Source organism: Gallinula chloropus, assembly GCF_964237585.1.
Source record: "Gallinula chloropus genome assembly, chromosome: 7".
Taxonomy (NCBI): domain Eukaryota; kingdom Metazoa; phylum Chordata; class Aves; order Gruiformes; family Rallidae; genus Gallinula; species Gallinula chloropus.
This window is the reverse complement of record NC_140092.1, coordinates 26,285,728-26,426,020: the sequence shown is the minus strand read 5'-3', so window position 1 is coordinate 26,426,020 and position 140,293 is coordinate 26,285,728. Positions and strand designations below refer to the sequence as shown.

General features: G+C 49.4%; 6 protein-coding genes across 6 annotated transcripts; 3 read left to right on the top strand and 3 right to left on the bottom strand.

Moving 5' to 3' along the window:
- Positions 1–19,954: 19,954 nt before the first annotated feature.
- On the bottom strand, positions 19,955–48,594 carry LOC311193683 (glycerol-3-phosphate acyltransferase 3; the record flags this gene model as incomplete). Its single annotated transcript, XM_084266601.1, has 12 exons — positions 19,955–21,068; positions 21,862–21,941; positions 22,379–22,507; positions 23,673–23,758; positions 24,232–24,287; positions 25,960–26,075; positions 26,825–26,918; positions 27,109–27,198; positions 28,072–28,146; positions 28,930–29,200; positions 34,730–34,799; positions 48,451–48,594. The coding sequence occupies 12 exons, from the start codon at positions 48,592–48,594 to the stop codon at positions 20,942–20,944; spliced, it is 1,338 nt and encodes a 445-aa protein (XP_084122727.1). The 3' UTR covers positions 19,955–20,941.
- Positions 48,595–62,466: 13,872 nt separating this feature from the next.
- Positions 62,467–85,142, bottom strand: LOC311194035 (glycerol-3-phosphate acyltransferase 3-like; the record flags this gene model as incomplete). Its single annotated transcript, XM_084267036.1, has 13 exons — positions 62,467–62,647; positions 63,109–63,188; positions 64,294–64,422; positions 65,463–65,548; positions 65,895–65,950; positions 67,099–67,214; positions 67,464–67,557; positions 68,954–69,043; positions 70,203–70,277; positions 70,824–71,094; positions 73,535–73,607; positions 80,907–81,088; positions 85,031–85,142. 13 exons carry the CDS (start codon positions 85,140–85,142, stop codon positions 62,536–62,538), a joined length of 1,476 nt encoding a protein of 491 aa, XP_084123162.1. The 3' UTR covers positions 62,467–62,535.
- A 10-nt stretch (positions 85,143–85,152) lies between these two features.
- ABRAXAS1 (abraxas 1, BRCA1 A complex subunit) lies at positions 85,153–92,726 on the top strand (the record flags this gene model as incomplete). The annotated part of the gene is made up of 9 exons (XM_084266671.1): positions 85,153–85,239; positions 85,923–86,013; positions 87,625–87,661; positions 88,231–88,297; positions 89,062–89,255; positions 90,328–90,447; positions 90,745–90,829; positions 91,455–91,563; positions 91,704–92,726. 9 exons carry the CDS (start codon positions 85,153–85,155, stop codon positions 92,126–92,128), a joined length of 1,215 nt encoding a protein of 404 aa, XP_084122797.1. The 3' UTR covers positions 92,129–92,726.
- A 4-nt stretch (positions 92,727–92,730) lies between these two features.
- Positions 92,731–96,758, bottom strand: MRPS18C (mitochondrial ribosomal protein S18C). The gene is made up of 6 exons (XM_084266672.1): positions 96,700–96,758; positions 96,542–96,594; positions 95,015–95,098; positions 93,982–94,039; positions 92,925–92,984; positions 92,731–92,842 (listed from the first exon to the last, which is right to left on the bottom strand). The coding sequence occupies exons 1-6, from the start codon at positions 96,749–96,751 to the stop codon at positions 92,766–92,768; spliced, it is 384 nt and encodes a 127-aa protein (XP_084122798.1). The 5' UTR covers positions 96,752–96,758; the 3' UTR covers positions 92,731–92,765.
- Positions 96,759–97,028: 270 nt separating this feature from the next.
- Positions 97,029–116,651, top strand: HELQ (helicase, POLQ like; the record flags this gene model as incomplete). The annotated part of the gene is made up of 18 exons (XM_084266991.1): positions 97,029–97,181; positions 97,500–98,238; positions 98,575–98,753; positions 100,559–100,759; positions 102,096–102,168; positions 103,287–103,384; positions 104,214–104,312; positions 106,312–106,457; positions 107,446–107,685; positions 109,978–110,119; positions 110,332–110,436; positions 111,176–111,395; positions 112,722–112,879; positions 113,439–113,537; positions 113,991–114,164; positions 115,166–115,279; positions 115,360–115,494; positions 116,445–116,651. The coding sequence occupies 18 exons, from the start codon at positions 97,029–97,031 to the stop codon at positions 116,529–116,531; spliced, it is 3,162 nt and encodes a 1,053-aa protein (XP_084123117.1). The 3' UTR covers positions 116,532–116,651.
- Positions 116,652–121,982: 5,331 nt separating this feature from the next.
- On the top strand, positions 121,983–137,850 carry HPSE (heparanase; the record flags this gene model as incomplete). Its single annotated transcript, XM_084267035.1, has 12 exons — positions 121,983–122,158; positions 124,091–124,236; positions 126,730–126,855; positions 127,720–127,893; positions 128,746–128,917; positions 129,940–129,987; positions 132,121–132,214; positions 132,831–132,937; positions 133,538–133,652; positions 135,244–135,362; positions 136,112–136,258; positions 137,691–137,850. The coding sequence occupies 12 exons, from the start codon at positions 121,983–121,985 to the stop codon at positions 137,848–137,850; spliced, it is 1,584 nt and encodes a 527-aa protein (XP_084123161.1).
- Positions 137,851–140,293: the final 2,443 nt, after the last annotated feature.

Here is a 140,293-nt window from a genome sequence, read left to right as displayed (position 1 = left end):
CTGCAATTGGGTCTCCCTGGAGCCTTCTCCAGGCTGAACCAGCCCAATTCTCTCAGCCTGGCTTCACAGGAGAGGTTCTCCAGCCCCCTGATCATCTTTGTGGCCTCCTCTGGACTCACTCCAACATCAGACCAAGTCAAGAAATCTCAGTTCTTCTCAGGACAACTCAGCTTTGTTGACTGAAAGTTTTTTGAGTCATTATGACCCCAGATTTCATTTCCCCCCCACACACACTGTCTATGCCAAACAAAATTGCTTACCTCATCTTGCTGTGATTTTCAAAGGTTCATCAAAACATTCTGGAGCACCTGTGTGGAAAGTGTGGTGGAGATCAGTGATAAGCATTACTTATTAATGGGTAATTTTATTTGCTCATTATGAACATACATGGACTCTTCATACCAAGACTAATGTAACTTCCATTTTCCACCACCATCATTTGTATCTGTTTCCACTCTTATATTGGTGATCAGTTCTAAGTTGCAAAAGCAGACACAGCACGTTAAAAAATTGACTCAGTTTCCCACCAACAGGATTTCCCATCTCAGGGTCACTAGTGACAAACAGCTTTCCTTTCCAAAATCTGGTTGAAAGCTCTACTTTGCTCCAGGGTTTGTTGCCCAAGTCAGTACCATGGACTTAAAGATCACTGCAGAAGTATTGGCAAGTTCACAGTCCACCCACCCAACCACTTACCCACAATGTAAAGTCCATATTTTCATTTTCAGGTGCAGTTTTACTACCTTTACTTCAGGGGTTTGGGGTTTTTTGTACAAACTCCTGTAAGGTGCTGGAAATATGCCTTAACAATTGCCAACAGAACCCTGCCCCCTCTTTTCTCCTCTCACATACCAACACCTATCAAACCTCATTCCTACCACCACCCATCAGGCTTCAAGTTGCTTGTGCCAAGAACCTAATGACTATACAAAGAGCCACCCTGAAGACATCAGGAGAGCATTCCTTCCACATTCCCCCCAAAAGATATCAGGAGAGACATCAGGAGCCATTCAGGCATCTGGCCTTCCTTCATCCACCCTGAAGCATTCCCACAGCCAGGTGGAAGGTTGTGGCTATGCCAAGGATGACTACAAAAAGGAAACAACCAAGAACCAAGCAACCAGAGGAACAAGACAACCAAGGGAACAAAGACATCACAAGGAACCAAGAAGACACAGAGACATTGAGGAATGTTCCCCCTCACCATCAGACCCAGAGACACTGAAGAGTACTCTGCCATCGGATGGGACACTGTAGCTCTGTGGTGGTAGATATGCCCCACCCCTCCCTTCCTCTTTTCCACACTATCCCTCTCTCTGGCTCTCTTTTCCACCCTTTTCTTTCTTCCCCCCTTCCCCTGCATGTTTGTTGTGGGCCAAATAAAGTAACTTGAACCTTGACTCCGTTTCGAGTCTTAATTCTGTTCTCAGAGAATTGTGAAGAACTGATCAGGATAAAACACCTGAGAATTGGACATCACTCAGGGGTCAAGCCCAGCCACCCCCAGCCACCCAGAGCAACCTGAGGTTAAGTTGGAACTCAAGGGGCTTTGACCTCTGCCAAATTAAGCCTTGTCTAGGTTGTGGATCGTGACAACTCCTGAGAAATTGCAGCACAAGGAACAATTCTAATGACTCTATGCTACCACCACCACCTCTGTTGAGACAAAGGTTCACCTGGCAAGATGATGGGTGTACAGCCCAGAAAGCATCTATTCCAGCACCGTATCCTTGATGCAAGTCATTATAGGTCCCTTTCCTCTTTCATCAGGAAGGAGGAAAGACAATGTAGTTCTACAGCTCGTTCCCCAGTTTACATTGAGGAGTCGCAGAGCTTTTTCCTTCCACTTTGTGAAATGAATGTGTGATGGTTTCTGGCAGCCTGTTAGACAAGAGGGGATTGTGACTCTCCCTTGTTGCACACAAGATTAAAGCTGCCCAGCTGCCAGCGCTCCCTTTAGACCTGACAAGTTATTTTACATACTGCACCACCAGCGGCAGTAAATAGGGATTTACTGGGTACAAACAAAGACAAAGGCAACGATAACAGGAACGAACTTTCTGGGCTCCATCAGCAGAGGGGTGGCAGCAGGGACAGGAAGGGGATTGTCCCTCTCTGCTCTGCCCTTATGAGGCCCCAGCTGGAGTCCTGTGTCCAGAGCTGGGGCCCCCATTGCAAGAAAGATGTGGGGTTGTTGGAGAGGGGTCAGAGGAGCCACGGAGATGCTCAGAGGGCTGGAGCAGCTCCCCTATGGAGAGAGGCTGAGGGAGCTGGGCTGGTTCAGCCTGGAGAAGAGAAGGCTGTGGGGGGACCTCATTGCAGCCTTCCCGTCCCTGAAGGGAGCAGAGAAACAGGAGGGGAATCAGCTTCTTAAAAGGGTAGACAATGGCAGGACAAGGGGGAATGGATTAAAACTAAAGGAAGGAAGGGTTAAATTGGATATTAGGGGGAAGATTTTTACAGAGAGTGGTGAGGGGCTGAAACGGGCTGCCCAGAGAGGGGGTGGGTACCCCATCCCTCAGGGTGTTCAAGGCCAGGTTGGATGGGGCCCTGGACAACCTTGTGTAGCTCCAGGCCTGGAGGTTGGTGTCCCTGCCTGTGGCAGGGGGGTTGGAGCTCTGTGCTCCTTGGGGTCCCTTCCAACCCAGACCAGTCTGGGATTCTATGATTCTGTATGATTCATGTCTAACATGGACTTACTGTGGCAAATTGCCTCTTTTAACAGCCACTTATTTCTGCAACTCACCCCTTGAAACAGGGGAGTTTAATAATCCACCAAGGACACAGAACACCTAAGGAGTAATGCCAGGAAGAGGGAATAACACAGCAGTAACAAGCCCTTGTAGCTAAAGCTTGCTGCAGTAAATTCATCTGTGAAGGAGCAGATACCCAGGAGAGATACCCAGGTCAGCATCTTTCTAGAGAGTGGTTGGTACAACGGTGTTATGGGAGAGAGAAACATTTCATATACTCCAGCATTCTTCTCAAAAGAGAAGCATTGAGGTCTCATCATGTAAGAGAGGAAGATGCAATGCAGGCCCTTGTGTCCAGACAGGAGGAGTTTCCACATCTTCCCAGCTGTGACCATTCCTGCTGGAGCCACCTTTCACCTCAACGAGACCAGAGAAGGGCAACCAGGCTGGGGAAGGGGCTGGAGGGCAAATCCTCTGAGGAGCGGCTGAGGGAGCTGGGGGTGTTGAGCCTGGAGAAGAGGAGGCTGAGGGGAGACCTTCTGCCCACCTCCACTGCCCTGCCAGGAGGGTGCAGAGAGGTGGGCGATGGTCTCTTCAGCCAGGGGACAGGAGATGGGACGAGGGGGAATGGCCTCAAGCTGTGCCAGGGCAGGGTCAGCTCAGATGGGAGGGAAAAGTTCTTCCCTGGCAGAGTTGTGGGGCTGTGGCACAGGCTGCCCAGGGAGGGGGCTGAGTCCCCACCCCTGGGTGTGTTTAACAGATGGGGAGGTGAGGTGCTCAGGGATATGGTTTAGCACAGGACAGGGATGGTTGGACTAGATGGTCGTTTCCAAGCTGGTGATTCTGTGATTCCCAGCTCTTCCCCTTACTCCCATTTCACCCACAACAACTGCACAGGTCAGTGAGGTGGCACCTTCTGTTCCTTGTCCTGTGCCCCTTAAGCTTTTATTTTTTTACTCAGAATGAGTATATCCTCTAAAGCTGGGTTACTACAGCGAGGCCAAAGCACTGCCACCAATTAAGTTAAGTACAAATCATGAGATCAATTAATCATTCATTATCTTTACAACACAATAACAGAAGCTCCAGGGTAGGGAGTTGAATAATCCTTACAACCCCCAAGGTGCTTGTCTTCTCCTAAACTGATCATTATCCAGAGAAGAGCAGGATAGAAAAATTCTTCATTTTTCAAGGCAATCAGGCTAGTAGAAATTACAAGTCTTAAGCTTGGTCCACCTTTACCACGTGAAGACTGAGAGGCCTGTAAACACATCTTGAGCAGGTTGGAGGCCTCATCCTGCTTTCATGGAAAGCAAAGGGAAAACTCTCACTGAAACTCTTACTCTTGGTATTCAGGTTCAATTCACAATACTGACAGAACCAGGTCACCTTCACCAACGTGCTGGTCTGCCCTAAGTGCTACCTCTATCCCAAGGCAGAAATATGTAAGAATTCAACCCAAGAGATGCATATGCAGTGAAGAAAGCTGCCTTCCTTGCTCCAAAATGACCTGTGACCTCTGATGTAGAACAAAGAGCACAAATCACTGCAATCCCAGGAGGTACAAAGTTAATTCCCTGCTAAAAACTTTCAGGCACAAAGTGATGCTAATTGTCTGTGGTATGGTGCACCTGTGGACTTTTTAAATAGAAAGGTACTTTACAATGAACCATCTCAACTTCACAGAGGCAGATTCAGCAGGAAAAATGTAGTACAATACTCCTTAAAATCTCTGCTCCTTAAAACAGGTCAGTGAGAAAGAGAAGATTAAAAACAATATGGAAATGGAGAAGCTGTGACCTTAAGCTCTCTAAACTGGACCATCCAGAGTAATACAGAATCAAAAATCACAGACTGTGTTAGGTGGGAAGGGACCTTCAAAGCCCATCTAGTCCAGCCCCTGCAGTGAGCAGGGACATCTTCAGTAGAGCAGGTTGCTCAGAGCCCCATCAAGCCTGACCTTGAATGTCTCCATCACCTCTCTGGGCAACCTGTGCCAGTGTCTCACCACCCTCAGAGGGAAGAACTTCTTCCTCAGGTCTCATCTAACCCTGCCCAGCTCTAGTTCAAACCATTGTCCCTCATCCTATCACTCCACGCCCTTGCAAACAGTCCTGCCCAGCTTTCCTGGAGGTCCCTTCAGGGACTGGAAGACAGATGTAGATATGGAACATTATTTAGAGAAAAGTCACTGCCAAAGAGAGAATAACTGTAATGAGTGTGTCCAACTCAAAGGAACATACTGGTCAGCATGGACCTTGGTTTACCACCACAAGAACACACAGCTGTCTCCTCATACATCCTTTTGCCCCCAAACCCTTCTTTCTTTCAGACTCCAACCTCTAAGGCTTCCCATATAACCTCAGTCACACACTTTGGTTCCACCTGCCCAGCAGAGACTGGAGCTGTTCCCCACAGAACTAGTCTGGCCTTTCGTGTGGATCCAGTGGCCAAGACAACCTCATGTCCCTGTTATTTACTCAATAGTTGTCTCTTCTGGTTTTCCCATCCTTACAACTCACACACCCCACAGGACTTGAGGCCGCTCAGGGGCTGTGTCCTACTTACTGTAGGGAATTGTGTCCACTTCATTAAGTTGGGAGGCTTCATCTGGTGACGCTGAAGGGAGACCCTTCTATTTAAGAACCAATTTGTTACAAAGAACGATGTCTTCCATTGGGTTGTTGTTTGTCCAGGGAGTTCCTTTGTCATTTACTCACTTGGTGCAAGGTATTTACTGAGCTTCTCATTCCTGGCAGCAGCACAAGAAAGCACCAGGACTCAATTCATTAGCATTTAACATGGTATTTGCAGGAAGATCCACCACTCAAAAAGCACCAGCAAACATTGCCACCATGGCATGCTGCAGGCAGAAGATAAGAAGAAGAGAAAACATACTAAACATCATCTTCACTGCCAACTTTTCCATATGTGGCCATTATAACCTTGCTTTCAACTCTGGAAAGAGCTCATAAAATCTGCTGGGGCTGTGGAGCACTCTCTGCTCACAGACAGAGCGCTGACATTTAATTAAATGGCTGCTTCATAAGGAAAGCACAAGGAAGGACAAGTACCCTTCCAGTTTGAGCAAGGCCATAACTCACTCAGCCACACACAAACACATCCACTGTTTGAACTTCCTGAGAGCGGAACGGCAACACAGGCAACACACCCCAGCTCCTGAGCGGCACAGGTGTGTTTGTCCAACGCCCACACTCAACGCAAGGAAGCATTTCATCTGGGCAAGAGCTTGACTTCAAAACCAACCAAACCCTCCCCAAAAAACTCCCAAACCCAGACAAATCACAGAATCCCAAAGTTGGGAAAGCCCTTTAAGAACATCAAGTCCAACTATTCCTGTCCTGTGCTAAACCAGATCCCTGAGTACCTCATCTCCCCATCTGTTAAACACACCCAGGGGTGGGGACTCAGCCCCCTCCCTGGGCAGCCTGTGCCACAGCCCCACAACTCTGCCAGGGAAGAACTTTCCCCTCCCAGCTGAGCTGACCCTGCCCTGGCACAGCTTGAGGCCATTCCCCCTCGTCCCATCTCCTGTCCCCTGGCTGAAGAGACCATCGCCCACCTCTCTGCACCCTCCTGGCAGGGCAGTGGAGGTGGGGAGAAGGTCTCCCCTCAGCCTCCTCTTCTCCAGGCTGAACACCCCCAGCTCCCTCAGCTGCTCCTCAGAGGATTTGCCCTCCAGCCCCTTCCCCAGCCTGGTTCTCCTTCTCTGGACACACTCCAGGACCTCCATGTCCTTCTTATGGTGAGGAGCCCAGCACTCAACACAGTAAAACGTAACAGCACATTGCCATTCAGATTTTCTTAAGTAATTGTTTTATCTTTTGTTTTCCAGCTTTGGGTTGAAAAGGTGCTTTCTTGGCATTGTTGAAATAAAAATTGCCAGGGAATGGTGCTGATCAATTAACACCAGAAGAATGTCATGCATATGGATAAGCTGGGAGGCAGCACAAGTCAAAAAGAAGTGGTAATGAAGGAGTAGGAAAGGAAATGAGCTGAGTGTTTCCTGTGAACTGTCTTCTGTGTGTTGGAACCTCATCCTAGCCTTTAGGGGGAGAGCCTCAGCCTAGAGAGAAAATTCAGCACACTCTGCTTGAAAGGTAAGAGCAAACTTAGAGCCTGACAATTGCTAAATAAGAACATAATTAATTATTTCTTCAACTGAATAGTCCTGAATCCTACCACAAATCAATCAGCTCTTCTTGCCTAAGAAGCTCTGACTCTATTTTAGCTCAATGAAAACAAAATCAATGAAGGCCAATTATAGCCCATCTCGTTAGGGTATGCAAATAGTGCACCATATAGAGGAGCTGCTATTGCTTAGGGCACTGCTGAAGGGAGACACTTGTCAGGCAGAAGGCAAAAGTGAGCTGGTGCTGGCCCCTAGCTGCCGGTGCTGTACAGCACTAGCTCCTTTCCAATCCCTTTGAAGGGGATGCAAAAGTAGCAGAGCCCAAATGTGCCCAATGGCAGCTCCTCATCAGCTTCCTACTCAGCAGTTTAAGGGGCAGAAATCCCACCAATGTGTTTCAGAAAGCAGATTCAAGGTTAATTAATGACAAGCTACGGTGCATGCAAAGCTAGAGAAAACTGAGCTGCCTGCTGTCCTTTCACCACCTTAAACCAAGAGGAAAAGGCACTTGAAGCAGCATGCTACACCACTGCAGGGAAAAGATTTCATCCAGCTGCCACCTACATCAGTTAAACATCTTGACCCCTCACAGAATCACAGACCGTTAGGAGTTGGAAGGGACCTCTGGAGATCATCCAGTCCAACCCCCCTGCCAGAGCAGGATCACCCAGACTAAATCCCACAGGAACATCCAGGTGGGTTTGAATGTCTCCAGAGAAGGAGACTCCCCAACCTCTCTTGGCAGCCTGTCCCAGGGCTCCCTCACCCTCAGAGGGAAAATGTTCCTCCTTATGTTCCCATGGAACCTCCTCTGCTCCAGCTGCACCCGCTGCCCCTTGTCCTGTCGCTGCCACCCCTGAGCAGAGCCTGGCTCCAGCCTCCTGACTCTCACCCTTTACATATTGATAGACAGTGATGGGGTCACCCCTCAGTCTCCTCTTCTCCAGGCTAAAGAGGCCCAGCTCCCTCAGCCTCTCCTCATGAGGAAGGGGTTCCACTGCCTGCATCACCTTGGTGGCCCTGGCTGGGCTTTCAATGAGATCATATCTGGGGTTTATCACTGGGAAGAGATTGCCCAGGGAAACCACAAAGCACAGCCTCTCCCCCTCCCCCCCCCCCCACCAATACAACCAGTAACATCTAATAGTTTATTTTACCTTTCTGCTAAGAGAATAGTGTGAAATATGAAACCCTCATTTAAGGACACACACAATTAGGAGGCTGTTGGAGATGCTGCAGTAGGGGAACTCTGTAAGCTGTAACAAGGGCTGCTGGAATTGTCATCACATGTCCATGAAAAAAACCTCAGGGCTATGAAGGGCATCCTCAAGGCAGCACTCCTGTCTCATCCTGGGATGTATTTCTTCTGCTTCCTCTATGGGTCACAACCAATTCAAATAGCAATTTTCTTAATGGCTCAGAGTTTTAGTCCCTACAGAGTCCATCTTCTTAAAGAACCACAGTGACATATACAAGTGACCTTATTCTTTATCTATTTACTGATGTATCTCTCTCTCTCTCTTTTAAGCCTACAAGAAAAGATGCTCCACCAACAGCCAGAAGGTAGCAGCAGACAGGGTAAGGAGGGTGGTCTCCGAGATGAAAAATCCCAGGGACAGCCACAAGCCTGAAGACTTGGCAGGAGTAACAGAACTTGCTGTGAGGAACACAGCCCTGTGTATGGGGAGGGGGCTAAAACGCAACGTGACACCACACAGCAGTGGGCCCAGTTACACCAGATGCCATTTTGCCCAGTTCCATCTCAGCAGGTGGTGTAGCAAGGCAAATAAAGCTCTCTCAAGCAAAGATTAATCCAGTTTAAGGTCCTAAATTATTATGACTCTCCAAAGCTGAACAGCATGGGTTTAAGTGCATAAATCACACAGAAACACAAGGTTGGAGAAGACGTTTGAGACCATCAAGTCCAACCATCCCTGTCCTGTGCTAAACCATATCCCTGAGCACCTCATCTCCCCATCTGTTAAACACAGCCAGGGGTGGGGACTCAGCCCCCTCCCTGGGCAGCCTGTGCCACAGCCCCACAACTCTGCCAGGGAAGAACTTTTCCCTCCCATCTGAGCTGACCCTGCCCTGGCACAGCTTGAGGTCATTCCCCCTTGTCCTATCACAGAATCACAGGGGTTGGAAGGAACCTCCAGAGCCCATGGGGTCCAACCCCTACCAAAGCAGGGTCCCTAGGACAGGTCACACAGGTCGGCATCCAGACTGGGCTGGAATCTCTCCAGAGAAGGAGACTCCACACCCCCTGGGCAGCCTGTCCCAGGGCTCCCTCACCCTCACTGGGAAGAAGTTCTTCCCCACATTGGGGTGGAACTTCCCGGGCTCCAACTGGAGGCCATGGCCCCTTGTCCTGTCCCCACAGACACTGAGAAGAGGCTGCCCATGTCCCCCTGTGTCCCACCCTTCAGCTATTGATCCCCATTGATCAGATCCCCTCTCAGGCTGCTTCTCTCCAGGCTGAACAGCCCCAGCTCACTCAGCCTTTCCTGGCAGGGGAGATGCTCCAGGCCCTTCATCCCCTTCGCAGCCTCTGCTGGACTCTCTCCTATTACCTGGCTGAAGAGACCATCGCCCACCTCTCTTGCAGGTAGAACTGCTGTGTATCTCTACATCCTCTCTCTTAAGCAGAGGAAGACTTTCTTCTAACAGCTGAGATACTGGTCTGTACAAGCAGGGAACTGCATATATCCTCTTTGAGTTGTGGGACATCCCTGGAGTTTCTCAAACGTGTTCTCAGATTTTTCAGACAGGTTTTCCAAGCCCAAGACACAATTCCAGAGGGAAGAACAGAGATTTTCTTCATATAACCAGAGCTGGCCAGCTGCTTCATCCACTGTTGGTGTCTCTTTGCCTTTCCAGGCCAGTATTGCCTGGTGGTGTGCTCTGGACAAACCTCCCCCACATGGGTTGGGTACACTGGACTTCATCTAAATTTGTGGGTAACTGCATGTTGTCCTGACCATCATAAACACCTCCCACAGGGCTAATTCCCTTGGGTACTGCATACTTCCCTCCTCTTCCTCAACTTCATTGAAAATATTCCTTTATCCTCATAGCTGACAGGTCTCCTCCAGAGGCTGAGAGTTTGTGTCCATTTCCCAATCACCTTCTCAATGCCTCTTCCTTGGACAGGGATCCCAGCTGCTTGGCTTCCCTACCCTCTGGTAGGTACTCCTACTGGTACCTTTATCCCTGCCTAATCAGAGAAGACCAATTGATGACTGAAATCTTTTTGCCTGTCTAATAACTCACTCAGGGATAGGGAGCAGATGCTTTCCTCTGGTTCTGTCTTTCCCTCCTGTCCTTGTGATGGTCCTGTATCATCATCCTTTACTAAACAAGTTGATTTTCCTGTTACTTTCTTCTTCTGAATAGGGGTGACCAATACTGGTTCGGATTGGTTCAGCTGCAGTGCTTATTGCCAGGGTTTGTGTAGCCACAGCATAGATTTTGGGGGTTGGAGTAGCCATAGTCTGTCATGGGGGGTGGAGTTGCTGTCACTGGTTATCTTCAGGTGATAGTCTTAAATCTGTTCTTTAATACAAGACCTAAACCACATTCAGGAGACCTAGCAAAAGAAATGGGCTGGTCTGAACATCCCAAGGAGGTTCAGTGTTCTCAAGAGGTGCTGTAATTAGCCTGGAGAAGTAGAGGAAGGTGAAAGAAGGTGTTTCCCTCCCTTCTCTGAGGAGAAAAAGTGAAAAGGATAATAATTAATAGCTTCTGACAAATGGCTCCCACAGCACAGAGATGAAGCCATCACTGTCACTCTGCTGCTGCCAAATAGAGATTCAGCTGCTGCTGAACACAAACACAGAACTGGTCTGTCAATGACATTATCACACCACAAACCAGCAGCACACCCACCAGCAGAGAGAGAACCTTCATCCAACAGCCAGAGGTGACAAGCCACACATAAACACCACTAACCAGTATATTCAGCAAGTAAGGTCTCACACAGCTCTGAGAACCACTCTGGGGACAAGTAAAACAGTATTGTGTTCAGTGGACTAGTGACTTAATTAAACTAGAATAACAAATGTGTGTAACAACTTTGGGTTTACTACACATTGGTCAGGTCTGTCTTCATCACAGCCTTTCAGGGCCCCCACTGGGTGCAAAAAAGGACTGTCCCAGTTTACCCTCAGCTAAGCACCCCTTGCTCACTCATGCCCACCCAAGGTAAAAGGGAGGAGACTGGGAAAAAACCCACCAAACTTGTGGGTTGAGGTAAAAACAGCTTAATAGGATAATAAAGGATGATGGCTATTACAACTGCTATTACTGCTACAGTAACTATTATCATACCAGAGATGCACAAATGCAATTGCTCACCACACGTGGAAGGAAAAACTCCACCACCCTTTGCCTAGTCTGTTTCCAAGCAGCACATGTGCCTCCCAGCTGCCTTCCCCAGTTAGATACAGAACATGGTGTTACACAGTAGGGAAGGACCTGGGGGTTCTGGTGGGTGAGAAACTTCCCATGGGCCAGCAGTGGCTCCTGCAGCTTGGAAGGGTGATGGGATCCTGGGCTCCATCAGCAGAGGGGTGGCAGCAGGGACAAGGAGGGGATTGTCCCTCTCTGCTCTGCCCTTGGGAGGCCCCAGCTGGAGTCCTGTGTCCAGAGTTGGGGCCCCCAATGCAAGAGAGATGTGGGGCTGTTGGAAAGGGGTCAGAGGAGCCACGGAGATGATCAGAGGGCTGGAGCAGCTCCCCTGTGGAGAGAGGCTGAGGGAGCTGGGCTGGTTCAGCCTGGAGAAGAGAAGGCTGTGGGGGGACCTCACTGCAGCCTTCCCGTCCCTGAAGGGAGCAGAGAGACAGGAGGGGAATCAGCTTGTTCAAGGGCAGAGACTGGCAGGACAAGGGGGATGGAGTGAAGCTGGAGGAGGGAAGGGTTAGTTGAGATATCAGGGGGAAGTTCTTTCCAGGGAGAGTGGTGAGGGGCTGGAAGGGGCTGCCCAGAGAGGTGGGGGATGCCCCGTCCCTGGGGGTGTTCAAGGCCAGGTTGGATGGGGCCCTGGGCAACCTTGTGCAGCTCCAGGCCTGGAGGTTGGTGTCCCTGCCTGTGGCAGGGGGTTGGAGCTCTGTGCTCCTTGGGGTCCCTTCCTACCCAGACCAGTCTGGGATTCTATGATCATTTGGTCTGGGTCAGCTGTGTCCTGGCTGTGCTCTCCCAGCTTCTTGCTCACCTGGAAGGGCACAAGAAGGTGATAACTCCTTAACTCTGTGTGGACACAAGAAGTTTCTAGCAACAACTGAAACCTTCAGTGTGTTATCAACATTATTCTCATGCTAAATCCAAAACGTACCACCACACTGGCTACCAGAAAGAAAATTAACTCTCTATCAATAGAAACCAGGACACCAGTCCACCCCTCTCAGTATGCTTTAAAAACCACTGCAAATACATCAGTAAACACCCTGTTCAAATAACTTAGGGACCAGAAATCCACATGTCTATGGAAATTGGAAGCCCTAGCCCTGAGATAGCACTGATTATCAACTCCCTGGGAGTTTTCTTGAAGAGATAAATGAGGGCATGTGATTTCAAGTGAGGAAAAGAAAGACAAACACTGCTGCCATCCTCAAGGTTTATTTTGAGCCAAACCCTGTAGCAGTAAATCCTGTACTGACTGAAGTGGGAGCATAGGTGATTACTTCCCAAAATGAATGAGAGGAGACATCTTCTTTCACCTTCCTCTACATCTCCAGGCTAATTACAGCACCTCTTGAGAACATCGAACATTCCTGGGATGTTCAGACTGGCCCATTTCATTTGCTGGGTCTCCTGAATGTGGTTGAGGTCTTATATTAAAGAACAATTTAAGAATATCACCTGGAGATAACCAGTGACAAAAACTGTGAGGGCAACATCTTGAGCTCAACCACAAACAAAGGGTTTGCCCCTTTGGTGCATGAAGAGGTAGTCATTAAGAGATAATCATTAAGACTGCCCAGCACAGGTCCAAAAGATACTGAGATGAGTACAAACTGAGGATGCAACCTGGCTTGAGCATGGCATTGTCTGGGCAGCAAGTTATTTCAGAAGATGTAACCACTCTAACTCCCCAGCCCTGTCTTTACTGTAATTCAACTGTGAGCTGTGGTTTGACAGCTCTGGTCCCAGCCTGTGCTACTTCCAGGGAGGGGATTGTGCCCCTGGACTCAGCATTGGTGAGGCTGCTCCTCGAGTGCTGGGACCAGTTCTGGGCTCCTCACCATAAGAAGGACATGGAGGTCCTGGAGCGTGTCCAGAGAAGGGCAACCAGGCTGGGGAAGGGGCTGGAGGGCAAATCCTCTGAGGAGCAGCTGAGGGAGCTGGGGGTGTTCAGCCTGGAGAAGAGGAGGCTGAGGGGAGACCTTCTCCCCACCTCCCCTGCCCTGCCAGGAGGGTGCAGAGAGGTGGGCGATGGTCTCTTCAGCCAGGGGACAGGAGATGGGACGAGGGGGAATGGCCTCAAGCTGCCCCAGGGCAGGGTCAGCTCAGCTGGGAGGGAAAAGTTCTTCCCTGGCAGAGTTGTGGGGCTGTGGCACAGGCTGCCCAGGGAGGGGGCTGAGTCCCCACCCCTGGGTGTGTTTAACAGATGGGCAGATGAGGTGCTCAGGGATATGGTTTAGCACAGGACAGGAACAGTTGGTCTTGATGATCTTAAAGGGCTTTTCCAACCTTGTAATTCTGAACTGAAATTGAAAACTTTGGGCACTCCATTTCTCAAGGCATCAAGGCCAATTTCCAAAGATCTTTTGGAAACATACATTAACATACATTGCTTTGTAGGCATCCCAAGACAGCATCTAACACCCACCAGGCATTTGACAACCCTAGAAGCCTAAGTATCCTCCCTCACCCCCTAGCCCCTCCCCAAAACCCCAAAGTGTTTAATTTCTAGCCTAAGCCAGCCCATTTTAACAGAGGTGGGTTTGGGACTTCACTTGATCACTGTTTTTTCTTCATCTGGCAAACTTGGAGATTAACTACCTCCTAAACAAGACTCTTTCTCTCAAGATATCATTATTGTTGAACAAGATGAGGAAGAAGTTTCTGCTGCTGGCAAAAACACACATTTCTGAATTCCCATCCTTTCCCCTAAGCATGAACCCAGCATTAGGAGCTGAGTGCAGGAGTGGAGGTTTCATTATGATTGTTGGAAAGGATTAATCCCTACCCAGCCAGCCAATGTATACAGTGCAGTAATTAAGTGGAACCTCTGCCTGAGATGAAGCCTGAGGAAGAAAATTAGAGTCTGTGGTGCAAGGGGTGCTTTGGGCTAGAGCTGTCCCCTCATGGGTTTGCACTCCATCATGCTTGCTTTATGCAAGGCTGTCAAGCATCTCAGCTCATCCATTATCCTGGGATGAAGTGAGGAGAAGACAGGGCCAATCTCAGCATGCTTCTGTGGAACTAATTGCAGGAGACAGCAACTTGCTATTGTATGGGAAGGGAGGCAGAGAGACAGAACCCACAGGGGAGCAAGAGGAAGAAATAAAACCTGAAATACAGGCAGAAAACATCCTTTGGTCACAAAACTTGTGCTTTCCTTTTGAAAAAAACCCCACACCATCTAACCATCAGGTGTGGAACTGCATAGCCAGAGAAGGTTTAGAAAAACCCACCAAAACCAGACAAAAACTAGGTCACAACAAACACGTGGCAAAAAATATGGAAGGGTGGCAAGTCCTGATGAGCAAAGAACACATTGAAGCCTGCTGCTGTTCAGTAATGGCCTGACTCACACCAACAAGTCACTTCAGAGGCATGACCAGCCTAACATGACACAGGGCCCCAAACTAGAGGCCAGTGCTGTGGTAAGAAATCCTTTTACTTGAAAACTCCAAGAGCATCAAGGAGACTTACTTCTAAAAGGGCTTGAGTGCCCCACTCCCACCGTAACTCAGCACCAGGTCATCCCAACAGCTCTCTTCACTACCCAAAGCAAGAACATTTCCACTGTTTGGTAGAAAGACAAGGTTGCAAATCATCCCCAAGGCAATTCAACACACAAGGACGTAGCACAGGAGAAGAAAACAACCAAACCAAAATACCTAAACCCCCCCAAAACCCAATCAACCTTTACGTGGCTGTCAGCTGGAAGTCAGCTTGAGCTCTGCAAGGAGGGCTCTGTCCTGCAGCGTGTTCAGTATGTGGCTGGATCAAGATGATGGCTTGAAGGTTCCAAAACAAGTTTGCTGTAGGTCTCTGTGCAACTTGCATTTACTTAAAGCAACTCTGGAATTGTGAGGACTTAAAAGCTTAAGAACTAAGACAGGACACATACTCAAGGTATAGCTAAAAACCCCACTCCTGAGATCCCTTCTTGTTTTAAATTGACATAAACCCATTAAAATGAGCCCAGTTCTGCTGGTGGAACAGTGTCATGACATCACACAGCAGAGCAATTCACAGGAGTTAACTCCATCTGCAACTCTTTGGGCCCTGCTGAAGCAATCACCAGATGGCTGGAAGCATATCCTGCACCCCGTGCCACCACCCAGAACACTATCCTGAGCCTTAAAAAGCAAGTCCTGTGGTGTCCCAGAAAGGAGCCAGAGAACAGGACTCCTTTCCAAAACACCCTCATAGACACCAGAGCTAAAGATCATGGCCTTGAGTTCGGGTATCACAACCCCTGCCATGCACCAGCCTCTGGAGAAGTGCAATGACACAAGGGGCTGCTAAAGACCACACTGAGAGCCATGGGTGGTGGGACCCTTAAACTCTGGGACATACATTTAGCAAAGGCCACCTGGTTAGTTAACTCTGGAGGGTCTGCCAGTCCAGCTGGCCCTGCCCAATCAAAGCCTTTATGTGCTGTAGAAGGTGATTAAGTCCCTGTAGCTCACATGAAGAGCTTGTTGGGGAAGGCACTGGGTTTAGCCCTGCTTCAGACCAAGGCAAACCCATCCACGGGACTGCTTTTGCTCAGGGACCTGGGTGCACTTGGTGGGTGATGCAGAAGGATGAAGAAGTCCAATACATGCCTCCAGAGGATGTGATTTTGGGTGAGAAAAGCCAAGGATTTGTTCATCACTGCTACAAGTGTGATACCCTGTATCAATGGTGTTGTGGTAAGAACAACCAAAATGAATCAAGGATGAACTCTGATGAGACCAAGCAAGGAGCAGAGGTGATGAAACCAGAAGTGGCTTCAGCAACAAGCACTTAGCAGCTTCCTCAAGACTGGTGTCTCCAGCCTGCTGCCTGTGAGCATGGGCTGGGCCAGATACACCAGCTACAAGTTGTGGATGAAGCACCCAACAATCCAACACCACACACCATCTCCCCTGCCCTGAGAGACTGTTACTACAGGGAGAGCCCAGCACCATGAACTAAATGAGCAAGCCAGGCATGTTAGAGGGATGCCCTATAGACTAAGGGAATTGTAAGTGTGTATGAACATCTACCTATGTATCAAAGACAGGAAAACTGGTGATGATTAATTGGACAGTGCAGCATCCAGGCATGACACAGATGGAACAGAATAATGAGTGGAAAATGTCCTGGACAGAGCTCATTTTTACAAGCAGCTGGGAGTGGACACAGCCAGGACAGGTGACCCAAACCAGCCCAAGGGAATATTCCACACCATATGAAGTCAAGCTCAGTACATAGAAGGTGGTAGTGGGGAGGAGCAGTGTGATCTAATTGCAATTTGTATCATGTGCTATGCATGTTCTAAGTACTGTTGTTATTTTCCTCATCCAGTGCTGTCCCAGCAAGCTGTCCTTATCCCAACCCACAAGTTCTACCTTTATCTTCCAGTTCTCCTCCCCATCCCACCAGAGCAGAGAGGAAGCAGCAATGCTTAGCTGCCAGCTAGGGCTAAACCACAACACACATCCAAGTGAGGCAGCCCTTCCCACCATGGAGATGCTGAAACTGGAACCTGGCTAACACACCCTGAGTCTCCACCCCTGTGCCATGACTCACCTACAGAAGAGAGGTAGGAAGCTGCCAGGAAGATTTCTCTGTGTCTCTTCACCAAGTTGCAGGTGAACTCCCTATCACCCTGCTCCACAGGTGGTCCCATCACCAGTCTGCAGCTTCAAAACCTGAGCCAAGCACTTGCCCATCCCAAGCTATTTAACACAAGGATTGGTCTTATCCATGGAAAAATCATCTCCTGTGTCTGTCTTGTATTTAAAAACCAGTATCATTTTTCTTATTTGCCAAAGGCCAAGAAGAGGTCACATAAACCATTATAGAGCCCAAATATTAATTCTGAAAGACTGTAATAGTTTCATGAGCTGTGCAAAAAAATCACCATCATTCCAGATGATGTCCTACACTCACTGGCTTCTCTGTAAAATGAATTTACTTTTTCATTATTATTTACTGACTGTGCTTGTATTTCATTTGTATGGATTTTATCCAGCAAATCAGGGGGGAAAAAGCCTCAGAAAATCTAATAAAAAGATGGAGACAGTGAACAATCATTGGAGTCTGTATCTTGACTCTGGAGGTCACGTTTCTGCCTTCTTTAGAATGTTCATTTCAGGGAAACAAAAAAAAGTCATTCTGGATGGGAACAAAGCAGAGCTGGTAATGGTATGGACACATTCTGCAGGAGCAACAGCACCCCAAAAAGCACAACTGTGACAAAAGCCAGAGTTCACCCTCACTGTAAGGCTTGACAGACAGTTTGCCATCCAAATCATTATTAAAATAACACCCCAAGATTTTTAGAGGCTTCTGAAGTCAACTGTATGTGCTCAGGGATTGCTGTTTGCAGCATGTACTGACCTACATGCACGCTCCAACTGGTGGCCCTCAGGGGCTGTGCTGGGACCAGTACTGCTTAATATCCTCACCAATCCCAGACTGGTTTGGGTTGGAAGGGACCTCAAAGCCCATCTAGTTCCAATCCCCAGCCATAGGCAGGGATATCCTGCAGGAGCCCAGAGTGTCCAAAACCTCATCTAACCAGGCCTTAAACACTGCAGGGGAGGGGATATCCACAACTCCTCCTGGCATCCTGTTCCCCAGCCTCACCTCCCTCACAGTAAACAATTTCTTCCTAATATCTAATCTAAATCTCCCTTCTTGCAGTTTAAACCATTGCCCCTTGTCCTACTACTCCCTGCCCTTGGAAATAGCCCTCTCCAGCTTTCCTGTAACCCCTTCAGGAACTGGAAGGCAGCTGTAAGGCACCAGAGCCTTCTCTTCTCCAGGTTCAACAAGACCAACTATCTCAGCCTGGCTTTTGGGGGGGGGGGGGGGGAGAGGGGGGGATGCTCCAGCCCTCCTCTGGATTCCTTCCAACAGGTCCATGCCCTTTGTTATGTAACAGATTCTGAGAGAGTCACAAAGTTCCACTGGCTTCCCAGGTATTTCAATACAGAATCACAGGGGCTGGAAGGGCCCTCCAGAGCCCATGGGGTCCAGCCCCCTGCCAAAGCAGGGTCCCTAGGACAGGTCACACAGGTCGGCGTCCAGATGGGGCTGGAATCTCTCCAGAGAAGGAGACTCCACACCCCCTGGGCAGCCTGTCCCAGGGCTCCCTCACCCTCACTGGGAAGAAGTTCTTCCCTAGATTGGGGTGGAACTTCCCCTGCTCCAACTTGAAGCCATATCATCACTGCATTACCTTACTGCCATAATATTTTGACTTAGCAGGGCTTTTTGCCTTAAAAGACACAAGCAAGAGGTGAACTGCAGCCTTCAGCACTTTTCCCAAAGCTCAAATCCTGTTGCTATCAACATACACACCCAACAGGGCATCCCAGTGAACACAGTTAGGGCTTCAAAACCACTGCAGTTCAACCACTGATGATAAAGTCCAAAAGCAGGAAAAAATACCAGAGGGACATCAGCCCATAAACCAACAGTGAAGATTCTCTCAGGAATCCTATATTTAAGTCTTCACAAAAGCAATTTCTGCTCTACCCAGAGAGAAATACATCACAATCTATACCTTAGACACAATACTCCATGGATATACACACACTACTATTTATATACTACAGATTTCAAAATGTGTTACCTGAACTGTATTTTGTGTGCATGCATCTGCACACACAGAGTTAAGTTCCTACCAGGAGCACAACACAGGAAAGCTCAAACTCACAGGTAATATCCATAAATTAAGAAAAACACATTCATTAGCCCAAAGCTGCATGACCAGTTCACAGAATGTTTGGAGTTGGAAGGGACCTCCAAAGATCATCCAGTCCAGCCCCCCTGCCAGAGCAGGATCACCCAGACTAAATCCCACAGGGACACATCCAGGTGGGTTTGAATGTCTCCAGAGAAGGAGACTCCCCAGCCTCTCTGGGCAGCCTGGCCCAGGGCTCCCTCACCCTCACAGAGAAAAAGTTTCTTCTTAATAGTAACAAAAGAACTCAGTTCAAAGTTGAACTAGGTTCACATTAAGCTAGAAACCACTCTAACCCTTTCAGCACAAACAATTTTGTTCTTAAAAGCCTGCCACGCTAAACCTCAGAGTATTTCTGCAAGAGCCTCTTCCCAATGTTTCCTTCCAAGGCTGCATACCTCCAAAGGCTTCACAACCAGACTTCCAAGGCAAAGGATGAGACATGCCTATGAGGTATTCCATAAACAAATATATTTATCCTTGTGTAAATCCCCAGGCTGAGGGATAATGTAAAAGAAATCAGGAACCCTCTTCTGGGAGACTGTGTTCTAACACAGTTTTAAACTTAGCAACTGCAAAACAGTAAGGTGGTTTTTCTTTGGTAGCATTAAGTTGAAACAAGTCTCTTCACTACAGGAATAGACTACTTACAAATGAACTCAGTTTGTTACAAACTTAGAAGCTCTAGTTGTTTTCCAGTTAATTTTAAATTCATTAGCTGGGTCTCCCTGATAATGGCTTCATGTTGTCATTTCCAGTTCAGTCTGCATGAGTCACTCCTACTCTAGATAAACACCAAGCCATGTACGTTCCTTAGAGTCTGAGGGGAAAAGAAAAAGTAAAAAAAAGAGTCAGGAAAAGAGCTCAGCTACAATTCATCCTTTTATGTCACAGTGACTGATGTTTCCACAGCCCTAATTTTTAGTTTTCAGCAAGTACAGCTTATTTATAGACATTTAAAGAGTATAAATGCCACACAAGACCCATTAGAAATATAGAATTTATTTCTTTTACATTCAGACAGCAATATGTTGCAGATTTGAACATGCCACGTCCTGCATCATAGGTGACTTATGGATCCTATGTTGATAATAGCTATTGCTGGCCCAGATCAACACCAAAATGTCTTTCTGGAGTGGTGCTCTTGAGATCTTTACGCCACAAGCAGCAATTTTTGCAGCAAGGTAGTCTTGAAAACCCACTTCATAGGCTATGACAGATGAATTTCTGTTATCCAGCTGCTTACTGAATCTTACCTTTCCTGCTCCAGATCTAAGGAAAGCAATTTTGACAGTAGCAGTGGACAGGGAGATTGAGGACTTGCCCCTTTATCTCCCCTCAGTTAGCAGTTCTCAATAATACCACAGTATAAGGCCACCAAATTCCTCATGGTCTGGGAACTGTGCTTTGGCAGGGCAGCTGCCTTCCCATCCTTTTGGGGGCTGTGTGGACCCTTTGCCCCTTGCACATCCAGGTGCAAGCTAACCAAAAGAGTCAATCTCTTAGTTTTGACAGTATCCTAAAATATGTTAAGTCAACTACAACTAAAGGTCTCCGTGAGCAACAGAAAATAAAGACAAAAATCTATGCTTAAAGCTTCAAAGTACCATGAGCAAGAGGTATCTTCACAGCCAGTGTCCTGACAGCATCTCTTCAGCTTACTTCCCTCCATCCTTACAAACTCAGAAAAAACCTGTGGTGCTTCTTTCCTCTCCTCTCAACTGTCAACACATTCAGCTCAAGAACAGCAGGAGCTGCAGTGCATCATCACATGAAGATGGGGAGGGGCAGGGGAGTGAGAAGGGATACAGAGGCTCTGCCTCTGGCAGGCTCTGCACCAGAGGATATGCATACACATGAGGAGGGATTTTGCTGCTCCAGTTTTTGTGGAGGTTTTTTTTGTTTTGTCTTTTAATTTATAAAAACAACGTTATTCCTGCTAAGGCTGGTTGTGCAAAATCAGTTTTGAAGAGCCATCACTCAGTCTGACTCTGTTCCTGTAGGCAGACTTCCTATTGATCCATTTCTCACCAGCATCTTGCTGTAGTTTTTCTGCTGTTCTTCTTTGAAAGTATCTTTGACTTTTGCACGTTTGAGACCTCCATCCCTGGAACAGAGCAGGAGAGAAGAGTAGCTCATCACAACTGTTACCACTACTGTGTATTATTATATACTATATTAACTACCTTGGTCAACTCTAAGAGTCTCAACCTAAAAGATTAAGACAGTTTTTCTTCAGAGCTTCTAGAACATCCAAGTTTAAAGTAAATGTTTTAATAAACATGCTTAAGTCAGAATGCTTATGCAGTCCCAGTTGAGTTTAACCCATTAAAGCAGGCTGCTTATGCTGGTACCAGGTTGTACCTGCTACAGGCATCTTGGCCAACCTGGGATGCTATTTTCCTAGACTGTAATGAGTCAATCTTGTGCAACACCATAGTGTCTCCTGCCTTACAAATTTGGAGGGCCAACTGCACCTCCAATTGAATCCATTCACCCATTCCATCCACTAGAAAAATGAAACTCTAGGCATTATGGCTCCTACCTACTGAGACAGGACATGAGAAAGCAGGAGCAGAAAGACTCAAGCCCTGTGACTTATTTTTCTGTAGTTAGTTTTACCAACTTATCTTCCCCTTCTGCTCCTTAAATTCAGCATGACAAACAACTGTGATGGGGCCCTCTTTAAAAGCATCAAACCTTTAGCAGAAACTCCCTCCCTCAGCTTTAGGCATTTTTTAATTTTTAGTTATTTTTATTTTTACTTTCACATCCCTGCATGTGAAGTTACTCCCCTGTTTTCTCCTGAGTTAGATACCATGGAGCAGTTCTGTTTGTCACAAAGCACCTCTCAAACTAGCAAACAGCCCATGAAGTCTAGCACGGGTGGCATCACTCACCAGGGAAGCTCAGTCAGTCCTCCTTGGCGAGCAATGGCTGACTTCACTCTGTTGGCAAACTGAACAGCATCTTCACCTTCCTTCATGGGTCATAAATTCAACACAAAGCAGATAGAAGTGAATCAAACAAACTCCCATAGCACTTTTCATCTGCTGCCTCATCAAATTAGCTCCCTGCCAAGCAACCCATCCCTTATCACACCAACACAATCTGATGTGCCAATGTAAGCTCACTTATTTTTCCCTGAAGTGTTGAAATTGGGGGAAATTTGTTCCAAGGGGATGGAACACTAACAGCATTGCTACTGTGAGAAGCACTGTGTTTACTGCTATCCTTTGCATAGCTGATGTTCTGCTGATGGTACCAAGCTGCACACAAAGGCAACAATATCAGGAGTCCAGATTAAAACTCTTCATTTTGAGACAAGGGGTGAGTATGGGTTCTGGGGTAAAAAAGGGGTAAAGAGAGGCACTTGCTGTTCTTAAACAGTGATCAGTCACCCAGATGCTTGATTACCTTTCTAACCATTGGTGGCATATACCACACGTTGCAGACAATGGCCCAGCTGGTCATTATTCGCAGCAGGTAGCTCACGATGTTGTATTTGCTGCTGTTCCAGAAGGCGTCTCCAAACTGAGGATCATACTGCAAGGGGTCACCAAAAACCAAGTTAGATAAACTCCCTTCCCCACAGCCCATCACAGCCAGTCTCAGATCTGAGGCAAATGCTCCCAGCCACATACCAGAGTAAGAGAATCACAAAATCCCCAGGTTGGAAAAGCCCTTTAAGATCATCAAGTCCAACTGTCCCTGTCCTGTGCTAAACCATATCCCTGAGCACCTCATCTCCCCATCTGTTAAACACACCCAGGGGTGGGGACTCAGCCCCCTCCCTGGGCAGCCTGTGCCACAGCCCCACAACTCTGCCAGGGAAGAGCTTTTCCCTCCCATCTGAGCTGACCCTGTCCTGGCACAGCTTGAGGCCATTCCCCCTCGTCCCATCTCCTGTCCCCTGGCTGAAGAGACCATCCCCCACCTCTCTGCACCCTCCTGGCAGGGCAGTGGAGGTGGGGAGAAGGTCTCCCCTCAGCCTCCTCTTCTCCAGGCTGAACACCCCCAGCTCCCTCAGCCGCTCCTCAGAGGATTTGCCCTCCAGCCCCTTCCCTGGACACACTCCAGGACTTCCATGTCCTTCTTATGGTGAGGGGCCCAGAACTGGACCCAGCACTCAAGGTGCAGCCTCACCAGTGCTGAGTCCAGGGGCACAATCCCCTCCCCAGACCTACTGGCCACTAATTTTGATACAAGCCAGGATGCTGTTGGCCTTCCTGGCCACACTGCTGACTCATGTTCTGTGTGGAGTCAACCAACACCCCCAGGTCCTTCTCAGCCTGAGAAGATTCACAATTAACATGTTTGCTTAGAACAAAGCTTTAGGACAATTAGCCTGTACTTATTTGTGCTGCTCCTGATTACAAAGCAGAACCAGCAGCAGATGTCACCAATTTGTCCAAACAGCCAAAAAGAGTTAAGCCTGCTGTGAGCCACGTGCTTCCCTTCAGCACTGGGAAGGACCAGCTGGATCTCCCTTCATTCCAGCTTTCTGGAAGAAGCTGGTCCCACCAGGTCCTACCATCAAGGCTCCAGAGGCTGATGACTTCACTTTTGTTTCAGCCACTTGTACTCTAGGAGCCATCCACAGCCAGAGCTACTGTGCTTTCATTAGCAGCTGCAGTCAGACAGCTTCCTTCCACCCTGACAAAAACAGGTCCCAAACTTTGGCATCCAGCAGCCAGCTCCTTTGACTTACTTTGATTGCAACAGGATAGATTGTCCCTCCTATTTCAAAGCTTCCCTTCTTGAACATCATCACAGATGTATTGTTTATGCAGGTGCCTGTCCAAGAACAAAGCTGAAGTCATTATTCCACACACCCTACCCTATTTCAGTAGCAACACTACATCAACATACAGGTCTCACACTCACTGAGGGGCAAATGCAGGCCCTTTGTGGGCAAGTTGGGCATCTCCCCCATGCTTGCTTTCATTCTTTGTCTTGTGACTGACTCCCTGAATGAAGCCAGAACATGTGCAAGACAAAATGCACAGGGCTGAGGTTAGATCTGTAGGACAACCAATTGATATTGAAAAGAAACAATTTTCCCATTCTTCTGCCTACAGATTCTGCCAGGAGACCCAACAGCCAGGGTCAGTATTCTGTTGTCTTTGTGCAATCTCACATTAAAGATGAAAAAGAAGAATGTCCTAATCAAAACTAAGGCAAGAGATGAAGATCCATTTGAGCACTGGAAGCCATGAAAAGAGAACAGGGGTGACACATACACTGAATAGTGAGAAGGAGCTTCTTACCTTCTGGAAAAATTAAGATTGGGAGCTTGGTTTTATCTGCCACATGTTCCCTGAGCCTGTGGAAGCAGAAGGAAAGCTTAAGATCAGCTTGTTTCCACTCTTCTTTCCTCAGGCAGGTGCATTAAAAATAACTTAATGTATAAACACATTTGTTTGAAACCAAAGCCTTTTACTGGACACTAATTTGTACCTACATCTCTGCTTCTGACAAGCCTGAGGCTTTGTGCAAGCCATCCCTTAGGTCTCCAGTGCCTTACACTGAGGCAACATTTGCTTTCTTCCCTCCATATCAACTTGTCTGTGACTGTCAGGAAAGCCAACAAGTGACTGTCATTAACTCAGCCTGCAAGAAAATGCCTCCATTAAAAAGTGTTCTGCAATGGTTCACCCAGGCTCTGCTTCCTTAACAGCACATTTCTTACAAAGATGAGTCCTAAATAACTTCTCAAACCTGTCAAAATTCACCTAAAGTCCTTTAAAAGTCAGGCAGAACTTCTATGACTGTACTACAGTGGTCACAGGGATGCTTTTGGTGGCATTCTGCAGGAAACTGCCTTGGTAAGCAGCTCAGTTTCATATCCAGATATGGTTTTGCCCCTCAGCCAAACAAGGAAAGGCTGAGTGAGCTGGGGCTGTTCAGCCTGGAGAGAAGCAGCCTGAGAGGGGATCTGATCAATGGGGATCAGTAGCTGAAGGGTGGGACACAGGGGGACATGGGCAGCCTCTTCTCAGTGTCTGTGGGGACAGGACAAGGGGCCATGGCCTCAAGTTGGAGCAGGGGAAGTTCCACCCCAATGTGGGGAAGAACTTCTTCCTGGTGAGGGTGAGGGAGCCCTGGGACAGGCTGTCCAGGGGGGTGTGGAGTCTCCTTCTCTGGAGAGATTCCAGCCCCATCTGGACCTGTGTGACCTGTCCTAGGGACCCTGCTTTGGCAGGGGGTGGGACCCCATGGGCTCTGGAGGGCCCTTCCCACCCCACCCCTACAATCCTGTGACTATTCACAGTTTTGAGCCACTGCAGGAATTGAGACAATTTGTATCATAAAATGACTATTTTTTTTTACCCCATCAGTATTTTCTCTCCAACAAAGTCCCAGAATTTGAAGCATCTTCTCATCCTTCCCAAACATCTATCTGAATTTATCAGTGTTATTTATGCTGACAGCTACCCAAATGAGATGTTTTGCAATAATCTGCTGCATCCCAGACCTCACCAGAACCTTTGTCTGAATGGTTCCACTCTGTATGAGCTTCCCAAGCCTTCCTCAGCAACCCAGGAACCTGACATTTTGTCTCTGTACCAAAGCCCACACCAGCAGGCACATTTGGGTCACGCTGAGCTTGCTGCTCCACCCCTCCAACTCACTCTGAGCTGCTGCCAGGCATCTGATTGCTCCCACTCCTACCCATACCAACCAACATGCAACACCCTGCACCACTCCAGCCTATGCTAATGTGGAATTACAGATAAATGGCCAATTAATCCCAGGGATACAAGTTATAAGCAGCAGTTGTTTGGAATACAACCACCAGATGCTTTTGTGAGTCAGCCTTTGGGCTCTCAAGATCCCAAGGTTGCAACGTGAAACAGGGAATTGGATTCTCAGCTTCTTGGGCTTCCCAAAGGTTTAACCCCTCACTCTGCTCGGAGGGTTTGGGGATGGCACGGCCCTCACAGCCCCTCCTCAGGCAGCGGCAGGCCCCGGGTGGCTCCCGCCCCACAGCTCACCGTTTTGTCACTAGATGGCGGTCTCTCATCTCCGAGCGCTCAAACCAGACGTGGGGACAGGCCTTGACTGTGGCTCTCTGAATAACTCCCATCAGCCCGCCGTGGACCTGCCCAACCTGCAAGCCCAAGGGAAAACAGCAGCGTTTGAGACACCCAAAAAGCAAGAACCTCCTCCTTTGCATCCCCCTCCCGGCTCCAGAGAACCCAAACACATGGGAAAGCTCAAGCCAGGGTTGGGCAGTGCCCACAGAAACTTTAAATGCATTTTTATGTGTGTATGGAAGCATTCCTCAGGTATTTCAAATACCAAGAGCCAAGCATTGACACTGCTGGGACAACGTCACCAGCACGGAACCTGGAGACCAAGATCAACACAATTTATACTTTCCCCCTCACTGATTAATGGCTCATGTGAGCATCTCTACTGTGAAAGTTCAGCTCTGAGCTCCACAGCCACCACCACTGTCCTGGTTCCAGCCAGGACAGGGTTAACTTCCCCAAGCAGGCAGCACAGGGGAGCTGTGTTAGCTCAGGCTGTTCTCCACACCAGGTGGCATCACTCCACAGAGGCTGGAGGGGCTCTGGGACAGTTCAAGTGCAGTAGGGTAACAGGTCAGCCCTCAGTGTTATCACTCTGTGCCTGTGTACTTTGCCCTGGGCTTTTGGTTTTGCTGTGTCATCAGCAAACTGTCCTTATCCCAACCCTCAGGGGCTCTGTCCTCTTCTCCTCTGGAGGGGTGAGAGAGCAGCTCATGGTGCTCAGCTGCTGCCTGGGGCTGAACCAGCCTGTCAGCCTGGGGCTGACACTCACAATCTTCCCCTGTCCTAGACTGTCTCCCTCTGCTGCAGTCACCACTCCTCTTACCATAGCATAGCACCCATCATTTGTCAGAATGATGGCATCTATGGGGGATGTGTGGTTGGCAACACAAATTCCTCCTTTCTTAGGTTTGTTTTCCCTGCAATGACAGAATTTTCATTAGACCCATACACTAAGCACCACATCACACACAGAACATTCCAGAACGCTGTCAGGTGAGTCAGCATCTAGCATGACATTAACCAGGAGAGCTGTCCCATTCTAGATGGGATACTCATACATGTAGAAGTACACACACACTTCAGCTGATGTTACCATAGCTTACTCACTTGTTGTGGTAGTGGATGGTACCAGACAGGGCTCTGACAAGGATGCGGGAGCACGTGAGGTGCACCTTTTCACTCAGATAGTTTTTCACACTGTAAGAGAGCACAGATCACAGAATCACAGACTGGGCTGGGTTGGAAGGGACCCCAAGGAGCACAGAGCTCCAACCCCCTGCCACAGGCAGGGACACCAACCTCCAGGCCTGGAGCTACACAAGGTTGCCCCGGGCCCCATCCCACCTGGCCTTCAACACCCCCAGGGATGGGGCACCCACCTCCTCTCTGGGCAGCCCCTTCCAGCCCCTCACCACTCTCTCTGCAAAGAACTTCCCCCTAAGATCTCATCTAACCCTTCCCTCCCTCAGCTTCACTCCATCCCCCTTGTCCTGCCAGTCTCTGCCCTTGAACAAGCTGATTCCCCTCCTGTCTCTCTGCTCCCTTCAGGGACGGGAAGGCTGCAATGATGTCCCCCCAGGGCCTTCTCTTCTCCAGGCTGAAGAGAATCAGATATCTGGAACGTTCTGGAAAGAAGCCAGACATGGACTCAATCTTCTCCAGCCTACTCAACACAACTCAGGGCTGAAATTTTCCTGGTACTCTGGAGTACAAAGGGATATTCCCAGCTCTGTCACTCAATTGCTCCAGCAGGTCAGCCAACACATGCCATACCCTGCTGTGACGTAGGCAAGGCTGTCATCTCACTGGGTAGTTTTTGTCCTTGCACTTTTATCTCACCTACAACACTCCCTTTGAGTCTCTCATGACAGCAAGAGAAGGCCAGAAATCACCAACCAGTGCCAAGCCTGGCAAGAGGCCAGCCCAAGTTCAAAATGCCACAAAAAGCAAAGCTACAAGTTTGTGGGTGGACTATCAGTAGTCTATGACTTGTAAAATCTCTCCAGTCCTAATCTTGAGCTGTTTGCGTAACACAGCTTGGCAAACTGATCCCTCTCACACAGTACCTACCTGCTGTTTGGCAGCTGTCCTACCACTGTTGTCCCCACAATCATTGAGGTAATCCCAATGGCAGCCAGGGTAAAGCTACAGGCAGAACAGACATTAAATCAAAATAAGCAGTTTTCCACATTTTCATATCATTTTACCTTTTAAAATAGGAAGTGGTTGAAGGAATTGAAGTACTCCTCAGATACCTGACACAGCCAGTGCTTGCAATCAGCAATTCCCTGACACATTGCTCAAAGTCACAGCCTAGCAAAGGCAGCAGATTCAGATACCCTGATGCACAGATTATCAGGAACTTCACAGTTCACCCAAGTTATGCTGCCAATACAAATGACTTTGTAGAGGAACCATTTGCAGAGATGATGACCACTAGGCCTTAACCTACCCTCCACATTAAACAGCAAGATAAAAAACATTCTGAATGGCCTCTTAACCATACAAAAGAGAGTTTAAGTGGTTCATAGAATCACAGAGTCACAGACTGGTCTGGGTTAGAAGGGACCCCAAGGAGCATACAGTTCCAACCCACCTGCCACAGGCAGGGCCACCAACCTCCAGGCCTGGAGCTACACAAGGTTGCCCAGGACCCCATCCAACCTGGCCTTCAACACCCCCAGGGATGGGGCACCCACCTCCTCTCTGGGCAGCCCCTTCCAGCCCCTCACCACTCTCTCTGCGAAGAACTTCCCCCCAATATCTTATCTAACCCTTCCCTCCTTCAGCTTCACTCCATCCCCCCTTGTTCATCTTCTGTACCTCTTAATGCTGCCTTTGGATTAAAAAAGCTGAGATGACAGGTCCCACAAAACCACATGTACACACTCCGAGGCTGAGAAGGTCCCTCAGCACCCAGGAGCTTACCGTAGGGGCAGCAGAAAGCAGTACCGCACGATGACCCCAATGACCCACACAACAGTCAGCCTCAGGCTGATGTAGTGAAAGTTGACATTAGTCCTTGTGAGAAGATTCCAAGAAACCAGCTCTTCAGAGGAAAACCTTTGGGTGACTTCATCATCCACAATGGCCTCAAAGCCTTTCCTGCAGAAGTAAAAGATGTCGGAGAATTCGAAGTCGGCTCGATGCAGACGCGCGATCTCCTTCTCCATGGGTGTTTCATCTCTTTCAATGATACCTGGAGAAGGAAGGGGTAGCCATGAGGGGACAACTCAGCAACAGTAATGCTCTGCCTTACTTGAGGAGGCAAGTTTATTGGCAGGGCCCTCCTGTGACAGCAAGATCAGATGGGTAGTTGAACAGAGCATACTCCTCAGTAGGGCACTCAATCATAGAATGCTTTGGGTTGGAAGGGATCTCAAAGATCATCTAGTCCCAACCCCCCTGCCATGGGCAGGGACACCTTCCACCAGCCCAGGGTGCCCAAAGCCCCATCCAACCCAGCCTTGAGCCCTGCCAGGGATCCAGGGGCTTCCACAACCTCTCAGGGCACCCTGTGCCAGGGCTTCCCCTCCCTCACAGGGAAGAATTCCTTCCTAATGCTTAACCTAACCCTACCCTCATTCAGCTTGAAGCCATCACCCTGTGTCCTGTCCCCACACTCCCTGGTGACCAGCCCCTCTCCCACGCTGCTGTAGGACCACTTCAAGGATTGGTAGGCTGCAATTAGGTCTCCCTGGAGCCTTCTCCAGGCTGACCAAGCCCAGCTCTCTCAGCCTGGCTTCATAGGAGAGGTGCTCCAGGGCCCTGATCAGCTCTGTGCCACCCACTGAACTTGCTCCAACAGCTCCATTTCTTTCCTGTACAGGGGACAGGAATCACAGAATGGTTTGGGCTGGAAGGGACCTTAAAGGTCATCTAATTCCAATGCCCCCTGCCACGGGCAGGGACACCCTCCACCTGAACTTGCTAGTTCAGAGCTGCAGTACAAACAGCATGTATTCCCTCTTCCTCCTCCCTTTTCACTTCTTTTATACTTATGCTCTGATAAGCACCCATTTCTCACTAGAGCTTCCCAAGGCAAGGTCATGTTGCAGAAGCTGAATATAAAGATCAAGTAGCTGCTCTCTGGTAAGCAAGTTTGGCTCTAGAAATTAATAACTGAAGATATCTGGAATGACATTTAACCAGAACACCCATCCCAAGACACTCAACTAGGATTAGAGGTCCAAGTCCAGGTTGCCACTCTGTCAGACACCATCTGACAGACTGCACAAACTCTGTGCTTCCATGTAGAGATAAAAACATGGAAGGAGGAAGCACTCAACTGTTTCAAGCCACTAGGCACTTCCACACATCCCACAATATGGAAATGTGCATCCCAAAGCAAGTCCTGCCAGGAGCAAAGCTCTGGGAATATATTTGCTGTGCAAATTACACACAGCACTTAAATGACAAGTGACATCTTTGTACTGCACTGCAACATGTGTAGGATAACAAGAGAAGCTCCTAAATGAAAGGTCCACAAATCACTAAGGTGGACAACATGCAAGGGAGATGTCACACTGCAAGAAAATCTGTTAGCACCTTCAGCTCTGAACTTGGCAGCCACAACTTCACATTCCCCCAGTGGAGCATCTCAGTGCACTGTCCTATCACTACCCTATAAATATAGGTGGTTAATACGACACACCCCAACACCCACGTGTGCTTTGGGATCTAAATTACACAACCATTCAGCAGGGTGGACTCCACTTGTGTTGTATTTAACCCCAATCCAGATCTCTCATCAGTCAGTCCCTCAAACCTCTAAGCTGTGGAACATCCAGGACCATCGGCGAGCCAGCCCAACCTGCCTGCTCCCTGCTGCTGCTGGGGTGGGGGTCAGGTCACTGGGGAACTCTGCAGCACCCACCACACAACCACTCTCCTCTCCAGTTCCCAGGGAAAATGGGAACAGTTCCTCCTCATCCACCCAGCCAGTTCATCAGCTGCCAAGCAGCTGGTTTTCCTGGCTCCTAGTTGTTGTTGTTCTTGGCTGCAACCAGCCCAGGGTTCAGATTGAACACACTGCTGGCACAGCTGAGACAGCACAGTTGTAGTGTCTTGCCTCACCAGCCTGTCCTGTCACTGTCACACGACACCTCTACACACAACCTGGTTTGTAACCTTGGGAAAGGCTACTCAGAGCCAAGGTCTCAGGAGCACCGTAAGGTATTATGAACAGAGTTAAACACATGCTGCTCAGGTGATGCACTTGGTCTTCTCATCATGAGAAATAACATTTTGTGGCCTTTAATCCCTTGGCCATGACAGAGTTGATTGTGCCAAAGACAGCTAAAAGGCAGCTGTACAGGCTGCACAGGCACAGTAAACATCACACTCACACCCAAAACAGTCCTGGCTGCTGCTTCACTCAGTGCCACCACAGCCCCAAGCCTTCAGGCTCACATAATCTAGTCAGCTAATCACCCCAGGCTCAAGCTTGACACTATCTCCTACAGTCACCTTGTTTGACTAGGCTTTGCTTTTAGTGGATGCCACTTTCAAACCTCTGACTTAGCAGCATTTCTGTGGTTTTTAAACCCACAGACTTTAAGGGGAGTGAGTGCCTCTTGCCAGTGCCACACTCACACCAACTGCTGGTTACTCAGCTGTGAGGGGATCAACATCTAGTCTCTGTGTATTAAAGGCCTGGAGCTTTAATCACTCAGCCTTTCCCCTGCGAGGAAAGGCTGAGTGAGCTGGGGCTGTTCAGCCTGGAGAGAAGGAGCCTGAGAGGGGATCTGTTCAATGGGGAACAATAGCTGAAGGGTGGGACACAGGGGGACATGGGCAGCCTCTTCTCAGGGTCTGTGGGGACAGGACAAGGGCCGATGGCCTCAAGTTGGAGCAGGGGAAGTTCCACCCCAATCTGGGGAAGAACTTCTTCCCGGTGAGGGTGAGGGAGCCCTGGGACAGGCTGCCCAGGGGGTGTGGAGTCTCCTTCTCTGGAGAGATTCCAGCCCCCTCTGGACGCCAACCTGTGTGACCTGTCCTAGGGACCCTGCTTTGGCAGGGGCTTGGACCCCATGGGCTCTGGAGGGCCCTTCCAACCCCTGTGATTCTGTGATCCTCTCAGCTAACAGCTACCACTGGACTCAGCACAGAAACATTCTGCCCTCTAACACAGAGGGAGCTGGAGGTGACAGCACCAGGTAACCACCCCAACAGCAACTACTCCAGCCAACATTTTTCTTGGGACTATTCCTTATCACACCACCAACACACAGGCACTGGCTGCTGTGTCTGCCCACAGATGTGACGACACTGGATTTGGTACTACAGAGAAAGGTGGTGTCTCCTCAGTCATGTTTCATATTTAGGAACACTGGATTTTAATGTCTCTGGGGAGCATCATTATTGCTCTGCCCAGGAACAGGAAAACTTGCCCTTGCATATGCATCTGCAATGCTCCCTCCTGTCCTCACCCACCTCCTAGTGAGGACTGGATTGTCAGGAATGATGGAAGAGGTGCTACGTATGTCCCTTCAGCATTTCAGACCACAGATGAGTACACACACTTACCTTTACCCTGGTTTAATCAGCTACTCTGTAATTCATTATCACTGGGAGTATCTCCTCCCTCAGTAAATATTGCACAATGCATTTGGGCCTCTCCACCTGCTCATGTTCTGTCAGCTTCAGGGGACAGGATGCCAGCTTACACAGTGCCCTGTTAGGCCTACATGTGCCCTGGCCCTCAAGTACTTTCATCCACATACAGGAACTCAGAATCCTAATCACAAGTCAGTTCTATGCTTAAAAAGCTCCCAAGAGCAATATAGAAAGCAGTGCTTGGCACTGCAGACTCCACAGCTCCCCTGTTCCCCATACTCCACACCTTCTGAAGTAAGGAATAGTTAAGACTACATCTTACTGCAGTAAGAGCCACCCACAGTGCAGAAAGGTTTGAATTTTAACTTCAAACACAAAAAGGACATTAAGAAGCATGCTCTGGGCCACCATCACAATTGTGTACCCCATCCACAACACCACTTGAACATCATCTGCATGCAGTCTTCTATATTTATTACCTCAGGCTATTTTTACTATCACTAACCCTCCAGACCATGGAGTTCATTCATTAGTCCAGGTTCTAAACTCCAGCACATATTAGCACTGTACACCCCTCAGTCACACACACAGGGGGAATAGGTACGTGTAGTTTCATGCAAAGTTAGCTCATAGAACATAACCTGTGTCCTCTCTCCCTTTACCTTTCCTTTCTAGAAAAGAAAGGACCATGAAGCAGACAGATCAGGTATCTTGGAAGACAAAAGCTCCTACTGCACAGCTGAAGCTGAAGCAGTGCAGTTGGATGTCCTGCCCTCTCACTGACCCATGACATGCTGGAATCCTATCACCCTTACAGGAAGAAAAAGGATATCTTGCCACACCACTGGCAGCCTGTGAAACAGAGAGCAGGGCACTGACATTATTTGGAAGGATCACTCACCTTACCTTCCCCCCACAGCTTTCAGGACATCACTGAGTGATGTGGGACACCCTTTTTTCCAGCCACTTTAAAGCCAGCAATTAAGCAAGACAAATTTTAACCTGTTGTAAGAGCTGCTGTGCTCCACCTCCAGTTTATTATTACAGGTGCTAATTGACAGTTGGATCTCCTACCACTGGAGCCTGCTTCATGCCTGGCCTGCAGACAATACAAGTGTTTACAGTACTGATAAGGATGCTCCTGTGGAGATGACACACAGACAACCAGTTCAGCAGTTCAGCCCCCATTACTGCACAATGTTCCCAAGAGCTAATCCATAGAATCAGGTAACAATTGATTTGTCTAACTGGCAAGCTGGCCCAGCTCCCCACTGTGCTGCCCAATGAGACCACACACACAAAGTGCTGTCAAACATGAGCAAATGAATGGCAAGACCAAGGCAGTCAAGGACCAGAATAAGACCAAGCACTGGCTGCAATGCTTTGCTGAGCCTTCTATTTCCTGGGCAAACTCAGACTGCTCTCTCTCTCACTTGCAGCTCCTAAGTCTTACAGCCAACTCTGACCTAGTACAGCCTACCACAACACACACAGTGTGCGTTAAGACAGAGTAAAATAACTCATTTCAAAACCAGGCTAAAGGAAGAAATATGAAGCAACTCTTCAGCTGTCTTTCTACAGATAAGGAGCGTAAGAAGTTTGTCTGGCAAACACAGAGAACTCCAGGGGGCAAAAAAATGACTAGCAGCAGACTGAAAAAGGGGAACAAGTGTAACAGCACACACTTCCATGTCCTGCAACAGAAAGCACAGAGCTTGGGAAAGAAAAGTGCTGTAGAGGAGTCATTCAGATCTCCTCAGAGATGAGGCACACTTTGAAGCTGTCAAGGCAGATAGCTGACAACAGCCCTGCAAGCAGTGACCTAAAGACAGAGTTTAACATACAAAAAAATCAAAGCTGGTATTGTAACTCAAATTTTAGTCTCCTCCTTAAGTTCTATCTTGTTTTGTTAAAGTTACATCCTACCTTTCATTTCCTCACCCCCTGTTTTTTTTTATCCATTCAGCACAAGCCAGTAAAAGCAGCATTTCATTCTGCAGGAACAGCTCTTGTGCCAGCAGCATTGCAAAACAATTACATGTAACAGTTTTCAATGACCCCACCTCTTCTCCAGTTCTTTCATACATTCATCTAACTTCTACATTTGGAAAGGACTAACGTTCTGAAGTAGAATGAGTCTTATCAATCTGACTTCACCCCCAGTTCTCACCGTTAGCAGGAGTCTTCAGCATCTGTGGCTGTGGCTTTTTGACACCTTTTTCTATCCGTAGGGTGGCCCACTGTTGAAGAGAGAGAACATATTATTTCCAAACCACAGCATTCACTTCATCACCTAAAAGAGAAACAGCTAAACAAAGACAGGTTGGGATTTCTAAGCATCTTCCCCAGGCAACCATCACCCATCTTCCCCAGATGCATCCACAAGCCCATACACAGCTCCTCCAAAGGAACACTGACTGCCTCAGTGTATTTAATAGCAAAAACCCCATGTGGGGCTGGTCAGTAACTTCCCAACACTGCTTGCCAGTCATCAGGGAGCTGATGGGGTGCTTCTCAGGTGTTTCAGTTCAGATACACAGCCACCAAGACCTGGCAGGCCTCCATCAGCCTTGGCCCTTCCACACCAGCCACAGAACCAGGGCTGTGTAGGACAGTGGGAGAGCTGAGTGAGACAGCAACCCCTGAGCACACAGCACATGCTCAGGGCTGACAGGCACATCACAGCTCAGCTGGGTTTCTTCCAGAGTAGATTCACCACACTGAAGGAAAAGGAAGTCCTACCTGGGTAAGTCCAGCTGAGGCCTGCACTCTTGACTCTAACACACCAACAACAGAGCAGCAGCAGAGTTCTAAGCAACAGGGCAAATCCCTGTAGCAAGCTGCTGCAGAGCCCCTTCCCCTGCCAGTTCACTGGGTTACAGACAGCTTTGTTTCTAGTGGGTGTGCTAGAAGGAGAATGAAATTGGTGATAAAGGCAGCCCAGCTCTGTCAAACTCCCCAGCAGCTCTGCTCCCTGCAAACCCCTAAACCAACGTCAGGAGAATCCCTCTCATTTCCAGCCCTGATGTGGCTGGAGCCAGTTCTATCTGTTCCCAGGCCAGAAGGCTTTCTTGACCTTCAGCTGACTCAGCTCCACACAGTGCTTTTAAATGGCCCTTTGCCTCCTGCAACAGGCTTCATTTTTACTGGGTTAATGATTACAACCCCTTCACCAGCCCAAAGCCTGCCCAGCATCCTTTACCAGCATACAGATGGTCCTCACTGGTCTGCACAGAAAGGACCCAGACCAACGCTACACCACCTCTCCATCTCTCCCCCTCTCCCCTCCAACAGCACTGCAATGCATTTGGGGATGCAGTTGCCTTTTGAAGGGTCAGTGTCCTGACTCATGGCACTACCTCCACCACCTAAGTCCAGGAAGAGCCAGGAATGTGTACCACATCCAGCCTTGCTGAATCACAACCTACCCTGCCAATTCCTGCTAAGGCAATAGCTCTTCCAGGAACTCATTTTACCTGTAAGAATAGCCCAGTACTTTCTGACAACACATCATACTCAGCAGTGTTCCAGCCATAAAAGTTCTGGGAAACAACAAAACAAAACATTCTTCAGTGAAGAAACTACTCACAATCCCTCCATTTCTACATTTCTTCTTCTAAATGGATTTGGGGGGACAGGAAGACCAGCAAACACACTGACACAATCATTCTCTCACCAGACTTGAGCCACAATATTCCACAAGTTAAAATCATGGTAGGCTGGTAGATCCCTTATTACACAGAATAAGAACACCCTTGGCTAATGGTCTCAGCCATATACACTACCTGAGAAAATGGGTTTTCATCTTTCTGTAATCAAACCCTAGTGATGCCACCTTTTGCTCTGCAAAGCCTGCATGACCAGTTTCTGTTTGGTGCTCAGCAAGAACACACAACACCCCCTTCACAATGTTCTTGCCACAGAAATCCTGCAGTTACAAGTTTGCCCAGCCAGCAGGACCAGGGATGTGATCATCCCCTGTACTCAGCTCTGGTGAGGCTGCACCTCCAATACTGGGTTCAGTTTCAGGCCCCTCACTCCAAGACAGACATCGAGGTTCTGGAGTGTGTCCAGAGAAGGGCAACCAGGCTGGGGAAGGGGCTGGAACACGAGTCTGATGAGGAACTGGGACTGTTCAGTCTGGAGGAGGCTGAGGAGAGACCTTATCACTCTCTACAACTCCTTGAAAGGAGGTTGTGGTGAGCTGGGGCTCAGCCTCTTCCTGCAGATACCCAGTGACAGGACAAGAGGGAATGGCTGCAAGTTGTGCCAGGGCAGGTTCAGGTTAGAAATGAGGAGAAACTTCTCCCAAAGAGCAGTTGGGCATTGGAAGGGGCTGCCCAGGGAGGGGGTGGAGTCACTGTCCCCCGGGGTGTTCAAGGAAAGGGACATGGTTTAGTAATACAGGCAGTAGGAGGACAGTTGGACTAGATGATCTTGGAGGTCTTTTCCAACCTTAATGATTCTGTGACTCTAAGCTCACACTAGACAGTGTCAAAGTTGGAGCCTCAGCACAAGCCACAAGGACACAGCTACTGAGACAGGCTTCTGCAGTGCTCCAACTCCCAAGAACTTACTGTACTGCAGCATCTTTGGACACTTCCCTGTGCAAAGGAGGAAGGGAACTCCTCCCAAAGCTGACAAATTGTAGGGTCATGTAACAAGTGAGCTTCTACTGCTTAGAAGCATTTATGTCCCTATTCAGCAAAATATTTTGGTCCATGAGCTGATTTAACTCCAGAAAGCTGCAGTACCCCACCTGTGGGGTTGGGGATGGTGGTGGGGTAGGGGAGGGGGTGTGGGGGTGTAAATGTGCTGGGGTAAAGAGAAAGACTGGATAGTTCTCTTTGCCCTCTACCCATGCCTTCCCAGGAGATGGGAGCACTGCCACAAGCTTGACACCAGCGTGGCATCTTGTACAAAGGTTGCACAGAGCATTCCAGGGGAGAGCTGACTCGTCATTCAAGCTGAAGCAGTTTCACCTCTGGTGCCAGATCTCCCAGGAGATTTAAGCATGCCTCAGAAAACCAGCAAGGATGAGATCAGCTCCCCCTTACTCCCCTCCTGGCCAGGAGCCTTTGGGCATTCATAAAGAGTGGTGTCTACCAGATGCTACAGGAATCAGTTTTAAGTCCTTTATGTCAGCTTTCTTCATATAGAAACAGAATTGTTCAGGTTGAAAGAGGCCTTCAGGACCATCAAGACAAACCATTACCCAACACTGACAAGCCCAACCACTAAACCATGTCTCTAAGCACCACATCAACCCCTGTTTTAAATACCTCCAGGGATGGTGACTCAACCACTTCCCTGGGCAACACATTCCAATGACTTACAACCCTTTCAGTGAAGTAATTCTTCCTAACAGGGGAGTTCTAAATCTCCTGGGGCAAAACTTGAGGACATTTCTTCTTCCCTGTTACTTGGTAGAAGAGTCCAAACCCCCACCTGGTTACAATCTCCCTTCAGGTAGATAGAGTGTGATGAGGTCTCCCCTCAGCATCCTTTCTTCCAGGCTAAACAGCCCCTGTTCCCTCAAACTCTCCTCACAAGATTTGTGCTCCAAACCCTTCTCCAGCTTCGTTTCCCTCTGTTGGGCCGACTCCAGCACCTCCACGTCCTTCTTGTAGTGAGGGGCCCAAAACTGAACGCAGCACTCGAGATGCGGCCTCACCAGTGCCCAGCACAGGGGGATGATCACTGCCCTGGTCCTGCTGGCCACACTGTTGCTGACACAAGCCAGGATGCCATTGGCCTTCTTGGCCACCTGGGCACACTGTTTGGCTCACATTCAGCAGCTGTTGACCAACACCCTCAGGTCCTTTTCCACTGGGCAGCTCTCCAGTCACTCATCCCCAGTCCTGTAGCCCTGCACGGGGTTGCTGTGACCCAAGGGCAGGACCCAGCACTGAGCCCTGTTGAACCTCATGCAGTTGGGCCTTGGCCCATCGATCCAGCCTGTCCAGATCCCTCTGTAGGACCTTCCTGCCCTCCAGCAGATCAACATTCCCACCCAACTTGGTGTCATCTGCAAACTCACTGAGGGTGCACTTGACCCCCTCATCCACAGCAGTGGTAAAGGTATTAAAGAGAACTGGGCCCAGTACTGAGCCCTGGGGACACCACTTGTGACCTTCACAACTCTTTGGGCCCAGCCAGCCAGGGTTTTTTACCCAGTGAAGTGTTCACTGCCCGAGCCAGGAGCAGCCAGTTCCTCCAGGAGAATGCCATGGGCAGCAGTACCAAAGGTTTTCCTGCAGAACAGGTAGAAACCATTGTCACTGCTTCCCCCCACGTCCCATAATGGATGGAGATTGTCTTAAGCCCTCCTTTTGTCTCCATAAATACATTAACAACATTAATTACTGTCTTTTATGGCAGTAGCCAGATGAAGTTCTAGTTGGGCTTTGGACCTTCTAAATTCCTTCCTGCATAGCCTAATTACACCCTTGTAGGCCTGTTGAGTTGCCTGCCCCTTCTTTCAAAGGCCATGTATTTTTCCTCTGAGTTCCAGCCAAAGCTCTGTTATCAGCCAAGCATGCCTTCCCTTCAGGCCTGTCTCTTGGCACATGGGGACAGCCTGTTCCTGTGCCTTTAAGATTTCCTTCTTGAAGGAGGTCCAGCCTTCTTGGCCTCCTTTATCCTCAATCTATCACATCTCCAAAAAGCCAACACATTTTCCAGCACCCAAGCAGCAAGACTTTACTCAATCTACTCTTTCCACTTCCTCTCAGACACCTGAAATAAAGGCACCATCAAAGCCAAACTCCAAACCTTGAACAAGCAAAAAGCCTGTTTACATCCAGCTTGTTCAACAAGAGACACCACACACAGCAGTGTTATTTCTCTTCCTTCCTGCTAGCTGGGGATTTACACCATCCTATGGTAAAGCACAGCTTTATGCTACAAAGAGCTACCCCAGTGTAACCTCACCCATCCCATAGTGGGGAAATACTGTGTTGGTACACTGGTGATCAAAAATGGTAAGCCATGGGTTGCATTCTAATCAGGAGATGGGCAAAAAGCAGACTGGTAAGTCTTCTGGATCTATCACTTACCAGTAAGACTGACCCAAATTTAAGTGGCTTCTCCCAGTTTGTGTGCTGGTGCTGAGCTGGCAGTCTCAAGTACCTTGCTGCAGACTTAAGTCTTCAGCAGGGATTCCTGAAGCAGTTTTGGGGTGTAAGTATAAAACACCAGGCTCCTGAACGGATTTAGAGTAGTTCTGAAGCTAAGACTAGCTGCTGAACTAATAGAGTTAGAATCATATAAGGCTTTGGGTCAGAAGGGACCTCAAAGCCCACCTAGTTCCAACCTCCTGCCTCGAGCAGGGACACCCTCCACCAGCCCAGGCTGCCCAAAGCCCCATCCAACCCGGCCTTGAGCCCTGCCAGGGATCCAGGGGCTCCCACAGCCTCTCTGGGCACCCTGTGCCAGGGCCTCACCACCTTCATACCCAACAATTTCTTCCTCACATCTAACCTAACCCTGCACTCCCTGGTGACCACCCCCTCTCTCACTTTCCTGCAGGACCCCTTTAAAGATTGGTAGGGTGCAATTAGGTCACCCCAGAGCCTTCTCTTCTCCAGGCTGAACCAGCCCAGATCTCTCAGCCTGGCTTCATAGGAGAGGTGCTCCAGTCCCTTGATCATCTCTGTGATCTCCTCTGGACTGCCTCCAACAGCTCTCCATCTTTTCTGACCCCAGAACTGGGCACAGCACTCCAGGTGGGGTCTCACCAGAGCAGAGCAGAGGGGCAGAATCCCCTCCCTCAACCTGCTGAGCACGCTGTTCTTGATGCAGCCCAGGACATGGTTGTCCTTCTGAGCTGCCAGCACACTCCAGAAAGCAGCATGATCACAGAAACTACACAAACACAGGTCCAATTTTGAAACATTGGTATTCCAACAGCTCAGGACAAAGAGGCTTGGATGCTTTAATCACAAGCAGCACAGTCTTAAGATACCACCCTTCAGTAAGCAATGAAAATACATCAACTTTTCCCTGAGGTTTCCTTCCTCATCCACATTGGAAAGGCTTCTGACTTACCAGCACCTTAAATACCAAACACACAGCACTCCAAGTGCCCAAAAGATCCATGTCACCTATGCATTACTAAGCAATTCTCACATATTTAGGGCCTATATTGGAAGTTCCAATTCAACCTCAGAGGCAAAAATGTCACATTATTTACAAAATGTGTCAAAAACAACTTTATCTCCATATAAAGAGTCGCCAGATGAGCAACTGTCTCCAAAGCCAAGCCTGACACTGTCCATGAAAGCACACCTAGAGATACTTTCAGATCAATCACAATGACTAGGAACACTTCCCCTGATTCCCTAAGAGGTGGAGCTTTACCTTTCACCTCACTTATCACCTTTAAATCACCACAGCCTAACTGCAATGCTTGATGATTATTCAGAGGAGGAGATAATAACTAATGATGACTGAAATGTGTGGCCATACAGAGTTATGATCACTGATGTTCCCCTATTTAAAGGTCACATTCAGAGCAGAAATGTATACACTAATTTAGGTGAGCCCTCCCCTTCTCCCTGGAGACTCTGCAAACCTGGGTAACAGAGAGGTTTCATAGCACCTCCTAGGAATTCTACCGGTTAACACAGCAAAATCTGCATGCCAATTACTGAGGTGCTTTGTGTGAGGAGGAGAGGAAACCACCACCAAGTGGAACAACCATTTCAGAGAGGGTAAAAGGTCCCTTGAGGTCTTCCATGCCATCTTTTCTTCATTCTGCTGGGCCAGCCTTGTCACTGCCTCCAAGAAGGTTTCCACACACAGGAGTCACACAGCAAGCCCTTCCTGGTGGACAGGTATCCAAAGAACAAGAAGTCCAGCTTTACAAGAAAACACCAAGGGCATCAGCAACAGAAACACCAAGCAGCTTTTCTACACCAGCTTTCCTGAACTGTGACTTTAGGGCAAGCTCTGAATACAGCTGCTGCTGTTTCTTTTAACACCATTTGCTTATCAACAGTACCAGAAATTCCTGTGTTTGCATGAGGTGATGTTAAGCAGAGTTTCAGGTCAGAGTTGTTGACCAGCAGGATGCTGTATTAATTAGTGATGCAACCCCAGCAGAGGGGGGCCCCAGCTCTGCCAGCCTTGCATGTGTGCAAGGAACCTTAATTATTATTAAATCTCTGGAAAACATATGTAATGGCCTTCACAGGGCTGGGGGCTGGGTCAACACAGCCCAGGGATCTATTTCAGAGTATGCAGCAGACTTGCTTGCTTCCAAAAGCCAATCCAAGCACTGTAAACAAGGGTGCATCATTCACATCAAGCACACACACAAGACATGTTTCTTGTTAACATCTGAGCTGGCAGGTTTCAGAGTTACTCACTCACTTCAGAGCTCTCCATCTCTCCTCTGCCTGGCAGCCCTTGAAGGACACCAATTACACACAGAGAGAGGCCTTTATTGACACTGCGCAACAACATTAGTCAGCAAAGCTTGCTCCAGAGGCACTGAGTTAAAGAGGAAACATCAAAACCCCAGTGATTCACCTATTCATTAGCTTACACATCCTCCTTTTCCCTTCCACGCCCCTCTAACCCAGCACCACGTGCAATCCCAATGGTGGCTCACAGGAAGAAGCTGCAGGCTGCCATACTAAGCACAGGACATAAATCCACCCCACTGACCCAGCATGGCCATAGAATCACAGACTGGTCTGGGTTGGAAGGGACCCCAAGGATCACAGGGCTCCAACCCTCTGCCACAGGCAGGGACACCAACATCCAGGCATGTACCTACACAAGGTTGCCCAGGGCCCCATCCAACCTGGCCTTCAACACCCCCAGGGATGGGGCACCCACCCCCTCTCTGGGCAGCCCCTTCCAGCCCCTCACCACTCTCTCTGCAAAGAACTTCCCCCTAAGATCTCATGTAACCCTTCCCTCCTCCAGCTTCACTCCATCCCCCTTGTCCTGCCAGTCTCTGCCCTTGAACAAGCTGATTCCCCTCCTGTCTCTCTGCTCCCTTCAGGGACGGGAAGGCTGCAATGAGGTCCCCCCACAGCCTTCTCTTCTCCAGGCTGAACCAGCCCAGCTCCCTCAGCCTCTCTCCATAGGGGAGCTGCTCCAGCCCTCTGAGCATCTCCGTGGCTCCTCTGACCCCTCTCCAACAGCCCCACATCTTTCTTGCACTGGGGGCCCCAGCTCTGGACACAGGACTCCAGCTGGGGCCATGACCACAGGCACCAAAAGGCCCTTTTCCCCCCAGGTAGATTACTCTCAACATTAGGTTTGTTCACCTTCCAGGGTCATCTCCAACAGAAGATGACTTCACCTCTCAGCTACCGAGTAACGTTACAGCCTTGTCCAGCAAAAGCCCCTTTTCTGCAAGGCAGCACAATACGCTACTAGAAACTGCTTCTCTTACAAGATGCTGCTATTAAACCCAGATGGATCAGTTACAGGACATGGAGAACAGCAGCAGCTTCAAGCATCTGTTGTGCATTACAGCTCAACCAGCAAAACCAACCACCCAAAGAGCCTCAAGAGATCTGGGGCAGGAGCGCTCAAAGCGCTCACAGCCACCAGCAGACTGTCAGCCCTCAATATACACAGTGAGATGAAGTTAGTTTATAGACAGGGCTGTTTCTTAAGAAAAGTGTGACCCAAGAGCTTCACTTCCCTCAGGCTGGCTTGCTGCTTAGTGTTTCACAAGAAACACACACCACACGGTTTAAAAAAACACAAGAAATGTTTTCCCCCTGTCCCAGCAAGCAGGGCAGTCTGTGCAAGTGCTGTGGACATGCCAGCTCTACTTCTCGGGAAGCTAGGCACACACACCCCCAAAAAAACCCCACCACAGACTAGAAAAAAACCCCACCTGAGTATTGGGTGTTAAGTTCTTAACAAGGTGAGCTGCAATCTGCCAAGCAGAAATCATCCTTCAAGGGGCTCATCGCTGCTGCCAGAAAGACAGGCACACAGTCTAGACTAGCCCTCTAGATGTTCTACAAGCTGCTGGACACAGAGAAATGGATTGCTCTGAGGTAGTGGCTGCTCTAGAGAGCTTAATGATCAACAAAGGACTTTCTGCAAGGCTGGATTTCTCCACTGCTGGAAAAGAGAGCTCAAATTGCATGCTTGCAGGAGCCTCGTCAGCTCCAACTTGCAGAAGAGCTTATAAAGGGGCAACAGCCTAAGACAGAGGAAAAGCAAGACCACGAGGTAAAGATGCTCTAAATTAAAAGTTGAAAGTTATCTGGTGATGCTCTAGAACAAGAGGAATGCAGCAGGCTGTGATGACAGCAGGAGGCAGCCCCAGCAATTCAGCAATAAGAAGCACTTCTGTGGCAAGCGATTTCACAAGCATCAGCATGGCAGGTGACTAGCCCAGACTCCTTGTAGGACCCAACAGCTGCTGAAGATGCTTTTGTAGCACTAACCCAACGCTTAAAAAACCCCAAAACATGCTAACATGGCACCAGAGACCCTTCTTTTCACACTGAAAGGGAAGCTACAGGCAGAAGCAAGTGGTTTGCTTTGTTTGGCAAGGCAATTCAGAAGCAAGGTAAAGTACTTTAATGAATAACTACGTAATCAGAGTGGTTTGGGCTGGAAGGGACCTCAAAAATCATGAAGTCCCAACCCCCTGCCATGGGCAGGGACACCTCTCACCAGCCCAGGCTGCTCAAGGCCCCATCCAACCCAGCCTTGAACACGTCCAGGGAGGGGGCAGCCACCACCTCCCTGGGCACCCTGTGCCAGGGCCTCACCACCCTCAGAGTGAAGAATTTCTCCCTAATATCCAATCTGAATCTACCTCCTTCCAATTTAAAGCCATTCCCTCTCTTTCTACCACTCCAGGACCTTCTAAAACATCCCTCCTCAGCTGTCTTGCAGGCCCCTTCAGACGCTGGAAGGCTGCTACAAAGTCCTTCCCCCAAGCCTTCTCTTCCCCAGGCTGAACAACCTCAACTCTCTAAGCCTGTTTCATAGGAGAGGTGCTCCAGCCCTCTGATCATCTTTGTGGCCCCCACTCTGGATCCATTCCAACAACTCCAGGTCCTTCTTGTGTTGGGGACTCCAGAACTGGACCCAGCACTCCAGATGGGGTCTCCCCAGAGCAGAGGAGAGGGCCAGAAGCCCCTCCCTGACCTGCTGGCCACGCTCCTTTTGATGCAGCCCAGGATACAACTGGCCTTCTGGGCTGTGAGCACTCACTGTCAGCTCATGTCCAGCTTCTCATCCACCAGCACCCCCAAGTCCCTCTCTGCAGGGCTGCTCTCTAGCACATCACCTCCCAGCCTGTACTGGTGATGAGGATTGCCCCAACCCAGGTGCAGGACCCTGCACTTGTGATGATGGGAAAAGCAGGTATATTATAGCAAGTACCCTGCTGCACTGCATTCCTCTGGTACTGGCACAGCTGGTCAGGGTTTTCTGCTCTCTTCCCCCTTATCACATAGGAAAAGATTGACTTATTCCACATAAAGCTAGTTATCCCTAGTGCAGCTGCAGCCCAACAGAAGCACCCCCTCAGCACTGCTGTCTGCACACCCTGCACTTTGCTTACAAGCACGTTCCTTGCTGAGGCAGAGCAGCACAGAGAAAAAGCCATTGTGCACCAACAGATCTCCCTTGTCAGTAACATCTTACAGCCAAAGTACAAGAACACTTTGTTCTTCACAGCAGCTTTCCCCCCCCTTTCCTTGGACCATGCTTGCAGCAAGGGGAACAAGCCTCTGCCCTCCTGAAACAAGCAGGAATGGATTTGTTTTCATTGGCAGGAATAAAATTCAAGCTTGAAGTCTGGTATCATCCTCAGCTTGTTCCACACCACAGGCTCATCTTTAGAGGACTTGTTTCATCTGACACAACCGTGGAACAGCAGACAAACCCCAGCAAAACAGACACTCCAGCTCCTTAATCCCTGGACTGTGGTGCCCAAATTGAGCCTCACAACAGTTGAGCTTTAATAAATTCCATGCTGCTACCTGACAATATATGCTCTGCAGGAAGCAAACCATACAGACACTGTGTCCTCCAAGCAGGCAAAGCCAGAAATCAAAGTGGCACCCAGCTGGGGTGCACAGCCACCACTTTGCAGACGGTTCTAGCTCATCAAAGAGGTGATGAAGGCAGCAGCACCATCCTGACTAAGTGCTCTGCAAGCCCAAGAGCCCACCCTCCTGCAAAGAAAACAGGTGAAACCACCTAAAAGATCCAGAGGAAGCTTATGGAAGCTATTAAGCTTACCACTGTGCTGAAAAAGGCCTCAGCCATCAGAGGCTGCAGCATCCTATGACTCACCGTAGCCACAAACCAGCCTGCTGCTTCTCAGAAGAAAGCCTGTACACTCAGGTCAACAGACCAGAGGTTTCAGACACCTGGGCATCTGCACAAACACAGGTATTTATTTCACACTTTCCATTGTCACCATGGTTTTTGGCAGGGAAGGGCAGCAACATGTATCTGCAGGGACTCTCACAGGCACTGCTTGGAGCTGGCTGGCAGATTATCACGTCTCTGTCAGGCTGCTAACCAGGACACCAAGGAACAGGAGACATTTCACAACACAACACGACACTGTGTCAGGGATTCTCCTCCTGCAAGCGTTTTGAGGGCATAAAGAATTCACAGACCAAGCAAAGCCAAGTCGAGATAAGTGGATTACCCAGGTGATTGAGCTTCATCAATCTCCTGCAGCAAGTCCAGTTTACCAGACTTCTCAGAACACTGCCCAATTTCTCATTGGCTTTTCATGTGTATTTCATATACAATATTTATGTACAACATAAGTATTTAAAAATATAAATTTTATTATAATGTACAGCACGTCATTCCAGGAAGTATTTCATGCCAAAGTAACAGCAACTCTCATGAAAAGCCGTTATTTCCACCCTTGGGCATCAGAAGAGCTCTTACAAGTCACCATCATCAATAAATACAATCAGCTGCCCCTTCATACTTCTGCTCAAGCTGTTTTGGGGCACCTTTTGTCACAAGATTCCATGATGCCAAAAAAAAAAGTAATGATTAATGATCTCAGCATAAAGAATGCAAATTGTGGTTAATGATAGGTGAAGGCAAATGATCCAAACAAGACTATCTCACCAGGCCATCTGGCTTGCTCCCTCAGGCCACCCTGACCTTTGTCTCCTCAACTTCTGCTATCCAGAAATTCTTTTCAGTAACAAAGGTGTCTTCTTAACAGCTATTCTCACACCATTCAGGGCCCCAGAAAGTCCTTCTAGCAGGTTCATTCTCACCAAAAGCCTTAAAACACTGTAACTTAAGATGCATTTAACAGTTGCCATTTTTATTAGGTGGCTGGTGGGCTTTATCTTTGATGAGCACCAAGGATGCTGAAGGCACATGAGCAAGGTTGACTGAAAACATTGTACAACACCGACTTTCCACCACGTTGCCTGACTGTGCCTTGTGTCAAATTACTTTTCCACCTTATAAGTGTTATGTTGGCTTGGGTTCCCCTCCTCCTTGGGATTAATAATAAAGATTTAAACCAGCTCATTTCCACCAGCCATTCTAAAACAACGCTTCCTCACCACCACCACGAGCTTCAGATGGACCAGGTTGGCCAGGGAGGTGGTGGAGTCCACCAACCTTTCCTTGAATGCCCTGAGGGAGTCACTCAGGGTGTTCAAGGAAAGGATGGATGAGGTACTTAGGGACATGGGTTAGTGAGTAATAGAGGTGGTATGGGAATGGTTGGACTGGATGATCTCAGAGGGCTTTTCCAACCTTAATAGAATCATATACTGGTCTGGGTTGGAAAGGACCCCAAGGATCACAGAGCTCCAACCCCCTGCCACAGGCAGGGACACCAACCTCCAGGCCTGGAGCTACACAAGGTTGCCCAGGGCCCCATCCAACCTGGCCTTGAACACCCCCAGGGATGGGGCACCCACCCCCTCTCTGGGCAGCCCCTTCCAGCCCCTCACCACTCTCTTTAAAAGACTTCCCCCTCAGATCTAATGACTGTGGTTTTCACACAGACACGAGCCATGCCCCATCCAGACCGCAAGCCATTCCCAGAGAATTGGGGGGAAGATGGGAGCCGAGGTGCTGGACACACTCAGCCGAGACGGGAGCGCGTGGCGCAGAGCGAGTGTCAGCGCCCTTGGCACTGGCTGGTGCAGGCACTGGGATCCCTGCCAGATATTTACACCCTCCAAGAGCAGCACCCGGCTCTGCTCCTCTCAGGTGGGGAACAGCTGACACCAGGCAGGCAGCCGCGCCCAGGACAGGGTACAGCCACGGGTAACGAGGCTTGTACCACGCTCCCACCGGTTCAAGGAGCACGGGACAGAGTCTACAGCACCACTGAGCCCGCGCGGATTTGGGATCCTGCCTGAGGACACAGGTGATGCCGGGCAGGACGTTACCCCCCGCCCTCCTCCCCGGCCCCTGAGGTGGATGGGGAGGACGGGCGCCCCTCCGAGCTTCCCGGGCGCGGGCAGGCCGTCCCCAGGCCCTCGCACCTGCCCGCGGGGCCTCCCCAGCCGCGCCGCGGGACCGCCACCGCCCAGGGCGCGGCTGGAGGCGGCGGCGACCGAGCAGCTCACGCGTCCTGCGGCCGGAGGGAGCCGGCGGGGCCCGCCTGGTCTCCTCGGGACCAAGAGCAAACGCGCCGGCGCCGCTGGGCCGAAAGGCGCCGCCTAAGAGAAGCGGCCCGGGCCGGGGGAAGAGAAAACAGGCCCGGCCTGCCCCAGGGCCGCCCGCCGCCTCACACCGGCCCCGGGTGGCACCTCAGTGCGGACGCCATTGTGAAGCCCCCCCCCCCGCCTCACCTCCCCTCAGCCCCGCCGGCCTCCCCAACCCCCCCCGCGGCGCGACCCGGCGTGTGAGGGAAGGCGCCGCCCTGAAGGGTCGGCGACCCCCGCCTACCTCCAGCGTCTTCATCAGGACCTTCATGTAAGCCTCCGAGATGCCCAGCGAGACCCCCAGCGCCGAGGGCAGCACGATGAGGGCGAACACCAGCGCCAGCCACCCCGCGCCCACCCGCGCCAGCGCCAGCCCCACGTCCTCCATCGCGGGCAGCGCCCGACGACGCCAGCGCCGCCGCCACTGAAAGAGAGGGACGGAGAGAGAGGGAAGGAGGACGGGCCCTGCCGCCCGCCGCTCTAAAACCCCGCGGCCGCCCCCGCTCCGCCCCCGGCCCGCCCCGCTCCGCTCCGCCCTCCCGGGGCCGGGCGAGGGCAGCGGCGGTGCTGGCGGGAGAGCGGAGTGCGAGGGGAAGGTGGAGGTTTGCTTTCAGTGGGTGTTTCTGTGGCGAGTGTGTGGTGAGGAGGAGCCGCGCTCCTTACCCAGCGCGTCCCTGAGGAGAGGCGTCTTCGCCTCTTCGGGGGGCGGGAAGCAGTGAAAAATAGGCCCCATCCGCGCTGGAAACTCCTCGTGTAGGAGAAACGGCTCCTGCGGAGGCTGCCCAGAGAGGCTGGGGAGGCTCCTTCTCTGGGGAGATTCAAACCCGCCTGGATGTGTCCCTGTGGGATTTAGTCTGGGTGATCCTGCTCTGGCGGGGGGGTGGACTGGATGAGCTTTAGAGCTCCCTTCCAACTCCTGACAGTCTGTGAATGACCCCTGGTCAGGCCCCACCTGGAGTGTTGTGTCCAGTGCTGGGCTCCCCAAGACAAAAAAGCCAGGGATCTCCTGGAGAGAGTCCAGCGGAGGCTGCGAAGGGGATGAAGGGCCTGGAGCATCTCCCCTGCCAGGAAAGGCTGAGTGAGCTGGGGCTGTTCAGCCTGGAGAGAAGCAGCCTGAGAGGGGATCTGATCAATGGGGATCAATAGCTGAAGGGTGGGACACAGGGGGACATGGGCAGCCTCTTCTCAGGGTCTGTGGGGACAGGACAAGGGGCCATGGCCTCAAGTTGGAGCCCGGGAAGTTCCACCCCAATCTGGGGAAGAACTTCTTCCCGGTGAGGCTGAGGGAGCCCTGGGACAGGCTGCCCAGGGGGTGTGGAGTCTCCTTCTCTGGAGAGATTCCAGCCCCGTCTGGACGCCGACCTGTGTGACCTGTCCTAGGGACCCTGCTTTGGCAGGGGCTTGGACCCCATGGGCTCTGGAGGGCACTTCCAACCCCTGGGATTCTGTGAGCTGGGCAGGAAAATGGCCAGAGCTCATCACTGTGTTTCATGGCAGACACAGCTGCTCGGGGAGTAGGAAAGGTAAATTGGGGAAAGTTCCTGCATCTGTGAACAATAAAGTAGATCAGGACAGCTAAAAAGCAAGCAGGGACAAGGGCTGTGCTTCAGCCAGCAGTGTGGCTGCCTTGAGCTGGGGAGAGGAGTTCACTGAGGGACTGGCCTCAAGAGTACCAGGGCAGGCACTAGGCACACGCCAAGAGAAACAAAACATTGTGGAAACCAGCCAGAAGAAGGTTTAGCTGCCTGGGCCTCTGCACAGCAATCATGTAGCACTTGGCATGACACAGTCTATACTAAGAAAGCAGTGTTAGCAGAAAAGCTGAAGTAGAAGAGGGATGGCAGCCTTTCTGAAGCATCCCAAGGAAGGGTAGGGAAGGCGAGGCAAGGCAAGGGATGGCAAGGCAAGGGAAGGGGAAGGATATTTTCATCCAGGGAAAAGGCCTTCAAGAAATGTCCACATGCATCTTTCACAGATGTCCCCTACAAAAGGGACATCTGATTTCCCTCTCCATATTCAAGAGGTCAGAAATGTATCTAGGAGCCAAGTGCTTGGGATCCCAGGAAAAACCTGAATTAGACTGCAAGGCCTTAAGAACTATTTCCAGGAGAGTCACGTGGACAAGGGCGTTGGATTCTGGCTCCTATTTTTGGCTCTGCCACTGCGTCATCTTGGACAAGGCTGCTGCTGGTGCCTCACCTCTTCTCCCACCCTTTGCTTCATCTAGTTAGATGATTTCTCTGGAGCAGAGACGGGATAATCCCTGTTGAAGCCTCTGGGCACAACCACAGAAACTATCATCCAGATAGGTCTGAATTTGCCAGCCAGCACTTGAGTGTTTTCATCCCTCTGAGTGTTTAGTTGTTATCATGCCCAAAAGGCCTAGTTAGGACTGAAGGCAACAGAAAGAGACCCTACTCCAAAGAGCTCTACTGAAAGTGGTTTGCAGATGTTACAGGGGTGTGTAGATCCAAGGCAATTAGTGCCTGAAGTCTGGAACAGAAACACATCAAAAGATAGTGTGACATTCACAACTCACACAGCCATGGGCAGCTCATCTTAAATTTGTACTTTGTTCCTTGCTTCACGAGGAGAAAGTGATAGAGAGCATTTAGTCCTTAGTCATTAATTATCATCTGGGGTGCAAGTGGCAGAGGCCAAAGGCTTGGCTTGTTTTTACCTGGCATTAAGGAGCAGAACTCTCCAGCCAAAGTACAGATGTAGTAACAGTGGACACTGTTTAGCTCCTGAGGCAAAAAATACAGTGTTCAGAGTAATGTGTTGTACAGATTTCATCTTCATTGCCTTTCCAGATCTTCATTTAGATAATAACAACTAAAATCACCACCTGAAGCAAGAATTGCAACATAGATAATCCTGTGCAAGACAAAGGGTTTGTTTATTTTTTAGAAAAACCTTGAAAACTGAAAACAAGGAATTTTACTTAGTCCATGTGATTGGTAACCTCTGTTTCAGTAAAAAGCAAAAAGTCTTGGCTCAGCACTACGTATGTGAAACATGGTGCCATATCCCAAATTCCCAGGTCTCAGAGGGCTGAAATCCATCAGGAATCCTGAAGCATCAAAAGAACATTCTGGAAACCTCTGCTTATAACATGAATCACATGGAATTATGGCATTTTCTGCTGCAATAGCCCAGCTATTGGACCTACTGCTGCTGTCCATAAACAAGTAGTAGGAAATCAGCAGTCTCCTACCAACCTCTCTGTGGGAAGGGGACTGTTTTGATCCCTGCTGTCCTTACACAACACTGGGAAAAAACGCTGTGGAAAAGGTGTTCTGATGGGAGGAAAGCTGTTCTGTGTAAGCTGAAGAGAAGCAGGACAGAGGCAAGACTGGGCTCCATCAGCAGAGGGGTGGCAGCAGGGACAGGGAGGGGATTGTCCCTCTCTGCTCTGCCCTGTGAGGCCCCAGCTGGAGTCCTATGTCCAGAGCTGGGGCCCCCAATGCAAGAGAGATGTGGGGCTGTTGGAGAGGGGTCAGAGGAGCCACGGAGATGCTCAGAGGGCTGGAGCAGCTCCCCTATGGAGAGAGGCTGAGGGAGCTGGGCTGGTTCAGCCTGGAGAAGAGAAGGCTGTGGGGGGACCTCATTGCAGCCTTCCAGTCTCTGAAGGGAGCAGAGAGACAGGAGGGGAATCAGCTTGTTCAAGGTCAGAGACTGGCAGGACAAGGGGGATGGAGTGAAGCTGGAGGAGGGAAGGGTTAGATGAGATCTTAGGGGGAAGTTCTTTGCAGAGAGAGTGGTGAGGGGCTGGAAGGGGCTGCCTAGAGAGGGGGTGGGTGCCCCATCCCTGGGGGTGTTCAGGGGCAGGTTGGATGGGGCTCTGGGCAACCTTGTGTAGCTCCAGGCCTGGAGGTTGGTGTCCCTGCCTGTGGCAGGGGGTTGGAGCTCTGTGCTCCCTGGGGTCCCTTCCAACCCAGACCAGTTTTGATTCTATGAAAACTCACACATAAGCAGAGATTCTTATTGCATCAGGTTTCCCTCTCCATGCTTGTATGAATAATTCACAAACCCAATAGTGTCAACTGGGGGAGAAAAAGAATCAATTCTGCTCTTGTGTTGCTTCAAGAACCACCTGCTCTGCCTGGGGGAGCAGGGAGGGAATATGCCTGCTAACCCCACAGCTTCCTCCTAGTTGTAGAGCTGCTGGCAAAGTACCATCGTGAACACGCTGAAGTTCATCCTTTGCAGGTATCTTCCACTCCTATCAAAGAAGAGCTGGCTGTTTCCTGCAAAAACTGTTGACTTTAAAGAAAAAAAAGCTTGCTCTCTCTGCCAAGTGGCCCTTGTCTTGTAAAAAGATAGAGCTATTACAAACCACTGATCACCTATCTACTGATAAAGTAGTTTCAAATTAATTCCATCACTACATTTTATCTGTTTGCTCTGTAACCTGTGAGAACATGCAATTTCTCTGCCTCACTTTTACCAGGCAGCCTGTTTTCCTAAGAGAGGACTGTTTTTTCTTGTAGCACTGGGATCATACTGTCACAGAATCACAGAATCCCAGGGGTTGGAAGGGCCCTCCAGAGCCCATGGGGTCCAACCCCCTGCCAAAGCAGGGTCCCTAGGACAGGTCACACAGGTCGGCGTCCAGACGGGGCTGGAATCTCTCCAGAGAAGGAGACTCCACACCCCCTGGGCAGCCTGTCCCAGGGCTCCCTCACCCTCACTGGGAAGAAGTTCTTCCCCACATTGGGGTGGAACTTCCCCTGCTCCAACTTGAGGCCATGGCCCCTTGTCCTGTCCCCACAGACCCTGAGAAGAGGCTGCCCATGTCCCCCTGTGTCCCACCCTTCAGCTATTGATCCCCATTGATCAGATCCCCTCTCAGGCTGCTTCTCTCCAGGCTGAACAGCCCCAGCTCACTCAGCCTTTCCTCATTCAGCACAGGTAAGACAGCACGATTCCACTGCAGAACAGAAAGAGTGCTACTTTTAACCATTTCCCATCCTTTCTCTTTCTTTTTAAGACCTTAGTCAATAAACTTGGAAGAAAACATTTTCCTGTATCCCTGTTTTTCAGATTATTTGACAAAGCACAGTGCATACAAAAAAAACTTCACTTGAAATGAGATTGCTTCAAGTTTATCTAAATCAGGGGCTCCCAATGGATCCAAAATGCCTGGTTTGTCTTTTAGCTTGATGAGAAGTCATCAAGACTCATCATGTCTGTTCTATAAACACCAATAATGGGTTTTTATATAAGAATACATTTACATTTATTGCCTTAATATATACAGCTAAATTATATAAAGCATGATTTTAACAGGGGGTTAAAGAGTGACACAAAGATTGAGAAAAACCATGTGTAAAATGCTCGTAAGTCTCACCACACTGCTTTTCTGACCTATTTATTTTCATCTTCCTTAGGCTATGCTTCTTTTATCCCACTTGTATTGCAGCTTACTAAGTTCTGGCAGTGTGGAGCCAAGTTGGTTTCCAGGATGAGGGAGATCTTGCTTCACGTGGCAGCTGTGCTCTCCCTTTGCTGAATTACTGCACTCATTATTGGCTGCTGGTAGGTCAGATCTAATAAGAAGTAGCTTTTCATTTGTCTCCTGTCACAGGAGCCAGGCAGCTTCAGCATATCAAACAGTCTGATTTCATGTAAATAGCAGTATTTTATTGGAAATAAATAGGGTCAGGGTAGTTATCCTAGTACTCCCTTTTATCTTCTGCTGTTGGGGAATGGCAGGTAGCCAGCAAACCACTCTGGGGAATTCTGCACTCTGTCTTCAGGCTTCAAGCTGAAAGAGGGGAGGGTTAGATGAGAGGTTAGGCAGGAATTCTTTACTCTGAGGGTGGTGAGGCCCTAGAACAGGCTGTGGAAGCCCCTGGATCCCTGGCCGGGCTCAAGGCCAGGTTGGATGGGGCTTTGGGGACCCTGGTCTAGTCAGGGCGTCCCTGCCCATGGCAGGGAGGTTGGAACTAGATGGGCTTTGAGGTCCCTTCCAACCCAAAGAATTCTGGGACTCTGTGAGTTCAGCAACCCAGCTACAATTAAACCCCTGTTAAAAGTCCTCCTGTCTCTCTGCTCCCTTCAGGGATGGGAAGGCTGCAATGAGGTCCCCCCACAGCCTTCTCTTCTCCAGGCTGAACCAGCCCAGCTCCCTCAGCCTCTCTCCATAGGGGAGCTGCTCCAGCCCTCTGAGCATCTCTGTGGCTCCTCTGACCCCTCTCCAACAGCCCCACATCTTTCTTGCACTGGGGGCCCCAGCTCTGGACACAGGACTCCAGCTGGGGCCTCACAGGGCAGAGCAGAGAGGGACAATCCCCTCCCTGTCCCTGCTGCCACCCCTCTGCTGATGGAGCCCAGGATCCCATCGCCCTTCTGAGCTGCAACAGCACGCTGCTGGTTCATGGGAAGCTTCTCATCCACCAGAAACCCCAGGTCCTTCTCAGCAGGGCTGCTCCCCAGGAGCTCTTCTCCCAGTCTGTATCTGTGTCTGGGATTCCTCCAGCCCAAGTGCAACACCTGACACTTGGCAGTGTTGAACCTCATTCGGTTCACCGGGGCCCACCTTTCCAGCCTGTCAAAATCCCTCTGGATGGCTCCTTTCCTTCTGTTGTGTCAACCACACCACTCAGCTTGGTGTCATCCATGAACTTGCTGAGGGTGCACTCAATTCCATCCCTGATAAAGATGTTAAAGAGCACCAGTCCCAAGCCAGACCCCTGGGGGACACCGCTTGTCACCGGCCTCCACCTGCACATAGACCCATCGACCACCACACTTCGTGGTCGATGGGTCTATGTCCCATCTGATCAAACCACCTAGAAACCCTCAGCACAGTGTTCATGCAGAAGAGGTTTCCTGAGTATCTGGGCAGATCTGTGCACTAGGCCCAGGAGGTGGTGCAGACACCATCTTCAGAGCAAAAATGCTGCAGCCAACCCAGCAGACATGCCAGAACCTGTGGCATCGACACAAGGAGCGTGCTGCAAGGCTGGCACCTTCTCCTACTGTCCGACAAGACCTGAGCCCTGGCTTTCTGCTGCACTTGGAGAGGAGAAATGGTGAAGAAATGTAAGTTCTACTCCAGAACTTAATGTTCCCTTTAATGAATTAGGCTTCCAGTGCAGCAGAATGACCACTTTAAAGGACACTGGACTCCCCATGCCAGTATTTTAAGGAAAGGCAAAACACGCTGATGTCCAGTTAATTAACTTACCTTTTAATTTGATTTCCTCTTAAGTGATATTAAGCCTTGTACTTCCCAAAAGAGCTTTCATAGGGTTCTGGTCCTCATTGCAGTGTTAGACACACATACAGTGCTGCCACCTCCTGGTCTCACAGCAAGAGCCACCCGGCCCAGTGTGACGGATGACACACAGTGTGATACATGTGCTTGATGTGCCCACGGAACTCCTGTACCACGTGAACAGTGCCAAGGGTGAAGGGGTGACAGGCACCCAAGCGTGTAAGACAGGATCTGGGGAGGAGATCAGCCTCAGAATCAGAGCATAGATGTGTTTTTTAGTTAGATCTCTCCCCTTAATCAGAACATAAATGCACTTTTTTGTTAGATATCTCCCCTTAATTAGAACATAAATGCACGTTTTAGTTAGATATCTCTCCTTCCAACCCCTGCTTGGGTGGATTTTATAAAATGGTGTCAATATAAAGCACAAGACAAATGGAGCGGTTACTCAAAGTGTAACGAACAGTTTATTGAACATGTGCACATACTGACATAAAGTTATACATGGTGTGAGTAAAGAAGACATCCCTTAGCCATGTATGATGAGTATTTTTTTTTAAATCTATTATATAATTGATAAATGTTGTATTTAATGTATGAACAAATCACAGAATCGTAGAGGTTGGAAGGGACCTCAAGACACCACTGAGTACAACCCCCACATGAATACTTATCACACAGTCACAGCCTGGTCTGGGTTGGAAGGGACCCCAAGGATCACAGAGCTCCAACCCCGTCACAGGCAGGGACACCAACATCCAGGCCTGGACCTACACAAGGCTGCCCAGGGCCCCATCCAACCTGGCCTTGAACACCCCCAGGGACGGGGCACCCACCCCCTCTCTGGGCAGCCCCTTCCAGCCCCTCACCACTCTCTCTGCAAAGAGCTTCCCCCTAAGATCTCATCTAACCCTTCCCTCCTCCAGCTTCACTCCATCCCCCTTGTCCTGCCAGTCTCTGCCCTTGAACAAGATGATTCCCCTCCTGTCTCTCTGCTCCCTTCAGGGACGGGAAGGCTGCAATGAGGTCCCCCCACAGCCTTCTCTTCTCCAGGCTGAACCAGCCCAGCTCCCTCAGCCTCTCTCCATAGGGGAGCTGCTCCAGCCCTCTGAGCATCTCCGTGGCCCTAATACTTATGATGGAGTTACAGAACAAGCTGTTTAACACATGTCTCTATGAACTTCAAAAAGTAGTGTTGAATAGCTATCCCACATAAAAAACCAAAAGAAATATACCTTTCTAAATTACCTAATAACCTATTTCTTACAAGCCTGATACATGAGGACACAGTATTTTCCCCAACCCTGTAGATATTTCAAGGTGTCTCACCACATACATCTTCCACACAACCACCGAGGGGATACCAGCCGATGTCAATAACCCACCACTGCACACAGATCATGCATACTCATTAGTGAAGCAATTATCATATTAAAAGAGTTCAGCAGAGCTCAGCACGCTGTAAAATTAGAAATCAGTCAGGAAATTCAGTTTTCTCCAGAAAAAGAAGAAATACACCTTTCTACCTTAGCTAATCACCTAGTAATTAAACCCCTGATGTGTGAGGGTACGGTATTTTCCCCACCTTGGTGGATATCAAGTGTTTCACCACATGCATCTTCCACAGGGTCTGATGGGAACACCAAAGGGATATCAAGCAATGTCAATAACCCACCCCTGCACACAAATCATGCCTCCTGATTAGTAAAGCAATTATCATATTAAAAGAGTTCAGGGGGGCTCAGCATACTGTAAAATTAGAACTCAGTCGATACGAGGGCCGTTGTATGGAACATCATTGATTGGAGGCACCAAACAGGAGTCTTGATGACAATTGATCACGATGAACCCTGCTCACAGAGGAGCGCGGCACGCTAATTGAGGAGCCATGGTTAAAGAGAATGAATAAAGAGAGAAGGAGGAGGGGAGAGGAGAAATGGCTGCAGAGGTAAGATCCTTCCTGCATATGCAACCACAACCATAAAAAAAGCAAAGAGACAGGAAGGTCAGGCCCCACCTGGAGTGTTGTGTCCAGTGCCGGGCTTCCCGGGACAAAAAAGCCAGGGATCTCCTGGAGAGAGTCCAGCGGAGGCTGCGAAGGGGATGAAGGGCCTGGAGCATCTCCCCTGCCAGGAAAGGCTGAGTGAGCTGGGGCTGTTCAGCCTGGAGAGAAGCAGCCTGAGAGGGGATCTGATCAATGGGGATCAATAGCTGAAGGGTGGGACACAGGGGGACATGGGCAGCCTCTTCTCAGGGTCTGTGGGGACAGGACAAGGGCTGATGGCCTCAGGTTGGAGCAGGGGAAGTTCCATCCCAATCTGGAGAAGAACTTCTTCCCAGTGAGGGTGAGGGAGCCCTGGGACAGGCTGCCCAGGGGGTGTGGAGTCTCCTTCTCTGGAGAGATTCCAGCCCCGTCTGGACACCGACCTGTGTGACCTGTCCTAGGGACCCTGCTTTGGCAGGGGGTTGGACCCCATGGGCTCTGGAGGGCCCTTCCAGCCCCTACGGTTCTGTGAGTCTGTGATTCTGTGAAGGTCTCTGTTTCTGCCATAAGTCTACTAAGCCTGTTTTTCTAAGAAGCAAATGAACCTGTGAACCCTTTGCAGATCATCTCCAAAACCTGCACCACAGCTGGGAAACGTGCTCAGAAGAGCCTGAGCAATGGGCACTTCACCACAGCACAAACACTTCCCAAAGCAAATCCTGCTAGAAAGCTCAGAGGTCCCTCCCATAATACATCCGTGACCCATCTCCACGGGTCTGCTTGAAGTTAGGCCTCAGACTGCACACATAGCCAAAACATGTTCCTTAGCGAGCCTTGAGGCTAAAAACCTGGTGAAGAGCTGCCCAGGCTGTGCTCCTGGCATGCATTCAGGTCCAGCTGCACAAGGAAGAGTCTGAGTAAAACTCTGGGTCATCAAATGCAGCACTAACTGCTCAATGGTCTCACTGCAGCTCAAGGAGACATGTCCTGGTAGAAAACAAGCTTAGAACATCTCCCTTACTGTTCTGAAAACATTTTCTTCTGACAGTGTCCCCAGTCCCAGATCAGGAGTAACAGCATCAGGGTACTGAAGAAACTCATCACAGCAAATGCCCTCAGTAACATCCCAGCCTTGTTGCCTTTCCTGAATTTTAAAATACAAATAAAATACAGGGTTAGACCCATCACAGAACCACTGAAGGTTGGAAGTTGGAAGGGACCTTGAAAGATCATCCAGTCCAACCCCCTGCCAGAGCAGGATCACCCAGACTAAATCCCACAGGAACACATCCAGGGGGGTTTGAATGTCTCCAGAGGAGACTCCCCAACCTCTCTGGGCAGCCTGTCCCAGGGCTCCCTCACCCTCACAGGGAAAAAGTTCCTCCTTATATTCCCATGGAACCTCCTCTGCTCCAGCTGCACCCGCTGCCCCTTGTCCTGTCGCTGCCATCCCTGAGCAGAGCCTGGCTCCAGCCTCCTGACTCTCACCCTTCACATATTGATAGACATTGATGGGGTCACCCCTCAGTCTCCTCTTCTCCAGGCTGAAGAGCCCCAGCTCCCACAGCCTCTCCTCATGAGGAAGGGGTTCCACTCCCTGCATCACCTTGGTGGCCCTGGCTGGGGTCTTCCAAGGAGTTCCTATCTGGGGTTTATCACTGGGAAGAGACTGCCCAGGGAAATCACCCAGCGCAGCCTGACCAGCAATGACCGATGTGGTGCTTGGGGTGTACAGAGTTAGTGTGGTTTAACTGGAGATGTAGAAGAATCAACAGGCTCATTCAGCGGAATTTAGGGCGACTCTGCATTGAGCACGAGAGCTGGGAAAGCTACGCAAGGGAGAGCTTGCTGCCACCAAGCAGATGCCACAAGAGGGCAACCTTTGAACGTCTCTTAATAATACACGGGGGAACGGTCACTGAAACGTGTCTTAAACCAACAGTGAGACAGGAAAAAGGGGTCTCCCAGTAACGGATAGGAGGTCAGGGGAGGTCAGAGGGAGAAGAGTTTTTCAGATGGTTCCAAAGACAAGACGCAGCTGTAGAAAAAGGCATTTGGAGTCAGGAGAATAAAGGATTCCAGCTACACCAATCACCCTGAGTGTGCAGGCACATTACAGAGAGGGTATCTGAGGTTTTCACAAACTCCAGTTCAGTTCTCTCAGAGTAGAAGAGGTCACCAAACTGCTTCTCATGATGTCTTCTTATATTCCATAACATTTGTGCTGTGATAACTCACATTTCTCCAGTCTGCCCAATGATCCCTATAGGCAGTAGGTGCTCAGGCATCCCTTATATACACAGAAAGTGGCTTCACTGAGGGAAAATCAAGCCTGGTGGACTTGGTGGCCACCTATGTCAAGGTTACAGTGCTGATGGATAAGGGAAGTGCAACCTGGGCTTGCACAAAGCATCTGACACTGTCCCACCCAACATCCTCGTCTCTGAACTGGGAAGAACTGGATTTGATGGATGGAATGCTCTGGGGCTGAGGAATTATCTGGATGGTTGCACTCAGGGAATTGCTGCAATGCCTTAATGTCCAAATGGAGACCAGTGATGAATGGTGTTCCTCAGGGGTCAGTATTGGGTTTGGTGGGATTGAGTGTACCCTCAGCAATTTGCTGGTGACATCAAGCTGGGTGGTGCAGTTGCCACATTGAAGGGAAAGGATGCCATCCAGAGTGACCTGGACAAGACTGGGAGGTGGGCCCATGCAAACCTCATGAAGTTCAACCAGGCCAAGGTGCAGAATGGATTGAGAGCAGCCTTGAGGAAAGGGACTTGGGGACTTTGGTTGATGAGAAGCTCGACATGAGCCAGCAAAATGCATTTTCATCCCAGAAAACAAAGCGTATCCTGGGCTGCATCAAAAGAGGCCTGACCAGCACATCAAGGAAGGGGATTCTGTCCCTCTGCTCTGCTGAGACTCCACCTGGAGTACTGCATCCACTCTGGGGCCCCCAACATAAGGAGGGCATTGAACTGTGGGAACAGGTCCAGAGGAGGCCATGAGGATGACCCAAGGGCTGGAGCAGTTCTGCTGTGAAGCCAGGCTGAGAGAGTTGGGCTGGTTCAGCCTGGAGAAGGCTCTGGGGAGACCTTAGAGCCCCTTCCAGTCCCTGAAGGGGCTCCGGGAAAGCTGGGGAGGGGCTGTTTGTAAGGACATGGAGGAACAGGACAAGGAGCAATGGGTTTATACTGCAGGAGGGGAGATTTAGATTAGCTAAAACCCGTTCTTGCAACACCAGTGGAAGATAAGCAAAGAGGAGTAGTAACACCAGTGCAAATTCTTTGACTGGGCAAAGTAAGCTGCAGCTTACCAGCTCCCCCACTCACGTGTTATCAGGAGAACGTGCTCTTCTTACTGTTCCCATGCCCTCCTGCTTGAGGAGGAGAACACACTGCTCTGAGGTATCCTTTGGGGAAACAATTGATTCCTCCATAACCTCAGGACTCTAAGGGCAAGATACAACTCCAGTTAATACCAAGGGTGCTGCTGCTAAATGCAAATGAAATATGGAATATCAAAAGAAAGGGTGAGATGAAAGGCAGGTAAAGAAAGCACCACCAAAAACCTTTCTTCAAAGCAGGGCAAGACAAAGTGGTCTCTGTTTTGAGCAGAGATAATAGTGTGTATTTGTGGTCCCCACAATGGCTCCTCATCTCTGTGGGGACCTCAGTCCATGGGCTGCTGTCACATAAACAATATTACCCATCCTTGCCAACTCATCCCTCTTAAAATGACTCTGGAAAAACAAGTGCTTCTGTAGTGATGTTCAGCTCATTGAAGAGGACAGATTCTTCCATGTGGGAGCTACTTAACAGGAGAGAAAATAATTTATAACAAGAAATTCTATAGGTATGGAAATATTTCCATCTCAGCCTCCCTGAAATTCACTTGCTCCATTTAGTTCTGGAGGGTGGGCTTTTCAGAGAGCAAACCAGTAGCCTTCACGTCAAGTGGTTACACAAGTAGGGGCCTATCCAGAAATAATTACAGCAGAGGGTAACAGGGGTCACAGCTTGGTATTCCTTTAATTTGTGTAAAGCAGGAAACAGGCACAGAAAGGGACACAGCAAAACCAGGAGACACAATGTCATGGTGTCTGTGCTGTGTGCGAAGGGGCAGCGCCGATCTCTCTCCTCTCCTTGGGGCCCAGGGCTGGAACCCGAGGGGACGGCGTGAAGCTGCCAGGGGAGGGTCAGGCTGGGTGTCAGGAAGAGGTTCTGTGCTGAGAGGGGGGTCGGGCGCTGGCACAGGCTCCCCAGGGAAGGGGTCCCAGCCCCGAGCTGGGCTGAGGGCAAGAAGCGTCTGGCCGCTGCGCTCAGTGCCCTGCGCTGCCTGGGCTGGGCTGTGTGGAGCCAGGAGTGGGACTGAGGGGCCTGAGGGGTCCCTCCCAGCTCAGGGGGTTCTGGAATCCTATGAATTTTAAAATGCAACATATTTTTCTACAACACTCTGTTTGGCTGTGAGTGACCTATCCCGGCATCAGACCCTCAGGCATGAGGGCTGCACTGCCCCAGACACTGCTCCACTGTTCATCCATGGGACCCTGGAAAACTTCCTCTGTTGCCATTCCTGGTCTCGTGACATGGAGGGGGAAGCCAGCAATTGCCTCCTTTCCTTCAGCATCCAACACTTTCTCTCCAGCTTGCAATTTGGAAAATAGAGTCTGGGGAACTGCTTACTGTCTTCTGACAGCAGGAGATCTACACCAACACAGTGACCATGATTCACAGGAGAGCTGCTACTCCCAGGCACTGATAGAGGCCAGGACAGCAGAGGGGGTTTATTATGAGTTAAGATGTTACCACTGAAGTCTTCAAAGTAACTCAAAGGCTTAAAAAAATGAGTGTTTTAATGGACCTAAGTAATTTTATTGCATATTCTTCTCACTCAGCATCAGAGTAGATTGCTCCAGTATATTTCAAATCTTCCTATTTATAAAGTTATATCCTTATTTAATACCAAACACTATCTTTTTATGGTTTCCCTGCTGTGTCACATGCAAAATATCTTACAGGAGCCAAAGTAAAATGTTTGGTGCAGTGTAAAACATAGCCCATTTTCTGGTGGAGGGAAGCCATGGGAGAGTGAGATAAAAGAAATACCATTTATCAAGCACTTCTGTTTCCCACAGATCCGTTTCCTATCACTATCTGGCAGTACTTTTTCTGTTGCTCTTCCTTGAAAGACTCTTTGACTTTTTTTCTTTTCAGTCCCCCATCCCTGAAAGATACAGAGAAGAAACAGCCTTGAGCTCCCTTCAGGGTCAGGACAGAAGAATGTTACAATCTTCAGGCTATGTGGTGAAAGGAGCTCTCACCCTAAATGTTGCCTTTTGCAACAGAATGATGCATGATCCCTATCACCAGTCTTACCACACAACACAAACAATGCCTTTTGTTTAATTAGGCATTTAACAAGCAAATAATTTCTTTTCACCAAGTGCTGCCTGCTGGCTAGGTCCACCTGTCAGTTTCATTTCTCTTTTTATAGCAGTCTGTATGTTCTAGTGAACTGTTCTAGGGACAAGATGCTATTTTCTGACCCAGAGTCAGCAAGGGTGATGAGCTACAGTCCTAGCAAAGTAATTCTGGAAGAAGTTTGAAAAGATTCCAGGCTAACATTTCAAAATACAGAACACCTAAACTTGCTTTAAACCCAACCTCAAAGGTGTTGCTTCTTACCAAGGAAGCACAGACATTCCTCCCCGAGCAGCAATGACAGCCTTGACCCTGTTGGCAAAGTGAACAGCATCTTCTTCTTCCTGGGGAAAAAAAAAACCCAACAAAATAAATTGTTTATAAATAGCTGAAGGGTGGGACACAGGGGGCCATGGGCAGCCTCTTCTCAGTGTCTGTGGGGACAGGACAAGGGGCCATGGCCTCAAGTTGGAGCAGGGGAAGTTCCACCCCAATGTGGGGAAGAACTTCTTCCCGGTGAGGGTGAGGGAGCCCTGGGACAGGCTGCCCAGGGGCTGTGGAGTCTCCTTCTCTGGAGAGATTCCAGCCCCATCTGGTCGCCGACCTGTGTGACCTGTCCTAGGGACCCTGCTTTGGCAGGGGGTTGGACCCCATGGGCTCTGGAGGGCCCTTCCAACCCCTACAAGTCTGGGATTCTGTGAAGGCCTGAATCTCTGTATCACTTTGGGTCTAAAAAAGGGATGTTTGTGCCAGGTCAAAGGCCAGGACTCCTGCTGCCTAAAACCATGGTTTAACATCTTGTCCAGTCTCCGGGAAGCAGAGGAAAGCACGGCAGCTGCACCCAAGTAAAGAAGCTGTTTGGGAGCAATAGGGACCAGGGTGCAGAAGCATCTGGATTTCTGCAAGTGTAATTTTTACTTGAAGATACCTAACCCACCTAAATCTCCGCTTACTTTTAAAGCTACACTGTTGCTTTTCAGCCTTTGTCCATTAAGTTGTGATAAAGTCTTGTAAACACAAAGCCAACACGCCCTGTGCAGCGATGCAGCCTTCCTCTGGGAAAACATTTTATGCAGCCTTCCCGTCCCTGAAGGGAGCAGAGAGACAGGAGGGGAATCAGCTTGTTAAAAGGGCAGACAATGGCAGGACATGGGGGATGGAGTGAAGCTAAAGGAAGGTTTAAATTAGATCTTAGGGGGAAGCTCTTTGCAGAGAGAGTGGTGAGGGGCTGGAAGGGGCTGCCCAGAGAGGGGGTGGATGCCCCGTCCCTGGGGGTGTTGAAGGCCACATTGGATGGGGCCCTGGGCAACCTTGTGTAGCTCCAGGCCTGGAGGTTGGTGTCCCTGCCTGTGGCAGGGGGTTGGAGCTCTGTGATCCTTGGGGTCCCTTCCAACCCAGACCAGTCTGGGATTCTATGAGAGTTTTCCAAACATAGGGCAGTGTCAGTACCTCTTTGACCATGGGTGGCAGGTACCACACATTGCAGACGATGGCCCAGCTGGTCATCACATTGAAGGTGTATATCATCATGGAATACTTTGCACTGTTCCAGAACACATCTGCAAAGCGGGGGTCATACTGCAAGACAAGAAGAATAAGTGAAAGGGCATGACCTGCTTACAGAATCTCACCATCACAAGGTTGGAAAAGCCCTTTAAGATCAGCAAGTCCAACTGTCCCTGTCCTGTGCTGACCCAGACCTCTCAGTACCTCATCTCCCCATCTGTTAAGCACACCCGGGGTGGGGACTCAGCCCCCTCCCTGGGCAGCCTGTGCCACAGCCCCACAACTCTGCCAGGGAAGAACTTTTCCCTCCCATCTGAGCTGACCCTGCCCTGGCACAGCTTGAGGCCATTCCCCCTCGTCCCATCTCCTGTCCCCTGGCTGAAGAGACCATCGCCCACCTTAGTTTAGATCACATAAGCTGCATTTTGGCCACAAAGTCACAGTTCAACTTGTTAAATTAGAGGCAAATCTTATCACACCTCCTAAAAAGCAGGAGTAAACTCAGAGTAAAGCTCCACATTTCAACGTTTATTACAAGTTTCTAACCCTTGCAAGCAATGCAGGACCCCAAAATGTGACAGATCCTTTGAAATACATCTCAATTATTTACATTTTGAGTAGATGTATCTGCTTAGACTTTGTCACCTCCAGACATGCTGACTGCAAAGGTTTCCTTGAAAACAATCACACCAGTTTAAATAATTTTCATAAAATTAGGCATTGTTACAGTTTCAGAACAACATAGTATTTCTAAAGCCAGGGTGGCTTGGCTAAATCTACTCGGAACGCCTCAAAAGCGCCAAGAAAAGTGTCATTACCCCCAGATAACATGAGACCCAGAAGCACTAGAACAAAAAGAGTGGGCAGAACTGCACATGCAGCATAGCAACAGGAACCATGCTTTGCGGTTTGCTCCTCCTAATCAGCTGTAAAGACACTTGGTGAAACATCTCCCACACTGCAGTGGACACTGTGTACTGTGAAAAGTTTCCTCTTTCCATAAGTCACAAAGAACTACCCCTTTTTTAAAGGTTTAAGCACAAACAGCTTCTCTGGTAGGAGAAGCTTCAGCAAATAATCCTTCCAGGTCTGGATAACTGCAGGTAGCTTACCTTGATTGCTACCGGATGGATAGTCCCTCCTACCTCAAAGCTTCCCTTCTTAAACATCATTACTGATGTGTTGTTTATGCAGGTACCTGGTCAGAATTTAAACAGGTGAAGAGAGTTTGAATCCACTCAAGGAAAAGTATCAGCAAATGAATCCTAAACTGCCTTAAGGAGACTTAAGTTGCTGAAGGAGAAAGTGAGCTTTAGTCACTTTAATCCCAGAGCCTGTTCTCTCTCCCATTATGCTATGTGCTAAAGCAAACAGATGGTTTTAAAGCTGCTATAAAATATTAGGAGCTGACTTTGTGTCTCACAAGAGCTAAATAATTCTACAAACCAAAACCAAACCCCTCACTTGTACAGACTGAGCATAACAAACTGTACTTAGTGGCAAGAAGCGAGAAGAGAAATAAAATCAACACAATTATCTCCTACCTTCTGGGAAAATTAAAATGGGCAATTTGGCCTTATCTGCAATGTGCTCTCTAATTCTGTGGAGGAAAAAAATATAAGTTCAGCACAGGCTTCATTTTCCTAGAAGATTTCTACTTGTATTTGGCCTAGAATTTAGGATCCATTGTCTCTTTGTGAGGATTGTCTGGCTCAGCGTTCCACAAACAGGTTTCATAATGTCCAGAGCACCAGGCAACTTGGGGGAGGAGGGAGGGTCATTAATCAGCCTTGGATTGCCTTGAGGCCCCATCTCCACAGGGACAACTCATGGGGAGCTGTGTAGACATCTCAAATTGAGTTGTCCTGTAAACCCAGATTTAACAGTGAAGTGCTGCATAATTCACAGAATCACAGGGTTGGAAAAGACCTTTATGAGTCCAACCATCCCTGTCCCGTGCTAAATCATATGCCTGAGCACCTCATCTCCCTGTCTGTTAAACACACCCAGGGGTGGGGACTCAGCCCCCTCCCTGGGCAGCCTACATCACAAAAGTAGGTTTCCTACAAAACTCTAAACAGTTTTATTTCACCATTTTAACCCAATTAACACCAGAGAACAGTGGCACTTGAAGCATGTAAAAATTGCTTCCCATTTACCAGTGATAGGTCTCAGCTATGAGCACAGCCAAACTTCTCTTCTGACTGAGGTCCATAGTTCAAGATTTCCTGTCTTCTCAGTATTTTATCAGTTTTACATGTACCTAACATTTCTCTGCATCTCTAGACTACTTCCAGTACCTGAAGGGGCCTACAAGAAAGCTGGGGAGGGACTTTTTAGAAGGGCCTGGAGTGATAGGGTGAGGGGGAATGGTTTTAAATTGGAAGGGGATACATTTAGACTGGCTATTAGGAAGAAAATCTCCACTATGAGGGTCATGAGGCCCTGGCACAGGGTGCCCAGGGAGGTGGTGGCTGCCCTCTCCCTGGAGGTGTTCAGGGTTGGGTTGGATGGGGCCTTGAGCAGCCTGGGCTGGTGAGAGGTGTCCCTGCGCAGGGCCAACAATCAAAAGTCCAGTAGGTTGTTACTGTGCCCTGCACCTCCATTGATGGAGCAGTTCCACATGGTGGTGACAACCTACAGCTGCCAACCAAAGGAAGACACAGGGTGCAAACAGTCTCAACTCACTCTCAGACCTCCCATTAATTGACCTGATGGGACAATTAAGCGAACACCTCACGACCTTACTTTTTCCTCACCAGGTGACGGTCTTTCATTTCCGAGCGCTCAAACAAGACGTGCTGAGTGGTCTGCATGCAGCTTCTCTGAATAAGCCCCAGAAGGCCTCCATGTGCCTGGCCAACCTGCAAGCCCAAAGGAAACTGCTGACTATGCCAACACACCCAGAACACAGATGCATCTGTTTAAGCTCCTTCACAAACCATGCCAATCCTGTTGGTCAAAGTGTGCACTCACCTGCTGGCATCTACTATTTTGCAGTCCTGAATGCTATCAAATCCCACTCTTTCTCCCCCAAAATTTATCTTATTACCCAAAACTACATCTATTGCATCTCTACATTACTGGTATTTTATTGACCTTCTGGTTCATACCAAGGAATAGCATCCATCGCTGGCAAGGATGAGAACATCTAGTGGAGACGTGTGGTTGGCTACACAGATGCCTCCTTCCTGGGGTCTGTTTTCCCTGCAGGGACGACCATAGAAGTAATTACTTGACATTTATCCTCCAGACTGTAGGCCCCAGCAGGTGACACACCCAAGCTGTCACACATCCAGAACTGAGATGCTGGGTGACAAAGGCATTTCAGGCCCATAGCTCACATGCTGATCCACAGGAAGTGGAAGAGAAAACATTTGAACAGACTAATATTACTGCTTATTAAAACATCTGGTAGCATGTTACAGGGGGGGAGGCATCTTTCCTCATACCCTCAAGAGTCATAGAATGGAATCTCAGAATTGGAGGGGTTGGAAGGGCCCTGCAGAGCCCATGGGGTCCAACCCCTGCCAAAGCAGGGTCCCTAGGACAGGTCACACAGGTCGGCGTCCAGACAGGGCTGGAATCTCTCCAGAGAAGGAGACTCCACACCCCCTGGGCAGCCTGTCCCAGGGCTCCCTCACCCTCACCGGGAAGAAGTTCTTCCCCACATTGGGGTGGAACTTCCCCTGCTCCAACTTGAGGCCATCGGCCCTTGTCCTGTCCCCACAGACACTGAGAAGAGGCTGCCCATGTCCCCCTGTGTCCCACCCTTCACCTACTGATCCCCATTGATCAGATCCCCTCTCAGGCTGCTTCTCTCCAGGCTGAACAGCCCCAGCTCACTCAGCCTTTCCTGGCAGGGGAGATGCTCCAGGCCCTTCATCCCCTTCACAGCCTCTGCTGGACTCTCTCCAGGAGATCCCTGGCTTTTCTGTCCCAGGGAGCCCAGCACTGAACACAAAAGTCCCTTCCTATTCAGTAGCTTTGGCATTTTACAAAAGCTGGTTCCCTTTTAGCTGAGAACAACAGATTTCTTCAGAGTCAGCATTCCAGCTACTCCACAAAGACCACTTGGACACCAGAACAGTAAAAACAGAAGGCACTGGAGCATGACTTTGCTTGTTTTCTAAAGCACAAACAAAAATATCTCAGAAGCTTCCTCCCTTATGAAAATCTCCACCCCCAAGCAAGCAAGATACCACAGAAACTTCCTGAAGTACCATCCACAACTTTAGGAGAGATTATGAAGAATTAGTTACCAAGTCAGTCAGGCAATAGGATAGTCAAACTTCTTATGGTGAGTTTCCTAAGTGTAGGAACACCATACTCATGGCAACGACTGGGAAAAACACCTAAGTGCATATTTAATCAAGAACACAGAACTACTCAACCTTTGCATAATCCACCAACAACAGAACACATCAGCAGAGCATGCAAACGTCTTGGCAGAGTCTGGATGATCTAATGTAGCTCCTTAGATCATGTTGCACCATCAGGGTGCCCATGCAACAATGGGATAAGGATCCTGCTCTGAAACTTGAGGCCTTGAGTGATTTAGGAAATCAATACCAAGCCAAGGAGAGCAGAGGGCACCACTTACCTGTTGTGGAAATGAACGAGACCACCCAGGCATCGAACACCTAAGGTGGCACATATCATCTGAACCTGGTTGCTCAGCCAGCGTTTAACCCTGAAAGGAATGGAGCCAGAGGTACACGTCCAGGTCTGCACAGCCACTCGTAAAACAACACAGCGTAAACTCCCCACACTACTCCAAATAGTTGTTACTGCAAAGAGCACACTAAGAGTCACAGAATCACAGAATCATTAAGGCTGGAAAAGACCTCCAAGATCATCCAGTCCAACCAGCCCCCTACCACCTCTGTTACTCACTAACCCACATCCCTAAGGACCTCATCCAACCTTTCCTTGGACACCCTGAGGGACACTGACTCCACCCCCTCCCTGGTCAGCCCCTTCCAATGCCCAACCACTCCTTCTGAGAAGAAATTTCCCCTCATTTCTACCCTGAACCTGCCCTGGCACAACTTGCAGCCATTCCCTCTTGTCCTATCAATGGTTATCTGTGAGAAGAGGCTGAGGCCCAGCTCACCACAACCTCCTTTCAGGGAGCTGGAGAGAGTGATAAGGTCTCCCCTCAGCCTCCTCTTCTCTAGACTGAAGTCCCAGCTCCTCATCAGACTTGTGTCTCATCCCCTTCCCCAGCTTCATTGCCCTTCTCTGGACTCACTTCAGGGCCTCAGTGTCTGTCTTACAGTGACTCTCTCTTACTGCTCTCTAAATTTACAGTAGGGAAAATAAAATAAACCCATCCACATATGCTCCCTGCACACACACCAACAGTGCCTTCCTTACACTGGGGAGGGGGGTGAAGGTCCTCCTGTGGCCCTGGCCCCAAAAGCCCCTGTACCCCAAATCCAGGCCCACCATGGAGGTGAGGACAGGACATCCTAATCCCTACTTGCTCAGCTGGGTGGTTGGTGTGCTGGCTGTGCCAGCGGCTCAACACACAGAGGGGAACCTGCAAAGCCCCCAGAGAAACTGAGGCTGCCCCTGGATCCCTGGCAGGATTCAAGGCCGGGTTGGATGGGGCTTTGGGCACCCTGGGCCGGTGGGGGGTGTCCCTGCCCATGGCAGGGGGTTGGAACTAGATGGGCTTTGAGGTCTTTCCTACCCAGACCAGTCTGTGCTTCTATGAAAGGCCACATGTCCACATTAATCCTTCAGATTAATCCTCCAGACTGAAGCAGATTAACATTTCACCACAGAAATCCAAATCCTTAAATAAATAAACAAAGAAATGGAAAGAACCCTCAGCAAATACCTACCTGCCATTTGGAAACTGTCCTACTACTGTAGTGGCCAAGACCAGCAAGATGATACTAAAAACAGCCAAACAGATGCTATAAAGTAAAAATATTGTAATTAAAATGCTGAGCAGCAAAACTAGAAGAGCAACCAAGAAAAAACCTTTTATTTAACCCTGTGATCCACTTCACAACACTTCCCTCCACCATTAATAGCACCTAACTAGGAACAGAAACCAGTCAAGGCCAACAGGATAACCTGTCCTAACCCTGTCCCTGAACACTGGCTCTGCTCCAAATCCCACGTGTCCAGGATACAGTTTGGTTCTTATTGAGACAGGTAAAGCCTCATCCTCTCAGTTGAAACAGTTGTAACTCCAGATTACAGAAATGACCCAGAGATCTCTAGGGCTTGCTGGGTTTTAAACCCAATCAGTAATTAACCACATGAAACTTGAGAAATTTACATCTGCAGTATAATTTTTATCTTTTCCTTTTTTATTCTGTTGGGAATAAATGGAGCTTTAGTGGCATCTAGGAAAACAAAGTCATGCCAGGTTCTCCTTTCTGCACTAGGCAACAACGTCATCTCACATCCTTTCTAACAAGTGACGTGGAAACCCAGCGTGACATCTGCCTCACCGGAAAGGCATCAGGAGGCAGTAGCGAACCAGGACCCCCAGGAGCCACGCGGCGCCCAGCTGCCAGCTGACGTGGTGCAGGTTGGAGTTGGTTCTGCTGAGGAGGTTCCAGGACACCAGCTCCTCGGAGGAGAACCGCTGGGTGACCTCATCTTCTGCAACGGCCTCACAGCCCTTCTTGGAGAAGTACATGACATCAGCAAGGCTGAAGCATCCCCGGTGATGGCCAGCAATCTCCTCTTCCATGGAAGTTTCCTCTCTCTGGATTATCCCTGCATGAGGAAACAAGTCTTCCTTCTACATGGTGGAATGGACAATATGGGTTCCAACAAGAGTAAAACACACACCACATGTGCCTTTTAGAAATAGCTCTCTTCTTACTCCAAGCACTGTATGACAAGACATACCCATTGTTATGGCTCATTTACATACTGGCATTTACTTCCAGAAGTTACCTCTCTCATCCTATGCCACACACCACCACTAAAGCATTGAAGAAAGGAGAAAAGTAATCAGAGCAAGCTGCAAAAAGAACCTTGAGCACAATCACCTACTTCATTGCCATTTACCACACAACATATGCACACACACGTCAGCAGCACACTGCCAATCTGCAGACCTCCTAGTGCCTCAACTGCAATTCAGGCAGAGTTTCTCTATTGTTCTTGTTTTTACCCAGCTTTAACAAACACTTTCCTCTGAGATTTCCCCCTCTGCTCTGTCCTGGTCAGGCCCCACCTGGAGTGTTGTGTCCAGTGCTGGGCTCCCCAAGACAAAAAAGCCAGGGATCTCCTGGAGAGAGTCCAGCGGAGGCTGCGAAGGGGATAAAGGGCCTGGAGCATCTCCCCTGCCAGGAAAGGCTGAGTGAGCTGGGGCTGTTCAGCCTGGAGAGAAGCAGCCTGAGAGGGGATCTGATCAATGGGGATCAATAGCTGAAGGGTGGGACACAGGGGGACATGGCCAGCCTCTTCTCAGTGTCTGTGGGGACAGGACAAGGGCCAATGGCCTCAAGTTGGAGCAGGGGAAGTTCCGCCCCAATGTGGGGAAGAACTTCTTCCCGGTGAGGGTGAGGGAGCCCTGGGACAGGCTGCCCAGGGGGTGTGGAGTCTCCTTCTCTGGAGAGATTCCAGCCCCATCTGGACCTGTGTGACCTGTCCTAGGGACCCTGCTTTGGCAGGGGGTTGGATCTGATGGGCTCTGGGGGTCCCTTCCAACCCCTACAAGTCTGTGTTCTGTGGGTTTTTTTCTCATTCTCCTATTTTCCCCCCATCCCTTCTTCTTTAAGGGCTGCTTCACTAACAATGAACTTCAAAGCATCTAGGAAGGTTATTGGTATTGTGTCTGGAACACAAGTCTGATGAGGAGCGACTGAGGAAACCAGCCTGGAGAAGAGGAGGCTCAGGGGAGACCTTATCACTTTCTACAACTCCTTGAAAGGAGGTTGTGGTGAGCTGGGGCTCAGCCTCTTCCTGCAGATAACCACAACAAGAGGGAATGGCTGCAAGTTGTGCCAGGGCAGGTTCAGGGTAGAAATGAGGAGAAATTTCTTCTCAGAAGGAGTGGTTGGGCATTGGAAGGGGCTGCCCAGGGAGGGGGTGGAGTCACCGTCCCTCAGGGTGTCTGAGGAAAGGTTGGATGAGGTCCTTAGGGACACAGGTTAGTGAGTACTAGAGGTGTTAGGGGGCTGGTTGGACTGGATGATCTTGGAGGTCTTTTCCAGCCTTAATGATTCTGTGATTCTGTGACTCTTAGTGTGCTCTTTGCAGTAACAACTATTTGGAGTAGTGTGGGGAGTTTACGCTGTGTGGGTCCATAACTGTCTCTTCCTCAGTTAGCTCAAGGCAACAGTGGGGAGTTGGTATTTGATGACATGAAATATTCATTATGCAAATTAACTTCATTTATCTCAATCAACACACTCTGATCAGAATGGCAGAACTTTTCTCCACCTGTACTTCACTCACATCTTCACAGAATCACTAGGTTGGAAAGACCTTTGGGATCATCTTCACAATGTCCAGGCAATCACCAGACTTGAAACTCATTAGCCAACAAACCAGTCTACATGACTAATGACTAAAACCAGGACTACAAGTAAAAGGATTGTTAGGAGAACCTAACCTCACCCCCTTCAGTGAAAGGAGAAAAGTAGTTGGGAAGAGGAAAAAATAAATACTGGTGTCACATTTTAACCCCATGCCTAGAGAAGAGTGCAAATTGTAAGTATCTGAGGGATGGTGTAGCTTCTTTGCTTGGCTTTTTGCACACCACGAGTTACAAGGAGGAAAAGAAATTCCATAAAGAGCAAAAAACACAATTCCTCCTCATCTTGTAAAGATAAAATACTCATGAAAGCATCTGAGATGCTGTCCCTTTTTATCTGCAGTGTTCACAGACTTACACCAGTCTCTAACAGCTTTTATTCAGGAGACTCCATTGTTGTCTTGCTTCTAATACTTCAGGGCTCTTTTGTAGGTTTGTAACCTCAGCAGTTACTTGCCCATCAAACTCCAGTTTGGTCATTCCAGTTTTCTTACTTAGTGTCAGATGTAATTTACATTTCTGCTTAATTTTTCTAGATCACACATTAAAATATGGCCTTTTTTCTAGACCAGATATTAAAATAGTCCCTTTTTTCCTAGATCAGATATTAAAATACCTGACTCTTTACAAGACAAATAGATCCAGGTCCCCTTCGTTCAGAGATCTTACCAGTGGAGATTAAATTGCCAAGGGTCAGCGCCTTCTGCTTTTTCACTCCCTCCTCAATCTGCAGGGTGGCCCACTGTTCCCAAAACAAGAAAAGGAGATGTTGATGGTTCTCATACACTCATTTCCAGGCATTCTGTAATCCTGCTAGATGAACCCAGCCTCTTCTTTGAAGTCACCTCTCAGATTGTCATCTCCAAATGCAGCCTGGAGGCTGCCCTCCGTGCCTCCTGTTTCATTTGTTACAGAGATTTCCTTTTGCCATTGTCAGGAAAAAGAGTTTGGCTCAAACTTCTTTTCAGGACACTGGGAGTTGTTGGGGCTTTCCCTCTCTGGGGCCTTTTGTTGTTTTGGTTGGTTGCTTTTTTAAGCAAGTAAAAAAACCCCAAAGCCCCCCCCAAATTGCTGAGTTACCCAAGAGACACTGTGAGGTCCATGGGTCCCTAACTCTCTCTTCCTCAGTTAGCTCAAGGCAACAGATTGATGACAAGTGTGTCACTGACATTAAAGACCTGCTGGGAAAAAAACAGATCTAAAATTGTATTTTGATTACCCCAGCTTTAGGGCATGCAGCTTTTGTTACAAGAAGACACAGGGACCACTTGATACCCATAATATTTTAGAAGCAGTAGCTGGGGTAAGCTTTCACCCCTACCTTTCACCTTTTTGAGCTAAACCAAGTTTCTCCTCCCATAAAACTCCTCCATTAGCAAAATTAATTATACCAACATGCCTAATTGTTTTCATGGCTTTCAATGTCTTCATCATACACACATACATAGACCTATAAATAATAGCTCTTGTGAGGACTTGATAATCTTAAAGGTCTTTTCCAACCTTGTAATTCTGTGACTAGACCTTCTTGTACTGACATCGAAATATCTGCCCTAACAAGGGACACAGGATACTTGTGTGTACACTCTGCTCATTACTAAGGAATCAGTGACCCACTCAACATATGTCATCACCTGCTATGAAGGCTTCCCACATTCAGCAGATAAGGGCACGTCCTCCTGCTTCAGGAAGGGGAAAAGCAGAATGGGCAGCCATGTGGTATGTTAAACTCCATGCAAACCATCTACTGTTAAAAAAAAATATATCAACCTTCACCTTGTCTATGGTTCCCAGTTATTCCTTAGGGAAGGTAAATTGATACATCATCCCTTTCAACCTTTTGCAATACATGAAGAGTCATTCAGAAGTGGGCAGCCAAGAGATGTCATGAAAACAGCAGCCCACACACTGAGAAATGAAAGAATATATGGCACAGGCACAATAACATTGCAAAAGAGAAGAAAGGCAGATGGGGCAAATTTAACCTCTTTATAGCATATTCTGGCCCTCACCCCCTCCCCAATGTCCTCTAAGATGGTTGTATGGCCTGAGGGAGGAAAAAAAATAATTAAAAGTCACCTAGTCCAGCAAAGAAAGCCTTTATTCTCTGCTTTCCTGTCTGCCACCCATATCTCACCCATCACAGTCCTCCCACGTGAACAGGCACCTGCCAATTGGCAAGCACCACCAAAAATGAGCTTGCTCATACTATCTTGAAGGGTTTGGAATACCTCAAGGAGGCTGGATTTTGAATCCCAGGTAGAGAAAGGGTGAGAATCCTTGACCAAGCTGTCCCATAAAAATATGTTAACTAATTCAAATGAGTTAGCAAGACCAGTCAAGAAAAACCCAAACAAAAATGTATAACATTGACTAGTGAGGTGTAAAGTCCTGCCAGGGTATTACCTACTGCCTCCCAGCACAGAGAAAGAGGACAAGGCAGCTGAGGAACAGCTTTCCACAGGTGAATGGCTGCACAGGGCTCGCTAGCTTGGAAAAGATCTGGCTGAGACAGAGTATGACAGAGGCCTACAAAACCTGACTGGCACAGAGTGGGTGCCTAAGGAACCCACCACTTCTTCTAATACAGCATCACATGAAGGGTTGGGCAGGATGTATGAGGAAGGGAAACGTAATATACTTCCACAAAACACCATTAAGTGGTGGAGTTCATTGCACAGGACATATTAATAGGATCACAGAACAGTTATGGCTGGAAAAGATCTCAAAGCCCATCCAGTCCCACCCCCTGCCATGGGCAGGGACACCTCGCACCAGCCCAGGCTGCTCAAGGCCCCATCCAACCCGGCCTTGAACACCTCCAGGGAGGGGGCAGTCACCACCTCCCTGGGCACCCTGTGCCAGGGCCTCACCGCCCTCAGAGTGAAGAACTTCTTCCTAATATCCAATCTAAATCTAACCCCTTTCAATTTAAACCCATTCCCCCTCATCCTCTCCTATGCCCTAACTCCACGCCTTACTCCAAGCCCTATTAAAAAGTCCCTCCCCAGCTTTCCTGCAGGCCCCTTCAGGGACTGGAAGGCCACTATAAAATCTCCCCAGAGCCTTCTGTTCTCCAGGCTGAACAACCCCAACTCTCTCAGCCAGAGATCAACTGAAATGGGAGCAATTACATAAAGCACAGATGAAAATCATCACAAAACTCTCCCAACTCAGGAATCAGCATGGGAGGCTGAAGCAACAAGCAGCTAGGAGAGTATTTTCCTGGCAACGTGGTCATATCATCACCCAACTCTCAGGCTTTTCATCAAGCTGATGCCTGTCAAAGCCAGGCTACCTGTCTGGCTCCAACTCTGGACTGACCCAGCAGAGGAGCTGACACATCCTTCTGCATTTGGTGACATCTACATGTTGAGTTTGTTTTTGAAGTATGAAATAAGGTTTTGTGATCACCTTTGTTTTGCAGAGTATTGAGACAGAGCTGTCCTGCTGGTCTTTGTTGCCAAACCCTAATGAAAGGATGTTTTAAATACCTTTCAAAAACACAGATGTTGCAATGAACACAGAATTTGTCAAAGGGAGCAACTGACTGAATGAGAACTCAGGCACTGTGCTTTCCTCCCTCCCATTCCTGATGTCCTCAGCACAAGGAGTCCAAACAGGCAGGAGGTGATCCCAGCTGGAACATGGAACACTTGACACCTTAACCCCAACAGCCCATTTAGTTGAGGCTTCCTATAACTACCTTCCCAACAAAATACTTCATTATATTAATTACTGTCTCCATAGTACCTGACATGAAGAGCTATACAATATGGGGTGTTCATGGTTTTAAATCTCATTTTCTGGGGGGGGGTGTTTCCCTCCATTTTTCAAGGACAGCTCAGTATGTTGTTCAGCACCCTGTTTCTCTGTATTGTATAATTCATTTTGGCCTCTCTTCCTTTATTTTCCCAAGTTTTACTACCTGTTCTCCCACCTTCTCATGAAAAGCTGCTTCTAGCTGCTCCTTACACTGGCCTTTTTCAACGCTCAGGGTTTTTTGCCTCATACGTGACAGAGGCCTTGGGGCAATGACCCCATGTCAAAATCTTCAGATATAGTTACAAGGAGAAGGCCAGTGTGTCTTTAGCACAAGCTAAAATCACCATCTAAGACCCTTCCATCCAACAGTCCTTTCTGTCTGGCCTCAGGTCCCCTTTCACACCCCAAACAAGAACCTAGATCTGTGGGTTATAGAGCAGGCGTACGAGGACGTGTGAGCAGCAGATGTCCACAATCCAACCGATCTCCTGGCTGCTTTAGTGACAGCAGGTGAAATAGGGTGGGAAGGGTCCCAAACATTTTTTGGGGGGATAAAACACAACACACACATGCTCCAGTGGGAGCTGACAGCACATTAGCTGCATTAACATACAAGTAGGCTGCCAGTTCAAAGGCCATTGAATTACTAGCTGGCTGAAGTCTTTCTTCCATGTGAGTACTTCTCAAGAAACAACAACATTCCAATTCCATACAAGATCACATAAAATTCCAGAAGATTCTTGGCAAAAGGAGCTGCAGCTGTTTGACATCTTTATTTGACTCTCCACAGGACACGGTATAGATTTCCTTCTAGCAAATGCCTTTTCCTTTGCAGCTGTGACACTAAAGCGATGGAATAACACCCGGAGCAGAGCTCTGTGGTCTCCTCACTTCCACCAAACCCCGTTACTGATGAGCAGATCAGCTTGGAGAGAACAGGTTATGTCACAAATAAAAGCTCAGGAGCATATGCAAACAAATAGCCTCACTGGAAACCAAAGCATACTCCTTTTTATCATTTCTAGAAATATTTTAAGGACAAATGAATGGTAATAATAGTAATTACAGACTAATGGTCATGCAGTTGAGAAAACACTGTCTTGAAGATTTTTTTTACTATACTACTATCCCTATGCCCTCAAAAAAACCCCTCCAACCACCCCTCCAAGCAGAAACAGTTATCCTCCACATTTTCCAACCCTGAATCTTGCTTTTGTAGAACAGTTTGTTTTGTTTCTAACACACAAGTTTCTATAGTCCTTGATGGAGAAGCAGCAAAGGGAGCAAATTCTTTCCATACCCAGATTACATCTTGCCCAGTTGTTCCAGTCACACTGCTAAAATACAGCAATGAAGTCAGGAAATCAAAAATTACTTGTCATATATCACCATTTCTCATGATCTCTTAAGAGATCTGCACTTTATCCTAGAAGACCTAGAACCTCCAGCAAATTCAGTGAGGGCTATGGATAAACTGTCTTCGAAAACACAACTTTAAGGTCAAAATATATGTTTTTTTAAAGTCCTTGATTTTGTTCTCTTATTTTTCTCAAATTGACAAAGTATGGAGGAAAAATAAACCCATTTCCCTATGCCTGACAATTCACACAGTCATTTAAAAAGCCACAAGAAGCAAATATAGAATCCCAGACTGTGTTAGGTGAGAAGGGATCTTCAAAGGCCATCTAGTCCCACCCTGCAGTGAGCAGGGACACCTTCACTAGAGCAGGTCACTCAGAGCCCCATGCAGCCTGACCTTGAATGTCTCCAGGGATGGGGCATCCACCACCTCTCTGGGCAATCTGGGCCAGTGTCTCATCACCCTCAGAGTGAAGAACTTCTTCCTCATGCCTCATCTAAATCTGCCCTGCCCTAGTTTAAACCATCACCCCTCATCCTATCACTTCATGCCCTTACAAATAGATATGTATGAAATTCTCAGGTGAGAAGTTTTCTATTGATCTTCATAGCACTCAAGGTTGGATTTTTGGTGAACCAGCTGTTTGGTACTTCCTAGAACACTGCTATCCCTGAGGTATGGTATAGCCAGCAGTGTGCTAACACATGAGTAAGCATTAACAAGCTCTGAGCACTTTCAGTGTAGTGATTTGGTAAAGCATCCTATTCCCCCATTCAGGCTGGCAACAGGAACCATGGATGGTCTTTTGCATCTCCTGCTTAGCAAGATCTCAGGCAGACAACGCCAGAGCCAGAAGACACATCCATAACCTGCTTTAAACCTAACTGTATCCCAGGCAGCAGTTTTGGCTGTATGGTGAGTGAGCCCCAAGACGCCCAGAAGCAGCCCAGCAATTGCATGCCCAAGCTTTAACCCAGCATTTCCCAGCTCTACCCAAAAAGCCAAGTGGGACAATATATAACCAAAGGGGACTTAAGACACCCTCCATCCTCTGCCTCTCCCATTTCCCACCAAGACAGCCTTTAGTTACTCTTTTGACACAACATGAAGCATTTGAACAATACTTCAAAGAAAGGAGTTGAAGCAAATCCTAAGATGAAAACAGAAGAAACTCCTTTTTTTCACAGAATCACAAGGTTGGAAAAGACCTTTAAGATCATCAAGTCCAACTGTCCCTGTCCTGTGCTAAACCATATCCCTGAGCACCTCATCTCCCCATCTGTTAAACACACCCGGGGATGGGGACTCAGCCCCCTCCCTGGGCAGCCTGTGCCACAGCCCCACAACTCTGCCAGGGAAGAACTTTTCCCTCCCAGCTGAGCTGACCCTGCCCTGGGGCAGCTTGAGGCCATTCCCCCTCGTCCCATCTCCTGCCCCCTGGCTGAAGAGACCATCGCCCACCTCTCTGCACCCTCCTGGCAGGGCAGTGGAGGTGGGGAGAAGGTCTCCCCTCAGCCTCCTCTTCTCCAGGCTGAACACCCCCAGCTCCCTCAGCTGCTCCTCAGAGGATTTGCCCTCCAGCCCCTTCCCCAGCCTGGTTGCCCTTCTCTGGACTCGCTCCAGGACCTCCATGTCCTTCTTATGGTGAGGAGAGTTGCCCAAAACCTCCTCAGGTTTGCATTTGGTACGAGAGAGCCTAATGAAATCAATTCCTTGAGTCTCTTGCTCAGGGTACCAATGAGAATGTAATTAGCATACCACTGGCTGAAACCTTTTTATCACATAAAAATACTGATATTACATATATAAGTCACTTCCCATCAGCATCAGCATCTGAATAAAACAAGTAACCCCTAATGTTTGCAGTCATGGGCCCTATGCTAAGTGATGCTTGTAGAGCTGAAGACATTCCTGCCCAAGGGCTCTTAATCAACTATTAAAAAAACCCCCACAAACTCCAAAAAAAACCCAGAAAAATTATAAGTAGACAGAAATAAGACAGAATTGGCAAGGTATGGTGGATCAGATTAACTGCATTACATCAATACAGGCATGTTCTGCTGCACAAATAGATAGCTAACAGATTAATAATATGAGTAGTAAGTGTTCTGTGACAAGCAGAAATTATATTAATGAAAAGCAGGTTTATGCCTGAGAGACAAAATGAATCCACTGGAAAATGGAAATGCTCCTCTGTACAGTATGATGAATTCACAGCACCTACTTTGGGCCAACTTGATGGATTTGAAAAGTAAGTCTTGAGAAATTAAATGCCATTCCTGCTTATTAAAAGCTCCAGAAAGGTTTTACTGATATCAGCAGAATCAGGATCCTCTCCATGATCTGCTTATCTCTAGAAAATCTACAGGTTGAGAAGGTTGCAGGGATTTCTCAAGTCTCACACAGCAGAATTTGTGGCTGCTGGATCTCTCAGGTTTATAATTGGAGGAAGCAAACACATAGTCAGTCTTCTCTAGACCAGTACTCATTAATACCATATAACTAAACACAAATGAAACCACTGAAAATTAGGTGCATCTAAAATCCATGTTCTTGTTACTTATCAACTCCTACTAATTAACACATCCTTTTCTTTATACCTATTTCACCATGAGCATAGCACAAAGTATTCCAGCCAGCCTGAACCAGAAGCCATATATCATGAAAGCCCTGCTACAACCCAAGAGAACCTCTAACTGGTACTAGATTATAACCCATCACATAGCTAGATATCATTAAAGACACCATTCAAAACAACTGCCATGGAAGTTAAACCTGCAAGCAACACATCCAAGATCATGGAATTCTTTCTGCTAACACTTACAGCACCTATACCAAAAGCATAGACTTAAATTGGTTTTATTAAACACAACCTGTAGCAAACATGGTATCTCTTAAACTCAATTCTCAACTTACCTCTAACATTTTTATTACAATTTTCACATAGAAATGAGAAATCCCCAATGACACTCTAAACACTGAAGGCAACAAGACCAGCGCCACAAACAAAATCATCCAGATAGGTAAAACCTTGCCTTCTGCAAGACCACAGCCCTCTCTGGTTTCTTCTGTGCTTGCTCCTTCAAACTGCCAGCCCACTTCAAGAAACAGAAGCAAAAACCAATTACACATTCTAGAGAGTCCACACTATCTGCCAAAGAGAAGGCTACTGCCCTCTGAAACCTGCTACAAGTGCTCTCAGGGATAAGGTAATTTCTACCTCTTGTCCTACCCTAACTCCACCCACTTCCTTGCAGCTGATAAGCATTTACTCACCAGATAGACTGCAGGGGAGAAGGAAGAAAAAACATGGTAAATAATAATAATATAGGTTAGGTAATAAGATGCTGTCAATAAGGCACCTTAGCAATTTCTCAACTAGTTTTCACAAGGCATTCCACCAATAAATGACAATACAAGGCCAAGCAGGCACCAGGCTGCCTAAAATCTTCTATTCTAAAACTCATTTCATGCACAAGAAGCACATCCCCAGCTGATATTTGCTCAAATCGATGACTTAGGTGGTCAGGAATCCTACAGAGCTTTGGTGTTTGGCCAAAGGAACCAAACTGAAGCTTGAGGTGCAAGTCAGGGGTTATTTTATTTTATTTTTGTTTATTTTATTTAATTAACACCTGGGCAGCAGCGATGCAAACTTCAGCAGGCAGGAATCAGCTCTACAATAAAACCTGCTCCTGCCACTGCTCTGTAGGAAATGAGCCAAACTCTATTGCAGGGTTACAAAATGCTCTGTGGTGAAGTAACAAGTCACCTACCTTTGCATCTATTGGACTGCTGGCTTTTAATACAGTAGATAACCAGGTTTGTCCTTCTCTCCTAACAAATGTCAATAATTTAATTCAATATTTTTAGGAAAGACCCAGTTGGGTTCCTTAGAGACCCCTCTCCTGCCTTTTTGTATGCATCACAGAAGTCAACTGCATCTCTAGGACCTAAGAGAAGCCCACCAGCAGCTCAGTGACAAGCTTATGTAGACTAAATTTGCCTAACCTTGGTGGAATAAGCAGTTGGGGCATAACTTCCAAGATAGAGATATGCAGGTCCACAAAATATCTTGCCTTTCCAAGTGCTTACAGTAGCATGTTTGTCTAAAGCTGGGGCTGTTTGGAGGACCCAAAGATGCTCTGTAGAAGCATAGAAGCACACCCAGTACTCTCCAGACAGTAAGAGAAGCACAGGTATCAGCTGGCTGCACCACCACAAGTCTCTACCACGCACCCAGACACTAACAACCAGGCTCCTGACATGTTAACAAGCTCATGTGATACCATGACATACTTCAGATGCATGAGTCAAGTAGCTTTTCTGTCTTCAGACATGCTGCTGAGTGCCATCCCTCAGGTCTTTGTAACTGCACTGCATCTTCTTCTACTCTACTCTACCCTACCCTACCCTACTCTACCCTATCACACTCCACTCCTCTAATCAGCAATCTAACATTCCTTTTCCATCTTCTTTTCATTATTTATCTGCTTTACTTTCTCTCCCCTTACCCACCTCCTTCTGAGCCTTCTGTGTCTTCTACAAAGCTTCACTGGTTTGGTTTTTAATCGTTTCTGCCTTCCCATTGCTCCTTCTGTCAATGGTACCCTCGGGCCCCTCACTCTCATCTTACACTGCTGCTGCCAGGCACATGACTACCCACTATTTCTCATCTGCCTCACCTACCACTAGTTTTAAGCTTCCCTAGGAATTATGTTTGTTTGTAAAATAACTTTGCTCAGCCATTCCTTACCTTCTCATTTCTGGTGTCTTCCTCAAGTGGCTTGCCCAGGGGGACACGGCCAGCCTCTTCTCAGTGTCTGTGGGGACAGGACAAGGGCCGATGGCCTCAAGTTGGAGCCTGAGAAGTTCCACCCCAGTCTGGGGAAGAACTTCTTCCCAGTGAGGGTGAGGGAGCCCCGGGATAGGCTGCCCAGGGGGTGTGGAGTCTCATTCTCTGGAGAGATTCCAGCCCCGTCTGGATGCCGACCTGTGTGACCTGTCCTAGGGACCCTGCTTTGGCAGGGGGTTGGACCTGGTGATCTGTGGAGGTCCCTTCCAACCCCTACAATTCTGTGATTCTGTGATTCTGCTAACAGACATTCCCTAAGGTAGCATACAGCAGGGATCTGGATGAGCAGGCATCGATCATCTAGGGTAACGCAGCACGTCTCTGAATAGCCACCTTCAGCCTCAGCACAGGGGATCAGCACGTGAGACGTCTGGGTGATAAGAACTTTGTGGGCGGGAGGGTGGAGGTAGTTTCTGGGACCTAATTTGAGGCAGGAAAGATGGGGCAAATGAAGTATTGGTAACACACTGGGGAGTACAGGAAGGTGAGGTGCCCCTCTTACTGGGATGCCTCAGAAATGGATCATTTCTTAAAAGGAGAGGGAGAGGAAAACAGGCTTCGCTACCCTGGGGGGAGGAAGAAGAGGTTTCCTCTCCTGAAGGAGGGAGAATTGTTTTCTGTGCTGTGAGACCTTGTCATCTGCACTGCCTAACCCTTACAGAGTTATCCTCCCTGCCATACCAGAAACGCAGACCCAGTAATCCTTCCCTTCTCTGCCTCTTAAAGAAAATAGAGACCAAACACACCCCTCCCATGCTAACGTCTCCATGATTCTGAACAATGGGATGGCAGCCCTTTGCCAGCTATCATTTTCCCTGGCAAACCATTCTGTCCAAGACGTGTGAGGTTTTCTTGAGGGGTGCTGGGACACCTATCACAGGCATATCCCAAAAAATGCCAAGCAGGTTTAAGGGGGTACACAAATAAAACAGAGAGACTTTGGGAGACTATTGCTTTTCACCCAACATTGCATTTGTCACACAGCAAAAGACAATTCCTACACCCACCCTGCTCAGTTTGCTCTGGGTTGGAAGGGACCCCAAGGAGCACAGAGCTCCAACCCCCTGCCACAGGCAGGGACACCAACCTCCAGGCCTGGAGCTACACAAGCTTACCCAGGGCCCCATCCAACCTGGCCTTGAACCCTTCCACACCAATAAGGCAATCTGTATATTCTTGAGATAAATTATTTCATGACTTGTTCATGATGTGAAGGAGAAAGGAAATTCTTCATTTCTCCCGGGAATTCATAGCACACCTTCCTATTTTCCAGCCAGAAAGCAGGCATAGCTTATTACTCCTCCATCATGATCACTGATTTTTGCTTGCTATTTCAAAAGAACCATTCAGATGTACGTGTTTGTCAAATTCCAGTATGAAGTGCAATCCATCCAACACAAGGAGCTGAGTAACTACTGTTTCTGACGGGGACACACAAAATTCCTTGGCATAATAAATTCGTTAAGATGAAGGGTAATGGGTTTCAATTAAAATAAGGTAGGTTTAGATATTAGGAAGAAATTCTTCCCTGTGAGAGCAGTGAGGCCCTGGCACAGGGTTAGGGTTAGGTTGTAGAAGCCCCTGGATCCCTGGCAGGGCTCAAGGCCAGGTTGGATGGGGCTTTGGGCACCCTGGGCTGGTGGGGGGTGTCCCAGCCCGTGGCAGGGGGTTGGAACTAGATGGGCTTTGAGGTCCCTTCCAACCCAAACCAGTCTGGGATTCTGTGACTCTGAGACATGGATGCAGCTCACTCAATCTGCACTCGCCGCTGGATGATGCGGGCCAGGCAGCAGGGTTGAAATGTGGGTTTTAATGCTGAACTAAAGCTCAATGAGGCACTTTTATAAGCTCGGATAGCGAATTTTGGCCTGGTGCTGTGCTCACAGCCCAGTGCCTGCAGGCATCGCGGAGGCCAGGACACCTCCCCGGACCCTCAGGAACACCCGGTGCTGCTGCACCTCAACCCGCCGCTAAGGAGGCAGCTCCTGAGATGCTGGGGGGCAAAACATCCCTCCTAAATAGCAGCGTTGTTTCACTCTGCGGGCACAAGCAAACCAGGTATCTCGAGTTAAGAATTACACCACTTAAGGCGAGCCCAAAGGGCCGGTTGTGCTGGAGGCGGGAAAAGGCCGGGAGAGGGAGGCCTGAGGCGGATGGGTAGAAGGCCGGAGCCAGGCGGTCGCACCTCGCCACTGCCTCACGGGACGGGATGTGCCCGCCCGGGCCCGGCCCGGCCCGGCCCTGCCCTGCCGCAGGCAGCCGCTGGGGGCTCCCGCCGCCGCGGCGCGGCCCGCCATTGTCGGGGGCATGGAGGGCGAGAGCACGTCGGCCCTGCTCTCGGGCTTCGTCTTCGGCGCCCTCGCCTTCCAGCATCTCAGCACCGACTCGGACACGGTGGGTGCCCCGGGCTCCGCCGCCGGGAGGGGCGGCAGGGGATGGGGCGGGACGTTGAGGGCCGGCGGGCGGGAGGAGCGGAGGAGGGAGGGGCGGTGTTGGGTCCTGGAGGATCCCGGCGCCCGCCGCCGGGCCTTGCTGTGGTCGGCAGGCGGGAGCGGTGTGTCCCGCCGCCGCCGCCCGGCTCCCGGGAGGGCCGGGGGGCGCCCGGGGCGTCGCTGCATGCAGTGCCGGACACACGGTAGTGCAGTGGTCCCTCCCCGCCACAGTGGAGGTGGTTTTCCGCGCTAATGCCGGGATATTGGGGGCGGATTTTGCTTTATAAAGGACCAACCGTGGGCCGCCGAGTTCCCAGTCCTGTAGCGGCAGCGCTGTGGCGGCCACAGGCTGGCAGAAGGGCCGGTCAAGGCATCTGGCCCAAGCCTGGGAGGCTGGAGTGTATCCTCCCCTCTGTACAGCCCCAGGCTGTTGGCTTGGGAACCAAAACGTGGGATGGTGGAAACAGCCGAGTCCCAGCAGGTTTCATTTTCTTGATAACAGACACGTATTGACAGATGAGTTTTAAAGAAGTTAATTTTGACAGCTTCTTTCCTTCTGAAGACAGCTTTTATACTGCTAATAGCAGAGGGGAAGCCCTGTTCAGTGCTACTCCTAATGCGGATTTGTTTTCTCCCCCTGTAAAGGAAGGTTTTCTCCTTGGAGATGTCAAAGGTGAAGCCAAGAACAGCATTACTGACTCACAGATGGATGATGTTGAAGTTGTTTATACAATCGGTTAGTCTGTCCACATTTCTAATGCCACGCTTAGTTTCAGGCAATAGGCAGCTGCTCACAGCTTTGAATGAAGGCAGTCAGCACCACACCTCGAGTGCTGGGTCCAGTTCTGGGCTCCTCACCATAAGAAGGACAGGGAGGTCCTGGAGCGTGTCCAGAGAAGGGCAACCAGGCTGGGGAAGGGGCTGGAGGGCAAATCCTCTGAGGAGCAGCTGAGGGAGCTGGGGGTGTTCAGCCTGGAGAAGAGGAGGCTGAGGGGAGACCTTCTCCCCACCTCCCCTGCCCTGCCAGGAGGGTGCAGAGAGGTGGGCGATGGTCTCTTCAGCCAGGGGACAGGAGATGGGACGAGGGGGAATGGCCTCAAGCTGTGCCAGGGCAGGGTCAGCTCAGCTGGGAGGGAAAAGTTCTTCCCTGGCAGAGTTGTGGGGCTGTGGCACAGGCTGCCCAGGGAGGGGGCTGGTCACCATCCCTGGGTGTGTTTAACAGACAGGTAGATCAGGTACTTAGGGATATGGTTTATCATAGGACAGGAACAGTTGGACTGATGATCTTAAAGGTCATTTCCAATCTTGTGATTCTGTAATGTAGGTCTTAGCCTCCTTTAACAGTGTTATAAACTCTCCAGGACTGCAGTTGCCCTGTTTCAGTGATGTGAACTGTGATGTGTTGGCATCTGTTACCGAATTCAGAGCTTATAAAGTGCTCTGTGTGAAGGCTGCAAACTATTAATGTATTTGAGCAGATGCCAGGTATTTTTCTTTATAATCTTCATGGAATTTGGAGTGGATATGCATTTCATACTAGTCCACAACAAAAAAACATGCACAGTAACTCTGTTCCTTTAAAATGTAGGTATACAAAAAGAAAGAACAAGGTGATATAGCATGTGCCTTATTTCCAATCTTCCTGAAAGTATCGTAGGGGAAAAACAAATCCCATTTTCTAGTTTTACTCTAGGATACAATTAAGAAACACTTTCCTCCAGTAAGTCTCACAGCTGAACCAAAAATACAGAGATTTTTTTGTGGTGGCATCATTGAAGTTACCCAGAATCTCATCATCACATTCCCATAGGCAGAGCTGGTTGCTCCAAAATTTGATGTTCTGGGTTGGGTTTTTTTTGTTAACTTGTGAAAATGAAAGTAGGTGAAGACAGGGATTAGAATGCCATTAGATAATCTTCCTTTCTTCTGTTCCTGGTAGTCAGTCTTTCAGTTCTCATCTACCCTATGGGTTTCTGGTCTCCAGTCCCATCTTTCTTACTAATAGCATCCATGTCTTGCTAAAGGGTAACTTAAGTGAAACTTTTAATATTACATACTACACCTGTATTTGACAGAAGTGATGGAAAAATAAAGTGGCGAATTTGATTTTTCACTTGAAAAAAATGGAAAAAACCTTAAAAATACAGTTTGTATAAGTGGTGCTGTTTACATTTGAAAATAATATTCTTTAAACGTTTCCTTAACCTTATTTAATTGGATAATAATGCATTTGATTAAGAAATTATATATAATTCGTGGTTCTACCAGTTTAATTCTGTTTATAGCACACAAAAGAGTCTACATCTTGAACTTAGGAACCCAGAGTAATATTACCTTCTCTTTCCAGATATACAGAAGCATCTTCCATGCTACCAGTTATTCAGGTAAGAATCTTAAGTAAACAAGATATGAAAAAGTTAAAATTAACCCTAACTCGAACTCTTAAGAATCAAACCTAATGTTACTGAGAAAATCCCCTGGCTGTAACTGCATTAGACACATCAGCCCCTTGGAATTACAGAAACAAAGTGCATTATGTTATTGCTGGTTGGTTCTTCATGTCCTTTTTTGGTGTTTTTTAATGTGTATGTTCATTAATAATGTACCCAGTGCACCTTCTGGTGAGCTATGGTACCATATAAACTAGAGAATGATGTCAACATACTGGCACAAAAAACCCCAAAACAACATTGCTTTTCTAAAAGGATAGAGGAGACACAGATCCTGCCTTTAACTCATCTCCCAGTAGCACTGATGCCAGAGTAGTGTCTGGGCTGCACAGGATCACCTACAGGGTCATACTCATTGTTTGAGTAATGAAATTACCCTTGCAGAGAAGCAATGTCAACATCTCTCTGTGCTTACCCAGAAGAAAGATTGTTGCCAGACTGCCATGGAGTAACTATTTCTACAGCAGCATTCCCCCCCTCTAATTATCCTAATTTTCTTCTAGCTTTTATAATTCTGCAGGAGAACTGAATGAACTTGCCCTGAAGAAAATACTATCAGGCTGTAAGAAGGTATTTTCTTTTCAAACCTAAACCATACTAAGGACCTTGCTCAGGTTTTGGGGACTGTTCTGGGTACTTCCTGTATAAAGCTTGCTTTCCTCCCCTCTTTTTAAGTCTTGTACTTAGTCCCTCACACTGCTGATTGCCTGTGCATATGTTACACCTTTATTTTTTTGTATTTATTCCTCAGGTGAACAGTTCATATATCCATAAAGAATTCCACTGATTTCTAGCCTAGTTGAAGTCAGCTCACTCAAGTGGTTAAGCATTGCTTGACCAAAGATAAAATGACATTACAGCCCTCTTCATAGAATAAAGGGGCCTGGAACAGGCTGCCCAGGGAGAGGGGTGAGTCACCTTCCCTGGGTGTGTTTTAAAAAAGGGTAGGTGAGGTACTTTATGGTTTAGCATAGGATGGGAATGGTTGGACTTGATCTTGAAGGTCTTTTCCAAGCGTGTGATGCTGTGATAAAGTTTCACAAGGGGAAGGTAGAAGCTGGAAAGACACAACTAGGGAAGTAGCTGACGTTTCAGCTGGAGCACAGGCTTGGAAAACAGGCCACACCAACACGTGGTTGTGAAGGAAACGGAGCAGCTGCCCTACTGGAATTAGGCTTAGATGTTTTAATTAGGAGTTTGAAGCCAGGTCACTGCTTGAATCACACACACACACACACACACATCACCACACAGGTCAGATCAGTGACTTCATCCTGAAACCTCTGCCTGCCTTCAGCTCCCCAGCAGTAGCGGCTTTCCTCTTCTGCCCACAGAGCGTGATAGGATGGTACCGATTCCGGCGGAACACGGACCAGACCATGACGTTCCGGGAGAGACTCCTGCATAAGAATCTGCAGTCACACCTATCAAACCAGGGCCTTGTGTTCCTTTTACTGACCTCCAGTGTGATGACAGAGAGCTGCTCTACATACAGACTGGAACATGCCTTACATCGGCCGCAAGAAGGGTAATTGGCTGGTTTTCCAGTTTATTTTAACAAAGCAGGAGCACAGTATGTACACTGTAATGTAGTTATTGCTTCATCACAACTGAATCAACATCTGTTTTACCTTGAAACTTGCACATTAAATAAGGCCATTGCTTACACGGCTAAAGCCTGGTTGGAATCTCACCCTGGAGTTCTGGTGAGGGATTTGCCTTTGTTACTACCAGTAGTGCCAGTGTTGACAGGCAGACACTGTCATTCATTTATGCTCAATAAGCTTGTTATTGATACATTTGTGAATAGCACAGTGTTCTTGATAGATTTGTGTATAGTACAATGTTCTTGATAGATTTATGTGTAGTAGTTCAACAGCACGTAGTTACCTTCATGTATCACAGAAATACTTGGTGGTAACTTCCAGTAATTTTGAGAGCCATGCTGCCCCAAGGTTAGGCTTAACAAGCAAGTATTGCAGCATTATATACTCCAAATAATGGTGTTGCTCAGCCTTGTTGCCCTTGCAGTTTGTCTTTAGCCACAGTCATCTATGTGCTACCAAGGGCAACGAAGCTGGTGAAGGGCCTGGAGCACAAGTCCTGTGAGGGGCAGCTGAGGGAGCTGGGGCTTTTTAGTCTTAAGAAAAGGAGGCTGAGGGGAGACCCTATCGCTCTCTACAACTGCTGGAAGGAAGGTGTAGAGAGGTGGGGGTCTCTACTCTCAGGTAACAAGTGAGAGGAGGAGCGGAAATGGTTTCAAACTGCCCCAGGGGAGATTTAGGTCAGATATCAGGAAGAACTTATGTACTCAGAGGGTTGTCAGGCATTGGACCAGGCTGCCCAGGGTGGAGTCGCTGTCCCTGGAGGTATTTAAAAGGAGTGTAGATGTTGTGCTTGGGGACACGGTCTAGAGGTGGGTTGGGCAGGGTTAGGCTGTGGTTGGACTCGGTGATCTTGAAGGCCTATTCCAATCCAAGTGATTCTAGAATACACCTAGCAAGGACTGTTCTGTAAACTTCCCTCTGGGCTCCTTAATGGTCAAGAAACTTTAGAGAGACCTTCTGGATGTTAAACTGTTTCCATGCTTCTGCTTTAAGCCTTTTCCAGAAAGTTCCTTTGGTGGTTACCAACTTGGGTATGGCAGAACAGCAAGGTTACAGAACAGTGTCTGGTTCCTGCATCTCTTCTGGCTTTGTGAGAGCAGTAAGACAGCACAGGTACAGTATATGCTATATTTAATAGATGTAGCTTTCACTTAAATATAGTTCTCTTTCTATAAAGTATTTCAGTGCTTTTGCAAATGCTACAGCCATACCCTGCGCACACATTGACCTGTTTCCTGCAGTTTACTTTTCCAAGATACTTGGAAATTAATTAAAGTCCATACTTTTGTCATGAGAGCAGCTGACTCAGACATCTAATTAAAGCTCAAAATGCTTCTTTATTACAGCTCTTACTAAGTAAGCACCAGCATCATTAATTTACAGTGATACAATTACATTCTTGCCCCCCAGGTCAGAGTTCTTTTATGAAGATGGATCCTTGCAAGAGGTTCATAAGATCAATGAGATGTATGTCACCCTGCAGGAAGAACTGAAGGTAAGTCAGGTGTACCTGCCAACAGAGTTACTTTCTGCAGTGCTACAAAAAGCAAGTCAGGCAAAGGGTACATACACCCTTTTGCATTAAATGAGAAACAAAGCTGTGTCTTGGAAAGGCATATTGGAAGAAGATACTGGAACAGGCTGCCCAGAGAGGTGGTTGAGTCACCATCCCTGCAGGTGTTTAAAAGAACAGTAGATGTTGTGTGGTGACATGGTCTCGTGTTGGACCTAGTAGGGCTGGATAGATGGTTGGACTCAATCTTGAAGGTCTTTTCCAACTGAAACCATTCTATGACTGTGGAGATCTATTAACTATTAGTACCCACACACTAGATTCTCAAAGTTGAAAATTTAAGTTTCAAAAGTACACTGATAAATCCTCACTGATGAGGTCTCAAGACTATTTCAAAGGAGCTGCTGTCAGAGCTCCTTTGCTTAGATGGGAACAAGTAACAGACCTTGTAACCTCGTTCAGCTTGTTATTGCTAAAAATCTACCTCAAGCTCATTACTTAAGCTTTTTCCTACTGTGTCCAATATGAGTACCTTTAAGGATTTAACAAGGTTGAAGTCAGCTTCTGTGAACACTTTTATTCCCATCAAGTGCCCTTTTCCTTACAGAAAATCTGCTCAACAGTAGAAGTCAGCGAGCGATCTGTAGAGAGGCTTTTAGCAGAGGTGAGCCAGTTAAGAGAGGAAGTGAAGAGGAAGAAGCAACGAAGCCGTTCAGGTAAGTTCAGTGCACACAATGCCAGTCACAGTGATGACTGAACTGGCAGGAGCACACATCAGTTCTGAACTGGGGGCAGCCAGAACAGGAGCAGTAGAGGTGTTGCAAGAGGGACTGCAACTCTGGCTTTTCTTTTTCAGAAGATGGAGACCATCCAGGAGAGCCAAAGGAGAATGTTCTCCTTTGTCAGGCACTGCAGACATTCTTCCCCAATTCTGGACTTCAAGCATGTATTGTTTCCTTCAAAGGCCAACAGATAACCAAAAACTGCTGTAACACTGACCATAATATTAACATCATGGACAAACTGACTCTGATGGTGGAAGAGCAAGACTTCAGTGAAGCTGAAACAAGACACCTCACCAAGCGTAAAGTCAGAGGCAGCACCACAGGATCAAAGTCATTCAAGAAATCCAGATCACTGCAGCTTCACCAGAAATCACTTAGAGACCAAGAGGACAGTGACCAGGAAAGGAAACTTACACTGAGTAGCACTGAAACAGATGAGGACACTTTGGAAAAAAATAGGGACACAAATGAATACCCACAGTCTCCTACTTTCTGATCTGTTAATTATTTGTCCAGGTGGCTTTGCACATTCAAGTGACAGATCAATTTATGGCACCACAGGGATAAAACCCAGTGTGTTCTTCCAAGACACACAGGCTTGGGGTTCCCCCCCGCCCCGAATGCATTAATACTGCTTCAACAGAGATGAGTTCAGATGACATTCCCTTGCTTTGCCTTCCAGAGGTCAGTCTGTGTTTGCTCTCTCAGGGTTTAAAGACACTGCTAACACGATGTCAGCAGTCATGATCACCTCACACCTTGCCTCGGAGTAATGCTTCAACCTGCTCCTGAAGAAGCAGTACCTCTCCTCCCACAGCAGAGGCAGGGAGCACCAAATGAACACAGGTAATATGCTTTACAGAATTAGATGTCTGTAAGATGCCACAGTTTAAGAAATTCATGCTTACCTTACCATACTTACTGCCCTGTGAGCAGTGTGGTTCACACAGTTGGCAATTCCTCCTAGTGTTTCCATATTTCACACTTCAGACAATTTGAGAGACCAGACATTCCATATAAAAACCAACTGACATCCCCACTTCATTCAGCAGTGCATTACACTAGCCAGCCACATTGCCAATAAACAAGTCCAAAACCATGAAAAGTAGTTTTATTCTTTATTTTTTAGCATATTAATCTGGATACTTGACATTACATATCTTGGGGTCTGTGAGAAATGATGGGTGCTTATACATAACTGGCATAAGCCCTGTAAAAAGATAACATAGAAGGAAGGGTTTAATGGAAAAGTAGACTTGACTTGCAGAACTCGGATGTATCATGGTACTTACCAAATACACGAGCTCTTCTAATGGCTTTTGCAACTTCCTTCTGCTTCTTGTTGCACAAGCCTAAAGAGAAATCATAGAATCCCAGACTGGTCTGGGTTGGAAGGGACCCCAAGGAGCACAGAGCTCCAACCCCCTGACACAGGCAGGGCCACCAACCTCCAGGCCTGGAGCTACACAAGGCTGCCCAGGGCCCCATCCAACCTGGCCTTGAACACTCCCAGGGATGGGGCACCCACCCCCTCTCTGGGCAGCCCCTTCCAGCCCCTCACCACTCTCTCTGCAAAGAGCTTCCCCCTAAGATCTCATCTAACCCTTCCCTCCTTCAGCTTCACTCCATCCCCCTTGTCCTGCCAGTCTCTGCCCTTGAACAAGCTGATTCCCCTCCTGTTCCTCTGCTCCCTTCAGGGACGGGAAGGCTGTAATGAGGTCCCCCCACAGCCTTCTCTTCTCCAGGCTGAACCAGCCCAGCTCCCTCAGCCTCTCTCCATAGGGGAGCTGCTCCAGCCCTCTGAGCATCTCCGTGGCTCCTCTGACCCCTCTCCAACAGTCCCACATCTTTCTTGTATTGGGGCCCCAGCTCTGGACACAGGACTCCAGCTGGGGTCTCCCAAGGGCAGAGCAGAGAGGGACAATCCCCTCCCTGTCCCTGCTGCCCCCTCTCTGCTGATGGAGCCCAGGATCCCATCGCCCTTCCGAGCTGCAAGAGCCACTGCTGGCTCATGGGAAGCTTCTCATCCACCATGGCACCCAGGTCCTTCTCAGCAGGGACTTTCAGTCTCTCAAATAACAGTGACTGAACAGTTTAAAGGGTGAAAAACAGATTACTGGCAATTCCCTCCAGCTCTGTCAAAGTCTTCCCAGAAAAATGCCTGTGTGCTTTTACTGTGAAATAAAAAACAAACTAAGGGATCTTTTCATTCCATTGTGAAGGCTACTAGATCAGAGGAATGCTACAGAGAGTTGGTAGTAATTGCTTCAAGATAGCTGATAATGTTCTTACATGCCCTTGTAACTGTAGTATTAACCAGTAAGTGATGTAATTTAATACTTCACATACCTGTTATATGCCTGCCATAAATGCAGCTGGTATGTGGAGAAACAAACTGGGACAGGAGCTATTGAAAATGAAGAAAACCAAAGTCAGTTTAAGAACTATTTTTAGCAAGCTTTACATTGATTTTCTACTAGCATACTACTTCTCAGGGTTTGGGCTCCTTTTACAACACTCAGTTCTACCTAGAGACAAAGAAACTATAGCTTAGAGTCAGCCAGTATCTCATATACCACAACATTTATGCCTGTGACAGTGGAATCCGAATTGAGGACTGTTTAAGAGACACCCACCCCTAGGACTAGTAGATTGAACAGCTTCTGCAACACCATTGTGAGGCCATTTCCCACACACATTCTAACAAATTTTTTATCACAGAATTACAAGGTTGGAAAAGACCTTTAAGATCAGCAAGTCCAACCATCCCTGTCCTGTGCTAAACCATAACCCTGAGCACCTCATCTCCCCATCTGTTAAACACACCCAGGGGTGGGGACTCAGCCCCCTCCCTGGGCAGCCTGTGCCACAGCCCCACAACTCTGCCAGGGAAGAACTTTTCCCTCCCATCTGAGCTGACCCTGCCCTGGGGCAGCTTGAGCCCATTCCCCCTCGTCCCATCTCCTGTCCCCTGGCTGAAGAGACCATCGCCCACCTCTCTGCACCCTCCTGGCAGGGCAGTGGAGGTGGGGAGAAGGTCTCCCCTCAGCCTCCTCTTCTCCAGGCTGAACACCCCCAGCTCCCTCAGCTGCTCCTCAGAGGATTTGCCCTCCAGCCCCTTCCCCAGCCTGGTTGCCCTTCTCTGGACACACTCCAGGACCTCAATATCCTTCTTGGAGTGAGGGGCCCAGAACTGGACCCAGCACTCGAGGTGCAGCATCACCAGTGCCAAGTACAGGGGCACAATCCCTGCTCTGGACTTGCTGGCCATGCTGTTTCTGATACTAGCCAGGATGCCATTATCCTGGTGGCACCCCTACATACACACATAACTCAGTAAGGGAGTTACCCTCATGAGAGGACAGGGGTTTTTCAGACTCACCTGCACGTTCTTGTAGTCCACATTTATTCCACATAAGATGCATTTTTTAGGAGGCTCACTATAGGGATTCTCCATTTGTATGGGCTGAAATTAGAAAAGTTTGGAACATTTGTAAGCTTCTCCACAAGAAATAACCATTATTTGTATCCAGAGCACACCTCAAAACCCAGAGGTATGCCATGCATGAGTGAAACTTGTCAATAAATTCCTGATCTCTCTAACATACTGATTGGTACCTGGCAACCTAAAAGACTTCTCATACTACATAGCCTTTCACTCCTTAATCACAGAATCACAGGGGTGGGAAGGGCCCTCCAGAGCCCATGGGGTCCAACCCCCTGCCAAAGCAGGGTCCCTAGGACAGGTCACACAGGTCGGCGTCCAGACGGGGCTGGAATCTCTCCAGGGAAGGAGACTCCACACCCCCTGGGCAGCCTGTCCCAGGGCTCCCTCACCCTCACCAGGAAGAAGTTCTTCCCCACATTGGGGCGGAACTTCCCCTGCTCCAAAATGAGAGTGTGACAATTCAAGCCATCAATAAGAGAGTGCTTCCCCCCTCTACTTAGGGGGCAACATCTACGCACGAGAGACATGTGGGAAAGAGTTGCAAAGCAAGTGGCTCTGCACCCCAGAGCCCTGAAAGGCTCCTTCAGCTTCAGAACACCCCAACGCTGCACCTTTGGAACACAGGATTGAGGGGAGCAGTTTCATTTTTGCACACAAAGACAGAATTTGAGGACAGACCATTCTCCGTTATTTTTGCTGGTACCAGAGGTCACATCCTTGTGAAAGAAGCACACCCAGTGTGTGGCTTTGTCAGCCATAGGCAGGAAATCAGCACTGGCAAAGCTTTTGCTGCATGTTATGGTCGGACTCAATGATCTCAAAGGTCTTTTCCAACCTAATGATCCTGTGTTCCTGAGATGCTGGATTAAGTGACCACAATTACATTACTAACACCTTGACTTTGAATCTTAGAATCTCCTGAGCTGGGAGGGACCCCTCAGGCCCACCAGTCCCACTCCTGGCTCCACACAGCCCAGCCCAGGCAGCGCAGGGCACTGAGCGCAGCGGCCAGACGCTTCTTGCCCTCAGCCCAGCTCGGGGCTGGGACCCCTTCCCTGGGGAGCCTGTGCCAGCGCCCGACCCCCCTCTCAGCACAGAACCTCTTCCTGACACCCAGCCTGACCCTCCCCTGGCAGCTTCACACCGTCCCCTCGGGTTCCAGCCCTGGGCCCCAAAGAGAGGAGAGAGATCGGCGCTGCCCCTTCGCTCCCCTCGGCAGGAAGCCACAGACCGGGCTGAGGCCTCCCCTCAGCCTCCTCTTCTCCAGGCTGGACACGCCCTGACCTCCCCCAGCGCCCAGCTCCAGCTCCAGCTCCGCACACAACCCGGGCTTCTCAAGAGCCCCAGCTGAACGCTCCAGCCAAGCGCTCCCAGCCGCCTCCGTGCCTGTGCGGAGCCCCCGCAGGTGAGGGCAGGCGCAGCCCCGGGCAGCCCCCGCGGGGAGCCGCCCCGGGCTCTTACCTGGTCGGCCTGCTCGCTGTGCTGCAGGCGGCGCGGCCGCTCCCACAGCGCTGCTGCAAGGGAAGGAGCCACAGGATGAGGGAGAGGAGGGAACGCAGCCCCCCCGCCCGCCCTATCCCCAGCAGCCCGGCGAAGGACGCGGCGCGGCCGGCACGCACCCGGCACCAGCCTCCGCCAAGGGCTCCCCGCTGCCACCACGCGCGCCGCCATCTTGCCCCCCGCGAACACCTCCCCTTCCCGCCGCACAGCGCTTTGTTCCGGCCACCGCCGGAAGCCAATTGCGATCCGCTGGCCAATGGGGTGGCGGCGTGCCCTACTTGAGGCAGGCGAGTGGCCGTTGCCCAGCTACGCTTCAGCTGCTCCTGGCTGGCGGGCGGAAGTGATGCTGCGGCTGGAGGGCGCCGCTCGCCTTATGGCGGGCTGCTCCTCCTCCCGCCGCGCCCCGTGCCGGCCCTGACCGGCTCCCCACAGACCCGGGGCGGCGGCCATGGCCGAGCCCGGCCTCGCCGTGCGGAGGAGGAGCCGCCTGGGCTCTGCCCGCAAGCGGGGCCGTGCCCCGGCGCAGCCCGGCGCTGTCTGCTCGCCGGTGGCTCGAAAGAGAGCGAGCTCGGGCGGCGAGGGCCCTGCGGGGGAAGCCCCGGTACGGGACGCGGGTGGGCGGTGTGTGTGTGTGCGCGGGGGGTGCTCGGGGAGGGCGGCTCAGGCCCGGCGCGGCCTGAGGCGGGAGCCGGGCGCCCGGCTGCGGGCGCGTTACCCCCGCAGGTGCCCTGTTTGCGCTCAGGCTGCGTTTCCCTGAGGCGCAGCAGCGAAACCAGGGGCTCCTTGCAGCCCCCCCTCCCCGTCAGAAGAACGCGGCCTCCTGAAGCTAAAAGCCTTCACCTCGTGCGGGTGCTGTGCGGGATGTGCCGCCGGCTGTGGTCACACCCTGAGCACTAACACCCCGTTGTGTTTCTTGCAGTGCAGCGATGGTAGCGAGGAGGACCTGTTCGGTGGCCATGACAGCTTCTATGGCAACGACTCCTTGCTGGCACAGGTGGCTGATATAGAGCACAGGTGGCTGCAGGGCAGCCATACGGATGGTAAAGCAGCAGGAGACGTTGTGCTTGGGAATCTCCAGTTAGGAGTTCAACAGAAAGACCAGGATGACTCTTCTGCATCAGAAAACGTGGTTGTCCTTAAAGCTGACAGAGAGGGTGCCCTCCAAGGCAGTGAAAATGACCTGGTGGATGGTAATCAAGAGCTGAGTGAGTCTCTTCTGGATGATTTGCCATCATCACAGCTTTTGTACTTTGAGAACGCAGATGAGCCGCCTTCTGCTTGTAGAGTATCTCCAGTCTCAGAAAGGAGGAATCAACCTGCAAGTTCTTCCTTGGACAAAATCAACAGCCCATCATCTTTTTGTCCTGATGCTGGAGCCAAGAATGGCCCAAGTGATTTTGCCTCAGACTCTAAGTGTGATTTACTTAAACCTGAGAGTCTTAAAGATCATCTGAAAAGTGCAATGACTGGAAATGCCAAAGCCCAGACTCTGCAGGTCTCTAAGACCAAACAGCTTAAAGAAGCTCTTTTATCTGAGGAGATTTGTGTTGCTGAGAAAACCACTGAAGCTCCTTTTGTTGATATAGGCCCTTTTTATGGGCTGCCTAGCAAGGTCAAAGATCTATTCAGACAGCTTCGGGGGATCGAAAGGCTTTATGGTAACGTGACTAAAGGTTTCTTTGGGGAGGGGTGGGGGGAGTTGCTAGTGATGTGTTGCCTGTTTTGCCTGTTATGCTGTGAGATGTTTAAGTTAAGGTAGCACTTAATGTAAACCATGTTGTGAAGTGGCTGGTTTGGGTTATTAATTTGGTTATTTTGGATTTTTAGATTAGTGGAAAAGGCTGATCCAGTTTCTAGAATACTTTGGAAGGCTCAATCACTGAACCCTTTTAGCTGTTTATTGAAGGCAAACTCTCAAACACTAAAGTATTCTGAGGCATTTTGATATTAACATGACCTGGGGGTAGCTGATAACTCTTTTTTTAATTCTACAGCCTGGCAGCATGATTGCTTAATGTTAGAGTCTCTGCAGCAAAGGAAGAACTTGATATACTCCTTACCAACCAGTGGTGGAAAAACGCTTGTGGCTGAAATAATAATTCTCCAAGAATTACTCTGTAGGCAGAAGGATGTTCTGATGATCCTGCCATATGTTGCCATTGTCCAAGAAAAGGTCTGGATACAGTCTTTCTGATACTGCTTACCTCTTCTGATATGCCGTGGTAGTTAGAGGCATGGAATGCTTTGGGATGGAAGGGACCTTAGAGATCATCAAGTCCCACCCCCTGCCATGGGCAGGAACACCTCTCACCAGCCCAGGCTGCTCAAGGCCCCATCCAACCCGGCCTTGAACACCTCCAGGGAGGGGGCAGCCACCACCTCCCTGGGCACCCTGTGCCTGGGCCTCACCACCCTCAGAGTGAAGAATTTCTTCCTAATATCCAATCTGAATCTACCCCCTTCCAATTTAAAACCATTTCCCCTCCTATCGCTCCAGGCTCTTCTAAAAAGTCCTTCCCCAGCTTCCTTGGAGACCCCACCAGGTACTGAGCTTCTCCAGGCTGAACAAGCCCAACTCTCTCAACCTGGCTTCATAGGAGAGGTGCTCCAGCCCCCCAGTCACCTTTGTGTCCCCCCTCAGAACCCATTCCCACAGTTCCCTGTCCTTATGTTGGGGACTCCAGAGCTGGACCCAGCACTCCAGGTGGGGTCTCCCCAGAGCAGAGCAGAGGGGCAGAATCCCCTCCCTGACCTGCTGGCCACAGTCCTTTTGATGCAGCCCAGGATACAACTGGCCTTCTGGGCTGTGAGCACTCACTGTCAGCTCATGTGGAGCTTCTCATCCACCAGCACCCCCAAGTCCCTCTCTGCAGGGCTGCTCTCTAGCACATCATCTCCCAGCATCTCTTAATGATGAGAATTGCCTCAACCCAGGTACAGGACCCTGCACTTGGCATTGTTGAACCTCATGAGGGTCACATGGGGACTGCTTCTCCTGCTTGTCCGGGTCCCTCTGGATGAGATTCCATCCTTCTGGCATGTCAGCTGCACCATGCAGCTTGGTGTCATCTGCAGACTTGCTGAGGGTGCACTCAATCTCACTGTCAAAGTCACTGATGAAGATAGAAAACAACACCAGTCCCAGTACAGACCCCTGAGGGACAGCACTTGTCACATCTCTCCATCTGGCCATCAAGCCATTGATAACTACTCTCTGGATGCATCTATCCAACCAATTCCTTACCCACTGAACAGCTCGCCCATCAAACCCACATCTCTCCAGTTTGGAGAGAAGGATGCTGTGGGGGACTGTGTCAAGGACTTAACAGAAGTCCAGGCAGATGACACCACTCTTTGCTTTTCCTGTGTCCACCAATGCAGTCACCCCATCAGAGAAAGCCACTAGGTTGGTCAGGCAGGATTTGCCCTTCATGAAGCTGTGCTGGCTGTCTCAAATCAACTCTTGGTCTTCCATATGACTTAGCATAGCTTTTACTTAGCTGGTTTTAATGCTAATTTTAGTAAACTCCAGGATTTTCATAAATATATGGTGGAAAGTCAGTAACTTCTCTCCTAAATGCTCTCCAAGGGTCAGTCATTTCATAGTAAAATAGACTTTTGAGGTGCAGATGCTGACTTAAAGTACCCTGAATTTTTAAATAGCTCTTTCCAAAGCTCTCTTAGAGCTGTGCTGCCCAACTTGCTAAAGAAATGCTCTTGAAATAAAACCTAATTACTTTCTTTATATAGTGGAAACATTAATTTTGGAGAACAGGTGTAACCCCAGCTTGGTGACACTCATAAACATCTCAGCATTGCAATTACACAGGGTAATTACAAAAGAGCTAATGGTTTCACTGCCTCAAACAGTTGGCTGTGATGTTGGGTGCTTATAGAGGCACGTTGAGCTCTTGAGGCAGCTCTGAAGTCTTTACTGAGCATGTCTTTGTTCTCTAATCTTTTATACTGTTTTTCCAGGTTAGGGGGTTATCAAGTTTTGGGATAGAATTGGATTTCCTGGTGGAAGAATATGCAGGAAGTAAAGGAAGGTTCCCCCCAATCAAGAGGAGAATAAAGAAGTCCCTTTACATTGCTACTATTGAGAAGGGACATGCTCTAGTCAATTCCTTGATTGAAACAGAAAGGATTGACGACCTTGGTCTGGTTGTAGTAGATGAGGTATGCTGCAAGATTTACTCTGATTTATTATGTGCCACTTTTTATACTTATCATATGCAATTATTAGCAAAAAGGTTTCTATTACTTGGTTTTGCTTCAAGTATTTATCATGAAATTATTACTAATTAATGGTTTTTTCCTTATTGGTTCATAATTCTGTAATATTTAAAGTTCTCTTTCTTTAACTGAAGCTTTTGTTACTCTTATGGAATCACAGAATCCCAGACTGTTTTGGGTTGGAAGGGACCCCAAGGAGCACAGAGCTCCAACCCCCTGCCACAGGCAGGGACACCAACCTCCAGGCCTGGAGCTACACAAGGCTGCCCAGGGCCCCAGCCAACCTGGCCTTGAACACCCCCAGGGACGGGGCACCCACCCCCTCTCTGGGCAGCCCCTTCCAGCTCCTCACCACTCTCTCAGGGCAGTAGATTATTGAGAGCTGTGTGAGTGGTTGGGGGTGACTTACTTGCTGACTCCTTGTCAGTTAGGCATCTCTAAGGGATTAGAGAAGAACTGTAAATCATTTTAATCCTGTGGAATCTATTTTATGAACCTTATAACTCAACTCCTAAAGATCTGGACTCCTAAAGATCAAATCATGAGACTGTGAGCCAGGAGTTGGACTTGCTGATTCCTTATGGATCCCTTCCAACTCAGTCATTAGTATAGAGCCACAGAATATGCTAAATAAAACACGAAAGAAAGGAAACTGACAAGTAATACTTAACTGTGAGAACTGCCCCTTATTATAATGGTGTGTGGCTGAGTTGTGCTACTAAGGGTTGATTCTTGGGTTCAATCACACATCTAACAGGGATACTTAATTCACAGAAAGCTCCAGGCTGAGCTCACTTAAACACAGCAGCTTCTAAACAGGAGGCAGCTTAATAATTAACTTCTATTTTTTCTGGTTACTTTTTATTCTTAACTTCCACTGGAAATGTGACTTAAAACAAACTTGGTTCAAAACTGCCTCTGGCTGATGGACACAGAGATCTCCACACTGAATGGTTTCAATGCTAATTTTACTGTCAGGAGTTAATTCTTTCTCAGTTAAGGTCTGGATAAATGTATTGGTAAATCTTCTTATCTCCATTTGCTCTTGGGTCTGTGTTTTCTGTGATGCTTCAATGTCTTTTCAGTCAGGCTCTGTTGCCAGAAAGAGATTAACAGTCAAAACTTCCCAGAGGGATACCATGAGAAAGTCCAACAGAGACATTCTTGCAATACTTGTTTAGGACTATGTAACTTGGGGTGGATTGGGTTGGGTTTTTTTTCCCAAAATACTCTTAATTCAGTAATATTCTCCCATTTTCTTTTCCCCTTCTGTGCACAGCTGCATATGCTGGGTGAGGGGAGTCGCGGAGCCACGCTGGAAATAACCCTTGCGAAAATCCTCTACAAGAGTAGTAAGTCCTGATGGTGGAGATGTTGTTAAAATATTGTAGTATCTCTAGAGAGAAGTCACTCCTCTGGCTTTCTAGATCGGTCAGTCCTCTGGCTTTCTAGATCCTTCGTGTTTCAGCTGCTTCTGAAAACCACAGCACGACTCTCAGACTCACAGGGGTTGGAAGGGCCCTCCAGAGCCCATGGGGTCCCAGCCCCCTGCCAAAGCAGGGTCCCTAGGACAGGTCACACAGGTTGGTGTCCAGACGGGGCTGGAATCTCTCCAGAGAAGGAGACTCCACACCCCCTGGGCAGCCTGTCCCAGGGCTCCCTCACCCTCACCAGGAAGAAGTTCTTCCCCACATTGGGGTGGAACTTCCCGGGCTCCAACTTGAGGCCATCGGCCCTTGTCCTGTCCCCACAGACCCTGAGAAGAGGCTGCCCATGTCCCCCTGTGTCCCACCCTTCAGCTATTGATCCCCATTGATCAGATCCCCTCTCAGGCTGCTTCTCTCCAGGCTGAACAGCCCCAGCTCACTCAGCCTTTCCTGGCAGGGGAGATGCTCCAGGCCCTTCATCCCCTTCGCAGCCTCCGCTGGACTCTCTCCAGGAGATCCCTGGCTTTTTTGTCCCAGGGAGCCCAGCACTGGACACAACACTCCAGGTGGGGCCTGACCAGGGCAGAGCAGAGGGGGAGGATCTCCTCCTTTGACCCACTGGCCACACTTCTTTTGATGCCCCCCAGGATCCCATTAGGTCTCTTAGCCACCAGGGCACACTGCTGGCTCATGGCCAACTCCATGTGGTACCGCTTGTTACTCATTTAACTGTTAGTCAGTTCACCCTGTAATGATGGACTTGGTGTGTTTGAAGCTTTTTTTGATACTTCTTTGAGAAATCCTGAATCTATGTCTTCGATTTCTTATAGGAGCCCCTTAGCCAGTCCAATTAAATGCTTCTATAGGGAAGGATTCCTTTATGTTAGCCTCTCAGGTGATATTTCATAGCTGTATCCCCCTTCAAACATGCTACTTTGGCATTTAAAGAGATTGAACGTGAAGAAGCAGGCTTAGGGATTAAATGTGGAGGAGAAGCCTTCAAAATGTGAACTTGGCAATAAGCCTCAACTTCTCTCTTACAGAAAACACACAAATCATTGGGATGAGTGCAACCTTAAATAATGTTGGAGACCTGCAGAAGTTCCTGCAAGCAGAGTACTATACTAATAACTTCAGACCAGTGAGTATGCAACATACTGTAAACAAGTAAAGATGATGTTTGGCTTTAAAATAAGACCAAATCTATTCAGGATCATACCCAGCTGTTGTGCTTGATTTCGTTGTGTAGTTCCACTGTGTAATGTAATTACTGTTCTGCTTGCAACTGTACCAGTGCAATAAGCAGCACTACGTACTTGTAAGCACGTAAAGGCAAGTACCTTTATGTTGTAATTAAGACATTTGCTCAATTAATGTTTTAAAAATAATACTTGATGGGGTGGAATGCTTGCTTGTGTGCATTTATTTACAGAATACCAAGGTTGGAAGTCGGTCCAACCATCCCTGTCCTGTGCTAAACCATATCCCTGAGCACCTCATCTCCCCATCTGTTAAACACACCCAGGGGTGGGGACTCAGCCCCCTCCCTGGGCAGCCTGTGCCACAGCCCCACAACTCTGCCAGGGAAGAACTTTTCCTTCCCATCTGAGCTGACCCTGCCCTGGGGCAGCTTGAGGCCATTCCCCCTCGTCCCACCTCCTGTCCCCTGGCTGAAGAGACCATCGCCCACCTCTCTGCACCCTCCTGGCAGGGCAGGGGAGGTGGGGAGAAGGTCTCCCCTCAGCCTCCTCTTCTCTAGGCTGAACCCCCCCAGCTCCCTCAGCTGCTCCTCAGAGGATTTGCCCTCCAGCCCCTTCCCCAGCCTGGTTGCCCTTCTCTAGACTCCCTCAGAGTATGCATAATGTGTGATGCTTAGAGGAAAAAACCTTAGCTTTGCATCAGTAAGAGCTTAATCAGAGAAGACCTGGCAAGTTAAGTAACACTTCTGTTTATGGCTTCTGTCTCCCTAGGTGGAGTTAAAGGAATATGTGAAGATTCGAGACACCATCTATGCAGTGGACAGCAAAGCAGAAAATGGCTTTACTTTTGCACGGCTCCTTGATTTCAAGGTGAAACCAGAGTGCTTCTTGTCTTTGAACTGTAGTTATGTAATGTTTTTGTTTACACTTATGTGTTCACAGATGGTTTACTGAAGAAACTAGTGAACTGTGATAGTTTGTAATGCCCATGAGAGAGAAAATGGTATGCTTTGGGCAGGGGGAAAAAAAAGGCCTTAAAATACCAAACACTTAACCAGAGTTTCACTTCTTTACTGATCTTTTAAGGCTTCATCAGTATTTTGACATGCAAATAATAATGGGTTTCAGTGTTCCAGATACTCAGTGCTTTATGGTTTTGGGTAGGCTTTCTCAATGGTTGATTGCTCTTAGACAATACTGAAAGTTGATGGGGTTTTTGGGTGGGGTTTGGGGTTTTTTTGGGTGGGGTTTGGGGTTTTGGCTTATTACTGCCTTGTAAAGATTCATTTCATCCTTTGAAAAGAAAAGCATGTCTTATGGTAGACTGTCACTAGCATAAGTGAACAACCATTTGTGTCAGTACAGGCTGGGGGATGACCTGCTGGACAAGAGCTCAGTGGAGAAGGACCTGGGGGTCCTGGTTGATGACAGGTTGGCCATGAGCCAGCAGTGTGCCCTGGTGGCTAAGAGAGCCAATGGGATCCTGGGGTGCATCCGGAGGAGTATAGCCAGCAGGTCAAAGGAGGTGATCCTCCTCCTCTACTCTGCCCTGGTCAGGCCCCACCTGGAGTGTTGTGTCCAGTTCTGGGCTCCCTGGTATAAAAAGGACAGGGATCTCCTGGAGAGAGTCCAAAGAAGGGCCATGAAGATGATTAGGGGCCTGGAACATCTCCCCTATGAGGAAAGGCTGAGTAAGTTGGGACTCTTTAGCCTTGAGAAGAGAAGACTAAGGGGGGACCTAATTAAAGTTTATAATTATCTTAAGCAGGGAATGCAGAGGGAATCAGCCAGCCCCTTTTCAGTGCTTTGTGGGGACAGGACAAGGGGCAATGGCTGCAAGTTGGAGCACAGGAAGTTCGGCACCAACATGGGGAAGAACTTCTTCCCGGTGAGGGAGCCCTGGGACAGGCTGCCCATGGGGTGTGGAGTCTCCTTCTCTGGAGAGATTCCAGCCCTGTCTGGACGCCGACCTGTGTGACCTGTCCTAGGGACCCTGCTTTGGCAGGGGCTTGGACCCGATGATCTCTTGAGGTCCCTTCCAACCCCTACAATTCTATGATTCTATGATTCTATAAGTGACATTGCTGTGGTGCCACTAAATGAATCACAGAGCTGTAGGGGTTGGAAGGACCCTCCAGAGCCCATGGGGTCCAGCCCCCTGCCAAAGCAGGGTCCCTAGGACAGGTCACACAGGTCGGCGTCCAGACGGGGCTGGAATCTCTCCAGAGAAGGAGACTCCACACCCCATGGGCAGCCTGTCCCAGGGCTCCCTCAACCTCACCGGGAAGAAGTTCTTCCCCACATTGGGGCGGAACTTCCCCTGCTCCAACTTGAGGCCATGGCCCCTTGTCCTGTCCCCACAGACACTGAGAAGAGGCTGCCCATGTCCCCCTGTGTCCCACCCTTCAGCTATTGATCCCCATTGATCAGATCCCCTCTCAGGCTGCTTCTCTCCAGGCTGAACAGCCCCAGCTCACTCAGCCTTTCCTGGCAGGGGAGATGCTCCAGGCCCTTCATCCCCTTCGCAGCCTCCGCTGGACTCTCTCCAGATCCCTGGCTTTTTCATCCCAGGGAGCCCAGCACTGGACACAACACTCCAGGTGGGGCCTGACCAGGGCAGAGCAGAGGGGGAAGATCCCCTCCTATGACTTGCTGGCCACGGTCCTTTTAATGCCCCTCAGTTCAATCTAGATGTGTTTCTGAACTCTTCTGAGTCAGCTTTGGGAGAGAAGCTTATCCTACAATTTCTTGGAATCATGTCACATTAAAGCAAACGAGTATTCTAGTGAATGCTGAGAACAAGTCTTGAATGCTTAGTCTGTGCCTTAATTCCCAAGTTTAAATATTTGTCTATCTGTGCTTATGACAGTATTCAAGTACTCTGGAGAAAGCAGATCCTGACCACATCATTGCGCTGGTTACTGAAGTTATCCCTAAATATTCCTGCCTCATCTTTTGTCCCACTAAAAAGAACTGTGAAAATGTGGCTTCCATGGTATGCAGGTACCTCAAGAAGTAAGTTTGACATGATTTTTTTAATTGCATATGGAATTATTGGTCAGAATTTAGGATTTATCCTTAGTTTGCAGTGACTTTTGCTGGTGATGAGAGGTAAATATGTTCAGTATGGAATTACATGAAGCAGCTTAAGTGATAGCAAACTGCTCAGCGCTCATTAAACAAGGATTTTACCAAAGAAAATACTCTTATTTTACACAAACTAGTTGAAATAGTGGTTATTAGAGGACAAATAATAGGCCTGCTCTTTAGTCATGTTAATAGTCAATTGAGTATCTATTCCTTGAGATATACTAGAGTCTGACTATCTCTATCTTACATTTTACTTTGTGAATATAAGTTGTAAAGTCTAAACCAGGCTTCCTTAACAAAGAAAAAAAGGACTTTGATATAGTTTCATTTAAATGTGATTTGATAATGCTTTGGCAAAGCTAAATTTTCTGAAGGAAGAAATTATATTAAACTGTGATGGTTTTGCCCCTGCTGAGAGCCAGACACCACACAGCTGCTGGTTCTTTAATGGGGGAGGGCTAAGGAGAGTTTACTGGGGTAGGAGAAGGATAGATATAATAATAATAACAGGGCTTTATAGGAAAAAATATGAAACTGGTGATACACAATGCTCAGGCTGTACAGGTCAGAGCCATCCCAAAACCCCGTGTCCTGGAGCTGCCTGCTCCTCCCACCACCAGCCCCCCTTCGATGCTGAGCATGATGTAACTGGCATGGAATACCCCCTTTGGCCAGTTTGGGTCACCTGTCCTGGCTGTGTCCCCTCCCCTTCACAGGAAAATATGAACAGTCCTGAAAGGACTCTGAAGAGTCCTTGATTGCTTGGCAACAACTGGAAACATGAGGGTGTTATCAGCACAGCTCCCATCCCAACTCCCAAACACAGCATCCCACCTGCTGCTAGAAAGAAATGACCTCTCTCCTGGCCAAAACCAGGACAATCAGTCTAAGGAAATGCTTTTCTTCCTCTAAGAGAGTTTAGAGCTCACAGGGAGAAAGAGAAACAAGCTCTCATCAAGAACCTCAAGGATATTGGCAATGGAAGTGTCTGCCCTGTTCTGAAGCAAACGATCCCTTTTGGTGTTGCCTATCACCACAGCGGCCTTACGAACGATGAAAGAAAGAGTATAGAGGATGCATATTCCTCAGGTGTCCTGTGTCTCCTTGCTTGCACAGCTACTTTAGCTGCTGGAGTCAACCTGCCAGCTAGAAGGTCAGTGGTGGAAACATGTTTCATTGTCACATTGGGATTTGCTTTGTAGAAGAATTCCTTGAAGTTGGAAATGTTGGTGATATTTAAAGGGGGCTTCTGCTTTTCCTCCCAAGTTGGAAGCATGAGGGGGTTTGAGTTCAGCTCAGGCTGCCAAGCTTTCAAGTAGGAAGTGTGACTCAGTAGCTTGTACCTCTACTGAGGAAGCATGAGGAATTCATGGTGGTTTCTTTAGATGCTGTCATAGAAAAACAGACTGGTCTGGGTTGGAAGGGACCCTAAGGATCACAAAGCTCCAGTCTCCAGGCCTGGATCTACACAAGGTTGCCCAGAGCCCCATCCAACCTGGCCTTGAACACTCCCAGGGATGGGGCACCCACCCCCTCTCTGGGCAGCCTGTTCCAGCCCCTCACCACTCTCTCTGTAAAAACCTTCCCCCAATATCCAATTTAACCCTCCCCTCCTTCAGCTTCACTCCAGCCCCCTTGTCCTGACACTGTCTACCCTTTTAACAAGCTGATTCCCCTCCTGTTTCTCTGCTCCCTTCAGGGACTGGAAGGCTGCAATGAGGTCCCCCCACAGCCTTCTCATCTCCAGGCTGAACCAGCCCAGCTCCCTCAGCCTCTCTCCATAGGGGAGCTGCTCCAGCCCTCTGATCATCTCTGTGGCTCCTCTGACCCCTCTCCAACAGCCCCACATCTTTCTTGCACTGGGGGCCCCAGTTGGGGCCTCATGAGGGCAGAGCAGAGAGGGACAATCCCCTCCCTGTCCCTGCTGCCACCCCTCTGCTGATGGAGCCCAGGACCCATCGCCCTTCCAGGAGCCACTGCTGGCTCATGGGAAGTTTCTCATCCACCAGAACCTCCAGGTCCTTCTAAGCAGGGCTGCTCTCATGTCCTAAGAGCAGGGCTTATAAAATCTTGGTGAAAGAGGAACAGTTTGAATGTGTTTCAGCACGAGTGTGTTTGTGGTGGTACAGTAGCTGTGCTCTGTACAACCAGAGACTCCCAAGAGTCTGGTTTTGAATGCATCAGTGTTGGGATAAAGCACCTAAGGGCAGAAGAAATACACACAGACAAGTGGGGCTTTTCTAGAACAATCAGTCAGTGATGCTTATTTTTTTAGTAGGGTTTATTTTGTCTTGGTGATGTTCACTCTTAAACTCAGGCCTTTGGGTAGATGTGAGATAACAACACCAAACTGGGAGTGGTGGCTGACACCCCAGAGGGCTGTGCTGCCATTCAGCAGGACTCAGACAGGCTGGAGAGCTGGGCTGGGGGAAGGTTAATGAGATTTAACAAGGGCAAGTGGAGGCCCTTGCATCTGGGGAAGAACAGCCCCAGGTACCAGTATAGGTTGGGGACTGGACTGTTGAAGAGCAGCTTAGGTGAAAGGGACATGGGGGTCCTGGGGGGCAGCAGGATGACCATGAGCCAGCAATGAGCCCTCATGGCCAAGAAGGCCACTGTCATCCTGTGGGTATGAGAAGGGGGGTGGTTAGTAGGTCAAGAGAGGTCCTTCTCCCCCTCTGCTCTGCTCTGCTGAGACCCCACCTGGAATGTTGTGTCCAGTTCTGGGGCCCTCAGTTCCAGAAGGACATAGAACTCCTTGAAAGAGCCCAGCCGGGGCCACCAAGGTGATGGAGGGAGTGGAACCCCTTCCTCATGAGGAGAGGCTGAGGGAGCTGGGCCTCTTTAGCCTGGAGAAGAGGAGACTGAGGGGTGACCTCATCACTGTCTATCAGTATGTAAAGGGTGAGAGTCAGGAGGCTGGAGCCAGGCTCTGCTCAGGGATGGCAGCGACAGGACAAGGGGCAGCGGGTGCAGCTGGAGCAGAGGAGGTTCCATGGGAACATAAGGAGGAACTTTTTCCCTGTGAGGGTGAGGGAGCCCTGGGACAGGCTGCCCAGAGAGGTTGGGGAGTCTCCTTCTCTGGAGACATTCAAACCCCCCTGGATGTGTTCCTGTGGGATTTAGTCTGGGTGATCCTGCTCTGGCAGGGGGGGTTGGACTGGATGAAATTTCAAGGTCCCTTCCAACTCCTAATATTCTGTGATTCTGTAAAGCCTACTTCCAGAGGTTGTTCAAAACATTAAACATGGCTTATCCTTTAATAAGCCTTAATTTCTTGTTAATTGTTTTCCTGGTTGATTTAAAAATCTGTTCAAACAGTTGCTTTTGATCTTTTTATTAGCTGCTGAGCCAGGGGCATATACAAAGCAAGTGTCTGTAAAACTGAAGGTGCTGCTTTAGTAATTTTAATGTAAAGCATAACTTACTACAAACTTCTTCACAGGGTTATTCTCAGAGCTCCTTATGTGGCTAAGGACTTCCTGAAGAAGAACCAGTATAAACAAATGATTGGCAGAGCTGGTCGAGCTGGTATCGATAGTGCTGGAGAGAGTATCCTCATAGTACAGGAAAAAGACAAACACTTGGTAATTTGGACAAAGCTGTTGGTAATTGAAATTGTTGGGTTAAGCTTGTGGGATCAACAGGAGGAGCTGAGCTACCTAGCTTAATTTTTGATCACTACTTAATTCTCCAAGTGTTTCACTTTTCCAGTAATACCTATAAACTACCTCTGTGGTAGCTTTTTCTCTGGTACCTTCTTTTCTCTGAGCTGATACATTTCTTGCTCTCTCTTTAGGTTCAGGATTTGGTTAACAGCCCTTTAGAGAACTGTTACAGCAATCTTCTGCTGGAGTTGACCAAGGGAATTCAGAGCCTGTTGTTATCTTTGGTTGGACTGAAGGTATCAGTTAACTCTTCTATGAGTATCCTATATGCTTTGGGAATGGAAAGAAAATCTTTACCTGTTGATTCTATAAAAAACAGGAGCCTTTTTAAACAGATTGGCTTAAAGTTCAGAATAGCTTCTGATCAGATAACACTTTTATTAGCCTTGGCACTTGTCATGTTATGTGATGGCTTGATAACTTCCTTGTGTGTAAAAGTCAATTATATCTACTTTATGATACATTATTAATAACACTTCAGTTTCTGATGTTTCTGATACTTGATGAGAAGTAAGGTGGAAACAAGACAAAGGAGTTTTAGGCTGGGTGTCAGGAAGAGGTTCTGTGCTGAGAGGGGGGTCAGGCGCTGGCACAGGCTCCCCAGGGAAGGGGTCCCAGCCCCGAGCTGGGCTGAGGGCAAGAAGCGTCTGGCCGCTGCGCTCAGTGCCCTGCGCTGCCTGGGCTGGGCTGTGTGGAGCCAGGAGTGGGACTGATGGGCCTGAGGGGGCCCTCCCAGCTCAGGGGGTTCTGGGACTCTTAAGTTAACATGATGTGGTAGCTAGAATAATAGACCAGATTTTGATCAGACCCATCATAGACCATCTGTTGTTCCACTCATTGTCATGGATTTCTGTAGAAGCACACTAACAGGGTACCAAACTGCTTTTCAGTGATTTATCTTTTCATATAGCATAAGAAATGTGTTATTTCACATAACACCTTTAAACCTTCTAATCACTTCCAAACCTGATGTAGATAGCAGTTACCCACGAGGAAGTCGAGAACTTCATGTGCAGCACGTTGCTGGGTGTTCAGCAGCAGCTCCTGTCTAAAGAGAAGAGCCTCTCAGAGGTAATTAAAGATGGGTTAGAAAATCTAATTAAAAAAGGACTCCTAAAAGGAAGACTGTCTGAGAAGGACCACAATTCCCAATGCACACTAACAATCACACCGTTGGGTAAAGCTACATATAAAGGTAAGACTTCCTTACTCTTCTAATACTCTTTATTCCAACAAACCCGTTCACCTCAGCCTCATCTCAGTCCATTTTCCCATCCTCAGTCTGAAACAGCAGTGAAAAATAAGTTGCAGAGACACTTTGGTTACTTAAATGATGCACTGAAAATGGGGATGAGCAAGTGACCAAACATGATGGGAATGAAGCGTAATAACATCACTTACAACAGGAGTAAAACCAGAACTGAATCCCCCAAAACTTTATTTAGTTGTGATCAAAATGGCTCTCAACCTTGTTTTGTGATTGTCATGAACAGGGGATTTCATGACAGGGAGAAGGACTTGGGGGTCCTGGTGGGTCACAGGGTGGCCATGAGCCAGCAGTGTGTCCTGGGGCTAAGAGAGCCAATGGGATCCTGGGGTGCATCAAAAGGAGTGTGGCCAGCAGGTCACAGAAGGGGATCCTCCCCCTCTGCTCTGCCCTGGTCAGGCCCCACCTGGAGTGTTGTGTCCAGTGCTGGGCTCCCCAAGACAAAAAAGCCAGGGATCTCCTGGAGAGAGTCCAGCGGAGGCTGCGAAGGGGATGAAGGGCCTGGAGCATCTCCCCTGCCAGGAAAGGCTGAGTGAGCTGGGGCTGTTCAGCCTGGAGAGAAGCAGCCTGAGAGGGGATCTGATCAATGGGGATCAATAGCTGAAGGGTGGGGCACAGGGGGACATGGGCAGCCTCTTCTCAGTGTCTGTGGGGACAGGACAAGGGCCAATGGCCTCAAGTTGGAGCAGGGGAAGTTCCACCCCAATGTGGGGAAGAACTTCTTCCTGGTGAGGGTGACAGAGCCCTGGGACAGGCTGCCCAGGGGGTGTGGAGTCTCCTTCTCTGGAGAGATTCCAGCCCTGACCTGTCCTAGGGACCCTGCTTTGGCAGGGGATTGGACCCCATGGGCTCTGGGGGTCCCTTCCCACCCCTACGACACTGATGCTGTGACATGTAGAGCAGTGGTAATCCAGTCATAGCATAAAGATCTGGAGTGTGGAACACAGAGTGGGGGGCATGTCTGAAAGATTCCTTCAGTCTACAAGGTCACTCCAGGACTCCTTTAAAGCCGAGGTACGTCACCAACACACTGAAGCCCTGCACAGGACTGACATACATGGGAACAGGTGACTGCCTTTCCACCATTGTGTTCCACTGCTCGTGTGAAGTTCAAGCAGTCCCACATCATTTCTCTTCAATTCAGGTGGCACAACAGGCTTTGGTGGAAGAGGAAGGAAATAGAACTCTGAAAATCTATTGCACCCAAATCTGGATGCCTGTTTAAACTTGCAATACGTTGTGTGCTTATTGTAGGGTCTATAGACTTGGCATACTGCAATCTTCTTTACAGAGAATTGAAGAAAGGTTTGGAAGGGCTGATTCTTGAGAGCAACCTTCATCTTCTCTATCTGGCAACTCCATATGATATGACTTCTAGCTGTAGCCCAGACTGGATGATATACTTGAGACAGGTGAGAGTTTACTAGCAAACATGCATTGGGGCTTTTATTAATCCTGCTTAATAAATCTTAAGTAAGCTTATACACATAGAAGATAAAGGGTTGGACTTGATGATCTCTGGAGGTCCCTTCCACACACCCCCCCCCCAGTTCTGTGAAATGTAGTTAGTGGGCTAACAGTCTGGTGCAGAGTTAAGACATGCTGGTTTATTTTCAGTCAAAGGGCACTAAAGCTTTCCTATATTGCATTAAAAACCCAAGTTCTCTTCTGCATCTATAATATTTGACCCTCTCTGGGGGCAAACAGTGGCAGGAAACACATCTTGAGTTGCCAGGACTCCAAATCCTGACTCTAATCTTGATGCTGAAATCCATTTAATTTTAAAACATGGTGTTCAGAGATGGGTGGTTATAGATAGTTCAGATAAGTACACAAAGAAGCTGTAAATCTGTCTGAGTGCTGTTTAGAGACACTGAAAGGCATTGTTTCACTTCAGAAACATGAGTTTATTACTTGATATTAAGAGAACTAAATACCTGAAAACTCTTCTTATATAACATTTTATTTCAGTTTAACCAGTTAAGTGCAGCAGAACAAAAAGTAGCAGATATTGTGGGAGTGCCTGAAAGCTTCATCACCAAAAAGGCTTCTGGTCAAGCCATCAGAAAGGTAGGCTGGGGTCCTCTCGTGCCTGAGAGGACAGCTTAGTAGTTTCATTTCACTGTTTACAATTTCTAGATGACTTTTCTGCTGGCATTCTCCATTACTTGTCCTACTTAGGGCTCTGTTAACCTTACTGGCTAGTTTTCATAATGTTGTTTAATGACTTTGGGTATAATATTGTTGTCAGGGCCTGGAACAGGCTGCCCAGGGAGGTGGTTGAGTCACCTTCCCTGGATGTGTTTAAAAAAAGGGTAGATGAGCTGCTCAGGGATATGGTTTAGCATAGGATGGGAACAGTTGGACTTGAGGATTTTAAAGGTCATTTCCAGCCTTGGGATTCTGTGAATATAGACATGTTTTTGGGATGTGAAGGGAGTATGGATCAGAACATACTTGTAGCACTACCAGAACACCTTGAATGTGATCCTGGCTCTGAATTCTAACTTGTTTTATTCCTAGAATGTGGATGGTGCTGTGGTAAACAGGCTCTACCTGTCACTTGTCCTTTATACCCTGCTGAAAGAGACCAACATCTGGAGTGTTTCAGAGAGATTTAATATGTCCCGTGGATATGTCCAAAATCTCCTTAATTCTGCTGCCTCCTTCACCTCCTGTGTCCTGCATTTCTGTGAGGTAACATTAAAGGGATTCCTATGCATTCTTTGGGATTGGTTTTGCAAAATCTGGAGCTTTGTTCTCTTATGTTGGGAGGCTTTTCAGAGGGATCTGAACAGACTGGACCGATGGGCTGGGAACAATGGGATGAGGTTTAACAAGGCCAAGTGTGGAGTGCTGCACATGGGACACAACAACCCCACACAGCGCTACAGGCTGGGGGAGACTGGCTGGAGAGCTGTCAGGCAGAGAAGGACCTGGGGGTGTTGGTTGACTGCAGACTGAATATGAGCCAGCAGTGTGCCCAGGTGCCCAAGAAGGCCAATGGCATCCTGGCTTGTGTCTGAGCCAGTGTGGCCAGCAGGACTGGGGAGGTGATAGTGCCCCTGTACTGGGCACTGGTGAGGCTGCACCTCGAGTGCTGGGTCCAGTTCTGGGCTCCTCACCATAAGAAGGATATTGAGGTCCTGGAGCGAGTCCAGAGAAGGGCAGCCAGGCTGGGGAAGGGGCTGGAGGGCAAATCCTCTGAGGAGCAGCTGAGGGAGCTGGGGGTGTTGAGCCTGGAGAAGAGGAGGCTGAGGGGAGACCTTCTCCCCACCTCCACTGCCCTGCCAGGAGGGTGCAGAGAGGTGGGGGATGGTCTCTTCAGCCAGGGGACAGGAGATGGGACGAGGGGGAATGGCCTCAAGCTGCCCCAGGGCAGGGTCAGCTCAGCTGGGAGGGAAAAGTTCTTCCCTGGCAGAGTTGTGGGGCTGTGGCACAGGCTGCCCAGGGAGGGGGCTGAGTCCCCACCCCTGGGTGTGTTTAACAGAGGGGGAGATGAGGTGCTCAGGGATCTGGTTTAGCACAGGACAGGAATGGTTGGACTTGATGATCTTAGAGGTCTTTTCCAACCTTGTGATTCTGTGAAACCCATGTGGTGTGTTGCAAGCCCATGGTTCTTCACCTTTCCTGTTGAAAATGACTTTTCCTGTTCAGGAAAGCATTACTCACACAGGGATATTTCTCTTCCTCTGCAGGAGCTGGAAGAATTCTGGGTTTATAAAGCCTTGCTGGCAGAACTCACCAAGCGGCTGACGTACTGTGTTAAGACAGAACTCATCCCTCTGATGGAGGTAGCAGGGGTTCTAGAGGTTAGTAAACCTGGCTCTCTGAGAATTTCCAAGGTAAACTTGCCTGTTCTAATAATCTTACCCCAATTTTGGACTTGCAGGCACGAGCCAAACAGCTTTATAATGCAGGGTACAAAACTTTAGCCCACTTGGCCAATGCAAATCCAGAAGATCTGGTCAAGGTGATCGAGCACTTGTCACGACGTCAAGCCAAACAAATAGTTTCTTCTGCAAAGGTAAGAAACCAAGTTATGAAAACCTGCTCCAGAACTTCAGAATGTCAAAAGTGGATGTGTGGATGACATCACAGAATCCCAGAATTATAGGGGTTGGAAGGGCCCTCCAGAGCTCTCCGAGTCCAACCCCCTGCCAAAGCAGGGTCCCTAGGACAGGTCACACAGGTCGGCGTCCAGACAGGGCTGGAATCTCTCCAGAGAAGGAGACCCCCACACCCCCCTGGAAGGGAAGAGCTTGCCCAGAGAAGTTGTGGACATCCCCTCACTGGAGGCATCCTTAGAACTAGGTGATCTTTGGAAGTCCCTTCCAATTCAAACCATGGGTTTCTATGGAATCCACAGCTTAACAGGCACAACTTACAAATGTTCATTCCAACACAGAGAATAAATGTTTAAGGTGAGAAAAGCTCTTGTGAACAGTTCAGGTTAAAACTCCATGTGTCCTGTAAGCTTTGTGTATTATGTGATGGCAGGAACTGTGGGACATCCCTGCCCTGTAGGAAATTTTGGGGGTTTTTTTGAAGGTTTAGCTCAGATGGGAGGGAAAAGCTGTTCCCTGAAAGAGTTGTGGGGCTGTGGCACAGGCTGCCCAGGGAGGGGGCTAAGTCACCACCCCTGGGTGTGTTAAACAGACCAGGTTAACAGGAGATGAGGTACTGGGAGATTTGGGTCAGCACAAGACAGGGATGTTGGACTCTATGATCTTAAAGGGGTTTTCCAACCTTGTGAGTCTCTGATTTTTACACTGACCAGTAAAACACTTGTAGTTGTACTTGGGAAAATGTTCATCCCTTGAGGAGAAGGTACCATGGTCCTGTGAGCAGCAGCAGAAGTTTTTTGACAGACCAGATGTGAGTTTGGGAAGACACGTTGGAGTTTGAACCTCTGTCAAACAGTTTTTATACCTGATGCTTGTATCTTCCTTCTCATGTTGGGGTTGGTTGTTACAGATGCTGCTGAGTGAAAAAGTTGAGGCTTTGCAAGAAGAAGTTGAAGAGCTCTTCAAGGTACCAGTAGACATCCCAAGGAGCTGCTGACCAGCCTTCAGGAAGAGAAACCATGAATCAAAAAATGGTGAAAACTTTTTACTTTTTAACTTTTCTGTATAAAACTGCTGTAATTATAATAAATATCTCATGTCTTTTTTTTATGCTTCAGTTTTGTGTGATTTCTGAGTTCAGAGTGTTTCTGGGAAAGCTGACTTCATTCAAATGTTTCAATCATGAACCTCATAAGGGATAGGCTGGAATGAGAAGATGTGATCTTAATTCCTCCCTGGTTTTAGACTTTAACCCTGGGAGCACTTTAAGCTCTGGACTAACTGCCTGGTGTGTACTTCTGCCTGGAGTTCAGGTCCAGAGCTGACTTAAAGCCTTTACATTGGACAGTCCCCTGTAGGGCCTGACTGCTTGAGTGAGTGACTCCACAATTCCTACTTGCCAGGAACCTTTGTAATTTAGGTGTAGCTAAGGAAAGGAGAGAAACAGAGTTGCAATTCACAGACTCACAGAATGGTAGGAGTTGGAAGGGACCTTGAAAGATCAGCTAGCCCAACCCCCCTGCCAGAGCAGGATCACCCAGGCTGAATCCCACAGGAACACATCCAGGTGGGTTTGAATGTCTCCAGAGAAGGAGACTCCCCAACCTCTCTGGGCAGCCTGTCCCAGGGCTCCCTCACCCTCACAGGGAAAAAGTTCCTCTTTATGTTCCCATGGAACCTCCTCTGCTCCAGCTGCACCCGCTGCCCCTTGTCCTGTCGCTGCCATCCCTGAGCAGAGCCTGGCTCCAGCCTCCTGACTCTCTCCCTTCACATATTGATAGACAGTGATGAGGTCACCCCTCAGTCTCCTCTTCTCCAGGCTAAAGAGGCCCAGCTCCCTCAGCCTCTCCTCATGAGGAGGGGGTTCCACTCCCTGCATCACCTTGGTGGCCCTGGCTGGGCTCTTTCAAGGAGTTCTATGTCCTTCTGGAACTGAGGGGCCCAGAACTGGTCACAATATTCCAGGTGGGATCTCAGCAGGGCAGAGTAGAGGGAGAGAAGGACCTCCCCTTGACCTGCTGGCCATGCTCTTCCTCATGCACCCCAGGTACCACTGGCCTGGGCCATGAGGGCACACTGATGGTCATGGAGAGCCTCTTGGCCACCTAGACACATAGGTCCTTCTCTGCAGTGCTGCTTCCCAGCAGGTGGACCCCTAACCTGTACTGGTGCCTGGGGTTCCCCCTCCCCAGGTGCAGGGAATCCTGGAGGCCCTTTGGGAGATGGCAGCAAAAGCCTGGTAGAAACAAATCAAGGGGTCTCAGGTTTGTGTGAAGCTGGCCTGGAGGGAAAACAAGGTGACCATTCATTGTCTCCATCACCCTCTTTGGGCAGACCCTCCCTTGAGGCCCTCCTACAGCATAGCTGGTGCCCAGGGTGAGTTTGGGATGTTCTGGCTCTGATGGGATGTTTACAGCCAAAAGGGAAGGCAGTGCTAACCAAATAAAGCTTATCCACATGAAGTAACAACAGATGCTTCAAAGGTGAGATAGGTCATAAAGATACACTCCACAGGACCTTCCTCCCAATTTCTTTGCATCCCACAGTAAATTCAGCCAGAGCTATGGGGTGTGTGTCTCTTCAGGTTGTTTACTGCAGCATAATGTCCTGACCCAAAACTTTGGGGCCCACTTCCTGGGCTTTAAGTCCATTCTTTACGTCTCTTGCCCATGTAGACCAGTTCTCCTGTTTGTGGGGTTCCCTTCCTTCCGCCAGGTCCATAATTCCACACTTCCAGGAGCTCCTGTGCATAACTCACTGGGAATTGTCTCTCCAGAAGGTCTGACAAGAGCATCAGGCTTACATTAATGTTTAGCTGTTGATTTTCATTGTGCCAACCAGGCCTGTTGTGTTCCCATGTTCTGGAAAGCTCCTTCCTGAGCTGGTCCTGCCGAGGCAGCTCCCATTTGTCCCTCCTCTGAAAGTGTCATTTCATCTCTTTCAGGGAGACCCAATTGCAGCCTCCCAATCCCTAAAGGGGTCCTGCGTGAATGTGGGAGAGGGGCTGGTCACCAGGGAGTGCAGGGACAGGACACGGGGCGATGGCTTCAAGCTGAACAAGGGCAGGGTTAGGTTAGATGTGGGGAAGGAATTCTTTACTCTGAGGGTGGGGAGGCCCTGGCACAGGGTGCCCAGAGAGGCTGTGGGAGCCCCTGGAGCCCTGGCAGGGCTCAAGGCCAGGTTGGATGGGGCTATGGGCAGCCTGGGCTGGTGGTGGGTGCCCCAGCCCATGGCAGGGGGTTGGAGCTAGGTGGGCTTTGAGGTCCCTTCCAACCCAAACCAACCTGTGACTCTGTGATCAGTTCTGCTCATCCACCCAAACACTGCTAAGCAACAGGAATGGGGGTATTTTTTGCTTTTTATACAGAAAACTCCTCCCTTCTGAACCCCTTTAATATGCTTGGGCAAAGCCCCAAGATAGAGAAACACCTCAGCTCCTGGTTGGTGCCCAGGGACAGCAGCAGGTGGCTGCCAGCAGCACCGTGGTGCTGCCACTGCCGCTGCCGGGCGGTTGCAATTCCTGGTGAGGTTTATTTTTAGCTCTTCCTAGTTGCAAAGAGCCAGCTGGCTCAGCGCCTCTGCGATCGCTGCTGGCACAGGGGGAGCTGAGCTGCCTGACAGGAGATCTCCCCTGCTGGGGGTGGGGGGGGACTGACCTGACCCCCACGCTGGGTCATCACACCACAGCAGCACATTGAGGAAGTTACAGGAGAACAGGAACCCACCTCCTCAAGCCCCCCATGCACAGGCTGCATCTCAGCTGGTGGCTATTAGGATTTTTGGTACAGAATCACAGACTCACAAGGCTGGAAAAGCCCTTTAAGACCATGGAGTCCAACCATTCCTGTCCTGTGCTGACCCAGATCCCTGAGCACCTCATCTCCCCGTCTGTTAAACACACCCAGGGGTGGGGACTCAGCCCCCTCCCTGGGCAGCCTGTGCCACAGCCCCACAACTCTGCCAGGGAAGAACTTTTCCCTCCCATCTGAGCTGACCCTGCCCTGGCACAGCTTGAGGCCATTCCCCCTCGTCCCATCTCCTGTCCCCTGTCTGAAGAGACCATCGTCCACCTCTCTGCACCCTCCTGGCAGGGCAGTGGAGGTGGGAAGAAGGTCTCCCCTCAGCCTCCTCTTCTCCAGGCTGAACCCCCCCAGCTCCCTTAGCTGCTCCTCATGAGGTTTGTACCAGGGGTGATGACTGTAACCTGGTCTGTGAGCCACATTCTTCAATCCTTATCTCACTGGTGGGGCTGGGCACTTTGTGCTGCTCCAGGCAGCTGCTGATAGGTGAGTGGTCACAGGTAGTCACCTTCCTGTGGGTGTAGGCATGTAATTGAGGGTGTACCTCAGCAACAGGAAGCGTGACACTGACTAAGGCACCCAGGCTCTCAGGGGTGTCACTGGTGATGGTCCCAGCAGAGCTGTGGATGTGTTGGTCAAAAGCAGTCAGTTCAGTCTAGTTCTCATCCTCGTGGTGGGTTCCTTCACAGCACAGAAATGCAGCCTGGGCAGGGACAGGGAGGGCCAGGCAGGTGCACATGGGTCTGAGAGCAGGGGGAGCACTGCACCCCGACGTGGCAACCCAGAGGGATGGGACACTCCAGGCCATGTTCCAGCAGGAGACTCTTTTGAGAACAAAATTGGTAAGACCACTTGATGTGATGGAGGAAAAGGACTTGGGGTAGTGATGGACACACTTGCAGCTAATGGCATTCTGGGCTGCATCCCCAGGAGTGTGGGGTGGAGAGAGGGGATTCTGCCCCTCTGCTCTGCTCTGGGGTGGCCTCACCTGCAGTGCTGGGTCCAGCTCTGGAGCCCTCAGCACAGGGAGGACATGGACCTGTTCCAGTGGGTCCAGAGGAGGCCCCAAGGATGATCTGAGAGCTGGAGCACCAATCCTACAACTCCAGGCTGAGAGAGTTGAAGTGCTTCAGCCTGAAGAAGAGAAGGCTCTGGGGAGATCTCCGAGCCCCTTCCAGTCCCTGAAGGGACCTACGGGAATGCCGGGGAGGGGCTGTTTGTAAGGGCATGGAGTGATAGGACAAAGGGCAATGGGTTTTAAACTAGGGCAGGGCAGGGTTACATGAGACATGAGGAAGAAGTTCTTCACTCTGAGGGTGGTGAGATGCTGGTCCAGGTTGCCCAGAGAGGTGGTGGAGGCCCCATCCCTGGAGACATTCAAGGTCAGGCTGGATGGGGCTCTGAGCAACCTGGGACTAGATGGCCTTGGAAGCCCCCTTCCACCAGTTTGGGATTCTAAGAAACGTGGACACTTCAGGCTGAACTGGCAAATGGAACAGTGATGGTGAGTGCAATTGTTTAAAAACTCTTCACCTGTTTCCATAGTGTGCAGCTGAAGCAACACCCACCCTGGGGCTGCAGTGGGCTGTTTCCCAACAGAGCTCCCTGTTGCCACAGCAGAGGGACCTTCAGCCTGGGCTGGAGAGCTGGGAACACCCCCAGGGCAGCCCCAGAGCCTGGTTGAGTGTTCTTTTGTGACAGCAACTCCGGGTTGCAGTTGGCTGTCATTAAGCAATACCCTCACTGCAACGGTTTCAGCATGGGGGAGAGTTCTGCATTCTGAGGGTGGTGAGACACTGGCCCAGGGTGCCCAGAGAGGTGGTGGAGGCCCCATCCCTGGAGACATTCAAGGTCAGGCTGGATGAAGCCTGACTTCTGTGCGAAGCTGCTGGGAGATTCCCCCAGGTCCCAGAGAGCAAACACCAGCTGACCCAAGGACAGACCTGCTGCTGGCTGAGGCTGAGCCCGTCAGTGATGGGGAACAGAGTTAAAGAGGGGAAAATAACCCAAAGACAAGCAGCAGTGTTCTGCCACCAGAAAAAGGAGTGAGAAGATCTGCAGCCCCCAGGTCGGGGGACAGGAGGAGCTCCAGGTGCCAGAGACTCCCCTGCAGCCCCTGGAGAAGACCCTGGTGAGGCAGGTTGTCCCTGGAGGATGATGGGGAGCAGAGATCCCACCTGCAGCCCGTGGAGGACCCCACAGCGGGGCAGGTGGAGACATGTGAAGGATGCTGTGGTGGGAAGCAGGACCTGCAGCCTGTGGAGAGAAAGAGAAATAGGGAATAAAGCCGAGCCCGGGGAGAAGGGAGGGGTGAGGGGACGCGAGTTAGATTTGGGGTTGTCCCTCATTACGCTGCTGCGTTTGATTGCGTAATAAATGAGATGCTGAGCCCGGTTTGCCCCACCGGTAATTGCTGCCCCATCCCTACCGCCTTTATCGCGACCCTCTCGTTATCTCTCTTCCCCCTGCCCAGCTGAAGAAGGGACAGACAGACAGACAGAGGGGCTGCGGGGAGGGCGCGGGCCCCCACCAAGGTTCAAACCCCACCGGAGGGTACAGCCCATCCCCGCCCCGTCCTTCCCTAACCCTCCCCCGGGCCGGGCCCGCCCTCCGCGGGGTGGGCGGTGCGGCGGGGCCGGGCGCGGAGGATGCTGCTGCTGCCGCCGCTGCTGCTGCCGCTGCTGCTGCTGGCGGGGGGGCGGCGGGCGGCCGTGCTGCGGCTGGGGCTGAGGGGCAGCCCCCGCGCCGAGGTGAGCCCGGCCTTCCTCTCCCTCACCCTGGACGCCAGCCTGGCCCGCGACCCGCGATATGTCGCCTTGCTCAGGTGAGCCGCCTCCCTGCCCAAAAGGGGAGGGGGGGAAAGGGACCCGGAGGGGAGGGAGAGGGGCAACGGCATCCCGGGCATCCCGGAGGGGTGAGGGAAAGGCGCTGCTGCCCGGCGTGCTGCGGTGGGGAGGGAGCCGGGGGGGCTGGGGAGACCCCATCCTTGGGGATGGAGCGGGGAGACCCCGTCCCCGGAGCTGGAGGGAGAGGCGGGGACCGGGGAGACCCCGTCCCCGGAGCTGGAGGGGGGCGAACCGGGGAGAGACCCCGTCCCCGACGGTGTGGAGAGGGGGGGACCGGGGAGAGCCCCCCCATTCCCGGAGCTGGGGGAGAAGGGGAGGGGAGAGACCGCGTCCCTAAAAGCCAGGGCCAGGGGATAGAGCTGGATCCCCTCTGCTTCGGGATTTCACCCTCCCGGGGCACAGAGGGTTGTACCCATGGAAGGAGCGGCAGGGCCGGGGGAGGGAGGGCAGGGGTATCTCGGTGGAAGCATCGTGGGTTTGGGGGGACTTGGGCGAGTGGCTGCTCTGCAAGCAGGAAAGGAGACAAAACCCCAAAGGAAACTGCCGGGCAGGGGGGTTACGGGGCTGGGGGCTGCTGGCCCTGCTGCTCCCTGAGATACCAACCACCCAGTCCTGGGGCAGCTTTCACAGAATCCCAGACTCCTGGGCGTTGGAAGGGCCCTCCAGAGCCCATGGGGTCCAGCCCCCTGCCAAAGCAGGGTCCCTAGGACAGGTCACACAGGTCGGTGTCCAGACGGGGCTGGAATCTCTCCAGAGAAGGAGACTCCACACCCCCTGGGCAGCCTGTCCCAGGACTCTGCTTTTCAGACCTTTGCCACGGTGCTGCCGGCACCGAGTCGAATAAATCCTGAGGAAGGGCTGCTGGGATCACAGCTGGATCCAGAGATCCTGGGAATGAAGCCTTTTTTCCCTCGTGTGTAGCACTGAGCCACTCTGAACCATGGTGCTCCACACCTGGTCCTTTGGTTCTGACTGACTTCTTTCCTCCTCTTCCCAGCTTTTGCTCTGGTTTTTGTGCTCTATTCTCTTAGAGTGTACCTTTGGGTTTTTTTGGAAGCTACCTTAATTCTTTCCTTTTCACCTGTCTGATCTGATTTTTCAGCCCAACAGTGTTTCTCCAGCCCTGACTTCCCTCTTCCTCCCACTTCTAGTGAGGGAGCACTGGGACAGGCTGCCCAGGGGGTGTGGAGTCTCCTTCTCTGGAGAGATTCCAGCCCCGTCTGGACACCGACCTGTGTGACCTGTCCTAGGGACCCTGCTTTGGCAGGGGCTTGGACCCCATGGGCTCTGGAGGTCCCTTCCACCCCCTACAGCTCAGTGATTCCATCTTCCTCACAAAGGCAGGAGAAAGGTGACACCAGTTTTACTGGGATAGTGCTCAGCTTTCTGACCTACAGCCTCAAACACACTTCTTGGGGTGCAGTTTGGGGCTGGCCCCATCACCACAAGGAGCAGGAAACACTTGGTGGCCTCTAATCTCCTGCATGTCACCACCAAGCAGATAGTGCCTGTGCAACCAGCATCCTCCAGTGCCTGATGCTCCCCCCAGTGAAGGGCGGGTGTCAGCACCACACATCCTGTGCTGAAGTCGCAGAGGCAGAGCTTATCATAGACTGGTCTGGGTGGGAAGGGACCCCAAGGAGCACAGAGCTCCACCCCCCTGCCACAGGCAGGGCCACCAACCTCCAGGCCTGGAGCTACACAAGGTTGCCCAGGGCCCCATCCAACCTGGCCTCGAACACCCCCAGGGATGGGGCACTCATCACCTCCCTGCTTATGTTAGTGTGTAAATGTAGCCCCAGGTCACCTTCTGCAGCACGTCCCTCTGAGCCCTTCCCATGTTTAACCTCTACACCAAAGCCACAGCCAGCATGAATATAGGGTGTCTCCTTTTCTTGTCCCTTCTGCAGCAATCCCAAACTGCGTGCCCTGGCCACGGCCCTGTCCCCAGGCTTCCTGAGGTTTGGTGGCACCGACACGGATTTTCTCATCTTTGATCCCAACAAGGATTCAACTGCAGAAGAAAAAATCCTCTGGGAACTTCAGGCCCAGCAAGGTAAAATGGGCATCCCTGTGTTAGACTTGAAACTCCTGGGTTTAGGAGGTGGCTTTGGTGCTGTCTGGGGATGCCTCAAGGTCAGGATAGCAGTGCTGGGGGTTCTCCATGGGATCAGCATTGTTCTCCTCCATGGAGAAGAGATCTGTGGGCCTTCAGCCCAGCTTGTGGGAGATGTTCCAGCCATGAGAAGCAGGGAGAGGCACAGGTAACCTTGTGTCCACCTGGCAGCTGTGGATGCCACCCTGTGCTCCCTGCAGCAGCCTTGGGAACTAACTCTCCTCCCACCTGGAGGCAGCCAAGGTCAGCTCCAAAGTCGTGGCTTATCTATGAAAACATAGTTAATGTATGGAAGAAACAATCAGACAAGAACAGAGAGCATCTCTTCTCTCTACCTTGTCCAGAACCAGAGCTAGGCTGAGGGTACAACTTTGCCCCCCTCTCCATTTGACAGAGCAAGTGCAAGCCCACCAGACCCTGCCAGAGCTTGGTCCTGGTGTGTGAGGTTTCCCCACTGCATTGAAGTCTTTCCCTGGCAGAGTTGTGGGGCTGTGGCACAGGCTGCCCAGGGAGGGGGCTGAGTCCCCACCCCTGGGTGTGTTTAACAGATGGGGAGATGAGGTGTCGGGTGCCCCATCCTTGGGGATGCTGAAGACCAGGTTGGATAGGGCCCTGGGCAACCTTGTGTAGCTCCAGGCCTGGAGGTTGGTGGCCCTGCCTGTGGCAGGGGGTTGGAGCTCTGTGCTCCTTGGGGTTCCTTCCAACCCAGACCAGTCTGTGATTCTGTGATTCTATGAGGTGCTCAGGGATATGGTTTAGCCCAGGACAGGAACAGTTGGACTTGATCTTAAAGGTCTTTTCCAACCTTGAGATGGATTCTGTGAAGTCCATTCCCTCTTCATACTTAGCACAAACCCTTCTAGAGGCGGATCAGGTTGAAGTATTCCCACGTATCCCTGTGGCAGGGAGCACAAGAGCGCAGCCGTACGTCGCCGGCCATCCTTGGGTTTGAAGCTGAGCACTACGTCACCCCCTTTGCCGAGCGACCGCCTCCTCTCTGGGTCATCATGACTCCAGCCTCGGCCTTCCTCTCTGGTCATGCCTTGTTCCTTGTTGCCACGCCGAGAAAAACCCCAAACCCATGAGTTCTCAAGGATAAAATAAGTCTCCCGATTCCTGCTGGCGTTGCTGCAGGAAGCACCACCCCATATCTCCCCGAAGCGCGGCCCCTGCCGCCGTGACCCCTGCCGCCGTGACCCCTGCCGCCATGCTGCGCACCGGGGGGGCTCAGCTGCTCGCCGGGCACCGCAGGCCGCGCTTCGGCAGCTGGCTGGAACCGGGCTTTCCGGAGGGTGCTCCAGCTAAAATAGTGAATGGCAGAGGGACCGCGGTGCTAGCGGGCTGCAGGAGCGCAGCTCCATCATCCCACCCCCGTCCTCCATCCCTCTCACCTTAAATGGAGTTTTATGATGTATGTTTCCCCATATAGATATCTATAAATATCTCATTTATAGATAGATAGTCATAAATATATGCATAAATAGTGAATATAGAAAAATATTAATTTATACATTTACAAATGTCTAATTTATAAAGTTAAAGGTAACATAATTTATAATATATCTATAATTGAAGTATTTCTAAGCACCTTATGATATATTATTCATATAATATATAATATATTTTCTATATTATATCAGTATATATTATATGCATTATTCATATAATATATTACAATGTACTTATATATAATATAAAATATATTTATAAATACATTATAATATATTTATATATTAATAAATATAATATTTACAAAAATAGATGCTTATTAATATATTGTTAAAGTGAATATAATTGATAATATATTTATAAATACCTGGTAAATATGTTACAAATTATATCAGGTATTTATAAATATATTATCAATTATATTTGTTTTAATTATACAGTAAATATATATTAATATATACATCAATTATAGTTATAATAATTTATAAGCATATTGATATATAATAAATAGGTGTTTATAGATACTAGATTAGATTTGTAAATGTTAGGGTTTTATTAGATTTATAGATATTTATAAACATGTATTCACAAATACCTATTTTTATATCTATATTTATAGAGATATATATAAATATCTAGATACAGTATTTATGTCCAGTAATAATATAAAAATATATATTGAGAAGATGTATAAATATTGGTATAAAATATTTATATCTAAATATCTGTATTTATAAATGTCTATATTAGATTTTTAAATTTACATTCGATTTCTTTAGCTTTATAAATGTCCAATACTTGATGTTTGTAGATCTCTAACAGCTGTTTCAGTGCCGAGCCCTGTGTAGGGGTGATGCTGAGAGAGGGAGGGGTGCTCAGCCGGGCTCAGCTGTGCTCCCTCCTGAGGGATGCAGCCCTCTGCCTGCTGGTCCCTGGCCCTGACATGAGGGGCTTCATGGCTCTCAACCTTCTTCTGCCCTCCAGAGGCTTGTGGCTCCGAGCCTGCGTTTGCTGCTGTGGAGAAGGTTCTGCTGGCCCAGTGGCCCAGCCAGGAGAAGCTGATTCTTGCGGAGCATCACCGGAAAAAGCACAGGAACACCACCATTACAAGTAAGACCTCTCTTTTCTGCCAGGGCTTATGACCAACTCTCTGCCCTGTGGTAAAAGTCGGCTGGTTTGGAGCTGAAACCACTGGAAATTGGGGTTTTCCTAAGTGGGTGTAATGTTTCTAAGAGATACCTGTTCCTGTTGTCTGAGACACCTTGTATTTACTGGCATTGAGCTGCTGCAGGGGTCAGGAGGATCTCAGCACCTCACAGGATGGTGCAGCACCATCCAGCTCTGGAGCCCTCAGCACAGGGAGGGCATGGAGCTCTTGGAAGGGGGCCAGAGGAGGTCATGAGGATGGTCTGAAGGGCTGGAGCACCTCTCCTATGAAGCCAGGCTGAGAGAGTTGGGCTTGTCGAGCCTGGAGAAGAGAAGGCTCGAGAGAGACCTCTGAGCCCCTTCCAGTCCCTGAAGAGACCTACAGGAAAGCTGGGAAGGACTGTTTGTAAGGGTATGGAGCGATAGGATGAGGGGCAATGGTTTAAGCTAGGTCAGGGCAGGGTTAGATGAGACCTGAGGAAGAAGTTCTTCACTCTGAGGGTGGTGAGACACTGGCACAGGTTGCCCAGAGAGGTGATGGAGACATTCAAGGTCAGGCTTGATGGGGCTCTGAGAAACCTGCTCTACTGAAGATGCCCCTGCTCACTGCAGGTGTGGGACTAGATGGGCTTTGAAGATCTCTCCCAGCTGAACACATCCTATGGTGTGTAGTAAGTTCTGGGCTCTTTTTTTTCCACCTGGGAGGATTTGGCACATCATCAGCACCTGGCTAAATAAACACAGGCAGTAAAGATTGTCGCTTGGCTGGAGCTCAACCAGCTGTAACCGTGAGATAAACATTCCTTCCCCCTTTTCTCCTCCATGCAGGAAACACTCTGGATATTCTCTACAGCTTTGCAAACTGCTCAGGGTTTCACCTGATCTTTGGGCTCAACGCCTTGCTGCGGAAAGGTGGCTTGCAGTGGGACAGCCTGAACGCCCGGGAGCTGCTGGGGTACTGCGCGTCGCGGAGGTACAACATCTCCTGGGAGCTGGGGAATGGTAAGGGCAAGAGCTGCTTGTAGGCCAGGCCAGCAGTCACCTGGAAAGGTGCTGCTGTGGGCTACAGGATGGTGGGTTTGGATCTTTGGGATGATGGTCTGTAAATGCAAGGTGGTGTTCTACTGGGAAATGTTAAGGTCTCAAATATAGGCTGAAAGAACTGGGGCTGTTCAGCCTGGAGAGAAGCAGCCTGAGAGGGGATCTGATCAATGGGTATCAACAGCTGAAGGGTGGAACACAGGGGACATGGGCAGCCTCTTCTCAGTGTCTGTGGGGACAGGACACGGGCCGATGGCCTCAAGTTGGAGCCCGGGAAGTTCCGCCCCAATGTGGGGAAGAACTTCTTCCCAGTGAGGGTGAGGGAGCCCTGGGACAGGCTGCCCAGGGGGTGTGGAGTCTCCTTCTCTGGAGAGATTCCAGCCCCGTCTGGATGCCGACCTGTGTGACCTGTCCTAGGGACCCTGCGCTGGCAGGGGGTTGGACCTGATGGGCTCTGGAGGTCCCTTCCAACCCCTGTGAGTCTGTGATTAAGGTCCCTTCCTCAAGTGGGGGATTTCACAGAAGGTCTGATGAACGAGCAAATGGAGATGATTTTGCTGCTCCTCCCAAGGCTGTGGGATGAGGTGAACGATGCTCTGTGAGTATGTCGCCTACGGGGATTGGCTCAGCCAGACTGCTGGAGAGCAGCACGCTGCATCACCCAGGCTTTTGTTTTCATGCCTAAATATCTCTCCTGTACCACACCAGCTCGTGAGAAGCCGCAGAGCCTTGGTACTCCCCGTGTGGAACCAGCTGCTCTATCTTGTGCCCCAAAACCATAGTAAAGTGCTGACGTCCCTGTGTCCTCTCCAGAGCCCAACAGCTTCAGGAAAAAATCTGGCATCTACATCGATGGATTCCAGTTGGGACAAGATTTTATTCACCTACGGCAGCTGCTGAGTAACTCCACCTTCTACCGGCACGCGAAGCTCTACGGGCCTGACACCGGGCAGCCCCGAAAGCACACGCAGAGACTGCTGAGAAGGTAGGGCTGTGGGGCTGGGGCAGCGTGTCCCGGGCTGGGGCAGTGTGTCCCGGGCTGGGGGCGTGTGGGTAGCAGTGGCTCCTCTGCACCCAGGTGCAGGGGGCACGAGGAGGCACGGGGGCAGGGTTTTAAGGATCTTCTGCTTTAAATCAATAGTAGGGGTGTATGAACGGGCACACACCTGGGCTGACAGAGAACAACTTTCCTGTGTTTTTCCTTAAATGAGAGATGTGGCCATTTCATTTTTCTCTTTGATGGGTGATGCCAGAAATCCTACACACGTGAGCTGAAGGGAGGCTTCAACACTCAGCTAGTTGAAACTTTCATACAATCCCAGACTGGTCTGGGTTGGAAGGGACCCCAAGGAGCACAGAGCTCTAACCCCCTGCCACAGGCAGGGACACCAACCTCCAGGCCTGGAGCTACACAAGGTTGCCCAGGGCCCCATCCAACCTGGCCTTGAACACCCCCAGGGATGGGGCATTCACAACTTCTCTAGGCAGCCCCTTCCAGCCCCTCACCACTCTCTCTGCAAAGAACTTCCCCCTCAGATCTCATCTAACCCTTCCCCCCCTCAGCTTCACTCCATCCCCCTTGTCCTGCCAGTCTCTGCCCTTGAACAAGCTGATTCCCCTCCTGTCTCTCTGCTCCCTTCAGGGACGGGAAGGCTGCAATGAGGTCCCCCCACAGCCTTCTCTTCTCCAGGCTGAACCAGCCCAGCTCCCTCAGCCTCTCTCCATAGGGGAGCTGCTCCAGCCCTCTGCCTCTTTTCAGTTGAGCGCTGGCTTTGGCGCTGTGTTGACAAGGGGTTTCCACCTTAGAAGCGTCAAGTCATCCTCCTGGTTGCCCAAAGCCCCTTTAAAAGCCACTGCAAGCGTGGCTCCAAAGCCCTTCACCATCACTACTGCTTAGCTGGGAAGGGGGAAGGGGGGAGGAGGAGAGGAGGCCGTTTTCCTTGTGGGGAGGTTCGTGACCTAACACTGGTACCCTCTAACCCCACACTGCATCCCCTCTGGTTGCAGCTTCCTGAAATCGGGAGGGAAGGTCATCGACTCTGTCACATGGCACCAGTAAGTAGCGCTTGGGGACTGTCTCCTGTTGCCTGTTTTCTTTACAAAACACCAATTTTCAAAGCTCAGCAGGAAGGAGGGGGGCAAACCCCTGCTTTTTAGCAGCCTCTTGGGTGCCTCCCCACAGACTCCTCAGCTCAGAGCAAGAGATGAGGGAGTGCAAGAGTTGTGGGGGAGGACAAGAGATGAGTTGGGGAAGTGAGTTATGGAGAACGTCTCCAAAGAGGTGATGGTGCAGAGACCCAAAAATCAGCAGGGAGGGGTTGTAACATAGGCAGCACTGTGGGGAACGAGATGTGGGACAAGGCAGTTGGTGGCTTTGCTTGCTAAATGTGTGCCCTGAGAAAAACAGAAGTAGGATGTGAAGAAGAAGACGTCACAGCAGCTTTGCTTCTCAGAAGAGCACGTGGGGGTAGGTCACAGCTTTCCCCTGCAAGGACAGTTTCTGCAGAGGTGGAGTCAGTTTTTGCACATGCCATGTCTTCAACCACGCACCAAAAGCAACTGGGAGCAGCACCCCCCGTTGCTCCAAAGCCCCAAGATGTCCTATAAAAGGTAGCTCAGGTTTACTGAGCTGAGGTGCCTCTGCATTTCTGCAGGAGCAGAAGGTTTTTAACATAAGGTTTTAAGCAACCCGTGGGTAGGTGGGCTTTGAAATGAAGTCATACCCCTGATGGTGGTGGTCTCCTTGGCACTGGGAAGTCGGAACCTGCTGGAGTGAAATCTTTGCTCCCTAAAAGCAAAGACAAGGAGTCACTGATGCTCACTTATCTTTATGTCTGTTTAATGTAAATCATAGAATCATAGAATGTCATGGGTTGGAAGGGACCCCAAGGATCACAGAGCTCCAACCCCCCTGCCACAGGCAGGACCACCAACCTCCAGGCCTGGATCTGCAGGTCTGGCTGACCCTTCCCAGCTTCTCCTGCTCCCTTACAGCTGCTTTGCAAGTGAGGTCAGGCTGTGTGGGGGTTACCCACCCTCAGATACCACCAGCTCTGCGCTGTTGTGAGGGGCAGTTGTAAAGCACTCGGGTGGGCAGTGGGGCACCTGGGTGAACTCCACATCTCTGAGAGGGGCTTCCGTGTGAAGGTGTCAGGTGCAGCATGGTGACAGGTAGCAGAAGGGAAAAAGATGCACACACTTGGGCCATAGATGTGTGTACATCTGTGACTGGTCTATGTATTTTATGTATAATATCTATAGATTTTTTATATAGAGAGAGAGACAGAGCTTTTAAGTCTGGTTTGCCCAAAGAAAGGATGCAAAACCGGGATCCTCATGGGTTTTGCATTTCATCGTGCTCTCTCTCAGCCTTACCAGAAGGAGCTGAGGTCTTCCAGCCACAAAAGAAAGCTCACACCCCATCATCCTAAATTAGCAAAGAAAATGATGCATGCCCTTTTAAAGCAGCCATGGGGCAAGAGCTTCCCAGGAAGGGGAGAGGTGACATTCTATGCCTTGCCAGCAGCTTAAAACAGAATCATAGGCTGGTCTGGGTTGGAAGGGACCCCAAGGATCACAGAGCTCCAACTCCCCTGCCGCAGGCAGGGCCACCAACCTCCAGGCCTGGAGCTACACAAGGTTGCCAAGGGCCCCATCCAACCTGGCCTTGAACACCTCCAGGGATGGGGCATCCCCCACCTCTCTGGGCAGCCCCTTCCAGCCCCTCACCACTCTCTCTGCAAAGAACTTCCCCCTAAGATCTATAGATATTATATATAAAATATATATTATATATAAATATATAACATCTAGATATAATAGAGATAATATCTAGATGTAATAGAGATAATATCATATGTTACGTTATATATAATATCTGTATATTATATAATGTATGATATAATCTATAATATGTTATATTGTAATATATTATATCATTATATATTTTGTATCTCTTACTATATAATTATATATGATGTTATAGTAGAATATGAGAATATGTATTTCCTATATTGCCTTACCTATATCTATATACTATATATTATGTAATATCTATAAAGATATATGTGGTTGGAATATATCTATGTAGATTTTATATATGTCTATGCTATGTGTATTATATATAAAATAATATATATCATATTCCTGAGTATTGGCTGCATGATGGGTTTTCCTCCCCATTTCCAGTTACTATGTGAATGGACGAAGTGCAACGAGGGAGGATTTCTTAAGCCCTCAAGTGCTGGACACCTTTGCCACAGCTGTAGATGAAGTCCTGGAGGTACCTTGTCCCTTTCAATCCTTTCCATGTTCAGTTTCCAGGGGGTTAGCAGAGAATCTGGAATCAGGTATGGTACGGTTTCTCACCAGCAGTGAACAGGGATCCTTAAAGCTTCAGTGCTGCTGTCATTGTAATTTTAAAGAAAAATTAACAATACTACTAATAAATCAGCCCTGATAGTTTAGTTTGCCATGCAGCAAACGTGGTCCCAGATCCATCAAAAGCTGCAATGTCCTCATTTATCAACATGATCATTACTCAGGGGTGTAATTTATGGTCATCCCCCCTCCCAATTCCTTTGGATTTTGAGATTCCTGAGAACCCTGTAACACAGAGTCCACTACAACACAGCACGAGAAGATTTCTAGGACCTGGTTTTGGTGGTTTGTCTTTTAGAACCACATGTGTAGACATGGTATCTTTGGGGTTTTTTTGAGAGAAGTAAATCTCCTTCCAGTCCTTTTGATCATAACTTTTGTGACATCCCACCTCAGTTGGCGTTATCCTTTACCTTGTGCACAGGCATTTGGCTAAAGCCCAAAACTCTGATTGCCCACTATTCTAGTAGCCCAAAAACCTAAGTGTTGTCTCTTTCTCTTCTTCCCTACCCCACCAGATTGTTGGTGGGACTGTGCCTGGCAAGAAAGTCTGGCTAGGAGAGACAAGCTCTGCCTATGGTGGAGGAGCTCCCAGGCTGTCCAACACCTACGTCGCTGGCTTTATGTGAGTACTGCATCATAGATGGGGGGGAATGACACGTTTTACCAACTGAAGGAGGTCACACATACATACCCCATGGGAGGAAGGTTTCCAGAAAGTGGCATTCCTGCCCTCAAAATCTGCAATGCAAACTTCATCCTGTTGTGAGGATGGAAAGCCAATCACAAGATGGTGCTCTTTCCTGATTGCATCCTTCAAACACCAATGACATAACTTCCCAAAGGGAGATTTAGTCACAAAAATAATCTTCTCCAGAAACCTCTCCAGTCATAGCATTTTGTTTCAACAAAAGAATTCGGGCTCTTTGGACCCTTGGCCTGGTCAGGACCATCCACTGCTGCTCCTGGATTCCATCACTTGCACACAATGGAGTGGAGCAGCTGCTCCCACCAACTTGGACCTCCAGAGGTGGTCTGAAAGTATTTTTTGATATAGTTAATGTGAGACTTGAATTGCAATCAGCTGTGTGATACTAAGTCAGCCAGCATCATGCCCTAATTCTTGCTTTCCTACTTCCCAAGCTGGTTGGAGAAGGGCAACGGTGTAGAGCTGAGGTCAGTGATTTCACCTGCAGGTCGTTTGAGTCAGTCATTGTTTTGGCAGGTGGCTGGACAAACTCGGGCTTTCAGCCAGGCACGGGATGGACGTGGTGATGAGACAGGTTTTCTTCGGGGCGGGGACCTACCACCTGGTGGATGCCAACTTTGAGCCCTTGCCGGTACGTACGCAGCCCCGCTGCCGGCCTCGGGGCGCTGTGTGGGCCACGCTGGGTGTGGAGACACGGGTCAGCTATTTTCACACCACAGGAGAGCAGCAGCTGGTGTAGGACAGTCACAGGTACCCCCACACCTGAAGCTGGCCCGTGTTTTGTTGTATGTTGGTGTATCACACATATATAAAGATACTTACTACCAGCTGCAGGGATGCAGCTGGTCTTCACCACAGCAGGGACTGATGTCAGGGACGCAGTGTTCTGACTGGTGTGCAGACACTTCTGGAGTTCAAAAGGCTTTTTTGGGTGGACCCTTCTGGTTCGAACACTCCCCAGCTGGGTGATGAGGAGCTTTTAAACACAAGAGATATGAGCTGCTATAATAAATTATAGCCCAAGTGAAAACTAAGCCAACATGAAATACACTGCTGAGAAGGACCTGGGGGTTCTGGTGGACAAGAAACTTCCCATGAGCCAGCAGTGTGCTCTTGCAGCTTGGAAGGGTGATGGGATCCTGGGCTCCATCAGCAGAGGGGTGGCAGCAGGGACAGGGAGGGGGTTGGAGCTCTGTGCTCCTTGGGGTCCCTTCCAACCCAGACCAGTCTAGGATTCTATGATGTGCCTTGCTCCTCACCTACAGGCAGTGTGTATGCTAATTTAAGCTAATGATGCTTTAGAGGCAGGGAAACCCCAACCCAGGTCCATCAGTTTTAGTTAGTGTGGAAATGAAGCAGCACAGCGGGGTCAGAAGGCCTCACCTCCTCACAGTGGGGATGAGCACGTAGGCTGATAGGAAAAGTCACTTCTCTGGGCTTGTGGTGAGTCAGAAGAGAAACACAGCCGTTTTTCTGCTAGAAAAACCACATAGACAAGCAGACATGAACTGGGAGAAGCTCTCTGCAACCTACCAGCTGGAGGAAATCCTCCCCTGGAGCTACGCCCGAAGAAGGGATACTGCGAAACGCAGCTCGTGTCCCAAAACACATCAGCACGGCCCACACGCTCGCTTTGGGAGGGTCACAGATCTCCTAGAGGAAAAGTAGTGGTCAAGATGCAAGGAAAAGCAGATCTGGAAAAAAATGAGTCGGAGCTGGGCTTCACCCCGATCCTGGGTGTTGTTCTGAGGTGTTGGAGGGTTTAGTCCTGACTGGTGGTGAGAAATGAATCCTGAGCCCAGTTCAAAAGCATGATGTTAGTTAGGGAAAGGCATGAAAGTTGCTGGGGCTCTTTTTTTTTCTGGGCAGCTGTGGCTTGGGCAGAGGTTTTCCCATGGGAAGAGCAGCTCAGCCCTCATGGGTTCAGGCCAGAGGAGCTCGGTACCCTGCAGAAGGGTGTTTCCAAAATGCCACCAGTCTCCCCATGGCAGGAAGAAGTCCGAGTGAAGGAGAAGATGACTTCAGGGTGCCTTGTCAACATGCTGCTCTGCACCCTGGAGACAGGGTTTCTCTGGTGCTGGGCTGTTGGTGGGAATGTAAACAGATACTGTGGAAAAATTGGGGTGGGGGAAGGGGGAACCCTGAAGTTCCCCTCAAAATGAATGTTACACTAATTACCACACGGAGTGGCTGGCATGTACATGTGCTTTTGTGCCTCCCAGGACTACTGGCTCTCGCTGCTCTACAAGAAGCTGGTGGGTACCAAGGTGCTGCAGGTCAGCCTGGAAGGAGCCGACAAGAGGAAGCTCCGTGTCTACCTCCACTGCACGAACACCCACCAGTAAGTCTTCCAAAAAAAAGGCTGAAATACCCCTGAAACCGAGCCCATGGCCACCCCCAGGCCAGCAAAACCAATTTGGGACAACACAAAGACGTGTGTTTGCCTGGGTGGCTGAGAAGGCCAATGGGATCCTGGGGGGCATCAAAAGGAGCGTGGGGAGCAGGTCAAAGGAGGGGATCCTCCCCCTCTGCTCTGCCCTGGTCAGGCCCCACTTGGAGTGTTGTGTCCAGTGCTGGGCTCCCTGGGATGCCCTGGTCAGGCCTCACCTGGAGAGAGTCCAGCGGAGGCTGCGAAGGGGATGAAGGGCCTGGAGCATCTCCCCTGTGAGGAAAGGCTGAGTGAGCTGGGGCTGTTCAGCCTGGAGAGAAGCAGCCTGAGAGGGGATCTGATCAATGGGGATCAATAGCTGAAGGGTGGGACACAGGGGGACATGGGCAGCCTCTTCTCAGGGTCTGTGGGGACAGGACAAGGGCCGATGGCCTCAAGTTGGAGCAGGGGAAGTTCCACCCCAATGTGGGGAAGAACTTCTTCCCGGTGAGGGTGAGGGAGCCCTGGGACAGGCTGCCCAGGGGGTGTGGAGTCTCCTCTGGAGAGATTCCAGCCCTGACCTGTCCTAGGGACCCTGCTTTGGCAGGGGCTTGGAGCCCATGGGCTCTGGAGGGCCCTTCCAACCCCTATGAATCTGTGATTCTGTTACTTCTCCAAAACCTCTTTCTCTCCTGATCCCATCATCTTCTCTTGCCTTGCAGCCCAAAGTACAGGGAAGGGGACGTGACACTGTTTGCCTTAAACCTCTACAATGTTACTCAGCATTTGCAGCTACCAAATTACTTATCCAGCAAGCACGTGGATCAGTACCTCTTGCTGCCTCATGGCAAAGAGAATATACTTTCCAGGTAAGCATCCAATTCCTCCCAACTGCAGAAAGATGGTGAGTTATATGCTCTCTAAAACCCCCCCTTGTTCAACTGGCGAGGTTGTAGTGGGGAGGAGGCTCCCATTCCATGGTCTGGGTTGCCTTTTCTAAGGTCTCACTTCTGTTATATCAGTTCTCCTAAAATCAGGCCACTGAACGCTCGTTAAGGTACAAGGATGCTTGTTTGGTGTTAAGAAGCTTTTCCCTAGCAGGCTTCAGGGCTCTGGAACAGCTGCTAAAGTCCTTTCTGTTTTGCATCAGCACGGTTATACTGGTTGCCCGAGTGCTGGCTCCTGCTTTACAGTAAGGGTTCTGGCTTTGTAAGGTTTCTCCCAGACATATATAAAGCCTGGGAGAAGAGCTCCTGCAGAGCAGCCCCACTGAGAAGGACCTGGGGGTTCTGGTGGACAAGAAACTTCCCATGAGCCAGCAGTGGCTCTTGCAGCTGGGAAGGGCGATGGGATCCTGGGCTCCATCAGCAGAGGGGTGGCAGCAGGGACAAGGAGGGGATTGTCCCTCTCTGCTCTGCCCTGTGAGGCCCCAGCTGGAGTCCTGTGTCCAGAGCTGGGGTCCCCAGTGCAAGAGAGATGTGGGGCTGTTGGAGAGGGGTCAGAGGAGCCACGGAGATGCTCAGAGGGCTGGAACAGCTCACCTATGGAGAGAGGCTGAGGGAGCTGGGCTGGTTCAGCCTGGAGAAGAGAAGGCTGTGGGGGGACCTCATTGCAGCCTTCCCGTCCCTGAAGGGAGCAGAGAAACAGGAGGGGAATCAGCTTGTTCAAGGGCAGAGACTGGCAGGACAAGGGGGATGGAGTGAAGCTGAAGGAGGGAGGGTTAGATAAGATATTAGGGGAATTTCTTTGCAGAGAGAGTGGTGAGGGGCTGGAAGGGGCTGCCCAGAGAGGTGGGGGATGCCCTGTCCCTGGGGGTGTTCAAGGCCAGGTTGAAAGGGGCCCTGAGAACCCCTTGTGTAGCTCCAGGCCTGGAGGTTGGTGTCCCTGCCTGTGACAGGGGATTGGAGCTCTGTGACCCTTGGGGTCCCTTCCAACCCAGACCAGTCTGGGATTCTATGATTCTGTTGTTACTGCTGGTGCATTGGCATGGGAAGGATCTGCTCTGTGGGCATAGAAGGTATCTTAATATTTACAGGAGGAAAAAAATGATTTAAATTTGTACTTTTCAAAACATGTTCTGCTGCTTGCCTCACTAGGAGAGCATGAAACATGACACTTGCTTGTGCTACAACTCTAAAGTAGAGTCCATGCAAAAAGAGAGAGCGCACCGCACGTGAACCTTCCAGGGATGTTTAGTTTGGCTTTGGGACGAGCTTATGTTTACACTTGGGTCTGGAGCTGTTTGCACTCAATGGCAAACAGAGCACAGCCACTCAAAACAGTCTCCCTGTCCTTCTCCAGGTCTATTAAGCTGAACGGCCACGTGCTGCGGATGGTGGATGATGAAACCTTGCCAGAGCTGATGGAGAAAACCCTTGGTCCCGGCAGCGTGCTTGGCCTTCCGGCCTTCGCTTATGGCTTTTACGTTATCAAGAATGCCAAAGCTATTGCTTGCATTTAAAGGGTTAGTTCATACACAGGACAAATGTAATGCACTTGGCTAGTAGGGAAGTTTAATCCTAGAAATTTGCCTTTCTTGCCATGAGATTTAATTCTAGCAAGGGATGTAAACATTGCGGCACTGGTACGACCTGTGGGCTGGGTCAGACGTGAGGTCCCACTGGATAACTGGTACGTGGAAGATGCTTGTTAAGCTCCCAGGAGGATTATCGAGGTAGCACAAGCCCAGGCAAGGGCTGGTTTTGCTCTGGGACCGGCCTGGGTCGATGGACTTGAGTGCAGGGCCTGCTTCCGCACCGTGCGTGGAGCTGCGCCCGCTTCTCACGCTGCATTTGGGGTTCTGCCAGGGAGGAACTGCAACCTCCCCTACCACTCTCGCTTCTGCAAGTGCAGTTCCTTCAAAGGTTGGCCTTCAGAAAGGGCCAGCAGGGCTTCATTTTAGCTGTACAGCTGGGATGTCTTTCTGCCTGTGCCGCATGAAGAAGCCCCAGGAGGGGTTGCGGTTGCTGAGGGCCATCTCGGGGTGGACAAACCGAGGTTGGGGTCCCTGGGGCGGGGTGGGGAGAATGCCCTGCCAGGGACCCTGGTCATCCATGGGCTTTGGGGCAGCGTGGCAGGTTTTCTCCAAACCCGAGGAGTTCAGTCACAAGATGGAGCTGTGGCCGCATGCTTTCCGAGGGCGGGTTTTTGAGGCGGGGAATGAGGCCGGGCCTGGAGGGTGGTCTGCTGTCCCCAGGGGAAAGGAGAGGAGCCCACCAGCGCCTGGGCAGACCCTGCACGGTAGGAGCTCATGCTTCCACTCGCCTTCACAACCTCGCAGGCACTTCGGCCAGAGAGGACCTCCCTCCTTGAACCCATCTGCAGGGAAAGCTCCGCTTTATGCTTCCCACCTCTGCCCTCGAGGAACCAGGAGAGTCAAGAGACTGAGCAAACCACCCTCACCTCAACTGTGTGGCCTTAAGAGCGTGGTGGGGACCAACCTGCCCAGCCAGGCTGATATCCCTCCTGCTGGGAAACAGCCAATTCCCCCAGGAATCTGTGTCAGTGATGCCTTTCCTTCCCAGCCGTGCCTTCCCCGTGCAGGTCGGCATGCTCACAGCCGCTTTTCCTCCGGGATGCGGGGTGCAGGGTAGCAGAAAACCTTGGACAATACCCGTGGCCTCCTGCACACACTTCCATCTGCTTTTCTTACTATATAACCTGTGCCACTGTCCAAACCTTATGGTACTGTGAGCGTGGTGAGGGAAAACAATGCCGAGTAGCTGTTCTTTCCCTACCAGCTACATAAGGTTTCATCAGGGTGGGGAGAAGGTGGGGGGGGGGGCTTATTTTTTTAAAGAGACTAAAATAGCCATACTTGTGAAGCTGGGATGAAACATCTCACCATAGGAAGGGTTATGTGGAAGTTCAGCATGTGAGGGAGTGTTTGTGTCCGCAGATGTGTTCGGTGAAGGGGTTATGTTATCAGAGGATAATACAACCCAGAACTGAGAATAAGGCAGGTGAGGTTTGTTTACGTTGTCCAAGCTCAACAAAAGGAGTAAAGAAAACATAAACTGGAGTGGGAAGCCTTACATACGGTTGACGTAAAGTTGGTAATAAACTATTGTTGTCTAAGTAACAGCTAAGATACCAAAGAGATTGTTTGCCTGGTCGCTTCCTTTTTAGAACTCTTCTAACTGTTTGGTTTATTCCAACGCTTTGTGACTTTTGTATTTGAAGATTTTAATTAAAGTGATTTACACCAGCTTTTAGCAATCTATTTTTTCATTATTTTCTTTGGCATACTGGTATTGTGAAACTCCCTGCGTTTCTTTCAGTCATACCTCCCACGTGCTTTGTACAATTCCCAACAAGAGTATGTAAGTAAATAAAAATGAAAGAGAGTGTATCTAAGTAGAGCAGCACTTCAACCCTTCTCTTTACAAAGTATTGTATGTTGAGCTGACAACCACTGTTAGCTCTGTACAGAGCAGCAGGGAGAGGAGCATAGGGAACAATATGCTGGATTCCAGCACAGAATCACAGTGTTGTAGGGGTTGGAAGGGACCTCCAGAGCCCATGGGCACCTTATTTCTAGGGCTTTTTTTTTTTTCCCTCTGTGAATGTTGTAAACTTTGGGGTCTCAACCTTGAAGGCTGATATCTACACACACACACACACACACACACACACACACACACTTATCTGAGACCAGATCACACACACACACACTCACACACACACACACACACACACACACACACTTATCTGAGACCAGAACAATGATTCTCCCACACAGTTCAATTAACATTTTTAACTCTGGTGCTTGGATTACTCATCTTGGATTTACTGTGAATCAGTTCCTGGAAGGTGGAGGAAGTTGCATCATGAGACCTTTGTATAGGTGAACTTTTAATGTATGTGAAAATAAGGAAATTGGTAATAATTGATGACTGTCAACT

What these genes read in the sequence shown, in the direction of transcription:
- MRPS18C (XM_084266672.1), bottom strand. Translation starts at nt 96,751, where the DNA reads ATGGCGGCGCGCGTGGTGGCAGCGGGGAGCCCTTGGCGGAGGCTGGTG. An exon ending in TTGGCGGAGGCTGGTGCCGG is followed by an intron (nt 96,595 to 96,699) that starts GTGCGTGCCGGC and finishes CTTCCCTTGCAG; the next exon opens with CAGCGCTGTGGGAGCGGCCG. An exon ending in TAGAAGAGCTCGTGTATTTG is followed by an intron (nt 92,843 to 92,924) that starts GTAAGTACCATG and finishes ATCTTTTTACAG; the next exon opens with GGCTTATGCCAGTTATGTAT.